The sequence below is a fragment of the Brassica napus genome, chromosome A1, assembly GCF_020379485.1.
Source record: "Brassica napus cultivar Da-Ae chromosome A1, Da-Ae, whole genome shotgun sequence".
Taxonomy (NCBI): domain Eukaryota; kingdom Viridiplantae; phylum Streptophyta; class Magnoliopsida; order Brassicales; family Brassicaceae; genus Brassica; species Brassica napus.
Window position 1 is genome coordinate 15,782,806 of NC_063434.1, and position 144,179 is coordinate 15,926,984.

The following is a 144,179-nucleotide window of genomic DNA, read 5'->3' on the forward strand; positions in this document are numbered from 1 at the left end:
TTCCCGCCAAAACCGCAAAAACGCATTTTCCCGCTAAAACCGCGAAAACGCAATTTCCCGCTAAAACTGAAAAACCAATTTTCCCGCAAAAACGCATTTTCCCGGCAAAACCGCAAAAACGCATTTTCCCGCCAAAACCGCAAAAACCCATTTTCCCGCCAAAACCGCAAAAACGCATTTTCCCGCAAAAACCCATTTTCCCGCAAAAACCGCAAAAACGCATTTTTCCGCCAAAACCGCAAAAATGCATTTTCCCGCCAAAACCGCAAAAACGCATTTTCCCATCAAAACCGCAAAAACGCATTTTCCCGGCAAAACCGCAAAAACGCATTTTCCCGCCAAAACCGCAAAAACCCATTTTCCCGCCAAAACTGCAAAAAAACGCATTTTTCCGCCAAAACCGCAAAAACGCATTTTCCGGCCAAAACTGGGAAAACTCACTTTTCCGCAAAAATGCTATTTTCCACCTAAACCACAAAAAACATTTTATCATTTTGATCAACTTGGTTTTAACTTAAAAATAATTTATTATAAAGATATTGGGTCCATGGGTCAACCATTAACCCATCTAACCTATTTAATTTAATGGGTCATGGGTCAACCCAACCTATTTAATAAATGGGTTGGGTTGACCCATGACCCATTAACAGTAAACCCATTTGGGTTTTGGGTTGGGTTGACCCATTTGACCCATTTTGACACCCCTAAATATACCCAAGGATTTAGGGTTTATGGTTTAGTGTTTATCTAAAGATTTAGGGTTTTATGTTTAGGGTTTAGTGTTTAGTATGAACGGCTTTAACAATATTAAAAAAATCATTTTTTATTGTTATTATACTTTTTTATTTATATTCTATCCTTTTATTTTAAAAAATAAATTCAAAATATTTTGTTTTTTTTTGAAAAAATATATATATAAAATAATCAATTTTCATTGGCTGGTTCACCTAGGGGGTGAATCCAAAAATTTCTCAAAAAAAAAACACAAGAATCAAATGCTTTGTTGTTGTTTTTTTGTTTGTCAAAGTGTATTATTATTACGTAAGAAAGGAGAAGAGGGGGAATAGAGTTATAGGCTGGATAACCAAACATATAAGAAAAGTTCTCTCTCTTCTTTACTCTAACCTCTCTCTAGAAACTTCTTTAAGTGAAGACGATCGTCGGTGGCCGGTGGTTTTTACCGCCGGTTACCATCTCTTTTTTTGTTTTTTGATTGTATATATTCGATCTGTTTGATCGATTTTCACTTCCGGTTGCGGACTTTACTTTTCGCTAGGCGATTTTGATGTGCTTAGAGTCAATTGATCAGAGCAGTTTATCAATCACTTCTTTTTTCTGAATCATTTTGACTCTTATAATAAAGATCCCATCTTTGGATCGGTTTAGTTCTAAGCTTCCTCTCTTTGAAGATTCCATACCCCTACTGCTTTCGTTTGGTCTTCCTCTTCCCGTTGGTCATCCTTTACCTTCATCTTTAAGGAAATCAATCTTTGCTTCGATGTTATAAGCAAAGTCTTCCGAGAAGTTGAAAAGTTGAGCTTTGCAAGATGTCTAGATGATTTACTTCGGTTTTAGATGAGTTGAAGCTTGCTTCTGATTGCAAGTGTTTCAACAAAAATTGTTGGTGAATCGTTTTAAGTTTCTTGGTGAATTGCACATCCAACGTAAAGAATGCAAGACTGGAGAAGACAGAGGCGACATAGAGAAGGAAGCATCAATCAAGTGAAGTGAAAGGATTCCGGCGTCGAAGTTAGTATAGCTCGGGGATTTGCCGGAGGCGCGTCACAAAATTATCCACCTGCTGCAGCGGCGCGTGAGGAGGCGCACAATCCAAGCTTGGTGATGACGTGTGTTGGAATTTCTTTACATGTTGGACGCGTGTACTGCTTAGGTTTTTCTCGAAGCTTAAGGAAAAGTCAATATAATAGGCTTTTTCTGTTGGGTTAATTTTATGATTTTATCTCGAGAATGTAAGTGTGGGTAATGGTCCATGTTGTAACTTCACTTGTACTATGCCCTTATGGGCCAACATCAATACAAAGTACGTCGACAAAAAAAAAAAAAGAGTTATAGGCTGGATCGCATAAATAGAAACAATCTATCTATCTATTATTATAAAATACTTTTTTGTTTAAATGTAATGTCTTAATCTTTTGAAATAGTTTCATATTAAAACTGTAAAAATACACAAACGTTAAGTTTTTAAAAGAAATTATTATACTCCCTCTGTTTTATAATACTTGATGTTTTACCTTTGTGTATAAAAGATTAAGACATTACTTTTAAACAAAAAAGTATTTGTAAAGATAAAATATTTTTAGTAAAAAATTAGTTAAAAATTAAATGAATAATAAAAAAATTTAAAATTTTAGAAAATTTACCTCCTCGTAAATCTTATCCACTTCAGGATTGGATAAAGTGACGGGCAATCTATCGGTGGACTGTTGGGTCTGCTGGGTCTGGCGGTCTTCAACCCGAGCAACCAAGTCGTTGTAGATTTGCTCGGACTTACCATCTAGAAATATGCCCGCCTTGTTCTTGTGGATCTTCTCGTAAAGTTCCACAAGAGACGGGAAATGTCCCGTCTCTTTGGCCTAAAAAATATTTAAGAAAGTTAGAATATAAAAATATATAAATATATATTAAATTTTTTATTTAATTAAATATTTAATTACCGTTTCCAAACGGACACCGGCGTGGGGTTTTTGGCCTGTAGTGTGAAGCATCGGCCCGTTCCCGTGCTCATCGACCGTGTTACGGGAGTTAGAGCAAGACTGGGCGACTCTAATGGAATCAGGAAGACACCAATATCAGATGAGGCCATCCCACACATCCATGGTGAACTCAGCGGGTTTGCCACGCTCATATCCCTTCACGATCCAGTCACCCTTCCAGTTGGAGACCGTGTCCAATAAGCAAACTTTCGCCTTCGCGACAAACTTCTTCCTCATCGTCTTAGTGATCCCCAAAGCCCAAGAATATTTTTGCTGTTGGAAAAAATAAATTAATAATTAGTTTTTTAAAAAGAAATATATACAAAAATGTTTATTGAATTGATATAATGATTTTATATTCGTATAGAAAGAATTATATATGTATATAAAGTATCATAATAACTATTAATGTCTGATAATTCAATGCATGCTTTATAAAACTGTTAAATAATTTCATAGAATGCATTATGCTTCAAACGATCACATTTAACACTAATCTTAAAACATCAGAAAAATATAATTGAGAAAAAACAAATATTTCACGCATAAGCCCAATAAAAAAATCAGCTATGAAATATAAAATAGAGATTTGAATTACCTGAGATTTATTATCAATGGTTTCATTGTAACAGCAGAGATGATTTACGGTTTCCTTCTCTAAGCCTTGAGTCAGAAAAGAGGTAATTCTAACAAAAATATTTAAAGATATAAACAATCCCAAAAGATAACAAATTATATAATTGATAGGAAAATGTCAATGAGTTTCAAAGTTTTTAAAAAGCTTTGAGATTACCTTTGGCTCTCAGACGTACCTGAAGAGGACCACACACAATAAATAAATTGCACTTGATTAGCATACACATCTTATATTATATATTCTTGCTAAGTGATTTAACTTTATAAAAAAAGAATTACCTTTTTCGAAAGGGATGATCAAATTCCTGGATAAACAGAGTCGTCTCTTTTTGTTAGTTAAATCACTACTGATGCAAAAATATAGATAGAGATACAACATGGAGAGGAAGAGAACAAAAATAAACGGAGAAGAAAAATTCCCCATAAAATTACCAGTAATGGTATTCCCGTCTATGAGTTACTTATTGATTATCATACACCTGCGCAAGATCACAAAAGTAGAATTTAAATTAGAACGATCAAAAAACATATGAAAACTTAAAAGATAGATGCGTGAAACTAATGGGAGTGGCGTGATATTTATATAGCAAATTAGTATAAGTTTATAAATGACCTAGCTTTCAAGAGAAGCTATGAGATAGAATATCCTCTAATAAATTTTAATTCAGCTATGAGATAGAATATATTTTAATAAAATTTTAAAGATATTCTGGTTATAATATATACATAATTTTGGTAACTCAAATCTTGCTATATATATATATTTAAATATTATGATATTAGGAAATAAGATATCTCGTCAGTTGATTGCAACTGGTTTTTGATAAAACAAATCCTACTATAAGGATTTAAATAATAGATAATAAGGAAAGAATAATGAATTTTAACGTTAAAACCCCTCAACTAAGTTTTTTTTGGGTAAAAACCCTCAAACTAAGTATTTAACGAAAAACCCCCTAAACTAACTTTATTTAATGAATTAAACTCTAACAGGTCATAATTACCATTACTACCAGTAAATATTTAGTTTAGGGGTTTCTACACTAAGTAAACATAGTTGAGGAATTTTACCATTAAAAATAAAAAAAAATTCAAAATATTGTAATAGGAGGATAAATTTTCAAAATACATTTTATAAATTAATGTATAAGCTTCTATAAATGACTTAGAACCTCTTATAATAATTTAAAACATCTGATAGGCCAATATAAATAATTTTATAAATGTATTTATAATTTTATAAACGATTTATAAAGCATGCATTGAATTATTAGACATTAATAGCTATTATGATACTTTATATACATATATAATTCTTTATATACGAATATAAAATCATTATATCAATTCAATAAACATTTTTGTATTTATATATTTCTTTTTAAAAAACTAATTATTAATTTATTTTTTCCAACAGCAAAAATATCATTGGGCTTTGGGGATCACTGAGACGGTGAGGAAGAAGTTTGTCGCGAAGGCGAAAGTTCACTTATTGGACACGGTCTCCAATTGGAAGGGTGACTGGATCGTGAAAGGGTATGAGCGTGGCAAACCCGCTGAGCTCACCACGGATGTGTGGGATGGCCTCATCCGATATTGGCGTCTTCCTGATTCCGTTAGAGTCACCCAGTCTTGCTCTAACTCCCGTAACACGGTCGATGAGCACGGGAACGGGCCTATGCTTCACACTACGGGCCAAAAACCCCACGCCGGTGTCCGTTTGGAAATGGTAATTAAATATTTAATTAAATAAAAATTTTAATATATATTTATATATTTTTATATTCTAACTTTCTTAAATATTTTTAGGCCAAAGAGACGGGACATTTCCCGTCTCTTATGGAACTTTACGAGAAGACCCACAAGAACAAGGCGGGCGTATTTCTAGATGGCAAGTCCGAGCAAATCTACAACGACTTGGTTGCTCGGGTTGAAGACCGCCGGACCCAGCAGACCCAGCAGTCTACCGATGGATTACCTGTCACCTTATCCACATCTGAAGTGGATAAGATTTACGAGTAGGTAAATTTTCTAAAATTTTAAATGTTTTTATTATTCATTTAAGTTTTAACTTTAAATTTTTACTAAAAATATTATATCTTTACAAATACTTTTTTGTTTAAATGTAATGTCTTAATTTTTGTACACAAAGGTAAAACATCAAGTATTATGAAACAGAGGGAGTATAATAATTCTTTTAAAAACTTAACGTTTGTGTATTTTCACAGTTTTAATATGAAATTATTTCAAAATTATTATAAATGAATAAATACTTTATTTTAAATTTATATCATATAATATAAATATGATATAAGTAAGTTTCTAGCTATGTTACATGGAAACGGAATTTATATCATGAGTTTCTAGCTATGTTTATAGCTATCATAAGTTTCTAGCTATGTTACACGGAAACATAATTTCTATAGAGTAAGTTTCTAGGTATCCCAATCTTGAGTTTCTATAAAGTACAAAATTAATACAAATGAATAAATACTTTATTTAAATTTATATCAGGAACTAAAAACAAATGAAACCAGAACTAACGATTTACTTATAATAAAAAATGATTATACATTATTTTCTTAAAATGATTATACATTATTGAAATCACTAAACATTTCACATTAAAAAAAATCGGGTAAACTTAATATAAAATATTTAATTAACTTATACTTACATGTATATGGCTTTTAAACTGAAAAAGAAAATAGAGCACATCAATTAATCAATTGACGCACCACAATTAAATATATACTAATAAAGTTGAATAAAAAGGCTCCACAATACGTTACATCATCCTTCATATCTCCATTTTGCGACATGTGTTGATCAGAGAGACATCTTTTTCTTTTTACTTTTCTTTCAAACTCGTGGATCTTCTTCTTTTTTCTCTTTGTTTCGTTGGTGTTTCTATCTTGTCGATTAGCTGAGTTTTATGATAATTTTTTGGCCTTTTATGTCTATTTATTGGCCCATGACTAGCGTATGGAGTTTATAATGTTTTCAGCTTTAAAATTGGTTACTCAAACCGATTATTTTTCATGTAATAATATAATTATGTTTACGTTATCCACACGCAAGCCCTATTGGTATAACTTATATCTATATATTTAAAATATACAACCATATACATTTTGTATTTCTACTTTCACTATCAAATAAAATAAAAAAATCTTCTCATTCTATCTCACAAAAACCAAAACAGAACCTACGTATAAAAACTACACTACATGAAGAGTTATTGGTATAACTGACACGGCCCACCGTCTGCAAAAACAAACAAATATATTTCTAAACGAACATCTATTATACTAAGAAAAACCTCATTATGATAATCATACAAATACAAAAAACAACTAATATTATCCAGCTCTCATACAAATACACACTACACATCATTATACATGGTTTTCGAAATAAGTAACAACTCAACGTAGACAAAACATCAAACTTATCACAAACCATTGAGTCAAAATGTTAACGCCCATGAATAAATGGACCGTTAAACTAAACATAAAAGAATTAAAGAAAAAAACTTAAACTCACATTCTATAAGACATAGCTATAACAACTTATCCTCACACAAAATATTACACCATGAATAACGAGCCACTGTTCTCTTATCAACTCTCACACCAAACATAATCTACATGAGCAAATCCACGGCAAAAACTACAAGTCTACATCCACAGACCCAACACATAACAATTTATCATTGATTTTCAGCTACCGTTTATCATTGACAATTAAGGTAATTTAAAAGACTCAACAACGGAGTACATGGAATTCATGCTAACATACAATCGCATTCACCACCCCGGTTCAACCTTGCTTATTCAAGAGACTACTGAATATATGATGAATAAACTACCAAATGGATACAATACCATAACTAATGATCTCCAAGTTACTCTTACCATTTGGGACTACAACCAAAATGCGACTGCAGCAAGACTTGACGTCGATCTTATCATCACAGATCTAGAGGAAACAAATAGGCCTCCAACTACAGAAGAAGAAAACGATATATGCACTATATGCTTTAGAAATTACAACTATATAAACAAACTTTGCTCTCTTATTTGTGGTCATAATTTTCATTTTATATGCATTGACCAATGGCTTCGTACAAACACAAACTGCTGAATATGTAGGGAAAATAATCTATGATTCCACCTTCAATATGATTAATAACATGGAATATCATGTTTTAATTTCCAAGTTTATTTGTGTAGTATTTTCTACTTTGTTTTTCTCATTTTCAGAAAAAAATAATTAATAATTTATCCTCATTAATAAATATTTTCCATTCACACTATTATTTTATTATATAAAAACAAATAACATCAATAAAAACAAATAATACATGACAAAAAAAATAAGATTCTACATAAAATTAAAGTACAAATGCCGAGACTATTTTATACAATTCACAACTTTCTTACTATCTACCTACACTATTTAAAACATAAAACCATTAGCAACACCATGAATACAAATATTGCTTCATCATTTAACATATAACTAAAATTTTCAAAATACCATCCACCAATCAAGATATACTACATCAAAGAAAAACTAAATTACAACAATATATAGCCGCTCCGTGCATAGCGTGGACAAACAAACCACTAGTTAGTATAAATAGATGTTTTACTCACCTAAGGTAGATTTATTGTAACATGTAACACTTATATTTTAGTTATGAATAAATTTGAATATGGGGATAAAAATAAAAAAAAAATGACATTTTTGATGGCAGAAAATCAGAAGTTTGGTAATTAATTCTTCCGATCAGTTCTCCAATAAAAGACATTTCTGGAAATTCAAAAAGGAAAGTCGTCTTTCCCTTTCTCTGAATAATAACCTTCCTAATCTTCCACCTTTCGAATCCAATAAATTCGACAACCCAATTTCACCCGTTTCCAGATTAGGGTTCCGACGATCTGCAGCTGCCGTCGTCTCGTCGTGTATAGATCCAGTTTAGCGAGGTGGATCTGAGGAAACGTTTCGACCATGAGCGGGATGAGAGGTCTCTCCGTCTTCATAAGCGACATCCGAAATTGCCAGAACAAGGAAGCCGAGCGACTCCGCGTCGACAAGGAGCTCGGTAACATCCGTACATGCTTCAAAAACGACAAGGTTTTGGTCTCCTTTTTGTTTCTCTCTAGAAAATAAAAAAATCTTAAAATCCATCTGTGTTTCGAGTTAGTTTTAGAGTTTGCTTGGCTTCTCTAGAATTTGTGTAGAACATTAGTTTACTTTTATGTCCTAGTTATTTCATTAATTAGCATTTTGTTTTGCGACGTCCACTATCCAAATTGGATAAGTATATGATGAATATATCACCCTCAGCTAACTTGTCCATTTCGCGGTTCAGATTTGAAGTGAATCAGCATGCATTCGTGATTAAATTTTTCGTGTATGGATAGGGGTTGACACCATATAAGAAGAAGAAGTATGTGTGGAAAATGCTTTATATACATATGCTCGGTTACGATGTTGATTTTGGTCATATGGAGGCGGTTTCTCTTATATCTGCGCCAAAGTATCCTGAAAAGCAGGTATTCTCATTTGCCTAAGAAAAGGGAAATATGTAGTGTTACTTGTTAGACTAGGAATATATTGTCAAGGTGGAAATTAAGCAAAATGTCAATTAGATATCCCAGTTTTGTTATTTTCATGCTTTTTTTTTTAACTGAGTTCAAATTTTCATCCATGGATATAGGTTGGTTACATTGTCACATCGTGCTTGCTCAATGAGAATCATGATTTTTTGAGGTTGGCAATAAATGCAGTCCGAAACGACATTATTGGACGGAATGAGACTTATCAATGCCTTGCATTGACTTTGGTAAGCGCTCTTTCATCCCCATTATATGTTGATGTCTTATCTTTCAGTTTCAGCTTATGATATGTAGTTTAGTATTTCAACACAAGGGTCATTGAGTATATTTTTGTGCATCGTGCTTATTATTTCAGCCATCTTCGGCATTAAATGATGCTTGCTTTTGTACCGTCCTGTGCTCAATTTCCTCTGTAGGTTGGAAATATTGGTGGACGAGAATTTGCAGAGTCGTTGGCACCTGATGTTCAAAAGTTACTAGTAAGTGACTTGGTAGTGATGCATGTCTTCCATATAAGTACGTAACAGTTGAACTTATGGGCTTCTTTGCTTTATAGATTTCTAGCAGTTGCAGGCCTCTTGTAAGGAAAAAGGCTGCACTTTGCCTGCTACGGTTGTTCAGGAAAAATCCTGACGTTGTCAACGCTGATGGCTGGTGCGTATTAAATACTCTTTTATTTCAGTTTATAGATGTGCCTTTTATATTCTCGTCTTCGTATGCTTACAGGGCAGATCGTATGGCGCAACTGTTGGATGAACGTGATCTTGGTGTCTTGACATCTTCGATGAGTCTTCTGGTATCTTTGGTATCCAATGACTATGAGGGGTACTCGAGTTGTCTACCCAAATGTGTCAAAATATTAGAACGCCTTGCTAGGAATCAGGATGTTCCTCAGGAGTACACATACTATGGTATCCCATCTCCTTGGCTCCAGGTTTGTATTAACTCGCGTTACTGATTCTTGTTTACCTAGCTTTACCGCCTTACATTACCCTGGACTTCACATTTTAGCTGAAATAGTTTTTGAAATTGATGCTTGCACATTTTTATTCGTGGTTCTTTAAGTGTTATCTTGGCTACTTACATGTCTTTTGGTTAGCATAGGTGAAAACGATGAGGGCTCTTCAGTATTTTCCAACAATTGAAGACCCCAGCACTAGAAGATCCCTTTTCGAGGTTCAATTTGTTCCAAAAAACTTGCTTACATACATTTAAAAAAAAAATCAGCCTCATAATATTTTCTATGTAAATTTCAGGTCCTACAACGGATACTGATGGGGACAGATGTTGTTAAAAATGTGAACAAGAACAATGCGTCTCACGCTGTGCTCTTTGAAGCTCTATCTTTGGTAAGATTTCCAGGCAGATAATTAGCGTAAAGTTTATGCCATGAAATTCATTGATGCAGTTTTCCTTTTTGCCCATCTCCTTGGCATGTCTCAACTCCTTTTTGCCAAGACATCTGAACCCAAAACAGAATGCTGACTAGTGCATGGACGTTTTCCTTTTGATTCTGTTTATTAAGGAAATAGCTAGTTTTAAATATTTGGTAAATGATTTACTTGCTTGTCTATCTTCCGTTTACCTTCTTTTTGCTTTCCTTTTAAACATACCCTATCCTTCATCGATTCACTGCAATTTTGCGTAAAAGTTTTTGTACTGTTTTGCTTAAACGTTTGGTACTAATTGTTTATCATGAATGTATGATTTTGAGTATTTTAACCTGTTAATATGTTGTTCCGGTATAGGTCATGCATCTCAATGCTGAGAAGGAAATGATGTCACAGTGTGTTGCTCTCCTAGGAAAATTTATTTCTGTACGTGAGCCCAACATCAGATATCTAGGCTTGGTGAGTTTTTATATACTGGTTTCCTGCTTGTAAAGCCGAGCTAGAACTCTGTGCACTGTTTGTGGTGGATCATCTATTAGTTGGCCATAATGATGCATTACTTGCAACACTGCAGGAGAATATGACACGAATGCTGATGATCACAGATGCCCAAGATATCATAAAGAAGCACCAGCCTCAGATAATCACCTCTTTGAAGGACCCTGATATAAGGTTGATTTTGTTTTTCACTATATCAATATGAGCTAATTCAGTCACGAACACTGGTTGCAGTTCATAACTTCCGTGGTAGTGTCAATCGAAATCAATTCGATTCGATTTGGGTTGTAGATATGCAACTTAAAACTAAATTGTGAATTTGTTTCCCTATAATCTTCAGTAAAGCAACATCTTCTTGACATATACTCCTGGTATCCTGTGTTAAATAGTTATTGGTATATTTATTTATATTAGCAATTCTTATTGAGTAGTATCAGAACTATTAGATAGTACACTTTGTATGATATAAATCATCACTGTGACCATATTGAGTGAGTACCAAACATTAAACTTACCGTTCGCAATTGAAACTGTCTTCCGCAATTTATAGTTGTAAATTTGTAAAGAGTTAATAATTATATATGTACTTGTATATATATTTATAAAGAGAGAGATATCCTACTTCCTTGTCATTTGATTCAATACTTTTCCCATGTTTGTTTCATATTTTTGTATGCTGACCAGGATTGCCTTCCTGCAGTATTCGTAGGCGAGCTCTTGATCTGCTTTATGGAATGTGTGATGTGTCAAATGCAAAGGGTATAGTCGAATAGCTGTTACAGGTAATTTTTGTTAAGATTGATATTTCCTTTACCTATGGTTTTCCTTTTGCGTGAGATGTTTAATAGAAGTTCAATACGAAAAAATATAATGCAGTATCTTAGCACTGCTGAGTTCTCCATGCGTGAGGAATTATCACTTAAAGCTGCTATTCTCGCTGAGAAATTTGCTCCTGATCTATCTTGGTAAGGATTCAATCTAATATGTACATCACTTTGAGATGCACACAATAACATTATGAAGCATTAACCAATCGTTATGATTATCAACACGATAAATCTGATCAATCTTTTGTACGGAACATGATTCCTGTGATGTTGATCAGGTATGTAGATGTGATCCTTCAGTTGATTGATAACGCGGGAGATTTTGTTAGTGATGACATTTGGTTTCGTGTGGTGCAATTTGTTACAAATAATGAAGACCTGCAGGTAATGAAGATTTGTTACAAGAAATCTGTTTTATATATTCGTTTAGTGGCATTCTTAACTTGCTTTAGAATTTCTTCAATGTGTCAGCCTTATGCAGCATCAAAAGTAAGAGAATATATGGACAAGATTGCGATACATGAGACAATGGTGAAGGTTCGTATGCCCTTAAATTTTAGAATTAGCTCTTTCTATTGCAGAATGTGGTAACTTGTGATTCTTATATTCTCATTTTCGTAATGCTAGCTAAATTGCAAAGCACAGTTTCTACATTTTCAAACTTTGAAACGATTCTTTACCATTTGAATGGTATGCGAATTTCAGAGTTTAGAGTAAGTTATATTTCAATACATGTTTCAGGTCAGTGCTTATATTTTGGGGGAGTATGGTCACCTTCTTGCTAGACGACCTGGATGTAGTGCAAGAGAGCTCTTTGGCATTTTACATGAGAAGCTTCCCACTGTATCGTAAGCAAATCTAAACGATGCATGGTGTTTTTTCTTTCCTTTGGGTAATTTTTAGTTGCTGTACCTTAGCCACCGTTGTCTTTTCTCAGGAGTCCAACCATTCCTCTTCTTCTCTCGACATATGCAAAGCTTCTTATGCACGCTCAACCTCCAGACATAGAATTGCAAAAGCAGATTTGGAATGTATTTAAGAAGTGAGAGTTCCGAACCTTGTTATTCATCCCAGGAGTTCTGCTTGTCATGTTATATGCTCTACTTTTCTTATTAAAGTTTTATGTTGGCAGATATGAGAGTAGTATTGATGTGGAGATACAACAGCGAGCAGTTGAATATTTTGAATTGAGTAAAAAAGGGGCTGCCTTGATGGATGTATTGGCCGAGATGCCAAAATTTCCTGAGCGCCAGGTTTGTTGTTTTGTTTCCTGGTGTTTAAGCAGCTTATCTGGTAATTTTTTTTTAGGCTTTCAATAATGGTGATGTGATGTTGAAAATTTTCGTCTTTCCATAGTCATCATTGATAAAAAAGGTGGAAGATGTTGAAGATACTGCAGACCAGAGTGCGATCAAGCTTAGAGCGCAACAGCTACCTTCAAATGCTTTGGTTTTGGCTGACCCACAGCCTGTTAATGGGACACCCCCGCCTTTGAAGGTTCCAAGCATAAGTGGAATCAAAGTGGGTATTTCCTCCAATTGGGTCCAAATAAAGGAGACATTTTTTCACCACATATCTTCTGACGGTCCCTTTATCTTTGTTGTGTATGTAGCTGGACCACGAGTCAGCATCCCAGACTCAATCTCAGCCAAATGGCGATTTGAGTAAAGTACAGTCACAAATTCCATCAGCAGATCTCCTTGGCGAGATGGTCGATCCTCTGGCAATAGAGGCTCCGCCGGTAGACATGGGGAGCCACCAACGTGTTTACAGAGAGGAGGACGGAATTCCAGATGAAGTTGATGGCACAGCCATCGTACCTATTGGTGACCAAGCAAACAAGGTTGAGGTATGTTTAGCTCTTTCCTTTACTCTCTTTGGCGTTGTAGGGGATAAACATTGATGAAATGCTATATCTAAACAACTTTAGCTAATTGTTTCGACTTTCTAAAGTCAGTCATTTTCTGTATCAGTCATTTGCCTTGTAAGTGACTTGCGTTTTAATCTCAGTTCAGCATAACTGATAGGTTGTTATCCTACATTCTGAAGAGCGGGCACATAACTGACTTGTCATATCTAACATAGTATCCATTTACCTTTTATGTACATCTAATTGTTTTTTGCAATCATACTCTCCATTTAGATCCTTGTTATTGTTTTCTTATTTGTTTTTCTTTTCTTAAACAGCCGATTGGAAATATCACCGAGAGATTCAATGCTTTATGTTTGAAAGATAGTGGTGTCTTATATGAGGATCCTTATATTCAGGTTTGATTTCTTCTTTTGTCAACTCCTTTCTCTTTGTATTTGGTTATCTGTTTCACATATGGCGAACTTTTACTTTTTGTGGTCTACTTTGAATGGTGAAGATCACAATACTCTATTTTAATTCATGGTTACAATGATCTAACATTCTAAAAAATGTTGGTACTCTCTCAGATTGGTGTGAAAGCTGAATGGCGAGGACACCATGGAAGACTTGTCCTCTTCTTGGGAAATAAAGTTACTTCTCCACTTACGTCTGTTCAAGCTCTAATACTACCCCCTGCTCATTTAAAACTGGAACTGTCTCTTGTACCTGATACCATTCCTCCTCGAGCACAGGTACTTATATATACACACATATATATATAGGTTAAACTGATCCTAATATTTTTCTATCAATTTTTATGTTACCTGTTTCTTATGGTCTTAGGTACAATGTCCACTCGAAGTGATGAACATCCGTCCTAGCAGGGATGTTGCGGTTTTGGATTTCTCCTACAAGTTTGGTACAAGCATGGTAGTTACTGAATCATTGGATAAGACGATATGATAGCTTGTTTACAGACAGGGTTTCTTGTTCGCCTCTCTCTGACTTCTCGTCTCTCTTATAGGTCAGTGCCAAATTACGCCTCCCAGCAGTCTTGAATAAGTTTCTTCAACCTCTACAGTTGACATCTGAAGAGTTCTTCCCACAATGGAGATCACTTTCAGGACCACCATTGAAACTTCAAGAAGTTGTATGTATTCCTGAATGAAATTCATACGCTACTAATGTCTCGTTTGCGTCATTAAATGAAACTGCAATTTCCCGCAGGTTAGAGGTGTAAGACCTCTTTCTCTTTCGGAAATGGAAAATCTATTCAACAGTTTCCGGGTGACGATATGCCCCGGGCTTGTAAGCATCTCTTTTAATATAATATCTATCTAAAAGTTTCCGGGTGATCATATGCTGACCTTAATATATATAATTACGTGGTCTGATGTAGGATCCCAACCCTAATAATCTAGTGGCAAGCACAACCTTCTACTCAGAAAACACAAGACCCATGCTCTGTTTGGTGAGATTTAGTAATCGAAGTTCCAACCTGGGTGTTTCTTTCTCCATCTCAACGTGTTCGTATTTTTCTTCAATCGCAGGCAAGGATTGAAACAGACCCAGCGGACAGGACCCAACTGCGGTTGACTGTAGCCTCAGGAGATTCAACCCTTACATTTGAGTATGATAATCGTCTCTTCCACTAACACAATCAGCCCTAAACTTCATGATAAGAACACAACTCTTCCATTCCATGATTGGCTGATTTTACCTTCGTCTATACAGGTTGAAAGAATTCATTAAAGAACAATTAATCGCCATCCCGATGGGCTCTCGAGCTCTGGTTCCAGCGGTGCCAGTACCAGCTGCACCTTTAGCTCAACCGCCTAGCCCAGCGGTGGATGCTAATGATCCAGGAGCTATGTTAGCGGGCTTACTTTGATTCAACCTGGTAAGACAAACGCTTACAGTGGCACGATGTGAAGATCATCGTTGATATGCAAAGAGTAAAATCAGAAGATGTGAGAGGGCTTGCAGAGGCAGAGTAAGAGTGAGCTTAGTTTTGATCCAAATGCCTGTGTCCGTCTATTTGTGAGTTTGGTCTGTAGTTTTGCATTCTTTATGCACACATTTTGTATTGCGAGGTCTTTTGGGTGTGTATCCTCTTTTATCTTTTCTCAGTGATCTTTTACTTAGGCTTTGTTATGTTCCTCCTTTCTAAAATTCTTGAGTTCGATACCAAATTACATATATACATGTAGAGCTTGTGGGGTTATTATAATTATAATATTCAATTTGTATCATTGCTTTTAGAGGTCTTTGTATCTTTGCGGTGGTAAATGTTTAGAAGCGATATTTCTTGAGCTTTGAGAATTCCTAGCCGTTTTGTTAGCTTGAAAACATCAACAATTTGTCATCGCAAGCTCAGGCCGCACATTCTGATTCACTCACACCACATAAACCGGTTCTTTAATGAATCGGTTCTCAACAAATAATATGAGTGATTTACACCCAAGATCTGTGAGTTTTCATTATACTCTTGGCTCTAACCGGTGACTTATGGAATTAATGAGAACAATGAATTTCTATTCATTTCTTAAATATTTACATCATCTACTAGGAATATTGATTACATATAATTCTCGAGTATTCTTTTCATTTAAAAAAAAAAGTATTCTTTATAAAAATAAGTAGGAAGAAAAGTAGTAATTGTTCTTTTCCATTTTTTTGTTCTTTTTTCAAATAAGCCATAAAAAATTCATTTCCTGTAAAAAAAATAGTGATTTGGGGTCAGTAATATAGGTATAGCTTTTTTTCTGCTGATAGTAGCTTCAACTCTCTATGTTAGTTCAGAAAAAGAAAGAAGAACTAGCAGACTAATAATCCAACTCCTTCCACAATGGAGGTCTTCTATGAGAGGATGAACTACAGAGAGATTCGAAATGCGATGGCTTCTCATTAGACAATGTTACAACATCCTAGTTTGTGGTATATAATGAAAGGTTTAAGAAAATCAATTTGGCTATCTAAGTCATTAAATTGCGTTTACCTTTTCAGACATACATCGGCTTCGAACCCTAGAGGTAAGCATGATGAGCTGGAGTAGTATAAGGATGGATGTGATTCGCGATATCGTGTGAGTGAGGCCAAAGCACGAGAAAAAATCATGTGGTGATTGCATGGTTAGTAAACAAGACTATAGGGTTCCGAAAAATTAACGCATCATCCATCATACAAAATGGAATCCACGAGCCGAGAGAGCGGCCGTGGAATGCCCATTAGTCCGTTACAATTGTGATTGGGTGAGAAAGTTTTGGTACCGTGTTTAAAGACTTTCTCCCTGCTGAGAACATGGTTGTTGCTGTAAAAGTTCTAAACATGCAAAGACATGGAGCAATGAAGAGTTTTATGACAGAATGTGAATCCCTCAAGGACATAAGGCATCATAATCTTGTGAAACTGTTGACGGCTTTTTTGAGTACTGATTTTCAAGGAAACGAGTTCAGAACTCTCATCTATGAGTTATGCCTAATGGAAGCATTGACATGTGGCTGCACCTGGAGGAAGTGGAAGAGATTCGTAAGCCTTCAAGAACCTTGACGCTTCTTGAAAGGCTCAATATTTCTGTAGATGTTGCTTCTGTTTTAGACTATGTTCATTGTTATGACCTATCACTGCGATATAAAACCAAGCAACATCCTCCTAGACGATGATTTGACTGCCCATGTTAGCGATTTTGGCCTCGCTCGTCTTCCATTCAAGTTCGATCAAGAGTCCTTTTTGAACCAACTAAGCTCAGCTGATGTTAGAGGAACCATGTCGCACCAGGTAATATTATCACACATCTCAAATGTTCAATGAAAAAAAAATATTTTTGTTTCACTACAATCTTGTTTCTATGAATTAATACCATTAATATGGAGTGGATCTTGTTCAGAATATGGAGTGGGAGGACAACCATTAATACATGGCGATGTGTATAGTTTTGGAGTTCTGCTTTTGGAAATGTTCACCGGAAAACGACCAACTGATGAGTTATTTGGTGGATACTTTACGCTCCACGGCTACATCAAATCTGCGTTGCTAGAGAGTGTTGGATATTGCAGACAAATCGATTTTTCACAATGGTCTCAGAGTCGGTTTCCCTATTGCTGTGTGCAGGGCACAGATTTTGGAGGTGGGACTTAGGTGCTGTCAAGAACCACGGACGAACCGGATAGAAGCTTGAGTGAAGCTACAAAGGAGTTGATCTCTATCAGAGAGAAGTTCTTTAAAGCCAGAAGAACAGCAAGACGTTGAAGTGTTTATGGTTTTACTCTACAGACTTAGAAACCTACTTAAAAGTTTATTCTGAGGCCTCTAAAATATCGTTTGCATAATGTGGTTTTGCTCTTTTATGTACTCATATGCTTGCAGACTGTTGTTTATGAATGCTTGTTATTTGCAGACGACAAATGAATGTTGTGTTACTAGCTTGTAAAATATCGTTTACATAATGTGTTTTTGCTCCTTGTGCCATGTTTGCTTGTTAGTTATTTCACTCGATTCTTTTTTTTCTTTTTTGCGGAAAAAGGCAGGAAACAGAGTTGGAGATTGCCTTTTCCTTGGCATTTCTTTACTGCATGAACCTTACAGGCGTTTTTAAAAAAGCGCTGTCCAGGTCGAACTGACTTAGGAAAAGAAATTCGTACATAGCAGAAAACAAGGACTCCACTCTTATGAAGCTATGCACGTCGATGTCGTCGAAAACCCATGACATAACACAACTATATGAAGAAAACACGTATCCATTATATATACCACGAAAAACCCATAAAGAAATTACAAGCTCATCCGCCATAATAAGCCAACTGAGGAAACGAATCATTGTGTCAAGGAAAAACAAAGAATGTCGCAAGTCAATTTGGCGGAAGAGACCCACAAAGCCAGAGTCCAGCTACTGCTACTGCTACTGCCACTCACGGCACTGACCACAGCTCCAGCTAGTTCCGGGGAAGGACAATGGTTCCTCCCATGGAGAGCAGTGAGAATGTATTAGCAATCCACAGACCGTGCAGAACAGATCAGGCACTGGCTCAATCTGCGAACATCTCTGACATGGCCCCATCTCTTCATATTCTTCTTCTGTTGTTTCTCCTTGAGGGTTAATTACTGGAACATCCTTATCTCCATTGATCTCACCCTGACCATTGCTATCATCGGCTGTTAGCAACTCGGTCAATGAGAAATAGGTCTGAGGTTCAAATTCCATGTCCTCGTAGTCGAATAGTAGCTCGCCAGACGCATCCCAGTCCGAGACAACAGGCAAAGCTTGCTCGGCTTCTTCGGGTTTCACCATAGGCTGTGGCTCGGCATTACAGTCCTCTCGTTTCGCTTGTCTTCTCACTGGTAGCTTCTGAGGACCAGGTCCAGGTGCAGAAGCACCCGTGTTCCACTCAAGATCGAAATTAGTTGGTGTGATTTGTTCAACTTTGGAAACTGATACCAGAAGCGGATCATCCTCGGGGAAAAAAGCGTCCATAGGTGGAAACATAGGAGTAGCAGGCATAGGAGTAGAAGGTTTCGAGTCTTGTTGTTCTGACATTCTTTCCGAATCAGAATCCAACCCGGAGCTTCCTTGCCTTTGTTTCTGGTTCTTGAAGACTAATCTTTTGATCTCCTTCTGTTCTCTGAGTTTTGGATCGATGTAAGGGCATTCAGGTTGTCGTATACGACGACATTTGCAACATTTGAACCCAACCACTTCAGGAATTTGTGACTCCTCCAGCTTAACAGCTTCAGTGTGGAACCACTCTGCATTTGAAGATTCAGATACATTGATATGAAAAGGCATTCAAGAAATAAGAACTTGGAAAAAGGTTACTGAGTAAATGATTCTGCTTACTTTCGCATTTTGTACAGTGAATATACGTCAACCCAGGATTGTACGGCTTCTGGCAGAGCCCACAAACCGGTTCCAGATTGGGTTTATCTGATCTTCCAGCCAAGAGAATGTTTTGTTTCCTGAAATCAACGCCTGTGTCCTCCAAGTTCTTTTTCCTCCACATGATTCCACAGGACAATGTCTTCGGTTTATTATTGGATGCAACAGCGGAAGCAGGAGCGACTTGTTTGATTCCAGAAGGCTTCTCCTGTGTTTTCTGGGATGATAACTGTTGACTAGGAGGCTTAATCTTAATGACTGGAGTGACTATACTTTGATGTCGTCCGGTGATCGTGAGCTGGGGTGTTGTCGGTTGTCTGTGGTTGATATTTGTTGGAAGACGAGTTTTTGCAAGATAGCACTTTTTGCAGGTGACTACAACTTCAATTTTTCCATTTGTGTGTTGCGATTTCCAAGTGCACTCATTGTGACAAAATCCTGAAAAAAAAGACATGACAATCCACATTTCAGTACAAACTGACTCATAATGAAATTATACAACAGAAATTTACAGTCCCAAGCAAGCTTTGCCAAGCATGTGATCAAACTTTTATTCTTGATCTAAACTCTAATCAAGTATAGCACTTAGTGTTTCTTCTTGAACTAAAGAAACAGTCATCAGGTTAGCAAGTCAGATACCAGCAACTTGCATTTCTAGTTACCATACTAAATGCAAAACTAGAAAGAGTAAGAGGGAGGTTTTGTACCTTGGCAGGAACTGCATGTTGTTGTATCCCTGCCAACATGTCACATAGTGGGAAGAGAAAATTAGTGAGATACACAATTAAAGTGACAGTGTAAAACAATCCTTCGAGAGGTAAAGAAAACAAAAGATTACCGCAGCAGAACATCATGATAACATGACGCACAAGAACATTTCTCCATGTTGTCCCTCCTTGAGGCTATATATGAAAATAAGTCAGTGCGGGAAGCTTTCAGCTGCTTTTTCTGCAGCTTCGATAATTTATCTGATGGCTTCTTGGTTGGTGGCATTGGTACTCTATGCAAGCTCTCTTCAAATTCTTTGATCAGGTATAAGGGAACACGTGCTTCCTGAAACCAATACTTTTCATTTCCATCTTGGGTTTTCTCGACCTCGATTATGTTCTTCATGACTCGTGATGGCAGATGCTTTTGATTTCCAAAGAAAACTCCGTAGCTAACCTTGGTATCACTAATCTTTTTGTCACATATTCGAGCATTTCTAAAAACGTTGGCATCTGTCTCTAGGCCTTTGACATCCTGGAGATTTTGCTCTGGCCTTACAAGTTCACTCCACCTTATACTCATATCCAGATACCTTACCTGGCCCAAAAATTTGATTGAATCTCAGAAACGCAACAACGAAAAATACAAACTACAACAGAAACCATAAAATATAGACACAAACCTGAAGAGCAAGCTGAGATATGTTCTTGCTACTTTCAACTGCAGCTTTCCAAATAGACCGTCTACTTCTCTTAGGGATGTAAGAAGCATCACCATAACTAAATCCAGATATCTTTTTAGAACCGCCTAATAAGAAACAAAGAATGATAATTTAGTGGAATAAATTAGGATTTTCAGTGTGGTGGCGCAATCGGAAAATTAAACAAACAAGTATACCTTGACAAGCTGCTTTCCTTATTGCTGACTGTGACAAAACTGCTTTCGAAAGTATAACTTTTGATAACTTCCCTCCTCTCCACCAAGTAAAGCTATCATCTTCAGAACCTTCAGCTGTAACTTCAGCGAGGTTCCTTTGCCTCCTCCTACCAGGTCCACGTTTCTGTGCAACCACAACAGTAAGCGGAGCACTTGGGAACATAGAGAGTTCTATTAACCAATCGTCCATCAGTTTAAACCAATCGGTTGACAGAGCAATACTGCAAATATTTTCCTCAAGCTGCAACCAAGATAAACAACCCACATTGAGATGTTAGAGAACAAGATAAATTCGATGAGACAACCATTAGTATATCATAATATAGTGTCGACTATCAGATTTAATCTAGAGAAAAATAGACCAAGAGTGTTCCAATGTTTTAAGAAACAAAAAGGAGAGTATATAAGAAGTGTATTAACCAAGAAAATTATTATAAAGAACTACTCACTTCAAGTAGGAGTGCCTTTACGGCTTTGCATGTTGAGGCTTCCTCTACCTGCTTACGCCACTGTTTTCTGAGAGTTTCACTGAGAAATGGGCCGGCAGTCAGACCACGCAAGCTTTCCTCTAGATATAGAGCATATGCTGCAATACTTGAAAGCACTCCATCCCCATTCCTTAGAGGAAAAAGTCCACTGAAGATCTTCATAGCACCCTTAGTGGCACCCGATACAGCTGCATTTAACATGCATCCTCTCTTGCTTGCAGATGTGAGTTTGCAAGAATGACACCAACCACACCTCTCTCTGGTAATTTCCTTTTTATCAGGACTTGGCCAGAAGAAACGTGAAGCTACTAATGAAAATGCTTTCATCTGCACTAAGATGTTATTTGATGCAGCTTTCTTGGCAGTACTGTACTTGCGAAGATCAGGTTCATGGGCTTCCTCTGATGTTAGATCAGCCAAAGTGGCAGCAGCCGATACAGCCAACTCCCCGTTTGTGTAATGATTATTGTACGCTTGGGGTTTAAATAACAAGCCGGAGTATGTAACACCAGCAGCCAATTTCTTCTCATGCATTCCACTTGAACCTTCTATAACACCATTTCGAGTATTACTCAAAGCAGATGTCGGTAGGTCAAACACAGTTTGGATGTCGTTTCTACCGGAAATATTTGCACCATCGGACTTGATCTCTGTAACCTTGGCATCCACTTTATCCTTTGCCTCATCTAAACCAATATCTCTTTCTCTCAAAGAGAAAATAATACCTTCCGGAAGTTCCCAGTATTGGGCGATCGCTTTGCAAATATCCAGATATTCTAGCGCATGGCTTGATGCTGATAAAAGCACTCGTACAACTTTTGATAAGTCATTGACGCTGTAGTACTTTACAGCTGTATCTCCATTGACAGATACGTTAAGCCTGTGATTTAAGATAAACATCAGTGTCAGAGCAAGAAAATTAAAGCAATTTAAGTGTTCTAGCCTCTTGCCGGGACAAAAGGTTGGCAAATATGTCTAGAACCTAGTCAATCCTAAATAACCAACGCTAGCAGGGGCATATGATTGAAAGATCAGCTCTTTAACTCCAATTAAATGCATAAAACATATATGAATTAAGGCATCGAAAACATACACCAGCAAGTGATTGCAAGTACCCAAGAAGAGCCGCCCATGAGGATCCATTCCAAACTGTACAGCTCCTCTAAGTGAGGTTCCATGAGCAATCTTCGGCCCCTTTTTGTTGATAGAGCACTCTGGACAAAACCATGGCCCGTCTGGTATATACATTTTCACCACACCAATGCATCTTGAGTGATATGCTAAAGGACATCCATCACAACAAAGCAAAGTCCCATCCATTCCACAAATCCTACATTCATCGCTGTTTTCATCCATATCTGAGTTAACTTCATTTGAACCAAAATTTTTAGACGCGTTTGCTGAGCTTATCCCATGCTTTATTGGGACCATATCTGTAGCCCCTTTCTCCATGCAAGCTGAGGTTTTAGAGAATCTGGGGTGGACCCGTCTAGGTCTGCTTTCAGGAAGATTAGTGGCAATTCTGTCAGGATCAAATCCAATTTCAGATTCTTCACGTGCATCTATTTCGCTTCTTAGATCTACCACATCAAAGATATCATCACAAAGAATTTGCAGAATCTTCAATTTCATCCCAACGGGTAAAGAATAATACTCCATTTCCAGGACAAATTTGTAAAACCAATTCCACTGAGGCCCACTTGCATGCGCCATTGCAGTTAAGTATTGAACCAAATAAACAGGCCAAGTTAGCACATCGAGCAAGCTCCAATCAATGCACCTGCAGACGGCCAAGTAACAAAATTTGTGAGATGCTATCAACTAAACAGGTGGGTATCCTACAACAAGCTCTTTCATCCATTTGCACTGGTAGAAAAGTGCAAGTCCCTTCCTTCCTTTATAACCACCGCCAAAAAAAAACTTCCTACTAACAGCTATAAGAGATTTGGGTGAATAGGCATTAAATGATAACACAATTCTTAAGCTTGAGGTGAAAAACTAATTTAAACATATGCAAATATCTAGAGTCCTTGTGGTTAAGATACCCAATAACCTAATATGCTATTTCGTAAGATGGTTTTTACACAATGAAACCAGTAAAACATTAGCTATGAAGGTAAAACAGAAGCTTTCAAAATAAGGGAAATTTATACGAAAGCTATAAAATCTAGTTGCACTTACTTCAAGCATTTTGAAGCCAGGTCAGACTCGTCTGCGGAGAGTCTCTCAAGATGACCCTTCAATGCCCGCATCAAGGCCACATGAACAGAATCCAACAAAGAATTTGGTCCTGAGAATCTCAACGCTCCCACAAAATCATCCAGTTCAAATGGGCAGATATACAGCTGAAAACTGAACGACCTTAAGAACCCGTACACAGAAAAGAGATGTACCACAGCATCCTCTGGGATACCAACTGTTCCTGATGAAGGTGGTAAATCAACAGGCAGAAGAACAGGAGCATCATTTTCAAAAACTGAACCTCTCTCGTCTTCACAATCAGAGGATTCTGAATCACCATCTTCACATTCTGCCTCAGAAGTTGAGGCCTTGACTCCATTCCCTTTGTTCTCCGGGTGATTTTTGTTCTTTTTCACCTCCTTCTTCACAATGAGTTTATCTAGCTTACTCCTTCGAAGGCATAGCTCATCTTCCAAGCTGCTACAATCCTCAATAAGAAAAGGACGAAGATCACCACTTTCCATATCCTCAAAATCACCATCTTCGTATTCCACTCTGTATAAACCAGTCTCGTAAGACACTATCTTCCCTAGAAAAGCTCCATCTTTGCCGAAATCTTTCAGCACATAACGACCCAGAAGAGATATCGGCACAGCCGGCTCCACTTCCGAAACCTGCTTCTTCCCTCGATTGTTCAATTTCGCATTAGGCGTTCGATTATCAACCTCTAGTTTCTGGCGTTTCCTCGGTCTCCCCCTTGGTCGAGGAACCTTCGCCTCCATTACCACAACCTAACCTAATCCCAAATCGACTTCCTTAGATTTGAATCAACCGAATCTAAGATCCAAGAGATTCCTGCACACCGGAGAGAGAGAGAGAGAGATAGAAAGAGATGAATCTAGAAACGTGAACCATTAAGAAGACCTGACATAGCCTTTGAGATTTTGATTTACCAAGTGAAGGATTGATAAAGAATGGAGAATGATTGATTGATGAAAGCTTGCTAGAGTCCGAGAACCGCCATTAACGATGTACTTCGAGGGGATGTGACGATTCCAAGAGATAGAGAGAAGAAGCGAAGCACACAGAGAAACGATGAGCCCTAATCTTACGCACAATGGCCAAAACAAAAGAAGAAGATTTTACAGGGCGAGTTCGACTCGGTAATCGGGTTATTGGGCCCTGACCCGTTGTTTTTTTTTTCTTTTACCAATTCGGTTTATCATTTTCTAAGGGCTTATTAGTGAGACAAAATTATTTGATACTAGGGTCCGTCGGGTAGAAAGTTATTATAAAAACTATTTCATATGATTTTATATAAATTTATGAAGCATTTAAATCATTATAGAAAATGATATTATAGATAAATAAATAATGAAACGAATTTTGAGATCATATTGTTATTTTTAATAAGGGTTTGAATTAAAATGATAGTATCCTTCATTATTCTCAATTTTTAGAGACTACAAAATTAATAAACTAATTCATAAAATGTAATAATATATATAATATTATTTTTATATTCAATTTGACATAATAAAAAATATAAAATATAAATAAATAATACTAAATTTATTTCAAGAAAATTTAAGTAGACTTCAAACCGTTAAGTTTAATTATAGATAAATTTGTGAATTTAATTATATAAATATTAAAATCAAATCCATTACATATTTGAATATAGGCCAAATTGGCTGGAAAACCACAAATACAAAGATAATTAGGAATCCATGCAAACAAAATGTTATTTAGGTAACCGGATAGCTGAAGCAAAGTGAAGTTACCTTATTGTCCAAATCGATTTGCACGTAGGGTAGATAGGTCCATTGTTTATTATAGGTAGGCATCCAATAGTAGAATTAGAAAGGTATTATAGGGAAGTAGTTATGTGTCAGAAGAGTGTCCGAAAATATAATTTTTACTAAATATCAAACATTAGCACGAGAGTGTGTTGTATGTAACGGTTCAATATTAAAATTTAAAGCTAATTCTAGTTTTACTTTCACTCTCTCGATACTAATCAATAAACTCTAATTACTAAATCTTAAACCAAAAATTAAATCATAAACCCAAATATTAAAATCTAAACTGACCCTAACTTTACTCTCACTCTCTAAATACTAAACCATAAACTATAATCACTAAACCTTAGGCTAAAAATTAAACCCTAAACCCAAAAATAAATTTTAAACTCAAATATCAAAATTTAATGTTGATCCTAATTTCACTTCTGCCTTCTAAATACCAAACCATAAATCCTAATCACTAAACTTTAAATCCAAATATAAATCATAAACCCAAATAGAATGAAACAAAATAAATATCATAGTACACATTTGTAAAATTATGAAATGTCTATGACTAAGGAATTTTTTATTGATTATTATTTTAATAATGAACACACATGTTTACCCCGAGATAAACGAGTGCATACATCACTAAAATAATAGTCAATAAAAATTTATCAAGTCATTTTGTTTATAAAAAAAAAATTAATCATAAAGTTAATTACCGAAGAAAGGAAAAAACATTGACATTGTTAATTCAGTCAACAATTGTTAGCAAAATCTTAAACCCTAAGTTGCAAACTCTAAACCCTAGAGGGTGAACCCTAAATCCTACTTTAAAGAGTGAACTCTAAGGTTTAAGGTTTACGGTTTAGTTAACGGTGTTAACAATGTTAATATTTTTTTGACAATTAATATTATTTTTTATTAATTTTTCATAAATGGAATATACTTAACAAATCTTTATTAATTATTGTTTTAATAGTGAATGCACGTGTTCATACTAAGAAGTCAAAAGTTTTTAAAATTTTTATTAATAGTATTTAGAATCTGATAAAAATGAAAGTGAATTAAAGAAAAAAAATCAGGATGTAGAGAGAGATGGAGAGAAAGATAGAGAGGGAGAAACAATAGGAAAGCGAGATGTGATGTATATAACAACTAGATGACATAATACACTCTAGCTAGTAGGGTTATTACCGTGAATTAGAAATGTTAACAGTACCCTCTCCACTTAGCTAATCTATATTATTAAAGTTGAAGTACACATTGAGATTGTTTGGCAATATGGATAGTAGTTAAAAAAATAATACTGTTTGGAAACATAGATAGCAGTAAGCTAAGAAAAAAAAATGGGCTTATGCTACTAAAATTTTGAAAGTCTATTACATTATATTAAAAAATAACAGGTCTATGTTACTTGATATATATATTCAAATCAAAATAATAATTTAAAATTAATTTATATCAAAAATTCATTCAAAAATATACATATATTCAAAATTTGATTTTTGCTAACATATTTTCCAATAACTATTATAAAAATGTTTTCAATATATATAATAAAAATACAATACAAAGCTCAATTTCAAATACCAACTTAAATTATGGTTTTTATATTTCACATTAAATTTAAAAATATAATATATGTGATTATTTATATGATTGTACGTATAAAATGTTATTAATTATAAGAAAACTTATTTGATGGTACATATAAAATACGATTAATTATATGATAACACATATATTGTAACCTATGATGACACATATAGGATATATATATATATATATATACAATAGTGATTAGGGGTGGGCGTTCGGGTTCGTTTTCAGGTCTTTTTAGGATTTCATGTCCAGTTCAGATCTTTAAGGATTTGGTTCGAAATTGGATAACCAATTTAAATAGGTTTGGTTTAAATATTTGGATAGAGAATTAATAATTATTTACGTATTTTTGGAGTTTTGAGTATTTTTTAACTATTTAAGATATTTACGTTTGATTATTTGTATATATTTTCAAGCATTTTTATGCAAACTTAAAAGTATCATATATATTTTGGATGTCTTTATATATATTAAATCAAAAAATAATTAATATATATAAGTATATAAATCTATTTTGGATACCCAAAATACTTCAGTTTGGATCGGATTATCTTTCAGTTCTTCAAATACCAAAATTTTGAATAATTCAGATATTTAATCAATTCCGGTTCGGATTTAGTACTACTTATTCGGATTGGGATCAGTTCGATTCTTCGAATTCGAGTTTTTTGCCCAACCTTAAATAGTGACATAAAAAGCAAATAGCATCATATTTTAAAAGAAAATACACCCGCACGGACGTACGAGTCAAAATCTAGTATATTTTATTTCTATGGCTATCTAGTGCAATTACTCTTGAATATATGTGGTTTCATCAAGATAAAATAATTTAAATCAATGGGAAACTTAGTTGCCATACATTACATAATTTCTTACAATGACTGATTTCATAAAATAAAACAAAAAAATTATAATATTTTATATTGTATTAAAGATCCAATAGATTGACATCTTGATACATTACAACAAACAATTGTATTGAAAAGAAAAAACTCAAAAAATAATATGGACTAAGATATATTTGTATGGATTTAACGTATTCCGTTTAATTATACCAGATACTCAGTCATCAAATCTTAGGACACATACACAGGGAAATTCTATATCACACAATGCATAGATATACAAAAACAAAAGCCCTCAAAAATCTCTATATCATTGTTTTTATTCATGGTGTTTCCTCATTAGAAGGCAATACATTTTTTGCACCTCACATTTTTCCTCCTAAACACTTCTTCACTGGCACCATCTCCATCTTCTCAACGTTAGATAAGATCAACCCAATTGTTATACTTCATTACAAACATCTGCTTGAGTACTAAAATGAATGCAAAAGGAAGAGATTGTGCTCAAGAGTTGGCCAAGAAGATCAACAGGTGAGAGATGAGAAACAGAATGGAGATGCTATCAAGAAGACACCGAGATGCCACACAACATGCTCCAATCGTTCCTCCACAGTTCATAGTGGTCCCTTGTCTTGTCTTCTATACCAAAACGTCGCATTAACGCATTCATCATCCATGTTACATGTCTCTGGCAGCATACAACATCCATTCTGAAACAACAATAACAAAAGACAAAACAACTTGTGTAATGAAACTACTCGTTTGAAGATCGTATCGTACATGCATGATTAACTCAAACAATTTGAATTTTTTTTGTTCATATTTGTATAAAGATCTTCCTTCATTGTTTTCTTTGTTTCCATGTCAGCCTTTAATTTTTTTTCTTCTCAACGCTTTGTCCACTGTTTCAAAGCTAATATTTTACTCTTCTTTCCCAAGATTATCTCTCAGTTCTTGCCTCTCATCAGTTTTGATTTTCTTCCCCTCATCTGTTGTCGTTAAACCTACATATCTAACCATTTCATCTTACCGCCAACTGCACTCAATCTTGTTAAACCCTTGGGATCTGCTGCTGATGGACTCAATCCAGAAAACTCGCATGCCATACCAAAAACATAACATTAACTTTGATCTAAAATAATTTACAGGTGGTGATGAGAACCTAAGAAGAAGAAACATAGAAATTAAGATGAAAATATATAACAATTTATTCACTACCTTTCATGTTTTTGTGTCGTCGGGAACATGATCAATTCAAGCAAATATATTGATGGACTTGAGGAACTGAAGAATTGATCTTTTTTATTTTTTTTAAGAGAGAGTTTATTTAAAAATCAGGTGCATATAAAATATATGCATGAAGATTAACATTCTGTGACTATTATCTATGTGATTTGTATGTGTTCTTATATAAACTTAAAATAAGCAAGTGCTGGAACACGCATGGTGTAAAATATATGATTTCAGTAAAAAAATTAATAAAGGATTTGTATGTGTTCCTATATAAACTTATCAATTTATGGCTATGAAAACTACAGGTTCAACGTGGAAATTTGTACATCTTTATTTTGAATTTTTTTGGATTCTTCTAAGACTAAAAATGAAGAAATATTGAAAGAAAGTATATACTCTATTTAACATCTTTATATATTTCATAGAAAGTCTTGGACTCTTGGGTGTTATCTTAATTTAGACTAAAATTATCATTAAGATTTTTAACCCATTTCTGAAGCATTTACATTTACATCCATATTGAAACATAATTTTTGGCCAAGCCACAAAATTTATTCTATTAAACTCAACTAAATGTTCTACTCATAAACATCTTGGGAATAAGCTCGTATCAGTATTTTTTTTCTCATGGAGATCTCATGACTTGACTTTTAAAAACCCTCGATCAAATATGATAAAAGAGTCAAAGTTGAAGTTTTAAATATTATAAATGTTAATCTTCTACACCAAAATTGTTACGAAAAAGATGCAACTATTTAGAACAACAAACAAACCCATAAAATATATAGCTCATTTGGAAAATTAAGAAAGAGAATAAGTACAAAGTTTTTGTCATATTTGGCTGTGTGTTTTTGTCATACTCACAATATCATTCGCCATCATTATCAGTTATACGCCTAACACAGCTTATGGAATTTTATAACCCTCGTAACTTAACTTAAGAGAATCGTGATAATGGTGACTGATAGAGATGTAAACGGTATTGTCCCAAGATATAATTAAACTGTGGAAGAAAGCCACACACTTGTAAAGAAAAATCAGCACTTGTGCAAGGTAACAAAATCTTTCCCTGTTCGACAATGTGAAATATAATGGTACAGTATGCATTAGTATTAACAAAAATAAAGGTTTCACTGACCTCTTTCAAAGAGTTAACAAAATTGCAATTTACATAATCTTCTCCTTCACATGGTATACGTTTCTAGAATATCCTCTTAAGTGTATCTGAAAGTAAAAGTTTCTAAAAAGATCAAGAACAACAAAGATAAAAGTAAATATTTTTGGTGCATTCTGATTCAATGTTTTAGTTTACAGCTTAATTTATCCACTTAGCCTATCTCTCAAACTGAAGAAGAGAGAAAGATGAGTTACTGTGAGATTCCAAGGTCTTTCTTGTTCTGCGCACAGGAGAAGGAAGAGAACACCTGTTTGTATAACTAATTTAAACAATCAATAACCAACATATTAAATCTTTGTGTTTCCCTTCGCAATCCATATAAATTGACTCATGAAACAAAATCAAAGCTAGAACTTGTAGTGATGCCATTACAGGAAATATATATATATAAAGATACAAAACGCAGAGCAAGAGTAATCCTTACATGATTCATTCTTAGAAATGTTTATATGGGCAATCGAGATGAATATAAAGTCGTAGCCCTAACGAACGACTTTGCAGATTACTTCTCTTGAAATCGAGGAGCCTCCCGAGAGATCAGAAATTATTGAGGAGGAAGAACAGCTTACTCTGATCGCAACCCGGAGAAAGAACCCTATAGTGCCAAGCCTCCACAACCGATGAACACTTCCCGGTCTTCAAATCAGAAAAACACCCTAGAGATGGCCATTGAGAGAGATGAGTAGCAGAGAGATTAAGAGAGCAAGATCTCCAGAAGAGGAATACTAACCTATTTATAGCAGAGATTTCCCCGACGGACGTCTGTATTAATGTCACTAAAGTCGCAGTCCTTTACAGGATGATAGAGAACGATTGATCGTCATTATCGCCGCTGCCAAACTCAAACTCAGATGAACAAAGGAGACAATTAGGGTTATGTTATAAAAAAAATGATTAGTCATCTTGCCTGGACACTTGTCTTCACCACCTTATGTCTCTTGCATTATCACTAGGACACTTGTCCATTTTCTTCTTATGTCGGTCAAACTAAACTGACTGACTTCCCCTATAAATATGTTGTACCAGTTCCTTTTAAATAATTATCATAGAATGAAAAAGTCTTATAGTTTCTCTCTCTCGTTGACTACAAAAAACACAACACTCTAAATTATCTATATCTCTCTCACTCTCACGTCACATCTCTCTTTCTCTTTTCCATTATTTGTTTTTCTTTTGCAATCATAAATATACTTCACCAAATAAATAACAACACGTTATCAGCACGAGGCTCTGACCAACTGAAGTTTATCAATCCAAAAGTTCTTAAACCAGCCGAGGTAATGTTTAAATTTATGTGTTTCAATAAACTTAATTTATTTAAATTTTATTATTATTCCGGAGTGAGAGGCTAGGCCTTCTCCGTTTATTTTCCAGGATGATAGGCGTTGTCTTTCCCGACTGATCGTTATGGTAGGCTATGCCTTCACGATAAGAGAAACACGTGGTAGGCTTTGCCTCCGTGAATTGAAAAAAAAAATTTACGTGGAAGGCTTTGCCTCCATAAATAAAAAGAAAAGGTCAAAAATGGTAGACTAAGTCTCCTCGGACCTTGAAATAAGTAAAAGTCAAAATGGTAGACTAAGTCTCCTCGGACCTTGAAATAAGTAAAAGTCAAAATGGTAGACTATGTCTCCTCGGACTTTGAAAAATGATCAATATGGTAGTCTATGACTCCTCGGATCATGTGGTAGGCTGAGCCTCCCGATTTTATTTATGCTACTTAAATTTCTGCAATTTAAATTTCTGCAATTTAATTTCTGCATTTATTTTATGCTTTTAATTTATGCATTTAAATTCTTGTCTTTACTATAATATTATTCTATGAATAATGTTATCAAGTGAATTTTGACAAAGCTCAAAATAAATGCCCTTGATATTACGAGAAATAATTATAAGGCTTGGACAGTGGGTGCAAAGATGCACCTGAGAGAATGAGCTTTGAAAAATCATCGATATAATCTATATTGGATGAGAAAAAGATAAAGCCCTGATAATTTACACCACTTTAATGATGGTTTATAAGATGAGGTGTATCATGAGAAAAGATCTAGAAGATCTTTGAATAATTAAATCCTTGAAAGAAAGGATTCAATAAATAGTTGGAGTTGATGTAAATCCTCCTTGAAAACTGAAAAAAAAATGAAATCATGATACTAAACCATCAAGTCGGTCCTACTAGAAAAGGACGAGGGTGTAGATGCGGTTGAAACCCCCTATCGTGGTCGTGGAAGTGGACGAAGAAGAAGATTCCGTTAATATAAAGGAAACCATCATGGGTGATGAATCATCAAACAAGTTCACTACATGTGATTTCTTTAAGCAGACCCCAAATTAAGATCTCACTCTAAAGGATTTGAAACATAATTCATCCCAAAATGGGAAAACTGAATATGTTATTGGTTCTAGAGTGGGATTCAGTACGAGATTTTAGACATGGAGTGTCAGCATCTCGAGGAGGAGAATTAAAGAATCCTAGTGAGTGGAACATTGAAAAATTATGTTCGCACTTGAAAAAGAACTTTATAAAGTAAATTCAAGTAAGATGATCACCATGATCGGGTGTAAACATGCAGTTGTGCATGTAATAAAGACATATACAATCTAGAGGGATAAAGTATATGGATACTTAGAAATATGCTCGCAAGTTTGCTAGAAGCATATGATAAGCTGATGGAATGAGATATGTGAAATGGATTACAATGAAAAGTAGGATAATCCATTTCCAAAATGCCTGCCAGACATTTTGATGAAATAATGATATCTCATATTCCAGGTGAAAATACTCCAATAAGAAAATAGTGTCCTAAACGGACGATATCTGAGTCTATGGCACGCTAGAGACGTGATAGACCACTTTGGTTCCAAAGAGTCCTCGAAAAGGAGCAAAAATATAAATAGAGGATGAATCTCATGATGAGACCGTTGATATGGTTAATATAACAGTCAGGTACCTGGGTAAATCATTGATGAGATAAAGTGATCTCGATTAACCATATCAGTACGGATAAAAAAAATGGAACCAAAGAGAAAATAGATTGTCGACAATAAATAAATGAAAAAGCGCTATAAAAATAAAGATTATGAATCTACCTCTATCTATGAGGGTAGAGTGAATTGATTGGCCATCAATTCGATATAAAGCTCGTTAGAATAACGAGAGATTTTTGGACCAAAAGTCCAAGGTATAGTTCTCCAGAGAATGAAATGAAAGATGACCTTGAGATATGAAAAAACGGCTTGTTCCGAGGTCACTGGAGAAAATTTAAAATAGATGCAATATATTGAAATGTCTGGCAGGACAAAAAAAAAACATATAACTTGAGTTGCATCTTGATGTTTAGTAGTCCCTGGAGAGTTAAAGATACTCTCGGGAATATGTAAAACTCTGAAAGAGTTAGAACAAGCCGTATGTAAGGTATCTTGAACCAGTAACTAGTGATATGTTTACGGCACGATTTGCCGGAGGATGAATTTCCAGCGTTAGGGGGAGGAATTTGAGAAATTCCTAAAGAGATTACATGGTGTACACAGTTGTTGTTACACTTTGGTCCCCTACGAATCAAAGAGGGCTGGAAATTCAGAAAATTATGCATTTGCATAATTTGGCAAACAAGTGACTAAGTGTGTTCACAGATACGACATGATATACCCACTGAAAATGTTCCATCCAGAGTTGATGTTCCTAAAGAACAAACTGATGGTAACAAAATGAATGAACCTAGGGTTCAGTTATAGAGGGGGAGACTAGCGGGTTCTAAAGATAAAAATCTCCGAAAGAAAAAGAAATTTGTTGAGCAAAGCAGAAAGGTTCCAAAAGAACCTGATACTGAAAAATGTCTGAAAGAAGGCATAGATGAAAAAGTTCAACATGAACCAAATAAAGATGATCCAGATGACTAAAAGGGAACAGAAAAGTATGAGATTTCCATCAACTACACCCTTGATAAAAAGTTATAAGATAAAAGATGTTGATGGAATGTTCTCCTTTTCTGTGTCCAAAAAGACCGATCATAAAAGTGATGATCCCGATCCAAGGTCCATTTGTTAAAAAGACATGATTGGGAGGAGTGGCAGAAGGCCATTCAAATTGAATTATTCTCCCTAAATAAAAAGAATGTCTTTGGACCTATAGTCATAACGTCTGAAAATATAAATCTTGTTGGATATAAGTGGGTATTCGTGAAAAAAGTAACACGATATAAAACCTGATTAGTTGTCCAAAGATTTTCTCATAGACTGGGAATTGATTTTGACGAAACGTATTTCCCGGTAATGGATGCAATTATATTTAGATTTTTGATGAGCCTAACGGCGTCTAAAAATCTTGAGATGCATCTCATCGACGTTGTGACTGCATATTTGTATGGATCGTTGGATAACAATATATATATATGAAACTCCCTGAGGGATTGAAAATGTCAGGGGCATTGAAATAAAAGTCCAGAGAGATTTGTTCGGTCAAGTTACAGCGATCATTTTACGGATTATAGCAATCCGGACGCATGTGGTACAATCGCTTAAGTGAATATATCTTGAAAAAGAGATATGTTAATAATGCGATATGTCCATGCATTTCTATAAAGAAATTGTCATCTGGCTTTGTGATCATTGATGTATATGTAGATGACCTGAACATAATTGGAACTCAAAAGGAGGTTGATGATGCTCAAACTCATATGAAAGAAGAGTTCGAAATGAAAGATCTCGGCAAGACAAAGTTTTGTCTTGGGCTCCAGATAGAGCATGTCCGAGAAAGAATAATTGTGCATCAATCAATCCATATGAAAAGGTTATTAAAACACTTTGGTATGAATAAAGCGACTCCTTTGAGTACTTCAATGGTAAATAGATCTCTCGATGTTGAAAGAGATATTAAAAGATCCTGGTAAGATCTTATATAAATAAGTACTTTGGAGATACTAATGGTAATAAAGCATATGTGAGCTTATATATCTTGCGAGTTGTATTTGATTAAATATACGTTTAGACACTAATGTCTTTGCAAGATACATCTCATTTCCTATTTATGGAAATTAAAATGGCATCGAGAACATGTCAGTTCTCTCCAAGGTACGTATTGATTCAGAATTAGTTTAACCTAGAAACCCCGAGTTTGGTATGGTTTTGCAGATACATGCTATTTATAAAGTCGAGCACAAACCGGATATAATTTTACAACTGGTGGAACCGCAATCTCTTGGCGGTCCCAGAAACAAAATCTGGTTGCGACATCTTCGAATCATGCAAACACTATTGCGCTTCACGAAGCATGTCGAGAATTTGTGTGACTTCGGTTAATGAGTCACCACATACAAGAATCAAACAGAATAGTCAACGAGAAAAAGCCGACGAAAATATTTGAAGATAACTCGGCTTGTGTTGCTCAACTCATAGAAGGCTACATCAAAAGCGATAGAACAAAGCACATCCCTCCAAGATTTTTCTCGTACATAAGGGAGCTCGAGAAAAATAAAGAAGTGGATATCAAATATATACGGTCATGCGACAATCCAGCTGATTTGTTTACAAAAGCTCTTCCTACTACGATATTCCGAAAAAACGTCTACGGTATCGGAATGCGGCATTTGCGTGACCTGTGACGAGAAAGTTATGTCTACTATTATCAGGGGGAGATTACGGCAGTGTACTCTTTTTTCCTTGTTATGGTTTTTGTCCCAATGAGTTTTTCTATGATTAGATTTTTAACGACGCACTACGTAATACAAGATGAATAATCAAGGGGGAGTGTTATAAAAAATGATTAGTCATCTTGCCTGGACACTTGTCTTCACCACCTTATGTCTCTTGCATTATCACTAGGACACTTGTCCATTTTCTCCTTATGTCGGTCAAAATAAACTGACTGACTTCCCCTTTAAATATGTTGTACCAGTTCCTTTTAAATAATTATCATAGAATGAAAAACTCTTATAGTCTCTCTCTCGTTGACTACAAGAAACACAACACTCTAAATTATCTATATCTCTCTCACTCTCACGTCACATCTCTCTTTCTCTTTTCCATTATTTGTTTTTCTTTTGCAATAATACATATACTTCACCAAATAAATCACAACAGGTTAGCACTTTCTGGTCTTATTCGCAGGGCCCTAACGGACGAAACAAAGGCCACCTTTGCCAAAAATAAAAAATCCCGTACAAAAACTTAATGAAGCGCATCGTTTCATTTAAGGTGGACAGGTGTCACTTCCAGAATACAGTAATTGATGACGTGGCATCCGAGATGGACCCACTGGGAGTGATTCAAAGTCTTCTTTATATATAAAAATAATTAAATTTTATAGCATTTGTTCTATTTTCTTCCGAGTTATCTCCTTCCTCTATATAATAGCACATCAAAGACATATGTCATTTACATAAAAATTAAATAAAAAGTGTTGTTAGATTTGTGGTGGTTATAGCATCCACGATGATAGTAATTATACCGGTAGTACATAAATAGAGTATAACATGCTAAATGATATAGTTCATATTAGTGAAATTATAAAATGATTAAATATATTAATATACTATGTTTGTCTAAAATTAACAAAACTAAACCCAAAACAGTGATCAGTAAACCCTAAAAAAAATATAAACCATAACTCAAATATCAAAATATGTAAATTGTACATAATATAAAACATTATCAAAATAGAATAGTAACAAATGAATAGCGTAGTACATATTTTTCAAATTTTGAAATGTCTATCATTGCAGGGAATGAGGTAATGTTTACCCCAATGCCAACCCAAACCTTCTATAAACTAAATTCAAAACAATAATCACTAAATCTTAACAGAAATATAAACCATAACCCAAATATCAAAATATGCACATAGTACACAATATGAAACATTATCAAAATAGAATAGTAACAAAAAAAATAACATAGTACATATTATTAAAATTTTGAAATGTCTATAATTGTAGAGAATAGGTAATGTTTACCCCAACGTCAATCTAAACCTTCCATAAACTAAACCCAAAACACTAATCCTTAAACCCTAAAAAGAAATATAAACCATAACCAAAATATCAAAATATGCACATAATACATAATATGAAACACTACTAAAATAGAATAGTAACAAAGAAATAGCATAATACATATTATTCAAAAAAGATATACAACCGACGAGTGGTGGGGTTATGACGGAAGAAGTGGTGATTGATATCAAGGAAATGGTAGTTTTTTAAAGAAAATTTGTTAATAAATAAGAGCAATGATGATAATTGCTATCGTGATAGATAAAGACCCAAAATGATTGATACTTTTTTTACAAAAAAATGATAGTGTTTCGAAGAAGTGATGATGATAAGTAAGTGAAGAAGAAGAAGTTTGTGCACGTATTAACCGGGAAGGAGGGGTAATATAGTATATATTGTAGTAATAATTGAGGGTGTCGTTTTTTTAGTTAGATACTTAATTACATTATATTTCATGGCTATTCAGACCAATTTTCCTTTTTTTTTAAACTTTTGCTTCCACTTTTAACTTTTTTTTTCATTTTTAAAAAAAACTTAACAACTTTTTTCTTTTTTTTTGACATCAACACAACAACTACTTTCATTCACTAAATATGATTTTCCACCATTATTTTACCATGCCCAACCTGATATTCTAACCAAAATGGCACAACATAATACAACTTGAGAACATTGGACAAAAAAGTGAAAGTTTCCTTTGCTATTCTGTCAGCTGCCTTATTTCCTCCTGTTGGATAATATCTCACTTCATAGCTCTCAGTCTGTGACAAAGAGTGACGAATTTCCTCTATAGTAGGCTGTAAAATTGGTCATACTTCTTCAGTCCGTTTAATATCCTGACTAAGGTAAGAGAGACAGACTCAAATATTATACCTTTGTATCCAAAAGTAGCCAGCGATTATGCAGCCCATTTAAACGCCTCAGCTTTTGTTATAATGGAGGATGCCGCTCTTGTCACTGATCTTGCCTCTGCCCACAATACATGTCATGTTTCATCTCTACGCAGCCACCCAAGACCACTGTTTTCTTTGTTCTTTTTCCACGCTCCGTCGCTATTGAATTTTAGCCAATTTGCAGGTGGTGGAGTCCATGAACATCGCTGGTTAGTATTTGTGGGAGCTTTAACCTATGTATGTTTTACCTCTTCTAATTCATCATGTCTCCTCTTCTGCCATTCCTCTGCATCCTCATGGGCTTTCCTTATGACACTCATTGCCTCATAATCCTTTCCTTTGAACATTAATTCATTCTTGTTTTTCGATAATCTCCATAACAACCAAGGAACTAGCATGTATATCATCGTTAGGGGACTATTTCCATATATTAAGCACATGATACACATTTGAGTATAAGGAATTCATAAATAAACCATCAGGAGGAGCATGGATTGGAGATAGAGCCCACACTAGTCTAGCAAAAGGACATTGAAATAGCACATAATTCACTGATTTTGTGTCGTAGCCACACCTTAGGCAACCAGCTTCTTTGGAGATGTGTCTTCTCGCCATATTCCCCGCAACTGGAATGGTGTTACTTATATATCGCCACAAAAGTGATGAATCTTCGTGCTGGTATCAGAGTCCTATGCTAACTGAAAGAGAGGATCCATGCTGGATTGCTCTTCCATAGGTGATTGTTGCTTGCCTATTACATTGGTTTGGACCCAATATCTACATTTCACTATGTAGTAGCCTGTCTTGTTGTAATCCTAGATATAGACGTCTCTTCTTCGACTTCCACAGGTTCTGATCCATACTATTTGTCTCCACTCCTCCTCCTGAGGGAAGATCTTTGCAAGCGATGTGAGGTTCCAATCTCTTCCTTGGTTACACAATAAATCGCAAACTCTCAGGTTCTGAGGAACTCTTTGCCTTGTGGCCTCTCTGTCCCATCTTACCACTTTCGCTTGTCTTGCTGGTTTCTGCTCAATCCAATGATCTTGCCACACCTTTGTATCTATCCTCTCTGTTGCCTATCAGAACTCTTGCGCCTTGTTTCATTAATCCTTGTGCCGAGTGTATGCTTCTCCAGAAATAAGAGGGGCAAGAACCAAAATTTGCAGGTAAGGGGTTCGATTTTGCATAGTACCTGCTCTTGAGAACTCTTGCTAGTAGTGAATACTCTGAAACCCAGCCCACCCTTTCCTTTGTTTTTTCTTAACTGGTCCCAAATTTTCCAGTAGATGCCGCTGGTCTCTCTCTTTGTACTCCACCAGAACTCAAACATTATCGACATTATTTTCTTACAGATCATTTTGGGGAGGGAGGAAAGATCATTTTGGGGAGGGAGGAAGCAGGATATGGTGTAAGTTGGGAAAGCTAGGACCACTGACTTCAACAAAACCTCCTTGCCTGCTGGTGATAGGAATCTGGTCTGCCAGCCGTGTACTCTTTCACTCATCCTGTCTTTTAAATAGCTGAGAATTAAGATTTTAGAGCCTCCAAAAGCTTCAGGTAAACCTAGATAAATCCCTTCTCCTCTCTCTTGATCTATTCCTAGCTTAGCCTTTATTTGAAGTCTTCTTTCCAGTGTAATATTTTTTTTTATCAAAATAGATGCTTGACTTCTGGTGGTTAATCCTCTGACCATTACAAGAAATAAGGGTTTTGATAGCATTCGAGGATAGTGTTTTTTTTTGCGTTTCCGCTATGGTTGACATACTCCTTACTTTTTAGATAGCGTTTGTATATTTGGAAACGCTATGATAGAAAGATATATTTGAAAACGCTATGACAGGGTATGTTTAATAGCACATAATTAATAACATTATGGTTGAATTTTTGAATCCCTAACCCCCAAATAAGTTTTTAAACCCTAAACTCTAAACACAAACTTTAAACTATAACACACTAACAATCTTTATCATATTTTAAAACTTAAAACTCCAATTTTTAAATATAAAATTATAAATTTAAATCTTTTCAGATTAAACACCAAACCCTATACGTTAAATCTAACCCCTATAATCATACATAATATTTAAATCTAAAATCCTAAACTTTATATCTTTTTTTTTTCAACTCCTAAACTTTATATCTAATGGTCTTAAAATTTTAATCCAAAAAACATACACGTTAACACCAAAATACATGTATTGTATGTATACTCACAGAATTTTAACACAAACGTTCTACTCTTTATCCCTAAACAAACCCTATATACACTTAGGTACCTTCAAATTTAAATTCTATTTGTTTTAACACAAACACAAAACTACCAAACCAGTTTTTCTTTAATTATATAACCACAAAATTCAAATCCACAAGTTTATATTTCAAATGTTAAATATGTTATCTAATTTTTAAGTTCAAACAATTTCTAAAAAAACTATAGATAAAAAAAATGTGGTGTTTTTCATGGGCCATTGATTAATTATGATCTAAAGGCCAAAAACCATTATCTTCGTGTTGCTTTCTTATTGGTTGATTCTTGAAATCATGGATCACTATTTTTGGCCATTGGATTACATAAACAATGGCTAAGAATCAATGTGTTTCCTTCTCATCTACCTTACTCTACTCTGTACGTTATTCTCTCTATCTCACTTCATCTAACAGATTCATCTTTCTTCATCTCTCTGCACGGGGAGTCCAATACCAGCCAAGCTCCGCCAAGAGAAATCTCAGAGATTTTGCCACCACCGGAGAGTCCAGCACCCTCAAATCACCAGAAATCTAAAAGACATTGGTTCCCGAAAACCTAACATCCGTATCCCGCTTTGGAGATAGATAAACCTGGCAGATATTGAATTATCGTACATGACTACTAAAGGTAACAAATATTTCTTTTCTCTCAAAATAAATAAGTATAGTATCTAGTAATATAAAAATTACTATTGGCTCTAGAGGAACTTATGATAAGACATGTATAAGAAAAAGATGGAAAAATTATAAATGAGTGGTAAACCTGGAGTTTACTGATATATAGCCATCTCCAATAATGTTATCGACATTATTGTGAAATGTTGAAAAACCAAAAGTTTTTCACATATAGCATGTCAAGAAAATAAAGGAAACCATCATGGGTGATGAATCATCAAACAAGTTCACTATATGTGATTTCTTTAAGCAGACCCCAAATTAAGATCTCACTCTAAAGGATTTGAAACATAATTCATCCCAAAATGGGAAAACTGAATATGTTATTGGTTCTAGAGTGGGATTCAGTACGAGATTTTAGACATGGAGTGTCATCATCTCGAGGAGGAGAATTAAAGAATCCTAGTGAGTGGAACATTGAAAAATTATGTTCGCACTTGAAAAAGAACTTTATAAAGTAAATTCAAGTAAGATGATCACCATGATCGGGTGTAAACATGCAGTTGTGCATGTAATAAAGACATATACAATCTAGAGGGATAAAGTATATGGATACTTAGAAATATGCTCGCAAGTTTGCTAGAAGCATATGATAAGCTGATGGAATGAGATATGTGAAATGGATTACAATGAAAAGTAGGATAATCCATTTCCAAAATGCCTGCCAGACATTTTGATGAAATAATGATATTCATATTCCAGGTGAAAATACTCCAATAAGAAAATAGTGTCCTAAACGGACGATATATGAGTCTATGGCACGCTAGAGACGTGATAGACCACTTTGGTTCCAAAGAGTCCTCGAAAAGGAGCAAAAATATAAATAGAGGATGAATCTCATGATGAGACCGTTGATATGGTTAATATAACAGTCATGTACCTGGGTAAATCATTGATGAGATAAAGTGATCTCGATTAACCATATCAGTACGGATAAAAAAAAATGGAACCAAAGAGAAAATAGATTGTCGACAATAAATAAATGAAAAAGCGCTATAAAAATTAAGATTATGAATCTACCTCTATCTATGAGGGTAGAGTGAATTGATTGGCCATCAATTCGATATAAAGCTCGTTAGAATAACGAGAGATTTTTGGACCAAAAGTCCAAGGTATAGTTCTCCAGAGAATGAAATGAAAGATGACCTTGAGATATGAAAAAACGGCTTGTTCCGAGGTCACTGGAGAAAATTTAAAATAGATGCAATATATTGAAATGTCTGGCAGGACAAAAAAAAACATATAACTTGAGTTGCATCTTGATGTTTAGTAGTCCCTGGAGAGTTAAAGATACTCTCGGGAATATATAAAACTCTGAAAGAGTTAGAACAAGCCGTATATAAGGTATCTTGAACCAGTAACTAGTGATATGTTTACGGCATGATTTGCCGGAGGATGAATTTCTAGCGTTAGGGGGAGGAATTTGAGAAATTCCTAAAGAGATTACATGGTGTACACAGTTGTTGTTACACTTTAGTCCCCTACGAATCAAAGAGGGCTGGAAATTCAGAAAATTATGCATTTGCATAATTTGGCAAACCAGTGACTAAGTGTGTTCACAGATACGACATGATATACCCACTGAAGTGCAATGGTGTGTTGAAAATATTAATTCAACAGTTGACCAGATGCGGTGGTGTGTTTAATCATGTGTTTAAAATGACCTAGCACACAACTAGCTGAAAAATTAAACCCGTTGAGAGGGAGAGAGACAGTCCGATGTGGCGTAGTTCCATTGGCCAAAGAGAAAGTGGTTCTGGCGACTTTTATTTGATTGGCTGTGTTTTAGTTTTTTTTTCTCTTCTACATTATTTGATTCAATTATTATATATTAAAATATTTATTTTAAAAAATATATATATCACGAGCATCCTATGGACCATTTGGAACGGTTCGAGGATCTAATCGCTGTCATTCTGATGGAAGGAGTCCCCGAAGATTACCTGCTGTGCAAGCTCTTCAGATACACGCTGAATGGAGAAGCGATGCACTGGCTTAGGCAGCAACCCACATGATCTTTAACATCCTGGAGCGACATCAAGAATGATTTCTTACGAAACTTCTTCGATGAAGCGCGCGCTGAAGAACTTCGAAACAAAATTTCCACATTCTCGCAGAAGGCTGGAAAGTCTTTCAAAGATGCGTGGATTAGATTTAGGTTCTTCCAGCGAGACTGTCCACACCACGGATTTAATGAAGTGCAGCTGCTAAGCACTTTCTTCCGAGGTCTCGCCTTACAGTATCAAATGTCTCTTGATACGGCGAGTGAAGGAAACTTCACTACTCGGAATCCGTTGGAAGCTGTGAGAATTATCGAAAACCTTGCTAACAGCAGCAGCACCAAAAACACTGACTCTGAACGGAAGAAGTCTGTAGCCTCTATCGGGAAGGAACAGATGGACGAAGTAAGAGCTAAGTTAGATGTGGTGCACGAGCTTCTTAGGAAGCAAGTCTGTTCAGCTGAAGGAGAACTAGCAGATACAGAAGGAGAAGAAGATGTGAATTACATCGGAGGTACCGGATTCCAAAAATTTGGAAACCAGGGCGGAAACAGAAACTTCTTTGGAAATGGCCAAAGAAGTAACCAAAGTTCACAATTTCAAAAACCCTTCAACAACAGCAAGAGCTACTCAAACTCTTACTACCAAAATCCACCACCCCAGACTCAGGAAAGCAAGATCGAAGAGATGCTTGATCGAGTACTGTTGGGACAACAACAAATCACCGTGGATTTCAACGGTAAGATAGACTCTGCCTACAACAATCTGAACACCAAAATCGAGACCTTAGGGACTCAGGTGAGAAAACTTGAAACCCAAGTAATTCAGACGGGCGAGACTATAAAGAGGTAAGAAGCTTTCGCTAGAGAGGCAGGAGCCGACAAAGGAAAACACCACGTAAATGCTATCATAGATGATGATTTCTGGCAAGTGGTGAGAAATGAAAAGCTCGAGGAAGGAGATTTCAAAATCGAAAGCTCCATGAGTCTCGGCGGATCCAATGGTGTCGACCGATATCGATGAACTCGCATCGATCGACAGACCATGATGAAGATCGATGGACGGATTACTCCAGTCATCGATCGACGTCGTCTGCCAAATCGACTGAATGCAATGCGGTTCGAATTCTAACTCATGAAGAATTCGCAGCTAAGCATCCTCACCCACCCTCCCCTTTCTATGAAAAAATCGATCGATCGGTTGAGCCAACCATCGATCGACACAGTGAGTCCGACGTCGATCGTCACAACACACCTCCCATCGATCGACAGGCACCTCTGACATACCGAGTGCGGTTACCCTCAATCGATAATGATTACATCAATGCACTCAGACCACCACATAAACCATTAGCAAACCCACCCGAACCAAAACCCAACCCTTTAAATAGTTCAGCAGAATCTGTTCAAGAAGAACAAGAATCTGAAGGGAGAAGGTTAAGGAAAAGAAAGGAGAAGATTCCTAAAAACCTTAAGAGGGAAGCTAATGATAAGGAGATGGATGGTTTCACTAAACGAGTTCTCAGAATCCCAATCGAAAACCTTTTGATGAAGCTTACTTCACACACTGGTTGTGGATGTTCTTCAGAGAAACAAAGGTAACTGAGGAGGACATAAGGAGAATGTTTCATCAAGTCAGAGAGAAGATGAAACACAGGATCACATTGACGAAGAAGAGTGATCCTGGGAAGTTTGCAATACCATGCGTAGTCAAGGGTGTTGAATTTCCCCATTCAATGTGTGACACAGGAGCATCAGTTAGTATCCTCCCTAGGATCATGGCAGACCAGCTTGGTTTGACCATCGAACCCTCAACAGAATCCTTCACCTTCGTGGATCTTTCAGAAAAACGATCAGGAGGCATCATAAGAGATCTGGAGGTACTGATTGGTAATGCCCTTGTCCCTGTAGATTTTTATGTCTTAGACATCGAGCTTAACTGGAACTCTTCACTTCTGCTTGGAAGATGTTTCCTAGCTACAGTAGGAGCTGTATGTGTAATGAACAAAAACAAATTGTGTCTAACGCTCATAAACCCAAACATCCACTACGATTCCATCCGACCTAAGAGAAAGGTCATTAATTCTGTGGATTATGGGAAAGAACTTGGCTTCATTGGCGCATGCCATTGTGGAGCAGAGTATGAATCGGAGTACGAAACAGAGTACTCAGAATCGATCGACACCCCAACATTTCCATCGATCGATTCCAATGTGTCAACGGTGACCGATGACCACAACAACACGTCACTCGACGTAATGCACCAAGTTGACCATTTCGCTTCACCTAATCATTGTTACCAACATTTTGCCTTCCAACCTCCGACCAGGAGAGGACATGATGATTATTCCATAGGCACTTGGGCAGACAGTGGTTTCCATGAAAGTTTTGCAGTTGACACTGTAATTACTTCACCTAATGAGGAACATACCTAGGAATACGATGAAGATTACTGGAAAGAACGTGCAATAGAAATGTCTTTGCAGGATGAAAGACTTGAAACACATAAGTTCACCAACACGTTTCCAACATCGTTCGATGCTGTGCACTCCACATCGGTCGATACCCACCCTCGTCCAGCAAAACAACCGCTCACATCGATCGACACTCCAAAAGGAACATTGATCGATATTCGCGCCGCAGCGAAAATTCAGGAGCAGGAGAATATTCCCTCCCTAACTAGGTTTACAGATACCTATATAGATAGTTTTGCACCTCTGAAACCACCTACACACATCAGAGCAGACACACAATCAAAAAAGATGAACACTCTTCCTTCTACATCAACAGAAAAATCCATGAAGAGCAATCATCTCAAGACACAAGTTCTGCAGAATTTACTCTGCCATCGATCGATGTAACTGTATCTACATCGATCAATACTACTCTAAACCCTAATCTCTCTATTTCTAAAATGAATAATTATGCAAACATTGATTACGGTTTTCTAACACCTGATGAATTTGGTATTTTCAGGGACCCAGATGGCAACGCACGTGCAATGGATGGAAGGATTTTACAAGTGTCCAGAGAGGACATAGCAGACATCTTTCAAGTAGCCAATGGACCTGACAACCTATTCTCACAGCAACGTGGCACTCCAGACGTCATTCAAACAGATCCTAACAACCACGCAGGAGTCACCACAATAGAGACCAACCCAGATCTATCACGCCAACCAAAAGGGCAAGCATCGATCGACGGTATAACGGAGACATCGATCGACAGGGTAACACCAACGTCGATCGATATGGATGAACCGACGTCGATCGATAAACGGTATGAATGTGGGAACCGCGCCTTCGACATGTATGGAGCCAGAAAGTTCACTTGGGAACAAAGGGACGAATATGGAGTCTACAGAGATGAGCGTGGACACGCACGAGGCGCAGCTGGTGAGATGATACATGTCACAAAGGACAACATCAGGAAAATACTGGAAAGAGAATCTCTTTTTGAGGAGAGCCACATCTGTCTTCCAGAACATGCCACTTCCTTCACACTCACAAGACTGGCACCAGAACTCTACACCAAAGAAGAAATCGATGAGATGGTGTTTGGTATTTGTGGAGCTCAGGAGAAACTGGGAGAGGAGCTCAAAACATTGGTGGATGACACACATCAGCCTTTGGATAGAGGCTACAATGAGCTTTTCAGATATATGGCAGAAATGAGGACAGAAATTGAGAGTTGACGTCAGCAACTTGAGAAGGAAGCTACGACCTCAGCATCGATCGACACACCACGTGCAACATCGATCGACGTCAGTGTTCCTACAGCTCAGATCCCTACAGAACCGCGATGTTCAACACAGCACAGTGATGAATGGGAAGTCTCATACATCGACATGAGGATAAACGACGTTTACTGCCTTCTCAACAACAACGTGGACTGGCTAAGCACTAAAATCGAGCTACTACAGCAAGATCTGGACACCATTCGCAAGAAGGACCAACAACCAGCCACATCAATCGACATGTGCACCTTCACATCGCTCAACGCCAAAGTCTCAGCAATGAATGAAAGGCTGAGGACTTACGAGGATATGCATGACCGTTTTATATCACCAGTCATGATAGATTTAAACAAATTGTCTAGTCAATTACTTGATGCCCAAAAGGATATTGAGAACATTACTAATCAAAGTTTTTTGCAGGCAAAATCAGCATCGATCGACAGGCTACGAGGACCCCGGATCGATGGCAAGAAACCTGTGGAGTTACTTCCTTACACAGCAGAAAAAGTTGACAAGATCACATCCAAGATCTACACTGCTCTAGACACCATGGAGGAACGACTTGACAAACGCTGCGATGACATCTACTTTCCATTCGACAACAAAATCAGTGGACTAGACAACCACGCAGAATGGCTACAGAAAGAAGTCAAAGCCATTCAGAGGAAACTCGCAGCTCAACACTAGATATCAGCATCGATCGACAGGACAAAAGCGAAATCGATCGACGGCAACTCGCCGAGATCGACCAACGAACACATAATCGCATCGATCGACGCCGAGTCTATACCAATCGGCGAGCAGCTGATACACAAGACAGTAGACTCAATGCAAAAGGAACTGACAGATCTTTCAGCATACGCCTATGACAACATAGGCTGGCACCAGGTCAGCATTGACAACATTCAAGAAAGGCTACAGAACATCTCCAATGTACTTGAGAAGATGGATGACAAATGGACAAAAAATGATGAGGCCACAAGAAGTTTCATTGCATCTTGGTCCAGAATGCGCAGAGATGACGTGGATGCTTGCTTCCCAACAAGCAGCTGCTTCTCCACCCAATAGCCAATCACTACCACAGTCAAGCTAAATGACTATAACCAAGCGCTGAGTGGGAGGCAACCCACTATTAGATATTTTACTTTGCTTTCATTAGCTAGCATTTAATTTCTTTCGTTTTATTTCTTTCAGATTTAGGAGACCCAAGTAGGAGGACTTGAATATCGACCGACGACGAGACGTCGACATCGTTTGACATATGCAACCATACGACGATCGATGTAACACTTACCCATCAATCGATATCTAATCCGGTCAGATGTATCTTCCTTACTTGTTACATTTCGTACATCATAAACTTTTCATTATAACTCCGGCTGAGTTACACTGGGACAGTGTAATTTAAGTCTGGGGGGAGATTTACTGATATAATTTATTTTATTCTTACGTAAAAAGGAATTTCAAATAAATTATGCTTAGCTATTGAAAAAAGGGACTATAACCCTATATTGATTTAAACATGAATATCTAACCAATCTTTAGCACCATTTTAGATTTACTGATTGCAGATAGCACTAAAGATGCTAAAGTAGATCAACCTATCAACTACACACTTGCCTTGAACCGTATGAAGCAACCAAAACTGATTTCCAACACTAAACCTGACATAACCGCTTGTCTTGGGGCTTGGTATACATGGGATCGGATTCTTCAGACAGGTCTGGAAGGTAACGCCTGGTTTAGATTATTTATCACATTTTCTCTCTCTAGATTTCGACCCTAGATTAGTTAGTATATAAAAAAAAAAATAAGATCTATTGTTTAATTAGGATGAAGTGAACATGACTTGGTTGCTAAAACCATTAAGGCTTGATTCATAAGGACTCAAATAAAAGAGTTCGAAACGGGACTTGGAGGCGGCAATCTTCAAGGCTCGCTTTCGCAAAGAACTCTTAGATATAGGTCAAAAAGAAGTGAACAGAACTTGGTGGCAACCACCATTAAGTTTTGATTCATGGAAGCCTGTCCAATCTTGGTCACTGATCCTGCAATGGAAGCAGACTTTGACTCAAGAGAGAAATTTAGAGAGAGAGAAACTAGGAACTAACTTTTACCTGCAGCTCCAGATACCTGTCTGAAATCCTTGCATCCTGTGATCGATACTCCCAAGGTAAAGCATTCACTTTATATTTATGCTAAGAAATGAAATCAGTAGAGGGGATGTCAGACGTGAATTGATAAGTTATGTTATGTTAGAAATGGTTGCTAAGCTAGGATATTGCATTGTGTGCTTTTGTGATTAGGACTTTTTAAATGTGGTTGCAAAATTGTTGAGGAAAGATTTCTATGTTTTTAAAATCTTAAATCCCTAAATATTTTCAAACCTCTTTCAGAGAGACTGCCTGTATGTTTTGCTTGAGGACAAGCAAAAGGGTAAGTCTGGGGGAGTTGATATACCTTGAATTTGACCCATTTTTATCCATGGTATATAAGTACTTTACTACATATATATCTATGTTTTCTACTCTTCTAGGTATGTTTTCAGGTTCAGGTGAATTTCGGAGTAAAGCTATGACTTTGGAGCATTTTGGAGCTTAAAGGACATTTCACCCGAGCTGACCAATTAGAGGTCGACGAGAGGAAGAATAATCGATCGATGCGCATCAGTGCTGACGATCGATATCAGGAAATGCCTCGACAGATGAAGATTTATAACGATCGATGTACACAAGTACCATCGATCGATGTCGAGACACCAGACGCGACATTTTGGATTCAGCAGACTTAAAAACCAAGGCCAAGCCAAATTACCAAAATGCCCTGACGAGTTTTTAACCTAGTAGAATATATACTGCAAGTGTTTTGACGGCAGAGAGAGCTTTTCTTTCTAGACCTAGTTTTGTTACAAGTTTCATTTGGAGAAAAGATCACTTGTGATTGGAACTCCTTGTTTCTATTTCTTTTCATCTATTATATGAGTTTTTATTTATCTATTGATATGAATTGCTTTGCTATGTCTGAGTAGTTCAACTGTTAGATCCAGGGTTCATATAGGTTTGTGGGATTAGCCCCAAACTATAGATCTGCCTTGTTGTGACATTTATGATAGATTTGTATTCATTGCTTGTTTTAGCCTTGCTAACTAGAACTCAATCATAGGATTGCATATTCAAGCACCCTTGTTATCCCATCCTGAAATATATCTATCATATTAGGATTGCTTGAGAGGGATAACCGCCAATTTAGAATCTTAGTAGGGCATTTCATACTCGCGCATAGGCCTGGCCAGAACCCGTCGATCGATGTCCTCAACTGACAATCGATCGATGTTGGCAAAGGTGTATCGGTCGACGTCTTAATAGACTATCAATCCCGTTTCGAACTCTTTTATTTGAGTATTTATGAATCAAGCCTTAATGGTTTTAGCCACCAAGTCCTCTTCTGACTCATCATAACTAAACAATAGATCTTATTTTTTTATTTTTTTTTTATTATTATTTTTTTTTAATAGAACTCACTAACTAATCTAGGGTCGAAATTTAGAGAGAGAAAATGTGATAAATAATCTACACAAGGCGTTACCTTCCAGACCTGTCTGAAGAATCCGATCCCATGTATAACAAGCCCCAAGACAAGCGGTTATGTCAGGTTTACTGTTGGAAATCAGCTTTGGTTACTTCATACGGTTCAAGGGAAGTGTGTAGTTGATAGGTTGATCTGCTTTAGCATCTTTAGTGCTATCTGCAATCAGTAAATCTAAAATGGTGCTAAAGATTGGTTAGATATTCAAGTTTAAATCAATATAAGATTATAGTCCTTATTTCAATAGCTGAGCATAATTTATTAAAATTCCTTTTTATATAAAAATAGAATAAATTATATCAGTAAATCTCCCCCCAGAATTAAATTACACTGTCCCAGTGTAACTCAGTCGGAGTTATGATAAAATAGTTCAAGATGTACGAAATGTAACAAGTAGGGAAGATACATCTGACCGGATTAGATATCGATCGATGTGTAAGAGTTACATCGATCGTCATGTGGTTGTCTATGTCGAGCGATGTCAACGTCTCGTCGTCGGTCGATCTTCAGGTCCTCCTACTTGGGTCTTCTAAATCTGAAAGAAATAAAACGAAAGTAAATAAATGCTAGCTAATAAAACCAAAATAAAATACCTAATAGTGGGGTGCCTCCCACTCAGCGCTTGGTTATAGTCATTTAGCTTGACTATGGTAGTGATTGGCTATTGGGTGGAGAAACAGCTACTTGTTGGAAAACAAGCATCCACGTCATCTCTGCACATTCTGGACCAAGATGCAATGAAGCTTCTTGTGGCCTCATCATTTCTTGTCCATTTGTCATCCATCTTCTCAAGTACATTGGAGATGTTCTGTAGCCTTTCTTGAACGTTGTCAATGCTGACCTGGTGCCAGCCTATGTTGTCATACGCGTATGCTGAAAGTTCTGTCAGTTCCTTTTGCATTGACTCTATTGTCTTGTGTATCAGCTGCTCGCTGATTGGTGTAGACTCGGCGTCGATCGATGCGATTATGTGTTCGTTGGTCGATCTCGGCGTGTTTCCATCGATCGATTTCGCTCGTGTCCTGTCGATCGATGCTGATATCTGGTGTTGAGCTGCGAGTTGCCTCTGTATGGCTTTGACTTCTTTCTGTAGCCATTCTGCGTGGCTGTCTGGTCCACTGATTTTGTTGTCGAATGGAAAGTAGATGTCATCGCAGCGTTTGTCAAGTCGTTCCTCCATGGTGTCTAGAGCAGTGTAGATTTTGGATGTGATCTTGTCAACCTCTGCTGCTGTGTAAGGAAGTAACTCCACAGGTTTCTTGCCATCGATCCAAGGCCCTCGTAGCCTGTCGATCGATGCTGATTTTGCCTGCAAAAAATTTTGATTAGTAATGTTCTCAATATCCTTTTGGGCATGAAGTAATTGACTAGACAATTTGTTTAAATATATCATGACTGGTGATATAAAGCGGTCATGCATGTCCTCGTAATTCCTCAGCCTCTCATTCATGGCTGAGACTTTAGCGTCGAGCGAGGTGAAGGTACACATGTCGATCGATGTGGCTGGTTTTTGGTCCTTCTTGCGAATGGTGTCCAGATCTTGCTGTAGTAGCTCGATTTTAGTGCTTAGCCAGTCCACGTTGTTGTTGAGAGGACAGTAAACGTCGTTTATCCTCGTGTCGATGTATGAGCCTTCCCATTCATCCCTGTTTGTTGAACATTGAGGTTCTGCAGGGATCTGGGCTGTAGGAAGACTGACGTCGATCGATGTTGCATGTGGTGCGTCGATCGATGCTGAGGTCGTGGCTTCCTTCTCAAGTTGCTGACGTAAACTCTCAATTTATGTCCTCATTTCTACCATACTTCTGAAAAGCTCATTGTAGCCTCTAAGTAAACAATAGATCTTTTTTTTAAAATATATACTCACTAACTATTCTAGGGTCGAAATTTAGAGAGAGAAAATGTGATAAATAATCTACACAAGGCATTACCTTCCAGAACTGTCTGAAGAATACGATCCCATGTATACCAAACCCCAAGACAAGCGGTTATGTCAGGCTTGGTGTTGGAAATCAGCTTTGGTTACTTCATACGGTCAAGGCAAGTGTGTAGTTGATAGGTTGATCTGCTTTAGCATCTATAGTGCTATCTGCAATCAGTAAATAAAAAATGGGGCTAAAGATTGGTTAGATATTCAAGTTTAAATCAATATAAGATTATAGTCCTTATTTTCAATAGCTAAGCATAATTTATTAAAATTCTTTTTATATAAGAATAAAATAAATTATATCAGTAAATCTCCCCCGCAGACTTAAATTACACTGTCCCAGTGTAACTCAACCGGAGTTTTGATGGAATAGTTCATGATGTACGAAATGTAACAAGTAAGGAAGATACATCTGACCGGATTAGATTCTATCAATGGGTAAATGTTACATCGATCGTCATGTGGTTGTCTATGTCGAGGGATGTCGACATCTCGTCGGCGGTCGATATTCAAATTCTCCTACTTGGGTCTACTAAATCTGAAAGAAATAAAACGAAAGTAAATAAATGCTAGCTAATAAAACCAAAATAAAATACCTAATAGTGGGTTGCCTCCCACTCAGCGCTTGGTTATAGTCATTTAGCTTGATTGTAGTAGTGATTGGCTATTTGGTGGAGAAGCAGCTGTTTGTTGGAAAACAAGCATCCACATCATCTCTGCATATTCTGGACCAAGATGCAATGAAACTTCTTGTGGCTTATCATTTCTTGTCCATTTGTCATCCATCTTCTCAAGTACATTGGAGATGTTCTGTAGCCTTTCTTGAATATTGTCAATGCTGACCTGGTGCCAGCCTATGTTGTCATAGGCGTATGCTGAAAGTTCTGTCAGTTCTTGTGCATTGACTCTATCGTCTTGTGTATCAGCTGCTCGCCGGCTGGTGTAGAATCGGCGTCGATCGATGCGATTATGTGTTCGTCGGTCGATCTCGGCGACTTACCATCGAGCGATTTCGCTCGCGTCCTGTCGATCGATGCTGATATCTGGTGCTGAGCTGCGAGTTGCCTCTGAATGGCTTTGACTTCTTTCTGTAGCCATTCTGCGTGGCTGTCTAGTCCACTGATTCTGTTGTCGAATGGAAAGTAGATGTCATCGCAGCGTTTGTCAAGTAGTTCCTCCATGGTGCCTATAGCAGTGTAGATCTTGGATGTGATCTTGTCAACCTCTGCTGCTGTGTAGGGAAGTAACTCCACAGGATTCTTGCCATCGATCCATGGCCCTTGTAGCCTGTCGATCGATGCTGATTGTGCCTGCAAAAAATTTTGATTAGTAATTTTATCAATATCCCTTTGGGCGTAAAGTATTTGACTAGACAATTTGTTTAAATATAGCATGACTGGTGATATGAAGCTGTCATGCATGTCCTCGTAAGTCCTCAGCCTCTCATTCATGGCTGAGACCTTAGCGTCGAGCGATGTGATTGTACACACGTCGATCGATGTGGCTGGTTGTTGTTCCTTCTTGCGAATGGTGTCTAGATCTTGCTGTAGTAGCTCGATTTTAGTGCTCAGCCAGTCCATGTTGTTGTTGAGAGGGTAGTACACGTCGTTTATCCTCGTGTCGATGTATGAGATTTCTCATGCATCCTTGTGTTCTGCTGAACATTGCGTTTCTGCAGGGATTTGGGTTGTAGGAAGACTGACGTCGATGGATGGTGCATGTGGTGCGTCGATCAATGCTGAGGTCGTGGCTTCCTTCTCAAGTTGCTGACGTAAACTCTCAATTTATGTCCTCATTTCTACCATACTTCTGAAAAGCTCATTGTAGCCTCTATCCAAAGGTTGAAGTGTATCTTCTACCAATGATTTGAGCTCCTCTCCCAGTTTTTTCTGAGCTCCACAAATACCAGTCACCATCTCGTTGATTTCATCTTTGGTGTAGAGTTCTGGTGCCAGTCTTGTGAGTGTGAAGGAAGTGGCATGTTCTGGAAGACAGATGTGGCTCTCTTCAAAAAGAGATGCTCTTTCCAGTAATTTCGTGATGTTGTCCTTTGTGACAGGTATCATCTCACCCGCTACACCTCGTGCGTGTCCACACTCATCTTTGTAGACTCCATACTCGTCCCTTCGTTCCCAAAGGAACTTTCTGGCTCAGTACATGTCATAAGCGTGGTTTCCAAATTCATAACGTCTGTCGATCGACGTCGGGTCATCCTTATCGGTCGACATTGGTGTTACCCTGTCGATCGATGTCGGGGTTGTCCCGTCGATCGATGCTTGCCCTTTTGGTTGGCGTGATAGATCTGGATTGATTTCTATTGTGGCGACTCCTACGTGGTTGTTTGGATCTGTTTGAATGACGTATGGAGTGCCACGTTGCTGTGAGAATAGGTTGTCAGGTCCATTGGCCACTTGAAGGATATCTGCAATGTCCTCTCTGGACACTTGTAAGATCCTTCCATCTATTGCACGTGCGTTGCCATCTGGGTCCCTGAAAATACCAAATTCATCAGGTTTGAGAAAACCATAATAATTGTTTGCATTATTATTCAATTTAGAAATAGAAAGATCAGGGTTTAGAGTAGTATCGATCGATGTAGATACAGATGCATCGATCGATGGCAGTGTAATTTCTGCAGAACTTGTGTTCTTGAGATGATTGCTCTTCATGGTTTTTCCTGTTGATGTAGATGGAAGAGTGTTTATCTTTTTTGCTTGTGTGTCTGCTCTGTGTGGAGGTGGTTTCGGGGGTGCAAAAGGTTTTATATAGGTATCTATAAACCTAGTTGGAGAGGGAATATTCTCCTACTCCTGAATTTTTGCTGCGGCACAAATATCGATCGATGTTCCTGTATGGGTGTCGATCGATGTGAGCGGTTGTTTTGCTGGACGAGGGTGGGTGTCGACCGATGTGGAGTGCACTTCGTCGAGCGATGTTGGAAACGTGTTGGTGAACTTATGTGTTTCAAATATTTCATCCTGCAAAGACATTTCTATTTCATGTTCCTTCCAATAATCCTCATCGTATTCCTCTGTATGTTCCTCGTTAGGTGAAGTAATTACAGTGTCAACTGCAAAACTTTCATGGAAACCACTGTCTGCCCAACTGCCTATGGAATAGTCATCACGTCCTCTCTTGCTTGGAGGTTGGAAGGCAAAGTGTGGGTAACAATGATTAGCTGTAGCGAAATGGTCAACTGGCTGCTTTACGTCGAGCGACGTGTTGTTGAGGTCATCGGTCACCGTTGACTCATTGGAATCGATCGACGGAAAAGTGGGGGTGTCGATCGAGTCTGAGTACTCTGTTTCGTACTCTGATTCGTAATCTGCTCCACAATGGCATGCGCCAATGAAGCCAAGTTCTTTCCCGAAATTCACAGAATTAATAACCTTTCTCTTAGGGTTGGATAGTGTCATAGTGGATGTCGGGGTCTATCAACGTCAGACACAATTTGTTTTTGTTCATGTCACATACAGCTCCTACTGTAGCTAGGAAAGATCTTCCAAGCAGAAGTGAAGAGTTCCAGTTAAGCTCGATGTCTGGGACATGAAAATCAACCGGGACAAGGGCATTACCAATCTGTACCTCCAGATCTCTTATGATACCTCCTGATCATTTTTCTGAAAGATCCACGAAGGTGAAGGATTCTGTTGAAGGTTCGATGGTCAAACCAAGCTGGTCTGCCATGATCCTAGGGAGGATACTAACTGATGCTCATGTGTCACACATTGAATGGGGAAATTCAACACCCTTGACTATGCATGGTATTGCAAACTTCCCAGGATCACTCTTCTTCGTCAATGTGATCATGTGTCTCATCGTCTCTCTGACTTGATGAAACATTCTCCTAATGTCCTCCTCAGTTACCTTTGTTTCTCTGAAGAACATCCACAACCGGTGTGTGAAGTAAGCTTCATCAAAAGCTTTTTCGATTGGGATTTTGAGGACTCTTTTAGTGAAACCAACCATCTCCTTATCGTTAGCTTCCCTCTTAAGGTTCTTAGGAATTTTCTCCTTTCTTTTCCTTAACCTTCTCCCTTCAGTTTCCTGATCTTCTTGAACTGGTTCTGGTGAACTATTTAAAGGGTTGGGTTTTGGTTCGGGTTGGCTAACTAATGGTTTAAGTGGTGGTCTGAGTGCGTTGATATAATCATTATCGATTGAGGGTAACCGCACTTGGTATGTCAGAGGTGCCTGTCGATCGATGGGAGGTGAGGTGTGACGATCGACGTCGGACTCACTCTATCGATCGATGGTTGGCTCAACCGATCAATCGATTTTATCATAGAAAGGGGAGGGTGGGTGAGGATGCTTAGCTGCGAATTCTTCATGAGTTAGAATTCGAACCGCATTGCATTCAGTCGATTCAGCGGACGACGTCGATCGATGACTGGAGTAATCCGTCCATCGATCTTCGTCATGGTCTGTCGATCGATGCGAGGTCATCGACATCGGTCGACACCATTGGGATCCGCCGAGACTCATGGAGCTTTCGATTTCGAAGTCTCCTTCCTGAAGCTTTTCATTTCTCACCACTTGCCAGAAATCATCATCTATGATGGCATTTACATGGTGTTTTCCTTTATCGGCTCCTGCCTCTCTAGCGAAAGCTTCTTGCCTCTTTATAGTCTTGCCAGTCTGAATTACTTACGTTTTAAGTTTTCTCACCTGAGTCCCTAAGGTCTCGATTTTGGTGTTCAGATTGTTGTAGGCGTAGTCTATTTTACCGTTGAAATCCACGGTGATTTGTTGTTGTCCCAACAGTACTCGATCAAGCATTTCTTCGATCTTGCTTTCCTGAGTCTGGGGTGGTGGATTCTGGTAGTAAGAGTTCGAGTAGATTTTGCTGTTGTTGAAGGGTTTTTGAAATTGTGAACTCTGGTTGCTTCTTTGACCATTTCCAAAGAAGTTTCTGTTTCCGCCCTGGTTTCCAAATTTCTGGAATCCGGTACCTCCGATGTAATTCACATTTTCTTCTCCTTCCGTAGCTGCTACTTCTCCTTCAGCTGAACAGACTTGCTTCCTAAGAAGCTCGTGCACCACATCTAACTTAGCTCTTACTTCGTCCATCTGTTCCTTTCCGATAGAGGCTACAGACTTCTTCCGTTCAGAGTCAGTGTTTTTGGTGCTGCTGCTGTTAGCGAGGTTTTCGATAAGTCTCACAGCTTCCAACGGATTCCGAGTAGTGAAGTTTCCTTCACTCGCCGTATCAAGAGCCATTTGATACTGTAAGGCGAGACCTCGGAAGAAAGTGCTTAGCAGCTGCACTTCGTTAAATCCGTGGTGTGGACAGTCTCGCTGGAAGAACCTAAATCTAATCCATGCATCTTTGAAGGACTCTCCAGCCTCCTGCGAGAATGTGGAAATTTTGTTTCGAAGTTCTTCAGCGCGCGCCTCATCGAAGAAGTTTCGTAAGAAAGCATTCTTGATGTCGGCCGAGGATGTTAAAGATCCTGTGGGTTGCTGCCTAAGCCAGTGCATCGCTTCTCCATTCAGCGTGTATCTGAAGAGCTTGCACAACAGGTAATCTTCAGGGACTCCTTCCATCCGAATATCAGCGATTAGATCCTCGAACCGTTCCAGATGGTCCATAGAATGCTCGTGTGGTAACCCAGAGTAGGGTATCAGCGACCCGAGAGTGTAGTATTGAGGCTTCAGCTCAAAATTCTGCTTCTGGATCTCCGGAAGTCGAATAGCTGATCTGTTGGAATAGTACTCATATGGGCGATTGTAGTCGGCCAGTGGTTTCGATCGAGCGTCCTCGTCTACAGGTTGAGCAGCTCCTGTAGCATCAGCATCAGGGATTACAGTCCCCTGAGCCTCTATTTTCTGACCTGTTGCATTACACAGATGACCGTTCTGGTCATACAGGTTTCCGTTCTCGTCCTGTGTTAGAATAATAATGTTTATCATTTTTGACGACATGGTATCAATCGACGTACGCGGTGTAGTATCGATCGACGATGAAGGTCTGGTGTCGGTCGACGGTTGGTTGTGCGTATCGATCGACGACGAAGTTGTTGCGTCGAGCGATGTGGAACGTTGACCTCTACGGATGGTGCGTTCCAAGTGAGCTGGATCGTCTGAGAACAGCAAGTCTTTCTCCTTGTTGCTTCTGGTACCGCTGGACATGCACCTGAAAAGACAAGAAAAAAGATTATGTTAGAAAGGGGGTAGAGAAAAGAATAAGAATCAATAAAACTAAATCTAATGGCGATCAAACCTCCCCGGCAACGGCGTCAAATTTGATACCACTCAAATTACCCTAAGGAGTGTTACTCTCATTAAAAGAGGTTCAGATGTAGTACTTAGGGATCAAATCCACAATGAGCTAGGGAACAATTAAATCTAGTGTTTGTTAATTCTAAGAGTTGTAAATGTTTAAATAAAATAGAAATAGTAACAAGCGAAGTAAATAGTAAATGTAACTTGGTTGGAAATGATATTAGATGCACGGCCACTATTCAGGTGTTAGAGATTATAATATCTATAGATGCCTATTTGTTGCATGCATGATATGTTAGAGCTCAATCGCTTAACTCAGTGATCAGCTGTCGCATGTTTCACTGGTTAACAAGCTAGATCTCGTGTCTCAACGGTTAGTATATTGACAACGAAAGAGTGTCGATCGATGGTCCTATTGGGACGTCGACCGATACACCTTTGCCTACGTCGACCGATAGTCAGTTGAGGACATCGATAGACGGGTTCTAGCCAGGCCTATGCGCAAATATGATATGCCCTATAAAGATACTAAATTGGCGGTTAGCCCTCTCTAGCAGCCCTAATATGATAGATAGATGTCAGGATAGGATAACAAGGGTGCTTAAGTATGCAATCCTATGATCAAGTTCTAGTTAGCAAGGCTAAAACAAGCAATGAATACAAATCTATCATGAATATCACAACAAGGCAGATCTATAGTTTGGGGCTAATCCCACAAACCTATCTGAACCCTGGATCTAATAATCGAACTACTCAGCAATTCATAACAATGAAGAAATGGGAATTCATAGTATAGATGAAAATAAATGGAAACAAGGAGTTCCAATCACAAGTGATCTTCTCTCCCAAACTCTCTCTTCTCTCTCAAAGTAAAATTGTAACAAAAAGCTCTTCTGCCGTCAAAACACTTAGCCAGTATATAATCTACTAGGTTAAAAACTCGTCAGGGCATTTTCGTAATTTGGCTTGGCCTTGGGTTTTAAGTCCGCTGGATCCGAAATGTCGTGTGTCCAATGTCTCGACATCGATCGATGGTACTTGTGTACATCGATCGATATTAATCTTCATCTGTCGAGGCATCTCCTGGTGTCGATCGATAGCACTGGATGCGCATCGATCGATTGTTCTTCCTCTCGTCGACCTCTACATGGTCAGTGATACCACTCAAATTACCTAAGGAGTGTTACTCTCATCAAAAGAGGTTCAGATGTAGTACTTAGGGATCGAATCCACAAGGAGCTAGGGAACAATTAAATCTAGTGTTTATTAATTCTAAAGGTTGTAATGTTTAAATAAAATAGCAATAGTAACAAGCGAGTAAATGAATAATGTAACTTAGATTGGAAATGATATTAGATGCAGGGCCACTATTCAGGTGTTGGTGATTATAATTCCTATAGATGCCTAACTGTTGCATGCATGATATATTAGAGCTCATTCGCTTAACCCAGTGATCAGCTGTCGCATGTACCACTGGTTAACAGACTAGATCTTGTGTCTCACCGGTTAGATGCAGACACAAGAGAGTGTCGATCGATAGTCTATTAAGACGTCGACCGATACACCTTTGCCAACATCGATCGATTGTCAGTTGAGGACATCGATCGACGGGTTCTAGCCAGGCCTATGCGCGAGTATGAAATTCCCTACTAAGATTTTAAATTGGCTGTTAGCTCTCTCTAGCAATCCTAATATGATAGATAGATTTTAGGATGGGATAACAAGGGTGCTTCAATATGCAATCCTATGATCAAGTTCTAGTTAGCAAGGCTAAAACAAGCAATGAATACAAATCTATCATAAATATCACAACAACGCAGATCTATAGTTTGGGGCTAATCCCACAAACCTATCTGAACCCTGGATCTAACAGTTAAACTACTCAGACATAGCAAAGCAATTCATATCAATAGATAAATAGAAACTCATAGAATAGATGAAAAGAAATAGAAACAAGGAGTTCCAATCACAAGTGATCTTCTCTCCACATGAAACTTGTAACAAAACTAGGTCTAGAAAGAAAAGCTCTCTCTTCCGTCAAAACACTTGCAGTATATATTCTACTAGGTTAAAAACTCGTCAGGGCATTTTGGTAATTTGGCTTGGCCTTGGTTTTTAAGTCTGCTGAATCCAAAATGTCGCGTCTGGTGTCTCGACATTGATCGATGGTACTTGTGTACATCGATCGATATAAATTTTCATCTGTCGAGGCATTTCCTGATGTCGATCGTCAGCACTGATGCGCATCGATCGATTATTCTTCCTCTCGTCGACCTCTAAGTGGTCAGCTCGGGTGAAATGTCCTTTAAGCTCCAAAATGCTCCAAAGTCATAGCTTTACTCCGAAATGCACCTGAACCTGAAAACATACCTAGAAGAGTAGAAAACATAGATATATATGTAGTAAAGTACTTATATACCATGGATAAACATTGGTCAAATCCAAGGTATATCAGTCAGCTTGGGTGAAATGTCATTTAAGCTCCAAAATGCTCCAAAGTCATAGCTTTACTCCGAAATTCACCTGAACCTGAAAACATACCTAGAAGAGTAGAAAACATAGATATATATATATATATAGTAAAACACATATATACCATGGATGAAAACGGGTCAAATCCAAGGTATATCATGAAACAACGAAAGCGAAGATGGTTGAGTTGTCATCTTATCCATAAAAGGCAGGAGGGCAGTCTCAGTTTGTTAAGGAAGCGAATCATCAGTCGGGTTCGCAGTCTGTTGTTGCTGAGCAGAACGGTTCGCACGAGAGGCAGACCAAAAGAAATTGCTTCTAGTTTGCGATTCAATGGCGAGTGCTTGCTGGTGAGCTTCTGATAAGGTTAGTGGATTAAACAAGTTGATGGTGTGTTGTATTTGTTGACGAAGACTGGCATTGAATTGAACAACCAATTGGCGTTCAGAATCCTGGAGATCAACTCATGTAAGAAGCAAAAAAACATTATGTGGAATATTTAGCAACCAAACGAGTTCCTTGACGAATATTATGTAGACGTTGGAACATAAGCCGATCATAGTTATACGGTAAGAATTTATTCTTGAGTTTTGATTTAAGCTTGTCCCATAAAATTATCTTAGGTTTTCCGAGACGATCTGGTGTAGTTTTCAGTTGCATCCACCATGCTGCTGCTCTATTGCGAAATCGCATAATAAGAACAGGAAAACAATGTTCCATTGGTGCTCTTTTGAATTCAAGAATTTCTTCAGTTGTGACAATCCAATCGAGAAGTTCTTTGGCTGAGGAATTACCATGGAATTCTGGAATCTCTATTTTAAATCCTGTTTTCCATTGAAAACGATCATTGATTCTTTGACGTGCAAGGGAGCCGTTATTTCAGATCATGTGCAAGGGTGGGTTATTTTGGAGTGGGGCAAAAGAATTATCAGCGAAAATATTCTCATCTCTATCTTCTTCTTCATCTGTTTCATTAGCTTGGTCATTGGTGGGGATGCAAACAGGGGGTGGTATGTTGGGTTGAACGTTGAGGTTTTGGAGGGCGGTGGTGATCGTTTGCATCTGAGCTTACAGCTCAACGATTGCATCACGAGTGATTTTTGCTTCGGTTCGAACAGGTACTCGACGAGGTCTTGCCATGATGAATGGAAACAAATTTCAAGGAACATAACAAAGCTCTGATACCAGCCTGCCGCACCGTATCAACGGTAATTGATATACCATAATTTTCACCCGTTTTTATACATGGTATATAAAGGTTTTAAGATATATTAATCATGTTTTAGAGTCTTTTCAAAGCAAATACAGGTTTATTAACCTGATGGAAGGAAATGATACTTTTGGGACATTTTGGAATGCTTTTACGCAAGTGTGGGAACCAAAATTCGCACTGTCGATTTCCGTTTAAATAAGGAAACTAGGAAAACCCTAATTTCCCAGAGGACCAGGATATCTGCTAATTACCACACGTCAAGCAATCAGAACACGAGAACAACAATGATAAAGTATAAGAAGTCGAAAAAGAGAGCAAAAAAGATCTTATTCCGAATTTGCTTATGAGGGTTTACAACAAGGTATAAGCCTGGGCTCGAGAGCTGTCGGCGAGATTCCTAGTTCTAGCAACCCTAAGACGGCTAAACCTAATTGAGTCGCAGCTCGAAATAACAAAAACGGAAAATTGCCTAAATTGCTCTAAGTGCTAAGTTTTCTCTGAAAAAGTTCCTCTCCATGCTCCTCGCCTAGGACTCCTTATATACTAGCTCCAAGGTCAGTTTACGCTTTTACTTTTCTGCCCTTAAGCCGTCATAGCATAAAAATGGAGATATTCCATTTTTCCCGATCTTCACAATTATCTTCAAAACTTCCGTATTTATCCGCGGAAACTTGACATTTATCCTTCCTTGTGGACCAAGCATAAACCGTGCTGTGGTTTACGGGCTTTTGGTTAAGAAATTGTAGGATGGGCCTCGAGTCGTGTTTTAGGACCCTTTGGGCCGTCATCCGACTCGACACATTTACTACGATTTCTTTTGATAAAGAGCGAACTTTCCGCGGTTTCTAATCCGCGAAGTTTGATCGATGAGTTAGAATAACGGAAAACATGGACTGAGCTTGCTACGGTCTTCGGGAGATAACGTTTGAAGGTTTGACGAGAATACATGGATTGGTGTCGTATCGATGTTCGGAAGAGTTCGATCGCTACACAGCGACCGAACTTTGGCTCGAGCCCGGTCGCTACGTAGCGACCGAGCGGGAGCTTCGGCTCGAGCTCGGTCACTACGTAGCGACCGAGCTTTGGCTCGAGCTCAGTCGCTACGTAGCGACCGAGCGGGACGAGCGCTCGGTCGCTACGTAGCGACCGAGCGGGAGCTTCGGCTCGAGCTCGGTCGCTACTTAGCGACTGGGCTTTGCCGAGCTCGGTCGCTACGTAGCGACTGGGCTTTGCCGAGCTCGGTCGCTACGTAGCGACTGAGCTTTGCCGAGCTCGGTCGCTATGTAGCGACCGAGCTTTGGCTCGAGCTCGGTCGCTACGTAGCGACCGAGCGGGACGAGCGCTCGGTCGCTACGTAGCGACCGACTTTGGCCGAGCTGGGTCGCTATGTAGCGACCGAGCTTTGGGATCGCTACGTAGCGACCGAGGTTTGGCTCGAGCTCGGTCGCTACGTAGCGACCGAACGGGTTGGATGCTCGGTCGCTACATAGCGACCGAGGTCGGTTCGGTCTTGGTTGCTACGTAGCGACCGGACAGCGTATATGTGCGGTAGTTACGCAATGACCGAGCTTGGTTCATTTGCTTCGAAACTTCAAGGATACTTCTTCGTAAAAACTTCGTATTGGTTATTTTTTACGAAAGCTATATCTTTCTTTTTACCATCTCTTTCGGAAATTCGATCTCCGAGGATTTTCGGGTGATAATTCCGTCGTGACCGTTTTTGACCCCAAAAGTTAGGCCCCCAGCCCGTTAGGACCATGCATCGTAGGGTCCTAGCGTGTGGTTAGGCATGTTTGGCATGTTAGGCGTGTTGGATGGAATTAATATCCGAAAGTCCGAGCTTGAATAGTAAATCTTCATGCCTATAAGAAGGGAGGTAACTTGTTTCTAGATTTTCATTTCATTATCTTCTCAAAGTTTAAGAGTGAAAAGATCCTTTCAACTTTCTCTCTCTATCATTGAGACTTTTCCTTTTCCTCCTTGTTAAGAATGTCTCAAGGGATTTCGGGAAATGCTCGGCCTACTATCTTCAATCGCGGAACTGTCCGTGACGGACGCGGTGAGGTTATCCGAGAGATCGAGTTCGTGGCACACTCCGTTGACCCCGCCGAGGCCGACGCATATTGGGTGGCTATGTGCAATGTGGAAGAACCGCCTCCCGAGCCGTGGGTTCCCATGAGGCCTTTTTCAGAAAGGGTCGTTGGGAGACCGAGCAGGTGTACCCTTCCGTTCCTTGGAACCGTACGCAGCTTCTGTCACGTTCCAGAAAACGTGGACTTTCGATTACCCCTCGAGGGGGAGAGAGCTGACAAGCCTCCCAAAGGCTTTTTTACTTTGTACGAGGAGCATCTGATGCGTGCTCGCCTATGGTTTCCCATTCCGTTGGTTATAGTAGAGTTTCTGAACCGTTTGGAAGTTTCGATAAGTCAGATTTCTCTCCCCGGTATAAAGCATCTTGTCAGGTTGCTAGTCTTAGGATATGAGCGAGGCATGGAGCTCACTGCTGATTATCTCGAAGCTTTCCTTACCCTGTCTCGAGTTGGGACCGATCGTCTGTATAGTTTTAGGTCGCGTACTCATATGGAAGTCCTGAAGGGATTCTCTCAGGGCGGTTGTGGATGGAAGAGTTATTTTTTCTATGTTAGATTGGACCAAGTCTCGGTCGCCGTGGAGTACCTTCCCTCGTTTAGGCGACTGTGGGGGGGGGGGGCAGGAGGTAACGTGCTGAATGATCACTCGTTGCTTTTCTTACTGCCCGTTTTTTTTTTTTTTATTCCATATCTGAACTATGTCCATTTTGCAGTACACAACCCCATTCCTCCTTTTCCGGAAGATTTGTGCATCGTCCGAGACCTTCTCTGTGGTGGTCCGCTGTTTTGGGGTCATTTCTCTCCCGAGAGGGTCCGTGCGGCGGTCGAGGCTCATCGATCTCGTTTCAGCTCATCAATTGATAATGTTATGGGGGCTTCTTTTGAAGATACCTCCTTGTCCGCTGTCTATGCCACTGGGCAGAGCAGTGGTCGAGGGTCGCTTGACGCTGACGATGATGGAGAGCCGACCGTAGAGAATCCTGTTTGGATGGACTGATCCTTTGTTTTGATGGTAGTTTGATTATCGTTTTATCTTTTTTCGGCCGAGTGTGGCCTTTTGAATTTGGATTTTGCTTAGCCCTAGATGGCCGTATTTGTATTTACCGAGACTGGCCGTTGGTGGCTTTGAATCCCCTTACCGCTTTACGCGGTTATTTATGTGATGAATGTTTCGTTTCGAGTTTTCCTGAATAGGGTCGAAGTAAATATGATTGTCGTCTCGCATTTAATTCCGATTAGACGTTCGATCTGTTAGTTCGTTCGTGATTCTCGTAAAAATTACCTATCTTTACGATTTTCGAGAACATTGAGATACGAACGGAGAGACATGGTTTAGGATCTCGTATCTTTTAGATATCATGCCTTGAGATGTTTGAGACCAGAGCGTTGGGTTTAGGGCAAGACATAGGTTTACTTTCATTTAAGGTTTGTACGGTGACTAGCCGGCTATCGTTTTTCCTGTTGCGATTTCTTCCTGACTCGCACCGGTTTAAAGTCCGCGATAGGTTCTCGGCTTATATGACTTGTATGGTACGAATCGAGCATCTTCTCAGAGTCAACTGGAAGTGCTAAACCAAAATTTCGGATTTTTGTTGTAGCGCGCTTTTGTCCTTGTGCTGGACGTTTTGAAGATCAAAAGAGTGATCGAATTGCGTTTGTTTAAGACGGCTAGCGTGTTCGTCGGGGCCAATCGACGAACGGGGTGTAAGGTTTTGGTGGTCGCGTTCGGACAATTTGTTAGTATTATCCTCGAATTTTAACTTTTGCGACGTCTCGCAGTTGTTTCGGGGATTATACGTGTATCCTTGCGTGTTTGAAAGATGATAATTTTTTACGATTTTTGGGCCGGATGAGGCCGCAGACAAGAGTCTTAATGTTTCCAGGCGTGTCCTGAAATATTCTTTTGTGTTTTACTGAAGCGTAAACGTTTCGATAAAAAGGACAACGTATATTGTAGTAAAAGTTTTTGAAGTTTCTATAAACTCGATTATAATCATGAAGATTTTTCTAAGTGGGAGTATACGAGTATACGCACCCACTCCCCCCCCCTTTTTAGAGAGGGGGATAGCTGAACTCGTCTTTTGACGAGCTGCCTACGTACCCCTTTCGAGGATCAAGCCATCTCGTAGTTATGTTTCATGCCGCGAGTGTTTTTACTCGGCGGTAGATGTCGTGATGTCCGCCTTGACCATGTCGATCGTGGCTGGGTCAATGCTATTTTCGGGATGTTCCGGTTGAATTGTAGCGTGGGCTTCAGACTCGTGTCGAGTTTCGACATCCGATGCGTTTGCGTCGGTAGACGATTTTAATTCTTCTTTTCCTGGGGCGTTTTTAGCCGAAGATCGATCTATCTTCGTGCGTTTGCCGGTTGCAGTTGCAGAAGTCGTGATTTGCCTTAACTTGTGCTCTGCGAGGAAGCATAGCCGCGACTGTTTTTGGCACCCCCAGATAGCCGCGACTCCGCTTGGGGTTGGGAATTTGAGACCCAGGTGGTAGGTTGACGGAACTGCCTGCATGGCGTTGAGCCATGGGGTTCCCATGATCACGTTGTAGATAGCGGGATGATCGACCACCGCGAACTCGACGATTTTCGTGATCTCCTTGGCCATAACTGGCAACTGGATCGATCCAAGAGTCATCGATACTTCGCCTGAAAAACCCGTGAGTGGTTTTGGCGTCGGAATTACTTCTCCGAGTTCGATGCTCATCCGCTTGAGAGTGTCGCAGAAGATTACGTTGACCGTGCTTCCCGTGTCGACGAGTACCCTTCCGACTTCTAAGTCTCGTATGACGAGATCTATGACGAGCGGGTCACAGTGAGGTTGATCGATGCTGCCGGCTTCTTCCTTTGTGAAGGTGATCGAGCAATTTTGGCCATCTCGGGGAGGAGACCATGTAGGCTAATTTGCACTCGACTCTGCCTTCCGTTGGTAAGCCTTGATGGCCGACACAGTATCGCCGCAGTATTGTGATCCTCCGATGATCATGTTGACTCTGCGACGATTGTTATCGTTCCCCTTGTCGTCCGGCCTCCTACCGCGTTTATCCCCAGGCTGGTTTCGTTGAGGGGATTTTTCAGCGGGCGGATTTCTGTCCGTCTTTGGAGGGCGATCAGAATCGAGGATGAGATCCTTGACGCTAGTTACTTCCGAGAGCTCTCCAGCGAGTAGCTTCGCGGCCAGTCTTGCTCCCAAGACTTTGCAGTTGGTCGTGGAGTGTCCTCGGGACTGGTGGAACTCGCAGAAGGTGTTTTCGTCATACCCTTGATTGCGAGTCCACGTGTTGCCCGTGGTTCGGCCTTGATCCGAATTGATCGCATAATTATGCGCCCCTTGGAGATCTTCCCCCTCGTGATGGACGTATTTGTCGTTACGAGAGTTCTTCTTTCTCCCTTTTGGATCCACGTCCTTCGAGGATGGTCTTGCCGCCTTATGTTTTTGCGATAAGACTTTAGTTTCTTCCTCGACTATGATGTAGTCCGTCGCTTTGTGGAGGGCATCCTGGATCGTTCACGGTTTGTCAAGAGTTATCCACTTTCTGAATTTCGACTTGTACCAGAGCGTCTTTCTTAGCGCGTCGATGGCTACTTTGTCGCTTATCCCGCTGACCCTTGACATTACCAGCTTGAACCGACTGATAAACTCGCGGAGGGGTTCGTCTTCCCTCTGGGAGAGACTCCAGAGGTCAACATCGGAAGTTTCTCTGTCGATGAATACAGAGTATTGTTTGAGAAATTCCGATGCGAGCTGTTGGAAACTCCCGATGGTGTTACAACGAAGGCGTGCGAAGCATTCGAGTGCTGCTCCTTCCAGGTTTTCAACGAACAGGCGGCAGTAGCCGGCATCCTTTTCGCCGTCCTTCAGTCTAGCTCTTCCCATCGCGATGTAGAAAACCTGAAGGTGCGCTTTTGGATCGGCCGTACCATCGTACTTCGGTACTTTGATTTTTCCCGGATCGGACACCCTCATGTCCGAAATGCGACTGGGAAAAGGGTACTTCCGAGCTCCTTCCAGCAGTCGATCGATTTTGGGGGCAGCACTAGTAGCATGATGGATTTGAGACTTCACGGCCCTCACTTCTGCCGCAGTCTTGGTGATGTAGTCGCGAAGATCGCGGATATCCGATGTCTCGTCAGTAGATTTCCGAGCCTGTCGGCATTTACTGCGAGTGAGCTCGGTTTGCCTTTCAGCCAGCTCCTCCTGTTCGTTCCAATAGGCGATTTCTTCTTCTTCCGTCATTGGTTTTTCGAACATGGAGCCTTCCCGAGCAGATCGGCTCCTGGTCCTTCTTGGATGTCTGTCGACGTCCTCGTCGGTGTCGTTGGAGACATCGCTAGGATCCAGGTCAATGCGTTCGGCTTCGTTATCCTCCGAGTCCTTTGCAGGGGGCGGAGGACTTTCAGGGTTCCCCTTTTCGATGGGAGATTTCTCGCTAGGGTTTTGACCGGAGGGTCGTTCCCGCGCGACTCCTGGTCTGTCGAGTGGGGTAGAGAAGTCGAGCCTCTTCCCGTGGATTTTGGTGGTTCCGCGGGGACGGATTGCTTGGGTCCTTGCCGTTAAGGTTTCGACCTGTTTGGTCAAGGTATTCACGAGCTTATCCTGTTCTTCCGACCTTTTCTCATAGGTGGCGAACATCTTTTTAAACTCCTCGAGCGTCGCGGCGTTGGCTTGTGCGTTGGCCCCGGATACGTCCGCTGCTGGAGTGTGGAGATCGGTGCCGCTACCTCCGTTAAGAGGAGTCTGCATGTTATCTGCGTCGTTAGTTGACATGTCTCATTGAGCGTGATGTGGCTTTTGCGGGTTAGATTGATCCGTACTCCCCATCCTTCTAGCGCCAAACTGTGGGAACCGAAATTCGCACTGTCGATTTCTGTTTAAATAAGAAAACTAGGAAAACCCTAATTTCCCAGAGAACCCGGATATCTGCTAATTACCACACGTCAAGCAATCAGAACACGAGAACAACAATGATAAAGTATAAGAAGTCGAAAAAGAGAGCAAAGAAGATCTTATTCCGAATTTGCGTATGAGCATTTACAACAAGGTATAAGCCTGGGCTCGAGAGCTGTCGGCGAGATTCCTAGTTCTAGCAACCCTAAGACGGCTAAACCTAATTGAAAAGCAGCTCGAAATAACAAAAACGGAAAATTGTCTAAATTGCTCTAAGTGCTAAGTTTTCTCTGAAAAAGTTCCTCTCCATGCTCCTCGCCTAGGACTCCTTATATACTAGCTCCAAGGTCGGTTTACGCTTTTACTCTTCTGCCCTTAAGCCGTCATAGCATAAAAATGGAGATATTCTATTTTTCCCGATCTTCACAATTATCTTCAAAACTTCCGTATTTATCCGCGGAAACTTGATATTTATCCTTCCTTTTGGACCAAGCATAAACCGTGCTGTGGTTTACGGGCTTTTGGTTAAGAAATCGTAGGATGGGCCTCGAGTCGTGTTTTAGGTCCCTTTGGGCCGTCATCCGACTCGACACGTTTACTACGATTTCTTTTGATAAAGAGCAAACTTTCCGCGGTTTCTAATCCGCGAAGTTTGATCGATGAGTTAGAATAACGGAAAACATGGACTGAGCTTGCTACGGTCTTCGGGAGATAGCATTTGAAGGTTTGACGAGAATGCATGGATTGGTGTCGTATCGATGTTCGGAAGAGTTCGATCGCTACACAGCGACCAAACTTTGGCTCGAGCCCGGTCACTACGTAGCGACCGAGCGGGACGAGCGCTCGGTTGCTACGTAGCGACCGAACTTCAGCTCGAGCTTGGTCGCTACGTAGCGACCGAGCGGGACGAGCGCCCGGTCGCTACGTAGCGACCGAGCGGGACGAGCACTCGGTCACTACGTAGCGACCGAGCTTTGGCTCGTAGCGACCGAACGGGTTGGACGTAGCGACCGAGGTCGGTTCGGTCTTGGTTGCTACGTAGCGACCGGACAGCGTGTATGTGCGGTAGTTACGCAATGACCGAGCTTGGTTCATTTGCTTCGAAACTTCAAGGATACTTCTTCGTAAAAACTTCGTATTGGTTATTTTTTACGAAAGCTATATCTTTCTTTTTACTATCTCTTTTGGAAATTCGATTTCCGAGGATTTTCGGGTGATAATTCCGTCGTGACCGTTTTTGACCCCAACAGCAAGGAAAATCGATCGACGCTTGAAGAGCAACAGGTCGATCATAATAACTTACCATCGATCGACATACATACATGTGCATCGATCGATGCCCAGTCACACGAATGAAATCGCAAATTAAAAGATTTCATTTCCCAGAAGATCTATTATTTACAACTTAAGTCCCTAGCCGCCTGTTAGGCTATATGTACTAGGGTTTTGTATCATTTCTAGGCAGACACTTGCAAAAAGACCTAGTTTAGAGAAGGAGCATTTTGGCTACCATTAGGAGAGCTTAGGATTGGAGAGATAGATCTGAGACTGGAAAACAGAGAAGATCTTGAACTCCTTTATTTCTATTACTCTATCTATTTGTGTTCTATGTTTCATTTGAGTTTATTTCACACCATCATGACTTTGTCTCTCATGAATATGTTTGAGTAAACCAATTGTTAGGTTTAGGTTTCTCACCATGGTTGAAATTATGTACTGCTAATATGACTATTAAAAAGGTGTTTTGATTGTTCTTTCATTGCTTATGAACTTAATGCTAAAATTGAGATTGATCACCTTCATTTTAGATCTTAGGATTAATTGAGTCCAACTAACCGTTTCCCCTCAATACCTGAACCCATTTGCGTGATCTAACTAACTCAGGCGTAACGGCAGTTGGTCTGAGAAGGTCAGAGAACAAGTTAAACCTGTTTGCAAAGCTCGCTAGAATAACCATCAATCGACGCAACTATCGTTCTGCCGGTCGATCGTTACAAAGGTTTATCGGTTGATGTACATCAAGTCACATCGATCAACACTCTCTCGAGATCAAAATACTACAGTTGAGATCCGAGATCTAGCGAAGATAACCTAGCCGGTTAAATCATTGTTTCGTTCAAAAACCATCAAACCCTTTAGTCTAAACTAAGTGCATACATTTTGTACCTGAGAATTACCTGAATCTAGCTGCTTTCCCATTCTTGAAGCCACTTCAATTCAATCTATTGAATCACTATTGTTTTCGATTTATCATTTACTGTTTTTTAAACTATTAAAACCTTTTAGTCTATCTTCAATTATAATTATTTAAGTCTGTTTAGTAATCCTAGAGTCTCTGTGGATTTGATCCCTAAGTACTACATCTGAACCTCTTTTGATGAGAATAACACTCTTTAGGGTAATTTGAGTGATATCAAATTTGGCGCCGTTGCCAGGGACTCTTTCTTATTACCATTAGATTAAATTTAGAATTTAGTATAGACTTGTTATGAAAATCTTGCTAAAGTTTTCTTTCTTAATCTGTTACTCAGACACAAAGAATGGAGAACACAGAGCGAGACCAACCATCGATCGACGGAGACACGTTTCCATCGAGTGACGATGAGTCAGAAGAATCGACCGATACGGAGCTGCCAACATCGATCGATACCGCCCAGCCGGAAGCAGGTAAGTTTTCTCTTACCAAGCCCGCTAATGAGAAAGTAGTCCAAACTGAACTAAATAGTCAAACGAGCAATGAAACTAGCCAAACTGAACAGGGGACTGAAATCCCTGTTAAGGAAAATTCCACCTTAACTAAAGGTGAAGATATAAAATTGTCCATACAAGACTACCTTGATCCTGGTAGGACCTATTCCAATAGGTCCGCTATTAAAATACCAGGAGACGATACCAAGAAATCTAAGTTTAACGCAGATTACTACCGTATGGTTCGTCAAAACCCATTCTGTGGATCTCTCCCAGAACACCCACAAGATCACATTGAAACTTTGGAAGAATTAATACCAGATGAATATGATCGTTGTAAACTATTCTCGTTCTCCCTAGAAGGAGAAGCCCTCAGGTGGTTAAACTGTTTAGCAACAGGATCACTCACTTGTTGGGAAGAGATTAGAAGAGCCTTCCTTAGAGAATTTTTCACTGATGAACGCTACTGAGAAGTAAGAAAACAAATTTCTACATTTCGTCAAGGTCCACGCGAATCGTTTAAAAACGCCTGGGGAAGATTCAGAGGCTATGAACTTGAATGTCCCCATCACGGTTATTCAGAACCACAACTTCTTAACATCTTTTATTGAGGTGTTAACTTGAGTTATAAAACCGCACTCGATACAGCGAGTGATGGAAATTTCATCACTAGGAATCCCGAAGGAGCTAGACGTCTTATCAAGAATATGACAACGGGAAGATTCTATGAAAAGATGGATGAAGAGATGGAAAAGGCCACAAGTCCAAAAGACAATTATGATTTAATAGAAATTAAGAATTCCCTTAAATCCCTTCATTCCTTTCTTCAAAACAAACACCGATCTGATATAGCCCAGATCGACGACAACGCTTTGTTTGACACCGATGATTATTCGGATAAAGGAACAAACTGCTCTGATCCCTACTATGTGCTTCATGTCGATAGCTTTACCCAAGCTTATGACACTGCTGTTAAATCACGTACCGGAAGAGAGAGGTTCAATATCAGACAAGCTCTTACTGGCAACCGTAAGACAAAATCGGAGTTTTACGGAAAGATAAATATAGTTTACGGAGAATTAATGGAGAAAGCAGATTCTTTAGGAGAACTAATCCAAAAATTAGAAGGTCAAGTAGCTGAGATTGCGACTGCCATAAAAAGAGATGCTGGTTGTCTTCCCAGAAGAACTGATTTAAACCCGAGACGTCAAGTCAGTGCCGTAATGCTGCGTAGCGGGAAAAACCTTGCAGCAGATACGAGGAATAACTCAGATGTTGGAAAGCCTGACAACGCCGACAAAACCGGAAAAAGCAACTCTCACCCTATTCTTCTAAATGATGTTGACCCAAATCCATCTCAAGAGAACCGGAAAACCACCGCTGAAAAGGCTAAGGAAAAGGCAATAAACTTAGAACTAGAAGAAGATACGAAGATTAAGGACGAAATCGATCGACAGTACGGAACTGACGTCGATCGACCTAAAACACCTACCATCGATCGACAACCTGAAAAACCCGTCGATCGACGGTCTACTCAACCCGAACCCATAATTGAAAGACTCTATCGAACTTTACCCCCTTTTCCTCCTAAAACACAAACTAAGAAATCATTTGAAAACGCGATCTGCAAGAAAGCCTTAGACAAAATTTCTGTTGAAATGTCCCTTAGTGATGCTATAAAGATAGCACCATCGATTAAGAAGTATATAAAGGACATGACATCTCCAAACTACCCAATTGCAGAACATAGCGTGATGATGATTTCAGAAAAGGTAAGTGCTATGATTAAAGGAGAAACTCCAACAAAGAGATCAGAACCTGGTAGTTTCGTCCTAGATTGTAAAATAGAAAACACACGCTTTCCTAGATAATTATGTGACCTCGGATCTAGCGTGAACCTTATGCCTTACTCTGTTGCAGTGACATTAGGATATAGAGAGTTCATGCCAACTCCGATCACCCTGGTTTTAGCTGATAGATCTATTAGGGTACCCGAGGGAATTCTCGAAGATGTTCCCATAAAGATTAACGATTGCATCGTGCCTACGGATTTTGTTGTGTTGAAATACAGACAAGAACCCAAAGACCCCCTCATTCTGGGTCGGCCATTCCTAGCTACAGCTGGAGCAATCATTGACGTCAAAGAAGGACGAATTAATTTGAACTTTGGGGATATCTCGATGACTTTTGATATGGAAAAACTGATTAAGCGACCCCTAATAGATGACCAGGCCTTCTACGTGGAAAAAGTTTCTGAGGATGAAAGAGACTCTTTCATAAACATGTGTTCAGACAACTCCTTAGAAGATACCCTTAACCATGTGGAAAATGAAATTTTCAGCATATCAGATAGGACAGACGATTACATGTGACTAATGGACGCTAGCATCGAAGTTGCAAACGTAGAAGAGAATGACGACTCCGAAGTTGTCATCGATCGATACCTTCAAGATACCGTCGATCGACAACCTCTCTCGCAATCAAATTGGTCTAAAGATAAAGCACCAAAGGTAGAATTAAAACCTCTACCCAACAGTCTTAAGTACGCTTACCTTTATGACCAGCCCTACCCTGTTATCGTCAACGCCAATCTTACTAGCGGAGAACTTGCTTTATTGCTGAATAAATTACGCAAGTACATGAAAGCGATCGGGTATTCTATCGATGACATTCCTAGAATCTCTCCTGATATTTGCATGCATCGGATTAACTTGGAAGATGACGCTAAAACGTCAATAGAGCAGCAAAAGAGATTAAATCCGAATCTAAAGGAAATAGTTAAAAAGGAAATTATAAAACTCCTTGATGCTGGAGTTATTTACCCTATTTCGGATGGCAAATGGGTAAGCCCCGTACATGTTGTACCCAAAAAGGGAGGTATAACTGTAGTGAAGAATGAAAAGGACGAACTCATTCCGACTCGTACCGTTACTGGTCATCGGATGTGTATTGATTATAGGAAATTGAATGCCGCTACTAGGAAAGACCACTTTCCCCTTCCCTTTATTGTTCAGATGCTGGAGAGATTAGCTAATCACCAGTATTACTGTTTTCTTGATGGATATTCCAGATTTTTCCAAATTCCTATACACCCGGATGATCAAGAAAAGACAACGTTTACATGCCCCTATGGAACTTTCGCATATCGCAGAATGCCATTTTGTCTATGTAACGCCCCCGCTACTTTCCAACGTTGTATGATGTCAATCTTTACGGATATGATCGAGGACTTCATGGAAGTATTCATGGATGACTTTTCTGTCTACGGATCAGATTTTAAGAGTTGCCTCGACAATTTATGCAAAGTATTGGAAAGATGCGAAGAAAAGAACCTTGTCCTAAACTTGGAAAAATGCCATTTCATGGTTAACGATGGAATAGTGTTAGGACATAGGGTTTCCGCCGCTGGAATAGAGGTCGATAGAGCTAAGACTGAAGTAATGACCAGTTAACCTCCACCCAAAACTGTTATAGACGTCCGAAGTTTTCTCGGACACGCCGGATTTTACAGGAGATTTATACTGGACTTCAGCAAAATCGCTAGACCTTTAAATAACCTATTATGCAAGGATATTAAATTCGATTTTAGCCCTGAATGCATGAAAGCTTTTGAAGATTTAAAGAAATCCCTTATCATTGCCCCCGTCGTACAAGCCCCAGACAGGAATCTTCCTTTCGAAATCATGTGCGATGCGAGCGATTTCACAATTGGAGCAGTTTTAGGCCAAAGGAAAGACAAAACGCTACATGCCATTTACTACGCCAGCCGCACGCTTGATGAAGTGCAACGGAATTACACAACAACAGAAAAGGAACTATTAGCTGTAGTTTACGCTTTTGAAAAATTCCGTCAATACTTGATTGGCTCACGAGTGATAGTTCACACTGATCACGCTGCCATCAAATATTTAATGCAAAATAAAGATGCTAAACCTCGACTCATACGCTGGATTCTACTACTCCAAGAGTTTGACATCGAAATTAAGGATAAGAGAGGAGTAGATAATGGAGTCGCTGACCATCTTTCCCGGATAAGGATAGAGGATGATGTCCCTATAGACGATTTCTTCCCCACAGAGAATGTTGCACACATAGATACATTTTTCGTCGGTCAAATATCTCTCACAACTGAAGATCTATCGATCGATGAGAGAGATGGTATATCAGTCGATTCACGTAGTGATACATCGATCGATGACGAGACTGATGTAATTTCTCAACTCTCCAATAACCAAGATCACGAACCCCCATCTATCAAAATCAACTTCGATTTACAAGTTAATGTTTCCGGTGATGACATTAATCTCACACCTGAGGAATTATCACAACGGGAGGTAAATGCGATTGGTAGAAACTCGGATAACCGACCCTGGTATGCCGACATAGTTAACTATTTGGCAGCTGAGGTTGAGCCAGACGAACTCAAGGGATATATGAGGAAGAAATTTTTCAGAGAAGTAAGACGCTATCATTGGGATGAACCTTACCTCTATAAGCATTGTTCTGATGGCATATATAGACAATGTGTATCCGAAGCTGAAATTCTGGACATTATTTACCAATGTCACGGAGCTGATTATGCAGGACATTTCGCTACCTTTAAAACGGTTTCAAAAATTCTCCAAGCAGGATTTTGGTGGCCGACCACTTTTCGCGATGTCCATGCATTTATAACCCAATGTGACAGATGCCAAAGACGTGGAAAAATAAGCAAAAGACACTAAATGAAACAGAAGTTCATTCTTGAAGTTGAAGTCTTTGATTGCTGGGGTATCGATTTTATGGGACCCTTCCCGTCTTCATATGGAAACAAATATATACTAGTCGCTGTAGACTACGTATCCAAATGGGTCGAAGCAGTAGCTTCTCCTACCAATGACGCATCTGTGGTTATTAAACTCTTCAAGAGTATAATCTTTCCAAGATTTGGAGTTCCGAGAGTAATCATTAGTGACGGTGGAACTCATTTCATTAACAAAATCTTTGATAGATTGCTTAAAAAGAATGGTGTTCATCATAGAGTAGCTACACCTTACCACCCACAAACTAGTGGACAAGTAGAAGTCTCTAACCGGCAAATTAAGGAAATCTTAGAAAAACCGTAGGAACCTCCAGAAAAGATTGGTCTAGGAAACTAGATAATGCACTTTGGACTTACAGGACCGCCTACAAAACGCCGTTAGGAACAACACCATTCCACCTCCTTTATGGCAAATCATGTCATCTACCATTCGAACTGGAACATAAAGCAGCTTGGGCTACCAAACTTTTGAACTTTGATATCAAACCAGCTGCAGAGAGGAGACTCATCCAGCTTAACGAGCTTGATGAAATCAGACATTTAGCTTTCGAAAATTCAAAAATCTATAAAAAAAGGACTAAAGCTTATCACGATAAAAAGATCATATCCCGGCACTTCGAACCGGATGATCAAGTCCTCCTTTTTAACTCTAGATTAACTTTATTTCTTGGAAAGCTAAAATCCCGTTGGTCTGGACCCTTCACCGTAACGAACGTTCAACCCTCCGGAGCTATCACCTTACAAAATGATAAAGGCCATGAATTTACAGTGAATGGCCAACGAGTTAAGCATTATTAGGCAAAACCACCAGCAAAAGCGCCCATGATGCTGTATGAACCTGATAATTAGTTTAATCAGGAAGTCGAGCTAAAGACTAAAAAATTAAGCGCTGAATGGGAGGCAACCCATTTTATTTCAAAAAAAAAAAATTTATTAAAATTTATTAATTAAAATTAATAAATTATATTTAATAGTAATCAATAGTAATTTCCGTATTTCTTAGTATTAGCATTATTTAGAAGATTTAGAAATTAGGATTTATTTTTAAAGAGGACATTGATCGACGAGGCATCACTGCCATCGATCGATGTGGGCATATCGATGGTTAAGACACTTGTTTCACTCGATATCGTCCCATTCCTCTTCCACACTCGCAAACGAAACCGAAAACAAAAACACCACTTTTCTCTCTCGATTCTTGACGGATTTCGTCCGTTCTTCGCCTAAATCCACTCGATTTTTCACTCTATAACTGTTAAATCCACTCCCGAAATCAACATTCAAGGTATGCACTCGAAATTTTCATTTTTTTGAAAAAATAGGGTTTTCGTTTTGAGTTGGACTAGAACGCTTGATTTAGTGTGATTGAGAGATGTTTTTGTAGTTCATATTGCTTATCTAGAGTTTGGTTTGTGATTTCCATGCCTTTTGATTCGTATAAACGCGATTTGGAGTTGAGTGATGTTGCAGGTTTCGCGATTCGACATCGGTCGATATGAACTCGTTCGCATCGACCGATGCTCTCTTGTCCGATTGTTCCGACACGACAATATCGATCGATGTTCTGTATAACCCATCGATCGATACTACCTTTTATCGACAATGCTAACTTTCTTTTCTTCTTGGTTTCAGATGAGCAGTTCAGAAACAAACGCACGAAACAGAGAACTTAGGTCGAAATGGAGGTTTGACGAGACTAGCAGCTCCACCAACCCACAGCGTCCTCCATGGCCTCGCGCCGAAAACACACCATTCGATGTCCCGGGCTATGATGATCCTAAGGCAGCGATCAACAGCAACGAGTGCCGTCAGCGTCCTCTGTCCGATAACTGGGACGACTACGACAGCCTCTTCTACAATGCTTGGCTGGGAGTCTCTATCGAGCCCACCAAATTCCTCGACCGACGCATCCTAAAGAAGCTCGGGATCGAGGGAGATATTCAGGACATGATCACACAGCTAGGACTCGGTACCATGCCCTCTCGCGCTTACGACCTCTACCCCGATCTCGTCCGCTAGTTCATGGCCACTGTCGAGGTCATCTACATGACTTCAGCAGCGAGGGTAGCAGGAGATGGTACTTTGACCTTCTTTGCCAGAGGGACACGCTACAGGATCACTATCACCGAGCTCTGCCGCATCTACGGGTTTCGATGAGAGCATCGCCTCCTACACGGTCCCACCTTTCTCACACCTCGAGGGATTCTGGGACATCGTCGGCACAGGAGTTTGGGACACAAACAGGGCCGTGCTATCAGACATCCGCCATCCTGCACTTCGCTACTTCCTACGGCTCCTTGCAAACACACTGGTTTGCAAGATGGAGCCCAACAAAGTCAGGATAAAGGAGCTCACATTACTTTTCTGCGTAGTGAATGGCGTGCTGGATTTGGTTGAGTTGGACGAGGACGGCGAAGTAAGCCCGCCGAACCTCGGAGCTGTCTTTGCCGCGCACTTGGTGGAGTTGAAGAAGAAGCCCTTCACCAGCAAGGGTAAGAAGAAGAAGGAGACAGTTGGGAGTCTTCTGACCCCGATTTTCCAGTATCTCGGCATCCGCCTCGACTCTCACTCTGCCGACCGCGACCACGCCTTCCTCGACGAGCAGCACTTGGTGCACTCGCTATGGCTCGAGGAAGGGAAACTCTGGCGCTTCAGGATCCGCGATGAGCATCGCCTTCTACCACTACCAGATAGGAGGATCACTGACTTCGGCAACAACGTGGAGCAGCTTCGATGCATGCCAGACGAGGCATTCCTCTGTAACCCGCGGAACATGTCATGCCGACCTCCCAGCATTCGCTGTACCAGAGCTCAGGACGCACAGGCACCTCCTCTCCTAGACTTCCCGAACATACCGGACATCCCTATGCACGACCAGTGAGACTTTCAGAGGTTCGTGGTGGATGCTCTTCAGGCCATCTGGGCTAGAGTGTCTTGTCAGAGCCGGAGAGCCACAGGAGCGCAGGCACCAGCACCAGCAGCAGCACGCAGGGACCCTTCCCCAGAGGACGATGAGGCGACTGATGAGGACACCGACTAGTCCTCACATCTCTATCTCTTCTCCTCCTATTATGAACTTGTTTATTTATTTTCTGAACTTGTAGGATTTATGTTTTTATACTTATATTTTATGTCTGAGGATGCTTATTATTTCTTTTTATGCTTGGTTGTCTAACAGAGCTAACATTAGGCAAGGAACTTCGAGTTTAAGTCCAAGCACATGCAAAAATTTATGTGCTTCGCCATCGATCGATATGGAGAGGATTACATCGAACGATTCTAGGCGAGTAACATCGATCGATATGGAGAGGATTACATCGATCGATGTGTAGTACGGATAGGTACTTCATTTTCACTCTAACATTCTCAAACATCTAACTTGATTTTAACCTACCCTTGGGCACTTTGCACCGAGTCGTGCAATTTAAGTCTGGGGGAGGTAGTTACTAACACCACTTTCTTGAGTTTTTGTCAAAAATCTTTTCAAAAATAATTTTATTGAGTCAAGAAGGAGATTATGAACTAATGATTTCTACTTGAATGTCTAACCACTTTCTAGCACCATTCTAGATTTACTGACTGCAGATAATACTATAGATGCTAAAGTGGATCAACCAGTCAACTATACACACTTGCTAGCTTGTTAGAAAGAACTGAAGCTAACCTCCAACACTAACCTGACTTCACTGCTTGTCTTGGGGCTTGGTATACATGGGATCGGATTCTTCAGACAAGTCTGGAAGGTAAAGCCTTGTGTAGAATTATATATCACATTCCTCTCTCTAATTTCGACCCTAGATTAGTTAGTTAAAAATAAAAAATAAATAATAAATAAAAAAAATAAAATAAAATAAGATCTATTGTTTAATTAGGATGAGTCTGAACAGGACTTCGTGGCTAAAACCATTAAGGGTTGATTCATAAAAGACTCCAATAAAAGAGTTCGAAACGGGACTTGGAGGCGGCAATCTTCAAGGCTCGCTTTCGCAAAGAACTCTTGGATATAGGTCAAAAAGAAGTAAACAGAGCTTGGTGGCAACCACCATTAAGTTTTGATTCATGGAAGCCTGTCCAATCTTGGTCACTGATCCTGCAATGGAAGCAGACTTTAACTCAAGAGAGAAATTAGAGAGAGAGAAATTAGGAACTAACTTTTACCTGCAGTTCCAGATACTTGTCTGAAATCCTTGCATCCTGTGATCGATACTCCCAAGGTAAAGCCTACACTTTTTACATTAAGAAATGAGGTTGGTTGAGGAGATTTATAATAAGATTAGTTAAGATTGTTGGCTAGATGATTTTGGTTGCTAAGCTAGGATATTGCATAATGTATATCTGTAAGAAGGAACTTTAGATGTGGAATGCAATATTATAGAGGTGATAATTTCAATGTTTCAAATCCGTGAGTCCCTGATGTTTTCAACCCTCTTCCAGAGAGATTGTCCGTTGGTTTAACTTGAGGACAAGTTAAAAGATAAGTCTGGGGGAGTTGATATACCATGATTTTTACCCGTTTTTATACATGGTATATAAAGGTTTTAAGATGTATTAATCATGTTTTAGAGTCTTTTCAAAGCAAATACAGGTTTACTCACCTGATGGAAGGAAATGATACTTTTGGGATATTTTGGAATGCTTTTACGCAAGGAAAATCGATCGACGCTTGAAGAGCAACATCGGTCGATCATAATCACTTACCATCAATCGACATACATACATGTGCATCGATCGATGCCCAGTCACACGAATGAAATCGCAAATTAAAAGATTTCATTTCCCAGAAGATCTATTATTTACAACTTAAGTCCTTAGCCGCCTGTTAGGCTATATGTACTAGGGTTTTGTATCATTTCTAGGCAGACACTTGCAAAAAGACCTAGTTTGGAGAAGGAGCATTTTGGCTACCATTAGGAGAGCTTAGGATTGGAGAGATAGATCTGAGACTGCAAAACAGAGAAGATCTTGAACTCCTTTATTTCTATTACTCTATCTATTTGTGTTCTATGTTTCATTTGAGTTTATTTCACACCATCATGACTTTGTCTCTCATGAATATGTTTGAGTAAACCAATTGTTAGGTTTAGGTTTCTCACCATGGTTGAAATTATGTACTGCTAATATGACTATTAAAAAGGTGTTTTGATTGTTCTTTCATTGCTTATGAACTTAATGCTAAAATTGAGATTGATCACCTTCATTTTAGATCTTAGGATTAATTGAGTCCAACTAACCGTTTCCCCTCAATACCTGAACCCATTTGCGTGATCTAACTAACTCAGGCGCAACGACAGTTGGTCTGAGAAGGTTAGAGAACAAGTTAAACCCGTTCGCAAAGCTCGCTAGAATAACCATCGATCGACGCAACTATCGTTCTGCCGGTCGATCGTTACAAAGGTGTATCGGTCGATGTACATCAAGTCACATCGATCGCCACTCTCTCGAGATCAAAATACGACAGTTGAGATCTGAGATCTAGCGAAGATAACCTAGCCGGTTAAATCATTGTTTCGTTCAAAAACCATCAAACCCTTTAGTCTAAACTATGTGCATACATTTTATGCCTGAGAATTACATGAATCTAGCTGCTTTCCCATTCTTGAAACCACTTCAATTCAATCTATTGAATCACTATTGTTTTCTATTTATCATTTACTGTTTTTAAAACTATTAAAACCTTTTAGTCTATCTTCAATTCTAATTATTTAAGTATGTTGAGTAATCCTAGAGTCTCTGTGGATTTGATCCCTAAATACTACATCTGAACCTCTTTTGATGAGAGTAACACTCTTTAGGGTAATTTGAGTGATATCAGTAACTCAGCTCAAATCTAGGGATTTACGTTAAATCTCTATATATCTGACTTCTTTGGTTGATGAACTTACTCAAAATCAACACAAGGCTCTCGAATAGATAAAATAATCGAATCAATGCAAGGCTTTAGAGAATACTCTAGTTTATTATCTTTCAAAAACTCGACTTATATAATTCTCAAGAGACGGTTTAAGTAACCTAACTCTTCGAATAATAGAAAAACTAACAAAAAAAATCATAATAAGAAAAGGAAATCATAAAAAAGCAGACAAAATATAGTAATTCCTTGGCGGTGAAGGTATCATGATGCTGTTCATTATGTTATTTGCATTAAAAAAATTAAACATATCATAAATTATTAATCTATTAAAACAAAATTACTCGCATGATTACAAAACCGATCTAAAAGTTCTATACCATGTTCGAAATTGCGCTAGGCATGAGTCGGACGCTCGGTCGCAGCCTAGCGAGTTGCACAAAACTCGGGGAGTAATCATAGATTAATCGGGGATTAGTTTTTAATAGTTTTAATAGTTTGTATGTTTATATAAATTAAAATGTATACAAAACGTAATTGAATCTGTTGGCCAAGTGGTAAAAATTTCCTTTCTTACTCTCAGATATCAGGTTTCGATCCATTATGAGCTCAAAAAGTTTTGTTTAAATTTGTTTCATTAAATAAGCGTAATTACTATACTGCCATCGTCTTCTTCCCCTAAGTTCTGAAACCCTAAATCCGCCACCCTTCATTTTTCTTCACTTTTTTTTCATCCAATTTCATGTTTTAGTTAGAGTTCATATCAAAATCTGATAGATATATCACGTATCCATTGATTTCATTCATGAAAAGTGAAGAAAAATTATCTTTTTCCTCAGTTTCGTGTTTTTATCCGCACAGGCTCTAAACGCCACGGTGAGTAGCCGCCAAGCGGCTCCACGCCGAGAACTCGGCCGCCTTCCCCTCGTTTTCGAACATGGGTTCTATACAAACAAATAACCAAGATTACCCATAAGAGTAACTCATAAGATCAAATATTATAATGAATATATCTCTTATATAAGATTAAATTTTTATTATTTAGTTAAGTTTTGTTAATATTATTAAATAATAAAAATTTATAAACGTTTTCATTTTCTAAAAAAGATATTATATAAAATAACTAATTAGATTTATTTTAACAAAAAATTGTACATGTGGTATCCTCGTCAGAAAAATTAGATTATGTAACATTTACGTCAAGAAAATTAGATGACGTGACATCTGATATGATGACTAATATATGATTTCGCCAAAAAAGAATAAAAAAAACATGTACGTTATTTGAAATTTTCAAAAGTATAAGTATATTTTTTTGCACGGTTATATAAGATGAATATAAATTGAACGTATTGCTTTATGTTGGGTATGAAATGAATGTTTTCTCATTATTATCACTACTAGAGATTTTTTCCGCGCTTCGCGCGGATTGTCTTATAATTTTATTTTATTTATAATATTATTTGTCGGTTTTTTTCTTTTACATTAACTTCTTGTTTTTCCAATGTTAGTTTTTCTTAATTTAAATTTATATGTTTATAATTTTTCATTTTTCTTGTTGTTGATGGAGAATTATATTTTTTATTGATGGTTTTTTGTATGTGACATAAACTTTTTGAAATTTAAAATAATGCTATATATAGTACAATTAACACATTATATAGACACATTTTACACATGTTTTATATGCATAATTTTAAACATTATATATGTATATATTATAAGTTTGAAACATGTAAATGCTTTCTAAAGCTAAATACTTGTTCTGAGTTTACATAACTTATCGAAATTTTTATCTCTTTTTAAATTCAAATCACAGAAAAAAAATATCAAAAAGTCAGTATAGATGGGTTTTTTGGGCTTTTAAATCAACACTGAAAAATTACATGAATCAGATAACAATAGTTTTATAAACAACTGGATAAAATTTGACCAAACCAAAGATTTTCACACAATATGTTCTTTCTTCTTCAAATTGCGAAGAGCCTATAGGCACAAGAAAAAGAATCATAATTTTTGTTTTCACTTATATAACATTTCTTCCCCTTTACACACATAGTTTATTACACTGCTATAAGCAATGGAGAACTCTATTCATATAAGATTCATATCTATGCATTTTGACAAAGAAGAATTTTAGCCATCTTTAGTTTCGGAATGGACCAACTTCAGTCATATACACTATATTTTCTCTATGATTCAAATCTTACAATTTTAATATATGTGCAGATTTCCATGTGAAAAAGTACGCACGCCATTTATCATTCAACCTATTACTTTTTCCAAAGTAAACACTATAATCCTCGTTTGGTTAACTCCACAAACTAATCTCTTTGGATCAGTTTACTAAAAAATATGGATACTAATGTCAGAAAAAAATATAAACACTATCAACAACAAATGTTGGCACAAGACTATTTGGTTCAAGGAACTTATTCTACGTAATGCGTTTATATCATGGCTGGCTTTGCGGAGAAGACTGCCAACCAAGGATCGCTCGAGGCGTTGGGGTTAAATGTCTCAGGAACGTGCGTCCTTTGTAATCTGGAAATAGAGACTCACCATCATCTCTTCTTTGAGTGCTCTTTCTCTCGCTTGATATGGGAGCCTTTTGCTGCTGAAGTTTGGATTTCTCCTCCGGCTGATCTACACTCTATTGCAGCCTGGATCAATCAACCTCGCGTCAACGCATATGCGCATGCTACTCCAGTCATCAAGCTCTACTTTCAGTCAGCCATCTACCTACTGTAGAAAGAGCGTAATGCTCGTGTGTTCACAGCTGTCTCCTCACCTTCATCAGTCATCCTTGCCTCTCTTGACCGTATGATGTGTGACTGTCTCCTCTCTTACCCGGCAAGTTCTTCTTTCTCCTCTTCTCTACTTTTTTTTTATCTTTCTTGTATAAGACCTCCTTAAGGCTTTTTTTACCTTGAGTTGTTGTTGGTTGTTTTTGTTTCCTTGTTGTAATAAATTGTTTAAAAACAACAATGTAACCTTTCAGAAAATGATAATCTTAACATCTTACCAAAAAAAACAACAAATATTGACTTATTTATGTGAATATATATATTTTACTTTAAATCATTTTAGTGAACGAAGAAAGCATCATAATTTGTACAACAAATTTTCTTAGATTCACCTCATCATACTCACCATTTTACCATTTTAATTAGATAATTTTACATGAGCTTCTTTACCCTCACTGGTTATTTTCTCTTTATTTATAACTACAATATAAAGTTATAAACTATATATATTATAAATTAATAATTTTTTTACCCTTGAAGTCTAACGATTAAAAATAGAACATAATTCAATATAGATATATAATTCTATTAATAAATTAGCAGTTACAAATTTAAAATTTCTAGAAATATCAAAAGTCATATGTTAGTTAATTATCTTCTAAATGACATCTATTTCTAATTTTTTTTGGATGAGAATATTTTGGTTGAGGTGGATAGTCTCAAAAGCTTTGAATTTAGTCACTTTTATATAGTAGGATTAAAATCACCCATGAGTTGTTCTATAGTTATTCCGCGTGTTACCACTCAAACCATTTTTCATTTTGAACTACAAAACAGTTTAGATGGATCATTAAAACAAAATTAGATAACTGAACATATGAATCTGATAAGAAAATAAAAAGAGAGAATAGGAAGATGGAAAACAGCTGTCAAACAATGTCAGAACCGTTGACTTAGATTGGAATATCTGACCAAACATGCAACACTTTATCATTTAGTTGTAAGACTTTGGTTGGACCACACATCCTCAATTATATAATGAAATATTGCACTCGCCGTATTGCAAAAGATTTCCTTGTCCCCCTTCATTTGTACTCGGAATAATTTATCTCAATCATATTTCATTTAACATTATTTAATTTCACACTATGTGATCTGTGTTACTGTGTATAAGATAATAAAACAAACCGATTTTTTGTAACAAAGGTAAATAAGTCGTTTTTATGGAAAAGTTTTGGTACATTGTGTTAACTATAAAAATCAGTGGCAAAACAAAATATTTTCTCTAATTGAAAAAAAAGTCTTGTGTTTTGGTTCGATTTTTACATTTTCTGGTTGATATGATTAAATTTTATTGATTGAATCTTATGTTGTAAATTTAGTTACACATTCCATTTGCTAACATCAGGTACTCTCTGTTTTATAATTGTCCATCGTACTTCAAGGTATCACGAGCATTTGAACAAAAATAAAAACTTTTTTATAAAATATTTAATTTTAAATAGATTATGTATTTATATTTAGTATACACCTATGGATCAAAATTCACAACGCTTCTCACTCTTCCTTCTTTCTCTCTCTTTTGTCTCTCTCTTTCACAGCCAAGAACATGAAGCAAGCCTTGTGCCTCACAGTGTGTGTTCTGTTCGTCATCTTACTAATTTCTTGCACAAGTTCGTCTATAACTCAAAGAGGTTTGTTGAACACTCTGATTATCAAATAATACATATATAATCTTCATCAAACGCTAAATCTTAATCATTTATTTAGGAAAAGAGGATCCAGAGCTGAATCCAAGAGTTTCAGTTATACCAGTAGTAGACGACTCGGTTGATGTAAGTTTATCTATTTTTTCCCAAAATTTTCATTTTTTTTACCGGCTACAATACGCTATCATCATAGCCGTTCCCCATTATTATTTTATTTTTTTTGATAAGTGATTATTATTTTATTTTTTTGAAAGGACTCCCCATGTCAAACTTATAGAAACTATATTTTCCCTTTTTTATTTTGCTACAACCTTCTAAAAACCACCTAAACTACGCTAAAAATTCACAACTATTTTCATATGCATGCCAAGAAAACGTTTGCAGTTGATAAAAAATATTGCCTATATATATTTTACATTCCTAAAGCAAAATTAGGCTACCAATGCTGCATTGGGCTAGTGGTTTAGGACTTAAAATCGGTTTCATTTGTGTTTCTAGTTCGATTTTTGTTGGGAGAGGGTGTGGACGGGTTTACGCCATGTCTCGTCTTGGTATTACCAACTGCTGCGCCCAGCTTGGAGAGATACCCACCTTGGAGAGATACCAAGACATGGCGTAAGGGCCAGATCACCTTCCGGTTAATAAAAGAAAAATCAAAATTAGGATTCAAATATATTTAACATCTGCCTGTGATTTAATTTTCTTTTATTTTTATGCTTTACAAAATAAAAAATGAGAAATATGGTGCATTATTTTCTCCTAATTTCAAACTTATAGAGTTATCGAACATAATATAAAGTAAATTGTAGATTATATGAAGTCTGGGATAATAATATTAGGGTGAATTGGGGTAAAAGTTTAATGTATGGGGTGCAATTTCTCATAATATTATTAACCTGTGTAATTTTGTTTTCTAATTATAATTAATGATAGAAATTGATAGGGATGGAATATTGCGGAGAAGGAGATGAAGAATGCCTGAGAAGGATGATGACGGAATCTCACTTAGACTACATTTATACACAGCACCATAAGCATTAACATCTTTTAATATTATGATTTGCATAGAGATATGTATGGTGAGGTTTATGTATTGTATATGATGAGTCCTATGTGACAAAAACCGTTATGAGGAAATTTCCTAGCTAACTATTTGCAGGTTTAAAATATATAATGAATGTTGTAATGTTCCAAAACTTTTGAGTGTGCAAATATTATTTAATCACCCGTTGATTTTACGCTTACATCAATTGAAATGAACAATGTAAAGGGTAAACAGCCTTGAGTAGAACAAATATGTTTGCTACAGAGGACACTCGTTCATATGATAAAACGGTTCAATCTCAAATAACAACTATGGAGTGAAAGACACGACAAAACCCCAAAGAAAAAAAAAACTCAACGTCGAACTGTCTGTACAAATGATACATATATAATGTGTGATATGGACTTTATGAGACAAGCTTGGAACATTTCTATGGAAACCTTCCGTGATTCGTTGAACGACTTCTCCTGAACTCAGGCATAGATATATTAATATTACCCTTCGAAGGCTTGTCATCAAGTTTATTCACGAGTGAAGTGTCCTCGTGAGCATAGATCGTCCTGCATGGTATAACGAAATGAAGTCAACAACTGTTGTGATTGTACGTAATGAAAAGATCTTGTGGAGTTTTATAGTAACCTAAGTTTGTGGTTCTGGGAGTTTCTGGTGAAGTTTCTTTGTACGTTCTTCAATCGTAAAGGTGGTTCAACGAGTACATGCTCGTTGTCTGTCTCCGAGGAATCACTCTTGAGTGTTGTTGAATCTGATTTGTCACCGGCACAGAGATCAGAGAACAAGCTGATGCCAACGTCAAAATTTTGGAATCTTGAGTGCATCACATTGGGGTTGTTCCCCAAATAACTTCTAGTCTTTACTTGAGAATCTGCCTCGGAACGTAAACTGATCCCAACGTCAAGTTTCTGAAACCTAGCTGGCGATGGCTGCTTACCCTTGGCTTTAATGCTCTCTGCTTTGGTCTTCTTAACACCACCTTGACGTATGTTTAGTGCATGGCTCATATGTTGCTCATCAACCTCAGGGAAGAGCTTTCGAGCGCTTAACTTCTGATGACTGTGTAATGTCTCTGATGTGTTATCTATGCGCAGCCTGTTTTGTCCTGATGGGTTTAATGGAACAGTTGCAAAGGATTTGGCTACTGGTACTCTAGCTGGAAAAGGTGTTCTTGAAACCGGAAGGTTCTGAGTAACCTCGGGCTTGTTCCTACTTTTGATGGAAGATCCTCTATCTGTAGATGATGACCTCCTACTCGTAGGCGATGGTGATCTCGGATCTAACCTCTCTTCTGCTAGATTTGGCATCTTTTGGCTTGCTTCTCTGTTTCTTATTGCAGATGTAAACCCTGCCTTTCTCTGCTTGCCAGTTGAGCAACTTCTAGTCTGTAAATCAAAGTTCACCAAACTGATTAGATCATAGTCACTTTAACTAACAATAACAATTCAGTCTTTGCGTGAGTTTTACCTCGTAGTTTCTCATACTTTCACTTGGCTGTGGACTTGCATCAGCCTTTGTTCTTGGGATATGAAAAGGAGAAACTGTTCTTCCTTTCTGACATTCAGTTGTGGCCCGGATGCTACCGGCTCGCACTTGTTCAAGCTCTGCTTCTTTCTTCTCCAGTGCTGATTTGAGGCTTGTTATCTACAAATGTGGAAACAAAGAGTGTTTCAAGTTACTATAAGTGCAACGAGAATGAAGCAGGTGCTATTGAGACCTCATCTTTAAGATCACGAATTTCGCCAGTTTCCTTGTTTGAACGAGCTGCTCCAAGTTCAATGGACGAAACCCTTTGAGCAAACTTAAGGGTGCTTATAGTCTCTCCTACCGCGTTAACTTCGGGGTTAATATGCACAAACATTAAAGTTTTGGCTTGCCCACCTGCACATAAAGTTCATACTAATATATATGAGAGATGAAACTTCCAGATAATGAAAACAAAAGCCTTGTATTAGTGTTTATACCTAAGGAATCCTGTAGAACATGTGTAAGCTTGCTGTTTCTGTAGGGAACGTGTGAACTCTTTTGTGCAAGTGCTGAAATAACATCTCCTAGTGCAGACAAGGATTTGTTTATGTGTTGAGCTTCTTTGAGTCTCTCTCCCACAGCTTCGGATTTCTCTACTCTTTCACTTCCAGCCAAATCCACTAGATGAAGGCAGCCTCTTAAAATGGATCCTGTGGCTAACTCTTTTCCTTGGACGTGAACGGTCAAGACACTGCAGAGGAATTATTCAGCAGTTCAACGACCATTACATAAATAATCATAGGGTAAGTTTAGAGCTTTGATACCTGTGGGAACGGCTGCTTCTCTCATTTAGAGCAGTAGCGCCCACTGCACGGTTCTTTTGGCCAATCCTCATCAAATCAAGAACATCTCGAGTACTAGAAACCGGAACCAGGCTTGCGTCAGGTACATTAAGTCCATTGAGTTGAGAATTATTGCGTATGTCTAACGTGAGAAACTGGTTAAGAAGAAAAACTCGAAGAGAGTAGTAATGTAGACAATTCAATGCAACTTTTCATTTTTAAACTATATGAAAGGATATCTTCTGGAAGAACCATCACTGACTAGTAGATCTCTAACTTGTTCATTGTATATTTCAATCATTTGTACTCCAATTTCATAAGCCACCACATGTGTTCTTGCATTTGAAAGCTGGAAGAGATCACGTAGAGCTCTGTAGTTCACGCCCCAAGTTGTCTCAGTCATCAGATCTGGCCCACTCTGCAAGGGAAGATGGTAATACTATAGATACGGCATCCCTGACAATCTACGGGGAAGCAGATAGATATAGATGATACCATTGTATATGTTTTCCCTGAACCAGTTTGTCCATACGCGAAGATGCAAACATTGAATCCATCAAGGACAGACCTTATTACGGGCTGAGTGTCAATGTATATTTGCTCTGGAAAGTAAAAAACCATTGATCAGTATAATAGACAATAGATACAAGAAAGCATATCATGAAAGTAGTATACCTTGTGAAACGTTCTGTCCAAAAACTTTGTTGAAGGCAAATATTTTCCTTGCATCTTTTTCCTGCTTAAAAGGATTGACAATCATAATATTGCCATTTTCTCCAATATAATCCACGGTTGATTGCATATCTTTTGTTCCTTGTAAGAAAGGTCTGACCCTGCAGTATACTCTTATGGTGCCTATAGTACAGCGATAACACAACTCAACACATTAGAAAGCAGTAAAAAAAAAAAAAAAATCAAATGCAAGCAATGTAATAGGTGGTGGTGGCACCTTTAAGATCTTGGACCTCATTGTAAAGTAAGCGGTTTTCCTCCAGAACCTTGTGGTAAGAAGAAGATGTAACTTCAATGGCCTTGACGTGATGGACTGCCATAGAGTGTGAAGGAGATCATATATTACTGAGAAGATGAAATTTAGGTAAAGAGAAAATAGATAACCTATCCTTTGAAGTTCTTCATGCCATTCTGACTGCATTTGTTCAACTTGGCATCTTGTTTCCATGTAATTTGATTTTACATCCTACATGAGTGAGGTTCAAGGAAGAAATGAATCCATCCTGTAAACATGAATGCAAATAAAAGATATGGGTCTTTGCGTCACTAGAAAATTAAATTCATTACCTCCAGCTCTTTCTGTTGAAGACCAATAGCTTCTGCATGACTAGGAGAAAACTCTTGGACGACTGATCCTATAATCTCAGGCTTTCCACCACACGTACAAAACTTTGAAAACTCCTTCGACACCAAATCTTTTCTGTGCCGAAGATATCTGAAGACTGCTTCTAAAAACTCTGTTCTTGATAGATATCCGTTGTCACATTTCAATATCTTCCTTAGAAACGAACCCAGCTGCAAAGTAAAGATGACGTAAACTAACTATGAACCCTGGAGAAATGTGTCTTTTAACACTCGAATATAATCTGACGCAGCGTAAGTAGTACCTGAGTCCCTTGAGATACAAGTATTGCAGAGAAATCCTTGACTACCCTGTTGAGCAAGGTATCGATCACCTACAAAAGGAAACCAAAAATCTAAGAAGTTGAAAGAAAGAGCATCCTTTTCATCTTGATAAAACGTCATATGTTAACTACCATTTCATTTAAAGGTAGATCATTGATCCCATCACTCTCCTTGAGGTAAGCATTTAGAAGCTGAAGCGCGAAATGATCGAAAAGAAAGGCTAGGGAGATTGCGGTTTCAGATTCCTCAGTTGCAAACTCGTTAGAGAGGTGGAGAAAATCAAGAAGGTGGTCATACTGAGAAGACTCAGATTCGTCCAAAGACACAGACTCATCGGTGTTGCTTTCGCTACCAAGAGACAAACTCGCCGAAGAGACTTTTGGATGTAAAGAGACTATCCTCACTGTTCCGCCATACCTCCACACTCCAACTCCACCTGCTTGTTTCCACTCGTAAAACCCTTTCAAACACAAAATGCAATCTACTACTTTGTTCGATGAACCTCCCTGCAAAAAAAAACAACATTTTATATCCTCAAAACATGTTACAAAATGGACCAACAAAAATTGAAGTAACAAAAACCTTTTCAAGATCAGAAGCTCCAAATGTCAAAAGTTGCATATCCTCTACAGCTTTAAGAAAGTTCCTCATGTTCTCAAAATATTGAATTGCGGATTGAGCCGCTCCTTCGGCATACTGAATCGCCAATGTGACAGGATTCTCCACCACCTAAGCTCAACAATGAAAGTCAGAAAATTAATTTAATGTTTTGAAGATAGCAATCCTTGATCATTGCATTTTGTAAGAATACAAATTGGACCTTGAGAACCGAACCGGGGTTCACTTTGTTGAGGACGTTGCAGAGAATGAGGCCGTTGCGTAGGGAGAGGCAGAACTCTTCCTCCGACGGTTTTTCCGCCAGTGTGGCCGCAGCGCCTTGGTCCATCTGTCTCAGCCATTCCACCGCTTGGTACCTTCTCTTAGCTTTTGGATTTGTGACAATTCAAGGTACCAAATACACTTTTATTAATTCTTTTTAAAAAGGCCCAACAGATTATACATTAAGAGGCCAATATATTGGTAAAGTATCTTATTAAGCCGGGTGGTTAAAGGCCTCCATGTGATGAACTCAACGTACCAAAGTAAAATTTTTGCTTCTAAAATCATAAATAACTAGGATAAAAGACTTGCGCCCTTGCGCAGAGTGAATTTATATGACAGTTATTTAAAAAATATCGTATGGACGTAATAAGAAGTTAACGTTTAGATCGAAGAATCTCATGCCTATTATTTGGTTATAATGAAACTATGTCAGCTCGGTTTTATACCATGATTAAGCAATTTAAAAATTAATTATGGTTATGAGACGTTTACGTTCACGTGCCAATTCTATCTATTTTTTTCTCATTTTTGTGTCGTTTTTTTTATTTTGGTTATTACTCGATATAAATATTAATTTTTGAGTTTATTCTCATTTCGTTATTTCATTTTGGCCTGAGATTTAGAAAATGTTTTAAGATTTAAAATTATTAAAGAGATCCATACTTATATTAAGATCTGCGCCTTGTGCAGAATAAATATTTTATATTTTTATGCATATTATGAAATAATAAAATAATAATTATATATTAAATAACTAAGAAATCAGTTAATATTATGTAATAAATTAGTGTGCGCATATAATCAAACGACCGCTCTTGTTTATTCGCAATCATTTTAGGGTAAATAAATCAAAATAATCAATCTTATCTATTGTATATGATATATAATTAAATTTAGATGATATTAACATAGATATATATAGTATACTTTTAATATGGATATTTATTAAATGAGGTTTCTACTCGTATGATTTTATGATTATTTGCATATTTGTGTAACAAATTTTTACACCAACGATTTTTTTTTAGTATGGAATGTTTAATGGTTTCAATAATTTATAATCATTAAACAAACAAGATTTCAAAATTAAAATATTAACTTTTCACTATATGTTCAACGCATATATCAAAATATAAGTATGTATTTTCATATGATGTATAGTTTAATTTAAACAATATGAAATATATACGATTTTATAAAATAAAATTATTTATTCATATGATTTTATAATCATTGTATCTTATAGTAGAAAAAAATTAAACATTGATCACAAAAGTTCATGTAAGACTTTTAACAGTTTTAGTAATTTATACTCGTTTTGAAAATTCAAAATACAACATATACAAAAAGATCTAAATTTTTATTATATGATTAATGTAATTGTGTAATTTATTTTAATGATAAATAACTAAACAAAAATGATAGAAAGTATACTGATTATTAGCAAATATTTATTATTTAAATTAATTAATTGTCATATATATATATATATATTAAATCACATTAGGTAATTTTATAGGTTTTATTTAAGGAAATAATATATAATAATTTCAATTTAGTATATGAATGATCTATAATGGACATACTATATAATATAACATTTCCTAACAATTTAATTTTGAACTAACAAAATTTTCAATTGATTTTCAAGCCACCACGTAAGCAAAATTAGCATTCGAATTATGTGACAACTCATCAGATCACTTTTTAATTATTACAAACTTTATGTTATAATTTTTTAAATGTTTCTCTATTAATATATAAGGGATATGCCTTAAAAAATTGCTTGGAGCTTTTAAATTCAAATGACTGAATTCAAATGGTTGACAAAGAAAAAAAAACTAAAGAAAAATAGAAATAGAAGAATAATGATTTGGAAAATATTAATTTTTTTAGAAATGTATGACCAGAATTGCATATATCCATGGTGATTAGTTGTACTCGTAACGTATTGCATTACGTATATGTATATATATCTACCGAACATAAAGTAATAATTAAAAGCTTGTGGTGGGTAACCCTCTAATGAAAGTCATTTCATAAAGCATTTTCTAAAACGACTATCTCTAATTCAAACCCAACGTAATTTTTTGAATCTCAAAGCATACATGGTCCATCTGTAACTTTTTTTATCTTTATCTGATTTATCTTCATATTTATAATGAAAATAGTTTATAAAAAAAATAATGATGAGACAGACCTGTTTCTTCAGCTTTGCGTTGAGCAAGCTCATAATCTCCATTGCTAGTGGACACCAAACCCTTTAATCCTCTCAATAATTCTTGTGGCATTTTGTTTTCTTTCTTCTTTAATTAGTTTTTTTGCTGGTTTATGCTCCCATAGAGTATTCTGAATTTTTTTTTTAAATAAGCATTTATTAAAATTAGCCATAAATAAATAAAGGAAATGCTTCTTGAATCAATTCTCGCATTTCGCACAATATTTTTTTGTTGACAAACACATCAAAAGGATTATGCAAAGATTTTGTATAACTCCTGTAGACAAATATTTTGAAAAAATACCACGCCGTAATTAAAAATAATAATTAAACAAGAAAAAAGTCTACTGAAGAAGTGATATATTTATCTAATTTGGCTACTAATTATACTTCAAAAAGGAAATAATTCGCCTATCAATTGAGTATCTCTATCTCTAATAAGCAGAACTGGAACATGAACAATTAAAAGATATATGTTATATAAGCCAAGTTACATAAAAAAAAGAAAGATATATGTTATAAAGCTGGGGAGGATTCTAATAGCTTTAGAAGTAGAATTAGAGAGACTTTAGGAACCTGACCTAGAAAATGCAGAACATGAAGGTACACGTTACTCCTCGGACGATGTTCATCGATCACACGATTCGAACCAAGACGAACTTACATGGAAAAGGAGATGATGAGCTTTTCGATGTCGTAACTTCTAAGATGAGACACAACAGAGAGAGAAAATTAGAGAAAAAGACAGAGAGAGAATGGATTTGTCTAGAGAAAAATCAAGAGTTGATTTCTGCCTTTTGCGCTTTTGTTTTCCTCTTATAACGGGTAGAAGAAGATGGAGAAAGAGAGACGTGTATAGAGAAAATCGAGTGTTGGTTCACTGTCTTTTGTTTTTATTTATTATATCTCTTTGTAACGTCAAGCCTTTTCTTTTTTTCTCACAAGATATAAAAAATCCAGCCGAACACACTGAAATCTCCAAAACACATCCTTAAAAGGAGAAACTAAAACCCAACCAACAAACGAACCTACAAGTCAATGAAGCAAATCCGTATATAAGCAAATTCTTACAATTAAACCCACATGCAATCCTTAAAAGGCTAAAAATAACAAATTCAAAGCCTAAGAGTATCTCGAAAAGACACTCTATAACTTTAAATATAAAGTTTTTTGCTCTTCAAAAATGAATTTCAAAACTTGAAATTTGAAGTTTTAAGGAGTGAAACTCTCTATATTTGAAGTTTCACTACTCAAAACTTCAAATTTGAAGTTTCATATTTTTATTTGCATTTTGATCCTTACAATTATACATCACATTTATAATTCATAAGTATTTCTCGTTTATTGTTTTAATCCTTAAAAAAAATTATGTCTCATAAATATATTGAATTTTGTTTACAAAATATTTGAGTTTTACTCATATATTAAATAAACTTTAAAATAAGAATTAAAATATTTTAAATTTAGATTTAAACAACGAAAATATACAAAAGAAGCTTAACAAAAAAACTTTTAAAAAATTTCATGAAGACATAACTATTGCACAAATTTAAATATTACAACAACACTAATATTCAGGTAAGTTTGATCCGGAACCTTCAAAATTTTCCAATATTGTCCAAATTTGTTTGTGTTACAGAGGATGGTTATTGTTGTTGATGTCTTTTTCTTACAATTTTTTCTTGTTCATATCGAAATTTTCATGAGTATTAATATCATCGATAAAAGTTAGTATTTTAGCAATATTTTATGTTTTTCTTTTACTTTCTTTTTTTCTGATCTAATGTATTTACAAGTATTAATATCACCCGATTTCAACAATTTTTAGCTCGTAATCTACAAAGTAAAAATGAATAGAGCCAATTTTACTTCGAAATGCCCTAGTAGATCATATATGCATTACGAAAATCATTTTATGGAATAATACGGTATTTTCTTGAAGTTTAATATTAATTAAGTTATCTTTGTTTAAAATGTTATATTTTAATATAATATAATATAAAATTTTATTAATTAATATTATTGTAATATGTTTATATATGTGCTAGTTATTTATAAAAGTTTTATAAATTCAAATTAGTTATGAAAAATATAAGGACCATATTATAAAATATCAATAATTTTGAAGTTGAGTTTGAAGTTTTGATTTGGAGAAGAACACCTTTAAAATTCAAATATAGAATTTTGGATACTTCAAAATAAAGTTTTTTTTTGGAGATGCTCTAACTCAATACTTGCGCTGAACCACAATTAGACAAGAAATCAAGTAGCGAAATAGACTGAAAAAAATGGTCGCTTATTTTGTATTATTTATTTGTCCGAATGTATTTAATTTTTGCGCTATACTTCTTTCCATATATGATGTATTATTTTATATGATTCTAGTTTTACAGTAATACAACTTCTTTTTTTTATTAATTAAGGTAGACATAAATATACTTCTAATTTCCTTACATGCACAAATCTTAATATCATAGTGTTATAGATATAAATTATATAACTACTTAATTCTTTTTTTGGGTCAAAATATAATTAAATAATCCATGAATGTGTTTTCTTATGAATATATATTATTATACTGTTACAATTTTAAAAATCAGAAAATAAGATATGATTATAATGTAGTAATACGTATAGTTAGTATACATTTTTAACATTGTTGTCAATGACTGACTAAAATATAGGTATATCTTTATATATAAAGAAGAGTTTGAATCTCTCCTGAGCAATACACGTTGGATTACACGTAGATAATTCGTTCGTTTTCGCGCGGACACGTGTCCAAGAAAATCGAAACTCGGCGTTTCATTTAATATTGAGTCTGGAACTAAACGCAGCGTTGTCGTCTAGGGTTATTCCCGTGTTCTTCTTCGCCTCTTCTGCGTCAAGCAATCTTCCATCTTCTTCATCACAAAGATACCAGTTACAGATTAATACCCTTAAAACCTTCAATTAATATTTCATTCACGATCTACATTTAATGAGAGTTCTGCTTCTCCAAGGCGGTGGAGGTTCTAATATAAAAAGGTGAGCGCTCCTGCTTTGATAATCATCTTCTCTTTCCTTTAACCCAACCAGTTAAATCTGTGATTTATGGCTAACGTTTCCGTTTTCCTCTCCGATATGCAGGCTGGCCGCTCCTCCTGCACTGGTCAAGTCCGGATCCGTTTCTGGGAGACTAGGAATGTCCGCCGTGGTGGAGAGCTCCTGGTCCTGGGAGTGGATATGCTGCTACTAGATTCTCAGGTAGCTTAATTAAGTACGCCTTTTGTTCATGGACAGAGTTCTTTCACCGATATATTTTTTTCTGCCATTTCTACCGTCCTAAATCCAGATTACAAAGTTGATTTTTTATTTTTGACGTTTTGTTCATAAGGGTAGTGATTTTACCTGTTAAATTCTTTAGAATTTTTTTTACAGTTTTGTTCATGAGCATAGATATTTAACCGGTTAAATACTTTAGAATAGATGTTTTTCTTTAAAAAAAAATTCCCCGTTGTAACAGTGGTCATGATTATCTTCTTCTGAGAGATTTATGTTTTTTATGTGTTGCGTAGGTACGTGAGAAACAATGGTCTCAAGTCTTTGTAATTGAAACAACTATTGTTTCTCTTCGTTGATACGTGTTGTTTTGTTGTTTTAGGATTGGTAATTCGCGTGGTTTTGCATTTGTTCGATTTAAGTATAAAAACGAAGCTCCCAAAGCAGTGGAAAGGCTTGAAGGTAAGATCTTATATCAGTTTATGCTTTTTGTGACTGGATTTGGCATGAAAGCTTTGGTCATTGTTTCATGAAAGTTGTTTTAAGCTTTAAGTTTCAGTTTTCGATTCTTATACTTACACCAATTTTTGTTGTAAGAGATTTTGTTATCAAACTCATATCACTTTGATGTTCGTTTGATCTAGAGTGTGATTTAGTGTTATTTATAATTATTTATCTTACTTTCAGTTACTGCCACCCATTCGCACGTTTAGTGTTTTCAATGGGTAAGCGTAGATCTTGGGAATTGATCTGTATTGCTATGTTTTGGATGTGATCTGATAATTGAGTGAAAGTTTTGGGTTCTTGGTTTTTCAAAATCATAGAATGCAGCAGTCGAGTTTGTGTGGGTGGTGAACACGAAAGAAAAAGTTGTAGCAAATCATCTCAAGCTGGAGATAATTCGGCTTGGGAAGAAGGAGCTTCATGAAGCAAAAAGTGTGGGTGAAACCAAGGTTGAACTTCAAGGAGTTGCAGGAGTTCAAGCATGCTGGTGATGATTCCCTTACCATTACTCCCTCCTATCTTGACTGCAAATAAGGTATGAGTACAAACGGTGTATACATGTATGCAAGACGTACATTAATCTTACTAATAACTTTGATCCTGAAAATTTTGGTTTTTGTGGACAGATGAACATGAATCTAGATGGGGGGAAGTTCCATGAGGTGATCATTTTTCTTTTCAAAACTTTCTTCCTCGCATTGGTTTTGTTAGTTTTCTCAGAGCTGTGTTTGATCCAATGGAACGATCAGATTTGATGTGGGGAGAAAATGAGCTTATGGCTCAAGAAATCTGTCTTATTCTCACCAACTCATTAACACAAATCTTAGCATTTGTTTCATGTCTGATCTTGGAGTCATTGGTGAGATTCAACATGTTGGAAAGAGGTCTACTTGGATAGACCCATCATCACTCGAATGTTTGTTATCAGCAACGGTGAACAGCATCAACACATCGACAGAACACGATGACAGAACAAAGAGATGACGACAGCAACAACAGCAAGCCAAGTCTTTGAAGAGAAACAGTGACGGGACAGGAAGTCACTTCCGTATTTTTCACTATTTTATGGAGGGTCAAACCAGAAATTAGCAAGACGGAGACCAAGTGGAAAACCCGATGAAATCATAACAGAACATTTGTCTTTAAGAGCTGAAACAATGAATCTTGAAAGTCGAAACAATTCCATTTCTCGCATTTGTCAAAAGAACCACAATCAATATATGTTAACTTATACATTATCTCACTAAATATTCACACCTTTATATCAATGACTTTTGATAGGAGTACCTCATATGTTAAAAATATATTAAAAACTCAGCTATTAGAATAAGTTAAGTAAAGAAATATAAGTTAGTATTATATCACTACAGTGTAACTAAAACAACAATTTCCAATTGATTAATTCAGCTATTTCGATTTTAAAATAATTTATTTGAATTAGTGAACAGCTTTCAAAATATTAGAACATCAAATAATTGCTATTTTATTTTCGTGTCAATTGTTCAAAAATCCATTGGTACACAAAATTGAAAATTAATTTATATTTTTGTTAATAATAGTTATAAAAAAAAATAAAAATATCAGTAAATTCAATGGAATACAAAATTGAAAATATTATATATTTTTCGTTTTTTAATGCTTGCAGTTTCAAAAATAATATTCTACTTAATCTCATAATAAAATAGATTATTTTATAAATTATGTTTTAATGATTTTTAAAAACTGTAAGGTATATTTATGATATTAAAAATAATTAAAAATAGGAAAAAATAATGTTACAAGAATACACTTATGTTATAAATACTCATCAAAATTTAAAATATTTATATTTTATGTTCATTTGCTTACCCGTCCGTAGGGCGGGTTTACCCTAGTCTATTTATATAAAATAGAGTTTGCTCTCTCCTTAGAGAGCCACCTAGGATTCCAGCTAGATAAGTCAAAGCTCTTGGCGTCAACACGTGTCCACTTTTGAAAACTCACCGTATCACTTAAACTCGAGCGTGATGGGCTTTTTGGATTTTTGCGGCCCGCGAAGATGGAATCCTGCCTAATCCTAATTTCGACGCCACTCTTCTTCATCTTCACGTAGGGGAACCAATCAATTTAGGGTTCATCCTTTTCTTCCATATCTGTAAGCTCAATCGACAATGGTGTTTTCTGGAAGTTTTTCTGCAACAAATTTTTATTGTGAATCTCTTGCTCGAGCTCAGTTCATTCTGTTTCGTTTGGGATTCTTTTCTTCGGAACGTTACGAACTGCATTGAATCATCATCATTAACAACTGACTTAACTCTCCCACTCACTCCTACCATGATTTCCTCATTCGTTGCATCTTCTCCCTTTGAAAAGCGGTGGATTAACTATAAAAAGGTTAGCTTTCATCCGTAAACATCATCCACTGTTTCGCTTGAATGGCTATCTCTTAAGTTCTTATCAGATTTTCAATTTAAAAAAGTTTAGATTCTTTATTGGTATCTTGCTATTCTCCTTCAGTCAATTTATTTGTTTCTAATTTCCATTCTTATGCTATTTCAGTTAATGTTGATTTTTTTTTAATGGGATCATTTTTGATTTGCAGGACCCTCCAAATCCTATGCCAAAAGATACAATTTTGGATGTTCTTTGAATTTTAGTTGGTAAGGAATCTAACACTCTTTCTTATATGGTGTTCTATGATGTCTTAAAATAAATGTTTTCTTTTCTCTGTAGATGTAAGAAACCCATCAAATTCTCATTCATTGTAAAGCCTGAAAGGTAATATACATACATCAACTCCTTATTGCTTTTTGTATTTTATGTTAAAGGACATTCTTTGGTGGTCTTTTATGTGATTAGTTATTTGCAAGAGATTAATGGTTTGATGGTTATGGTAAACTCAATATGAATGCACCATATGACAAGTTGTTTGGTGGGATTTTAAGAAAAGTTCAGAGCTGGTGTTTATCATCGGTGCTATAACATCTTGCTTAGCTTCAGGTTCTTCTCAATAGAGCAATAAACTTTGTTCTGTTTTTATTTATCTTTGATGATTGACTCAGAATGTGCTTTAGTTTTGCAGATTTCTGAGAACTTATAACAACGCATGGCTATCTGAAGGATCCCATCAAAGTTCGTTTGATGACTCTTAACTCTTAAGCTTTAAATTATATGTTACATGACTATCTCTGTAGAAATCCATAGTTTGTGCTAAGCTACAGAAGATATCTCTCTAATTCACTTAGCCATTAAGTTGATCCCTTTGGACTACAAGTCTGCGTGTTGAAATTGGAGATAAATGGATTTGAATTTCATATAGGAATCTGATATTGTAAGATTGAGGCAGCTTTGAATCATAAGAATCAGCTTTAAATAGCTACACGGATGTTGGTTATGGTCTTGAGCTCCACCTTTTCGATTATTGTTTTTATTCAAACAAAATTCTCAAGCTTCAAACAAAATTCTCAAGGTTCAAAATTCTTCTTCCACTCCAAAAAAAGCTAAGGATTCCACGACCTTATGTTTTCCTTTCGATGGTGCCAAGTATTGAATATATGGGCATGACATGTTCTGATTCTTTTCCACCCCTATATCGGCAAAAGTTACTATGATACACATGTTTCTTACTCACGAAATTGCAGGACATATGGCATAACGACCTTGGAATATCTGTATAAGATGGAGTTAATAGATACAAAGTATTGTGCTCTTGATTTAGAGTATTTTTTGTCGCTTTGTAATCTTTTTTATATATGATTGGCCAACTTCATTTCTCAAATCATATGCAGCGACTGAAATCATATGCTTAAGAGTTAAGACCAAGCAAAAAATGATCCAGATATGCTCATATTTGTTCCTAATAAACAATAGAGCTTATTTTACCAAAACCGAGTATCACCCAACAATAAACTTAAGAAATGAGACCAATGAACACCAGGAACCGCATTCCCAACCTAGGAACACCATTTCCAACCCAATTGGATGGCTAACTTTTTGATTGCCAGTTTCTCACCAAAGTTGATATTTTCTTTTTGGAAAATTATGCATAGGTGAGAACCTCAAAAAGAGTCATATACATTAGTTGTTAGATACAAATTATTCAACTGAGAATGACATAACAACTCAATCATGATGATGCCATAGAAGCAAAAATTCAAAACAAAATTTACTTACAAACAAACTAACGAAACACTTAAATTAATAAAATAGTATACTTCATATACATATCTTGCAAATGTAAACTTAAAATACAAACGGTAAAATCATATAAACAATAATAATCTAGATCACAAATAAAGTATATCCCGCCCGTAGGGCGGGCCGACCCTAGTATTTAAGAAAAAAGGATAAATTCGTTTGTTTTGCTTAGTGATGCAGTAATATGAGATAGTTGACCATTTAAATGCTCAATATGACACATGGCGTGGATCAATGGAAGTTAGCTAATGAAACTTCTGGTTGTATGTAAGCCCACCTGATACAACACTAGTGCGTGGTATGCCCTAAACAATTATATATTCATATAGAAAATTGTATTCATTTTTTTTTTTTGCTTCCATCATCGTATATCTATAAAATATTACAATAAATGGTTTTGGGATAAATGATGTCTATGGCTATGTGTTAGGTAAGACTATTCATAAAAATATAAATATTTCATCTATTTTATATAATTAATTATATAATTAGATCTAGCTTTGTAGTTTAATAAGTACTAGATTTTGACCCGCGTTTGAAAGCACGGGTTTTTTTTGTTATAACAAATTTTGATATGAATTAGTATTTTGTGATTGTTTTACATTATTATGTTACAAAGTCGAATTATATAAAAGAGTTAATTTTAAAAATATATATAATTCATGAATTACTTTATTTCGAATTATGTATAAATCTTATGTAATTCTCTCTTATGCATGGGCATTTTACATGGACCCCGCAAAACCAAACCAAAATCAATTCAAAAATATTGGTTCACATCGGGTCCAGAGAAAAATACATATATTTTTAGAAATACGGGTTTCTGTTCGCGTCTGAAACCTACCCGAAACCCGTTTGGGAGCCAAAATACCCAAAATGTTTGTGTATATTAGATATATTTGTATATTTTGGATATGTTTTTGGTATACATATATTTTTGAGTTTTTGGTTTGAATTTCCGGTTATAGTTTTGGATTTTGAGTAAAAATTCAAATTTTAAAAATATATTTCTGGGTATTCAGATACAATTTTGGGTATTCTTTGGTTCCTCGGGTTAGATTCCGGGTACAATTTTAGGTCTTTTGAGTATCTTTTAGATTTTTGGGTATTAGTTTAGTTTTTTGGATACTTTTCGTGTTTCGAGTATTTTTATGTTTATCGAGTTTTATTTGAATCATAAATATCTGAGCGGATCCATACCCGTTTCGTACAAAAAATAATAGATATTTATAGGTATTTCAATTTTGGAACCGGAACCATCCAGATCCGAAAAAACCGATCCGAACCCAAATAACTTTTTTCTAAATACCTAATTAGGTCCATAAACCCAGACCTTGCAAAATTCATTGATTCGTTTTATAAAATTTTGGGTGAAAAATACTCTTGAGGTTTGATCAATAATGTTTAATAGGTCATGGCTCATTTATATTTCAAAAGTTGATCTCGTAAGAAAATTTTGATCTAATGGAGGAGGATGGTATATATGATAATGACCCTTACATATTAAAATTTCGGTGCCATTTATATCAAATGTATATATGATAATGACCCTTACATATTAAAATTTCGGTGCCATTTATATCAAATGTATATATGTTAAATTGAAGGAAGTTGATTTAAAGAAAACTAGATTTTGACCCGCACGCCTGCGCGGGTGTATTTTTCAAAAATATGTTGCTATTTGTTTTTCATGTTAATATTAGGGCTAGATAAAAAAAATTCTAATTTGAAGAACCGAACCGATCCTAATCCGAAAGAGTGATACCAAAACCGAACCGAAATTGATTAAATATCCAAATTATTTAAAATTTTGATATTTAGCAATTCGAAATCTGATCCGAACCGAAGTATTTTGGATACTCAAATGTATCCGAAAAAGGTTTATATACTTATACATATTAATTATTTTAGTTTTAATGTATATAAAGACATCCAGAATATATATGATACTTTTAAGTTGGTTTAAATACTTGACAATATCTACAAATAGTCAAAAATAAATATCTAAAATATTTAAAGTATACTCAAAACACCAAAAATATTTGTATATAATTATTGATTCTCGATCCAAATATTTTAAAAAACCAATCTATATGTTAAATTTAGGTATTCTAACATATGTTATTCAAATTTATATGTGATATTTTATTTTGTTTATAGATTTTGAGAAATTGAAAGTATATAATGAATTTAAAATTTTTTAAAAAAATTTAAATAGGTTATCTGAACCCAAACCCCCCAAAAATCTGAAAATAATTCGAACCAAAATTTAAAAATATCTGAAATCTTTGATCCCGAAAACCCGAAATCCAAACAAATCCGAACCGAACCCGAATGGATACCCCAAAGCCCACCCCTAGTCACTATTATATAACATATATATGTCATCATATAATTAATAGTATTTTATATGTACCATCATAAAAGTAGTCATATAATTAATAGTATTTTATATGTTTCATCGTATAAATAATAATATATAATATTTTTAAAATTTAATGTGAAATATAAAAACCATAATTTAAGTTGGTATATGAAATTGGACTTTTTATTGTATTTTTCTTATATATATATTGAAAACATTATTTTAATAATGGTTATTGGAAAATATTTTAGTAGAAATATTTTTTTGAATATATGTATATTTTAAATCAATTTTTGATATAAATCAACTTTAAATTATTATTTTGATTTGAAATATGCATATAAATTTTAAATTTTAATTTATGATTATTTTAGACAAAAAAATGCTTGTAGATAGTTAGATTAGTCAATTTACGTATATTTTAAAGTTTGCTCAAATAGACAGTTTATGATAATATAATGGACTTTCAATTTTTTCATTATTAACATAAACCTATTTTTTTTCTCTTAATATACTGTTATCTATGTTTCCAAACAATATTATATTTTTTATACTACTATTCATGTTTCCAAACAATTTTTTTTTTAAACTACTATCCATATTTCCAAACAAATTACATTAAGACTACTATTCAAGTTTTCAAACAATCTCAATGTGTACTTCAGTTTTAATAATATAGATAACCATTTGAAACATTTCACATATGTAGTCATGATATTATTAAAGTGGGTGAGATTTATTTAAATTTTAAAAGATATTATTTGGGTGCTATATAATAGGAGATAGTTAATAATATTTAGTTGTATACAATAAGTTGGACTAAAAAATAAATAGGTGCAGCAACTTTGTGTAAGTAGATTTTTTAAGACTTCTTCCTTTTTAATAGTATTGATATATCAAACAATTATGATCACGTAATGTGGTCGAGTGGTAGAAAGACAAATTTGAAATACTAATATATTTCAAATTCCATTTACTTGATATGTAAAATTAAATTAAATTTATTTTTAGATATTTACACGGATATGACTTTTTGTTTATGGCATATTTGCATATCCAAAAAGAGATTCTTATAAGTGGAATGTACTTTGTATTAAAAAATAGTTTGATTTTTTATAAGTTTGAGATACTTATATATTAAACAAAAAAAAAGAGAAAGAAAAAGGAAGAAAAAATAGTGGACGTTGGATCCTATGGAATTCAAATGATTACGGGCGGCACAATAAAAGCTTTCGAGATTGCTTTTTAACATTTTCTAACTGGCGGACCAAATAATATTCACTAATCACAAAAGATTTGTATAATCTTTTGGAACGTATTGGGTCTTATAAACACACGATGTTTTCGGGGGAAACATACAAACTAGCTTGAAAGATACCAGTACGTTTATATTCATTACTTATATCTATTTTAATTCATTTATATTTGTCCATCATCATAATATTATCAGGTTAGTCGTAAAAGTAATTTAAAATCTATAAGTCAATCATCACAGTTCACAGATTTGTGAACAGTATTATCTTTATCTTTACATAATTTATTAAACTACAAAGTTATATCATAATGGTTATAAGGTCAAACAATATTCTAACAGTACAGTCATATCATATGATTATTTCAAACAAGGGAAACAAATGTGAAAATAAAAAGAAAAACTAGCTGTCGTGATGTAGAAGTATTGTTAAAAGAGAAAAAGGCTTGATGTAGAAGTTTCTGAGTTCAAATATAACAAAAGTAGTTAGGCGTGACAAGATTGTGAATCAATTAAGTTCTTTATTTTTACTTTGTTCTGTGCTTTTGTCGCAAAGCAATCAATTAGGATTAGGACATTGAGATTAAAACAAAAGGAAGAAGTAAATAAGTATTAATGACCGCAAGAATGCTTTGCTTGTTGGTCGCATGGTCCATTCTTTTCCACCATTTGCGCATGAATCTCACGTCCGTTTTGGTTAACCTTAGATTACGCATTTATGTGTGCGCCCCAAATACATAATTGTGGAAGTATTTAGGAGTATGACCAAACTTTTCTAGGAAACTAAATGATTGTCAAGACTGAATACTAGATTTACAGGTTGAGTTTTACAGGTTGGTTTTTTAAATAAGGAAAGTGCGCTTTGATGGTGATTTAGGAGATGACTAGGGGTTATTTTGTTTTTGGCGGCTGCTAGTGCATCAATGGAGTTACCACCGGTGGCTCCGCCTCTCCCGATGGTGGAACCTCCACTACTGGTGATAAAGGACAGCTTGTCGGATTCAAATTTGACAGAAAAAAAAATCTTACGTCTCTGCAGTACAAAACAAGCAAGTTTTGGTAAGCTATGAAGTTCATGTTGATCAAAATCCCGGAAGAGTTCATCAAAAAGTCGGTTCTGCTTTGGGATAACTTCCTCCAGGGGAGGTTCCTGGATACCACTCTTCATGTAGCGAAGATCCACATCCTTGTTAACAAGATATGGCCTTTGGGTGACAAAAACATTCGAATTGATGTTTTTGCAGTAAGCGACACAGTTGAGAAGTTTCGTATATGTGATGCTTATACGAGGGGGCATACACTAAGAAGAGGAATGTGGAACATTGTGGGTATCCCGATAATGATCTCCAAGTGGGCACTTGTTGATGATCTCCAAATGGGCACCCATTGATGAAGAAGAGGAAGAACCAGAATCAAATTAATGCCAATGTGGATCACATTGAAAAATGTCCCCCATCGGATGTACTCTTGGGAAGGTCCCGGTTTCATCTCTACTGCTGTGGGTAAACCAGTAAAAGATTCACCCAGAAACAGAGTTATGCTCAAATTTTGAGTAGGCAAAGGTATTTGTGAATGCGGATATGACCAAGGAGTTACCCAAAATTCACTGGTTTCGATCTAAATATGGTATTGTTGCAGTCGTAGAATTCATATACCCTTGGCTACCCTCAAGGTGTAGTATATGTTCCATATGGGGACACAAAACAAAAGAATGCACCACTAAAGGAGTGAACATTGTGGTAACATAACAAGAGGACGTAATGGCTGAGGTTAAGGAGAAGGAGATAGGGAAACAATTAAAAGAAACAAAGCAAGATGCACTGGTTTCAAACTCAAACGTTGAGTCTCAAGATGGACATGATGTATCAATGCGGGAAACATAGCAAAAGGCTCTGGTTTCAAACTCAAATTTTGAATCTCAAGAGGGACATGATGAATGGGTGTGGGAAACAGAGCATGAAAATAAGGTCCTAGAAGAGTAGGAACAAGAGTCTTCGGGGTTCACTGAAAATAAAGTAATCCAAAAAGAGATGGGGCAGGAATTAGAGAAAGAGGTTAAAGTGATTGTCTCCAACACCTGGACTCAAGCTTCACCTGGTAAAACATGTCGTCACGCTGACAATATAATTCGAAGTTCACCAATAGTCACTTCTCCAACAAGAGTTTACTTATTGGCAAATGAGGATGATTCACAAGTCGAGGATTCTAATCAATCCCGTGAACTGGATATAGAGGACAGAGAAGAGGGTGAAATAGTCACTAAAAAAGAGGACAGGTCAAATCCAGTCGGTCAGGAGTCACACCATCAGAACCATTCCTCTAGACCAGTAAAATCACGTAAGAAGTATGATTTTAGAGAATAGTCTTCCCATTCATTCCCAAGTTGATCCTTCTTCTTCTTCCTAGGTATTGAGAGATTAACGGTAGATTAGAGAAGGTTAAGGGAGATTTGTAGAGAGATTAGATAGTAATCATGTTTAAGAGTGTTTAAGAATCATCATGAACAAGAAAGAGAGTCTAGAGAGATAATCCCAAACTACTTAATTATTAATCTGATCAGAGTTTACAATATATACGAGGAGGCAACACTAGGATGAGAGTTTTATAAAGAGGCACTATTACAAGATATAAGATTTGCTTTAATTCAAACCATCCAATGAGCTTCTTTCTTGTGCATAAAGCTCATTTTGCTTTATCCAGCTCTTCTCCAGCCTGTCACACGCGCCTCCTCTTCCTTTGCAACGGTCTGATGCCTTCGCTAAGGGAATAGGGCTTCTCTTCTTCATCCAAAGTTACTCGGGTAACTAGTATAACTAGTATACTAGTATAACTAGGGTAACTTTGGTTTAACTTTTGCAAGTTACTCGGATAACTAGTATTACTACACCATGTACGGTCTCTTCATCATACTCAACTCCTCATGTATTTCTCTTCTCATATATTGATCTCATCTCAACACTCCCCCTCAAGTTTAGCTTTGTGAAAAGCCATGAGATTTTTCTCATTAAAAACCTCACCAAGAAAAACCCATTGGGACAAAACCTTGATGAGGGAAAAAGAGTAAAAACCTCATGACTTAGGGGATCAGCTCCTTCTCTTCCCAAGATCTATGAGTCCCAATCTGATGTGAATGGACTCCATAGTCTTTTGTCTTGCTGCCTTGGTGAACACATCTGCCAACTGATCTTCACTTCTTGTATAACATGGCAAGATCACTCCCAAGACTATCATATGCCTCACCTTGTGGCAGTCTACTTCAATGTGCTTTGTCCTCTCATGAAACACTGAGTTTGTAGCAATGTGAATAGCCGCCTGATTGTCACAATGCATAGTAATTGGTGTTGCTTGCTCAATCTCAAGGGCCTAAGGATCCCTTTGATCCAAACCAACTCGTTGGTAAGCTTCAGCATAGCTCTATACTCAGCTTCAGCACTAGAGCATGATACAACCTTTTGCTTCTTACTCTTCCAAGTAACCATATTTCCTCCAATGAAAGTGCAGTAGCATGTTGTAGACCTTTTGTCTGCTTTATCACCAGCCCAATCAGCATCACAATAATCCACAACTTCAGTGCTTTTCCATGCGCCAGTGATGCTCTTTTGGAGCTTGCATATGCTGGCTCACTTGATTCACAGCAAAAAAAAATGTCTGACCTAGTGATGGTCAAGTATATCAGCTTCCCCACAAGCTTCCTATACAGCTTTGGATCATGGAACAGCTTGCTGTCTTCAATCTCCCCCTCACGTGAAACCTTGTACCCATCCTCCATGGGCATCTTGGCTGTTCTTCCTCCATAGGCACCCGCATCCTTCAAGAGATACAATGCATACTTCCTTTATGAGATAAATAACCCTTCCTTGGATCTGCACAGTCCCAAGAAAGTACTTTATCTCTCCCAAATCCTTTATATCAAATACTGATTTCAGAAACTCCTTTGTGGCTCGGATTCCTTACTTATCACTGCCTGTTATGATGATGTCATCCACATACACAAGCAAAAAGATGATGCCTGAGGGAGTATTGAGGGTAAAGAGAGTGTGATCAAGCTCAGACTTCCTGAAGCCTCTACCATTCAATGTTGTGCTTAGCTTATTGTACCATGCTATAGGTGATTGTTTCAATCCATAGATGGCTTTCTTCAGTCTAAGAACATTTCCTAGCTTCACCATTCCTTCAAGACCCGGAGGTGGTAGCATATAGACTTCATCTTCTAGCTCTCCTTGGAGGAAATCATTCTTCACATTCATTTGCCAAAGATCCCACCCAAGGTTGATTGCAACTGATAGTACAATCCTAATGTATGGAGCTTTGCAACATGTGCAAAAGTATCAATGTAATCCTCTCCATAGGTTTGTGTGAAACCTCTTGCTACCAGCCTTGTCTTACGCCTATCAATCTTCCCATTAGGTAAATACTTGATGGTTAAGATCCACTTGCATGACACAGCTCTCTTCCCCTTAGGCAACTCACTCTCAAACCATGTATCATTTCTAATCATGGCATCAGCCTCATCATTGACTGAATCCCTCCACTCTTGAATCAGCATTGCTTCTTCATAGCTTGTTGGCACATAGCTTTCATCTAAGCTGACCATAAAGGAGTAGTGCTCTTACGGAAACTCAGCAAAGGAGCACACAGCTTGGGAAGGATGTTCCACAGCCTGGGCATTGTAGCACACTCTCGTGTTTACCCAGTTTCTCGTGTTTGCCCAGCTGGAAGCATCCCTCTTTACCCGTGTGCTTCTTCTGAAAGGAACTTCTACTTGTTCCTCAACGGCTTCTTCTTGTATTTGGATTTCTTCTCCGGCTTCCTGACCTTCATTCTGAACTTCTCTTACTGATTCATCTCCACTTTGGACAGGAGAATCTGAGCCTTGATCTTCTAGACCTCCAACTTCTTCTGAGCCTTGATCTTTTAACCCTTCAGGTTCAGATTCACTTCCCCCCTCATGTTCAAAGTGGGATGGTTCTTCAGCGGCCACTTGAATTGGCTCTTCACGTCTGCTCTGATCCTAGGACACACCAATACCGAGTTCTTCTGGTATGTTTCTCAAACTAGCAACTCTATCTGATGGTTGAGAAATCCCTTCAAGCTCCTCCCAATTCTTCTCTTCATAATACCCTTTATCTTCCATGAACTTCACATCCCTAGACACCAAAACTCTTCTAGCAGTGGGATCAAAGCACTTGTATCCCTTTTGAGATGCGGAATAGCCAATAAGCATAGCCTTGGTGCTCTTTGCTTCAAGTTTGTTTCTCATCTCACCTGGCACCAGTACATAGCACACACACCCAAATGTCCTCAAGTGATCCAGAACTGGTCGACTCTTGTTGAGTACCTCAAAAGGAGACTGATCCTCTAGGCTTTGGTTGGTATCCTATTGATCAGATAGCAAGCAGTTATCACAGCATCACTCCAAAATCTCTTAGGGACATTCTTGTGGAACATCATTGAACGGGCCACTTCCATGAGGTGTATGTTCTTCCTTTCAGCAACTCCATTCTGTTGTGGAATGTAAGGACATCTAATCTGATGTTGAATCCCATGTTGAGCTAGGTGATCTTTGAATGTGTGGCCTATGTATTTCCCACCATTATCTAACCTGAAAATCTTAATCTTGGCATGATAATGGTTAGTAACATAGCTTTGAAATTTTTAAATGCATCAAGAACCCTATATTTTGTTTTAATGAGTGTTAACCAGGTGTATATGGATTTTTCATCAATGAATGTGACATAATACTTATAATCATCCCTAGATAAACAAGGTGCAGTCCAAACATCAGAGTGAATCAAATCAAAGCAATTCTCATAAATAGTGAATGATCTTTGAAACAGAGTCCTACAATGTTTTTCCAAATACATGCCTCACAATCATTATTTTTAAAGATGACACCTGGTAACATAGTGCTTAAAGCCCTAACATGTGGATGTCCAAGTCTAGCATGCCTCAATGCATCTTTACTTAAAGAAGAAACATAACTAAATGAGAAACAAGAACTAGATATGGGACTAAGATCTTCAAGCATATAAAGGTCTCCTTTGGTTGCTCCTTGCCCAGTCAACTTACTGCTCTTAATATCCTGAAACTTAACATCATTAGGACTAAAGATAACATTGAAGATTAGTAGTGCATCTTTTGACAGATAAAAGATTATAAGTAAACTCAGGAATGAAAAACGCTTTAGAATCCTTATTAAACAATTTCAGTTTACCAATTCCTCTAATAGGAATTCTATCTCCATTAGCAATCATAACATGTCCATGAGCAGGTTCTATGTCTTTAATCAGGTTATTATCACTAATCATATGATGAGATGCACCAGAATCAATGATCAAAGGTTTATGCATGTTTCTAGTAATCTCAGTTCTTCACGGTTCATTTTGTTTTATCAGGTTTCCTAGTAATCCTAACAACCTACTAGTTATACTAGGTTTACTAGCTGCCGTGTACGAGCTTCTCAAAGTGTCTAGTAATTTATCAGCATTACTAGTTATACTAGGCTCACTAGCGGTAGTGTAAGAGCTTTTAAAAATGTCTAGTATCTTATCAGCAGTACTAGGCAATGTATGAGAAGCATATGAGTATCCAAGGATGTTTCCGAGAGTGTTACCAGACTCCTTAAGAGCTTTGAAGAAGGCTTCAAGATCAGCTCTCTTGAACACCTCCTGATCCATACCCTTTCCACTCAGTTGATGAGACGCCAAGGCTCTACCTTCACTTTCACCCACCTTAGCGCCTGAGCCAGCTCCGGATGAACCAGCACCATTTGCTTCAGCTGAAAGATGAGCCTTTGCTTCCCTATCCTTGTTGAACTTGCTTGGCCTGAGATGGGGATGTAGGATCCAACACTCACTCTTCTTGTGACTGGTCCTGTTGCAATGCTCACAGCTTCCCTCATACTTCTCATACTTCCTTCCTGAGCCTCTGTATGCAGCCTTGTTTTCTTGCATCTCCTCTGCTTGATGAGCCACAGTGAGCTCACCCTTGCCTCCAAATAGGCCAAGAGACCCCTCCTCCTTCTGAAGTTGCACGCATACTTCCTCCATGGATGGTAGGTTAGGCGATCTCAAGATGTGTTTGATAACATCCTTGTAGCAGGATCTAATGTCATCAACAGCCCAAACACTTGATCTTGTTCTCTCCTTTCCATAAGAGCTGTTTGATCAGTGGTGTTAGGTCTTAGATTTTCAAGTTCAGACCATAGTGATCCAAACTTTCCCATGTGATTGGTGAGCTCTCCTCCATCTTACTTCATGGAGCTCTCTTCAGCTCAAACACACGGCTGATGTTGGAGACATTTCCAAACGTCTTTAAGAGAGTCTCCCACAAGTGTTTGGGAGTCTCACAGTAGCTGTAAGCTTCAAGCAGTGGGACATCAAGAGATCCTTGCAGCACGGAGAGCACCATCAAGTTTTCTTGTACCCATTTCTTTGCTTCAGCCTTGGTGCGAGTCTTTTCCTGTTCACCTTCTTCATTTTCTTTGGCCACTGGCTCCAGAACATCATCAGTGATGTGGTTCCACAGCCCTAGCCTAACAATGGAAGTCTTCACCAATCGAGACCACATGAGGTAGTTTGAACCCCCTTTCAACGCAACCGGGACAATAACAAGCTTGCTGAAGTTGTCTCTTGTCTGACTTAGAAATGACCAGAAAGCTTCAACCTTGCAACTCACCTGAAGAACACACCGTAGCAGACTCCAAGAACACACGATCTCAAAGAACAGCACTGAAGAACTCAGCTTAATCACACACAGCTTCACGGACACTCAAGAACACAAGAGTAAGACACAAGAGATATAGAAAGAAAAAATGGAACGAGGTTTCTCAATACCAAAGCCAACCTGGCTCTGATACCATATGATTTTAGAGAATATAGTAGGTACTGAGAGATTAAAGGTAGATTAGAGAAGGTTAAGGGAGATTTGTAGAGAGGTTAGATAGTAATCATGTTTAAGAGTGTTTAAGAATCATCATGAACAAGAGAGAGAGTTTATAGAGATAATCCCAAACTACTTAATTATTAATCTGATCAGAGTTTACAATATGTATGAGGAGGCAACACTAGGATGAGGGTTTCATAAAGAGGAACTATTACAAGAGATAAGGTTTGCTTTAATTCAAACCATCTAAAGAGCTTCTTCCTTGTGCATAAAGCTCCTTTTGCTTTATCCAGCTCTTCTCCAGCCTGTCACACGCGCTTCCACTTCCCTTGCAACGGTCTGATGCCTAGATAAGGGAATATGGCTTCTCTTCTTCATCCAAAGTTACTCGGGTAACTAGTATAACTAGTATACTAGTATAACTAGGGTAACTTTGGTTTAACTTTTGCAAGTTACTCGGGTAACTAGTATTACTACGCCATGTACGGTCTCTTCATCATACTCAACTCCTCATGTCTTTCTCTTCTCATATATTGATCTCATCTCAACAAAAAGCAGAGTTCGAAATCAGTTGCCTTGCCGACTAAGGATCATAATTGATATCACTCAAATTACCCTAATGAGTGACTTTTACTCTCTCAAATAAGAGGTTCAATTGTAGTACTTAGGGATCGAATCCACTGAGACTCTAGGATTACACAATAGATTTGTAGTTTTCAAATTAAAGCTAGATAATTATGATTAAAGCATTAAATGAAGCTAAAATTTGGTGAACAAGGTAGTTGTTCAGTTGATTGATTTTAGGTTTTAAGCAATTTAGGAAATACGCTAGATTTAGGCATAATCTTGGGTATGATAAGTATGCAAACTTATTGAGTTATCAAGGATTTATAAATAATGATTGTTCTCGAACTCAAACTTAAGTTATAATCTATCAACTTTCGTTTGTTTAGATTATCTAATGTCTAGATCTCAGATTTCAACTTTCGTTTGTTAATCATGAGAAAGTGTCGATGGACGTTTTATATGAATATCGATCGATACACCTTTCAAAACGTCGAACGACACAACTGTCATTACATTGATCGATGTTTCTTCCAGCAAGCTTTACGAATGGGTCTGATTGGTTCTCTAATCTCCTAGACTAACTTTCGTGTGTATCTAGTTAATTAGATCATACTAGTTTAGTTTCAGATAACAGATCAAGCTTCCGCTTGCGCCAATTACTCATAAGATCTAAATTTAGGGTGATCAAGCCTAAACTTAGCGATAAGAACAACTAGATGAAGAACTATTTTAATTTCCTAACACATATTCATTTCAGCGATACATAAATCAATCTTTAAAAAACCTAAACCTAACAATAAGATTACTCAAAACATATTCATAAGAAACATTATGATGGTCTGAATAATACTTAAAACAAAGATGAAAAGCAAACAACTAGAGTAAGAAACAAAGGGGACTTCAAGATTCTTCTCTTGTATGAAGTTCAAATCTCTCACTCCAATCCTAAGCTCTCTTCTCTAAGTGTAGAGATGTCTGCCTCCAAAAGTTATCTATCTTTGAAAGTCTATCTCTAAGTAAAACATAAAAAACCCTAATAAATAGCCTAACATGTGGCCATGAACTTATGGTGCAAATCTTGGAATTTCTGGGTAAAACTCGTAATTTCCATAAATCATTATTAAACTTTGCGGATGGATCGCCGTTGATTGGCGGTGATAGTGATCCGTCGATCGATGTTTTCTTCAATAATCGACTCCGTCTTCATGTTTTCAGCAATATTTTCATAAAAGCTCCAAAATATCCCAAAATCACCATTATACTCCAATGGGTACCTAAATCTGTAAATACTCTAAAAAGATCCCAAAATGCATAAAGTGGGTAAAAATGGATAAAAGCCATGTCATATCAACTCCTCCAGACTTATCATTTTGCATAAAGTGGGTAAAACCGGTTGAAAAAGGTTTGGAAAACAGCAGGGATTCACAAAATCTAAAACTACTACTCCCACTTCTGCAAATATGATAGATAATTGCTTATGCAAATATGATAGATAGAAATGAATCATTACTAACCTTGGATAATTCAATGTACTACACTCTAGTTTAGTCACCATATATCACACGACTCCACTGATAGTGCCTGACATATCCCTCTACTGACCTCATTTCAACATAAAGTAAATGTGTAAGCTACATCTAGGGAGTATCGATCAAAGGACACATGTAATCAACTCAAACAAGTATCTTGACCTACAAATAACCCTTTATGGCTTTTTCTCTTTTCTCCTTTTATAATATATATTTGGGACCTTCGTAGTTACTTTGATGATCTTTAATACATGCACAATCAAACATTTTGAAAGAACTCGGGTCCAAAAGAAGACATGTTATGAGGCCGGGTGCTCTTTTCTTTTGTGGTTTTGATGCTTTCCGAGGGTGTTATCTGAACCCATCTGAATAAGAACTCCAGATCTGAAAGGATACATCATACACCTGATCATGTGGGTGCTGTTTCTTGACAAAGATTTTCTAAAGATAGAAATCTACCAGAAATAGAGCTTCATCTCTTTTGACACCTTCCGGTTTAATTTACTTACTAGACATAGATGCTACAGTACATACATATGTATATAATGTTGAGAATGATGATGTAAACTAAGCCTAACTGATAAGTTGGACAGAGTATACGTTCGGGGAGGAACAAAGCCGAAAGAGACGTTGGAGAATAGTGAAGAGTGACGTGGCATAAGAATTCAAATAAATAACGGCAGAGACTTTGCTTGAGTTAGAGTCTTTCTATCTCTTTGTATTTTCAAATTGTATAAAGTCAGGTTGTGACTGTTAGATGAGGTAGCTTGTAGATTTGAGTTGAGTCTCACGACTTGAGGAGTGTATTGTCTGGGTGAGGCCATCGGTTTCTCAGATTCAAATCTATAGGTGAAATCGTTATCGAATTGTACTTTGAGAGAATGAAATACATTGAGGATTGGGTTTACATACGTTTCTATACATTTACAGTGCTTAAACCTTATTGATATACCATAGATTTGAACCATTTTCACCCATGATATAAGTATTTTACTATATATACTATATATTCTATCCAATTGGGTATGTTTTCAGGTTCAGAAGTATCTTGGAGTAAAGTCATGATTATGGAGCATTTAGGAGCTTAAATGAGATTTCATCCGAGCTGACCATTAGAGGTCGATACAAAGGAGAGACAATCGATCGATGCACATCCAGTGTCGTCGATCGATACAGAAGAGACGCCTTGACGATTGAAGATTATGATTGATCGATGTACATCCTGTACCATCGATCGATGTACATCCTGTACCATCGATCGATGCCGAGACGCGGACGCGCGACCTAGTTGCAGCCGACTTTAAACCCAAGACTTCACCAAATTACAAGAATACCCCTTACGAGTTTTTAACCTAATAGATTATATACTTGCCTAAGTATTTAGAGGCAGGAAAGTTTTTCAGCCACCTTTTGTGTTTTCTTATTTAGAGAAGAGAGTTTTAGGAGAGAAGATCATAGAGAGATTGTGACTGGAACTCCATTTGATTCATCTATTCTATTCTATGCAGTTTTCATGTACATTTTGTGTCATGAAATGCTTAGCTATGGCTGAGTAGTTCACTTGTTAGATCCAGGGTTCAGATAGGTTAGAGGGATTAACCCCAGCTATAGATTGCTAAGTTGTGGTATTTATTGATAGATCGATCTTAATGCTTGTTCTAGATTAGCTACCTAGAATACTGAATCTAGGAATCTGCATGAGTCAAGTAACCTTGACCATCCTGTCCTGAATCTAATCTGTCAGACTAGAAGATAGGAAAAAGGCTACCGCTGAACCAGGAAGCTAGTGTTCATTATCAACTTGCGCCTAGGGCTTAACTAGAAGCATCGATCGATACTGTCTTCTGACAATCAATCGATTTTGCGAAAGGTGTATCAATCGATGTCCCTATAGGGCCATCGATCGACACTTTCTTGTGGTCAATAAACGACAGTTGAGATCCATGATCTAGTTAGTTAACCAGTGAAACATTGCCATTGCTGATCACTGTGTTAAGGGGTTGAGTTCTAACATATCATGCAAGCAACTGATAGGCATCTATAGGATTATAATCTCCAACACCTGAATAGAAACCCTGCATCTAATATCTTTCCAATAAGTTACACCCCCAATCATCTTGTTAGTCGAGCAATAGACTTGCTCATTTAGGATTGCTATTTACTTTTAGACCAATAAACTACAAAACTTTAGAATTAATAATCATCTAGATTTAATAGGTTTTCTAGCTCCTTGTGGATTCGATCCCTAAGTACTACAATTAAACCTCTTATTTGAGAGAGTAATTCACTCCTTAGGGTAATTTGAGTGGTATCAAATTTGGCACCGTTGCCGGGGAGCTTTGATCGCCTTTAGATTTAGTATTATTAGTTCTTTTCTTTTTCTTTACCCCCATTCTGACACAAAAATCTTTTCTTGTCTTTGCAGGTGCATGTTCAGCAGTACCAGAAGCAACAAGGAAAAATACATGCTATTCTCAGAAGATCGTGCTCACCTGGAACGCACGATCCACAAAGATCAACGTTCTACATCGCTCGACGCAGAAGCTTTTACGTCGACCGATACTTGCACCCAAACTTCGACCGACACCCGACCTTCACCGTCGACCGATATACCTCGTTCGACATCGACCGATACAACACCCCGTTCATCGATCGATCCTCAGTCGCAAAACATGGTTGCGGTTGTTATTCTCAAACAAGATGAGAATGGAAACCTGTATGACCAGGATGGTCATCTGCGTAATGCAACATGTCAGAAACTAGACGCTCAGGGGACTGTAATCCCTGATGCTGATGCTACAGGAGCTGCTCAACCTGTAGAAGAGGCTGCTCAACCAAAGGCACTGGCCGACTACAATCGTCCAGACGAGTACTACACCAACCGATCAGCCATTCGCCTTCCAGAGATTCAGAAGGAGAATTTTGAGGTGAAGCCTCAATACTACACACTCGTATCGCAGCTACCCTAGTCTAGGTTACCGCACGAGCATCCTATGGACCATCTGGAAAGGTTCGAGGATCTAATCGCTGCTATCCGTATGGTTAGAGTCCCTGAAGACTACCTAATGTGCAAGCTCTTCAAGTATACTCTGACTAGAGAGGCGATGCACTGGCTTAAGCAGCTACCTGCAGGATCTCTAACATCCTGGGCCGACATCAAGAATGCTTTCTTGCGAAACTTCTTTGATGAGGCACGCGCTGAAGACTTGAGGAGCAAAATTGCTACATTCGCGCAGGAGACTGGGGAGTCTTTTAAAGATGCGTGGATCAGATTCAAGTTCTTCCAGCGTGACTGTCCACACCACGGATTCAATGAAGTGCAACTGTTGAGCACTTTCTTCAGAGGTATCGTCTTCAGGTATCAGATGGCTCTTGATACAGCTAGCTAGGGAAACTTCAACACTAGGAATCCGGTGGAAGCTGTGAGACTGATAGAAAATCTGGTAAACTGCAGCAGCACCAAGAACACTGACTTTGAGAGGAAGAATTCTGTTGCATCCCTAGGAAAGGAATAGATGGACAAATTTAGAGCAAAGTTATATGTGGTTCATGAGCTTCTTAGGAAGCAGGTCTTCTCAGCTGAAGGAGAAGTAGCTGTAGACATGGAAGGAGAGGAAAATGTGAACTACATTGGAGGAACTGGATTTTAGAGGTCTGGAAACCAGGGAGGAAACATAAACTTCTATGGCAATGGTCAGAGGAGTAACCAGAGTTCACAGTTCCATAAACCTTTCAGCAACAACAGCAGAAGCTATGGAAACTCATACTACCAGAATCCACCACCACAGACTCAGGAGAGCAAGATTGAATCGATGCTTGACAGAGTTCTGGAAGGACAACAACAATTCACTGTGGATTTCAATGGGAAGATAGATTCCGTCTACAACAGTCTGAACATAAAGATTGAGACCTTAGGGACTCAGGTGAGGAAGCTTGAAATGCAAGTGGTTCAGACTGCAGACACTGTAAAGAGGCAGGAGGCGTTGGCTAGAAAGGCAGGAGTTGAGAAAGCAAAGCACCACGTGAATGTCATTTTAGATGATGATTTCCGACAAGAGGTGAAGCATGAGAAGCTTGGAGAAGGAGACTTCGAAGTTGAAAGCTCCATGAGCTTCGGCGGATCCCAATGATGTCGACCGATGTCAATGGATGCACATCGATCGACAGACCATGACGAAGTTCGATCGATAGATTTCGCTGGACATCGATCGACGTCATCTGCTGAAACGACTGCGGAGTGTAGTGCAGTTCGAATCATGACTCATGAGGAATTCGCAGAGAAACACCCTCACCCACCCTCCCCTTTCAACGTTAAAATCGATCGACAGCATGAGCCAACCATCGATCGACAAAGAGAAACCGTCATCGATCAACCTACCTCACCCCCGATCGATCGACAGGCACCTCTCACCCACCGAGTGCGATTACCATCAATCGACAGTAACCGAATCAACGCACTCCGACCACCACCTAAACCTTTAGCAAACCCACCAGAACCAACACCCAACCAGAGCCTATACAAGATGATGAGGCAACTGAGGGAAGAGTGTGAAGGAAAAGGAAGGAGAAAACTCCTAAGAACCTTACGAGGGAAGCTAATGAGAAGGAGATGAATGGTTTCACTAAGAGAGTCCTCAGAATCCCAGTGGAGAAACAGTTTGATGAAGTTTACTTTACACACCGGTTGTGGATGTTCTTCAGGGAGACTAAGGAAACTAAGAAAACATTAGGAGAATGTTTCCTCATGTCAAGGAAAGGATGAAACTAAGGATCACATTGAAGAAGAAGAGTGATGCTGGAAAGTTTGCAATACCATGTATGGTAAAAGGTATTGAATTTCCCCATGCACTTTGTGACACAGGAGCATCAGTCAGTATCCTACAAAAGGTTATGGCAGACCAGCTGGGTCTGAAAATAGAGCCTTCATCAGAATCTTTTACCTTCGTGGACTTTTAGAAAGGAGCTCAGGAGGCATCATAAGAGACCTTAAGGTACAGATTGGTAATGCCCTTGTCCCGTAGATTTTCATGTCCTGGACATCAAGCTTAACTAGAACTCTTCACATCTGCTTGGAAGAGCTTTCCTAGCTACATTAGGAGCTGTATGTGACATGAACACCAACAGATTGTGTCTGACACTGATAGATCCAGACGTACACTATGACCTAGTTCGAGTTGTGAGACAACATGTCAACGTCGTGGAGCTTGGGAATGAGCTTGGCTACATTGCAGCATGCCATTGTGGAGCAGAGTACGAAACCGAGTACTCGGAATCGCTTGACACTTACACTGTCACATCGATCGATTCATATGAGTCACCGATGATCGATGAAAGCTATCCAATATCGCTCGACGGGAGGCAACCGGTAGACTACTCCACATCCCTAGATCAGTATTATCCAGACTTTGCCTTTGAACAACCCAACAAGAACAGACGTGATGACTATTCAATAGGCAGTTGGGCAGACAGTGGATTCCATGAAAGCTTTGCAGTGGAAACTGTGATTCTTTTATCAAATGAGGATCCTACTGAGGAGTATGATGAGGATCACTGGAAGGAAAGAGATACAGAGATTGCTCTGCAGGATGAAAGATATTCAACAAATCCCTTCAACAACACGCCTACACCATCGATCGACGGAGTCTACTCAGCATCGATCGATTCCCACCCTCATCCAGCAAAACAATTATCTTCATCGATCGATATGCCACCGGGTACATCGATCGATATTAAAGCCGCCGCCTCAGAAAAACAAGGAGGGAATATTCCAATTCCTATCTCAAATAAGTTTAACAAAACCTATATAAGGAGTTCTGCACCCCAGAATACTTCTCATGAAACAGAAGCAGGAAATATGAGTGCTCCAACAAATCAATCAGAAGGAACATCCAGGAAGAGCATTCAATCCAAAAACCCTAATTCAGCAGAGAAACGTCTACCATCGATCGATACATCAGTATCAACATCGATCGATTCTCATTCTAAACCTCAACTTTCTTTATCTTCTAAGAATATAAGTATTGATTACGACTTTCTATTGCGTGATGAATTTGGTATTTTCAGGGACCAAGATGGCAATGCAAGAGCTACGGATGGAAAGATTCTACAAGTATCCAGAGAGGACATAGCAGATATCATTCAGCTGACCAATGGAGCAGACTACTTGTTTACGCAGCAACGCAGCATCCCAAACAACAATCCAACTGTTCCAGACGAATTTCCAAAGGCCACAACAACATGAATTGGTTCACACAAATCGTGCAAACCTGCTGGCCAAGCATCGATCGATGAGGTTGCTTATACATCGCTCGACAGGTTAACACCAACGTCGCTCGATAAGGAACCTCTGCCATCGATTGATAGATGTTACGAATGTGGACGTCGCGCTTATGACAACTTTGGAGCCAGAAAGTTCAGATGGGAACAAAAAGACAAATATGGAGTCTACAGAGACGAGTCTGGACATGCAAGGAGCGCAACTGGTGATATGATTCCTGTTACCAAGGATGACATCATGAAAGTTCTGGAGAGAGCATCCCTATTTGGAGAGGAAACATATGTCTTGCAGAACCAGCCACTTCTCACACACCAACAACACTGACACCAATAACACTGGCACCAGAGATCAACACCAAGGAGGAGATCAATGAAATGGTGACTGGTATTTGTGGAGCTCAGGAAAATCTAGGAGATGAACTCAGGACATTGGTAGATGACACTTATCAACCTTTGGACAGAGGCTACAATCAGCTTTTCAGGTGTATGACAGAGATGAGGACAGATATTGAGAGTATGCAGCACAAACTTGAGAAGGAAGCTACGGCATCAACATCGATCGACGCCAACAAAGCAACATCAATCGACGTCAAGCCACATACATCCCAGATTCCTACAGAACCGAAAAGTTTGGCATAGAAGAAGGATGAATGGGAGATCGCATACATCAACACGAGGATTAGCGACGTCTACGACCCTCTCAACAACAATGTGGACTGGTTAAGCACAAAAAATTGATCTGCTACAGCAAGAGTTGGACACCATTCGCGAGAAGGATCCAACACCAGTCACATCGATCGATGTCACCTACATCGTATCGATCGATGTCACCTACATCGCATCGATCGATGAAAAGTTCACAGCAGTGGAAGATAAGTTGAAATCGTATGAGGATATGCACGGCAGTTTCAACTCACCTATCATGCAATACTTAGACACCTTGTCTACACAGATGATTAATGTCCAGAAGGACATTGGTAAGCTTAATGATCAATGTTGGGGTCAAAATCGGTCACGACGGAATCAATGTCTGAAAATCTGCAAAAATTCGGCATGAACGTTTTTAAGAAAAGAAATCTTCGTAAAGAAATTTTTACGAAGAGTCTTGCGGTAAAATCTTGTTCAAATCTCAATCGAACCACTAAATATTGATTATTCAAAGGCAACAGACACATATCTAAACCAGCCATGGACGAGCTCGAATATGGCGATCGGACCATGGACAAGCCAAGCACGATCACTACGCAGCGACCAAGCATGCACACTGCTCGGTCGCTACGTAGCGACCGAGCACGGGTACTGCAAACACCACAGTTCTTGAGAAAATCGAAAACCTTGCTGCGACTTTTCGCCACAGGAAGTGCAATGAAACGAGCTCGCGATTTCTCTTTCTAAACATAAAGGGAAACAATAAATCTTATCAAACCCCGTAAGTTTGGCTCATTACCGAACAAAATAAATTTCAATGCGTAAAATTTTTACCAAACACGTTTCCCGAAAACATTTCGGAAGGATAAAACTTGTTCTCCCAAAAACCGCAGAAAACCCCTAGGTATATCGCGGAAAAAGGAAGTGCAACAAATCGATTACACAGCTCGGTCACTACGTAGCGACCGAGCACGTTTTGCTACGTAGCGACCGAAGCGACCGAGCACGCACACAACTCGGTCACTACGTAACGACCGAGCAAGCACACAGTTCGGTCGCTACGTAGAGACCGAGCACGCACACGGCTCGGTCGCTACGTAGCGACCAAGCTCCAGCCAAGCTCGGTCACTATGTAGCGACCGAGCACGTACGCAGCTCGGTCGCTACGTAGCGACAAAGCACACACACAGCTCGGTCGCTACGTAGCGACCGAGCACACACACAGCTCGGTCGCTACGTAGCGACCGAGTACGCACACAGCTCGGTCGCTACGTAGCGACCGAGCACGCACACAGCTCGGTCGCTACGTAGCGACCGATCACGCACACAGCTCGGTCGCTACATAGCGACCGAGCACGCAAGCTTGGTCGCTATGTAGCGACCTGTCAGGCCAAAAAAGGGTCCTCCTTTTTGTTTAATTTTGAATCCTCATCGAAATGCTTTTCTTTTCGTCTCAATCGGAGTTTCCGTCGAGATTTTACGACGAAAACAATTAGGACTCGTATTGGCTTACTTCTACTCGCTATGTAGCGACCTGTCAGACCTCCACTCGCTACCTAGCGACCTGTCAGGCCTCAAAAGGGTCCTACTTTGCGTTCTCTTTTGAATCCTCATCGAAACGCTTTTCGTTTCGTCTCAATCGGAGTTTCCGTTGAGATTTTACGACGAAAACAAGTAGGACTCGTCTCGGTTTGCTTCTACTCGCTACGTAGCGACCTGTCAGACCTAAGCTCATTACATAGCGACCTGTCAGGCCTCAAAAACTCCTCCTTTGAATTCCGATCGAAACGCTTTTTGTTTCGTCTCAATCGGAGTTTCCGTTGAGATTTTACGACGAAAACAAGTAAGACTCATCTGAACTCCTATGCTTGCTCCTACTCGCCGTTACCTCCATCTTTGTGTTCTCCTTCAAATCTCGATCGAAACGTCTCTTGTTTCGTCTCGATTGGAGTTACCATTGAAACTTTAAGATAAAAAAAACCCGCAAAGACTTGTTTTCTCGCATGAATTCAAATTAATCGTATAAAACGACAATGGTTAACTTAACAACTTAGCCGCCTCAACTATACGATTATGTTGAACCTTTTTATGAAAATTGATGTCGTATCTAAGGAGAAGATAACAGTCAAGTTCGGAAGATAAATGTCAAGTTTCAAAGGATAAACACCAATATCGAAAATGGCAAGAGAAGAGGAAGGGGAAATAAGCAAGCAAAACTGAAAAGAGACAAAACTGCATCTTCGAGAGAACTAAGGTATTTCCGACTTGAAATTTTTGAAATTAGACTTGGAATTTTCGTAGGAAATTACTAAGAAATAAAAAACGCCTTTGAGACTGCCATAGAACTTTAGGGAACGTAAAACCTAGGTGGATAGTCTAGCGAACTAAGTCTTAGGCGACTTTTCCTGTCTCGATACATCGTTCCATAACTGTTTATCCAGATCTTGCAAATCGATCTAAACTCTCCAAAAATCGAGAAACGATCGCCACACATATCAAGCTCGCTTCCTAAGGAGAGAAAAAACTAGAGACATCAACGTCGTCTTAAAACTGATTCGTTTGTGGCAATTTTCTCGGAACCGACATATTCCAAGTTGTCAACGTGGAAACAACCAAATCACAGTCCAAGCGTTGTCTTTAAATCGTCCCGGATTATCGATTATTCCAAACCTCAGAAGAAGAAACGTACACAACCCTTCAAAGTATCGGTTCGATTGTTTTATTTCGTAAAAAGAAAAGAAAAAAAAAAGAGGAGTAGGTTCGTATACTATACTCGTTTACTCGAGAACTTCAAAATCTTTTGCAAATCGTCAAGAAAACGATTTTGTCAAAGCAAATCGTCCCAAATAGGCAAACGACAATCTAAAATTCGTCTAAACGCTAGTAACATATCCAGACGATCATGAACATAATATCAAAGACTATACATCATTTCTTGTTGCAATCATTTGTACAGAAAACCTGTACCAATATCAAACTGAAAATAGACGGTTAGCCAAAGTATTGAACCCTTTTCCGGTTTTAGAAAGCCATTTTCGTTTAAAAATTTCTACGAGAAATCTTCAATCACCAAAGCATTTCTTTCAGTTTTGCGACGAAGAAAACTCGAGAATAGATGTAGCATCGTGCACATTAAAAGGAACACTTTCCTCCCGATGGTTAGCTAGATCCACCTCTGGTTAACCAATTCGTTCCAGAAACGAATGTGTCTTGAGAATCCGCTAAAAAAACCTATGAAAAACGTTCTGCGACTAGATCGTAATAAATATACTTCGGTAACACTCCATGAGTAACTCCAAGCAACTTTCACCTAAGATCAAAATCACAGCAGAAACGTTTCTCGTAAAACCCGCAGAAACAACGCTACTTTGACATATGTATACGTATCACCGATTTACAACCTTCATAAAACCGGTCCCCATTACTTACGCGAAAAATCCTTCGTACAATCAGACCAAGTCTTAAGAAGAAACTTTCTAAAGTTAACATAACATGCCTTATGAAGAAGTATGTCTTGTATAGCAAACCTCTTGGGCTTCGTCTTCCTCAGACAAAAAGACTCGATTTTCATAAGACTATAGGTCACATTATACGAAATATTCGTCGTATAACTGAAACCTAGAGCGGAGAATCGTTTTCTACGACTATCGGCCATATTAGCATGGATAACCCTGGCAAACTTGGCCTATTAATCTCGACAAGCGCTTTTTGGCTATCGGTCAATTATGCCTTCCACTAAAGGTCCAAACCAATATTTGCCATCACCTTTAAAAGACCATTGTAAACTAACATGACCTTAAATGTTAAAGTACCATGGTCTAATCCTTGACCTACAACATCCTTGGCTATCTGAGTGAACACATCCTTCTCGCCAAGCCAAACTATTTGAGAAACCATAGCTCCATCACTTAACAACTAAACGACAATCTACGATTTGTCTAAAAACGTCGTGTGACTATTAAGAGAACAATTATCGTATAGCCCACAGTCGGAAATCATATGATAAATTCTTCGTAACGAAACTCAGTCCTAACAACCAAACGGTTAACGGAAAATCTAAACTTTTAAAAAATTGACAAAGTTCAATACTCTCCACAATTCACTTTAAGGCCGCAACGTTTTACCCATAATACACGGCATGTAAGGAAAAATTCATAACAAAGCTTCTAGAGTTATACGAAACATCCTTAAAAAATGCACGAAATAGATCTCGGAAGGCCAACACTTCACAAAGCACTATGAAGGAAAATGCTTCTTCCCATGGACAAATTTACGCGACACCTCAGTCCTAATTCCTCGATCGCAAATCAAATTATTAGCATCCAAACAGGAACAACAATTTTGGCTACGAACATCCGTAGTCAAACCAGAATGCTTCTCAAACGCAGGGCTTAGACTACACCCTTGCAACATCGCGAAACATCTTCAAGCCCGCGAACATTTTAAGCATGAAACACGGTATATGAAAGAATAACAAATCTTCAGCATCGCGAGACGTCGCAGACGCCTGAAGATTAATTCTTCGATGAAATTTCCTTCCTCGATAAAAACACCTTCTTAGAAGACCAGACAGTCATACGCACTAACATCTTCTCAAAACATATCCTTCGCGAAGACTCAAGATGGTAATTTTTACCATTAAGTTTGTGGCTGATCACAACAAACTCTTAACGTCCTAAACTCGTAGAGATGACTCTCGTTCATCCGACACAAGGATAATAGCGCTATAAAAGAAACCCAAATTTTTTGGTCAGCACTTCCAAGAGGCTTAAAAATTGTCCTTGGAGAGATGCTCGGTTCCAACCATACAAGTCGTATAAGCCAAGAACCTATCGCAGACTTTAATTCGGTATGGAATCAGGATGAAACTGAAATGGGATACATACGTCGAATTAGTCATCGCACCCTCTAAAACCAGGAGTAAACCTAGGTCTTACCCTAAACCCAGCGCACTTGTCTCTAACATCTCTGGACATAGTATCAAACACCCTGATACGAGATCCCAAAATTTGTCTCTTTGCCAATATTCGAGCGTCTTCAGAAATCACGCAAGTTTACACACTGCGGAGAGCTCTCGAAACAGATCACAAATATAGCAGTTCACACAAAGTTAGATTACGAGATGACAACTCGTAGTCTTCCTTCTACATCCATATAAAATGCCATCGGCAGCAACACACCTGATAACCTCTACATAAAAAATAGACCGTAAAAGTCTCGCTGGAAAACTAGTCATAAGAACCTTAACTCCAAGACAAAGTACGAAAGGCTTGATCCCTTCAACAAGGGTACGTAGGCACCCGTCATAAGGCACAGCCCCAATCTTATCGCGTTCTACTTTTAGAAGAGCGAGAAGACCACTTACCATGGACCTTTTCAACCATTAATTCCGCCTAACTCACCTAACTTGCCACTCGTTAGAACCTCACGCTAGAAGCTCATGGTTCTAACGAGCTGGGGGCTAACTGTTGGGGTCAAAATTGGTCACGACGGAATCAATGTCTGAAAATCCGTAAAAAAACGGCATGAACGTTTTTAAGAAAAGTAATCTTCGTAAAGAAATCTTTACGAAGAGCCTTGCGGTAAAATCTTGTTCAAATCTCAATCGAACCACTAAATACCGATTGTCCGAAGGCAACAGATACGTATCTAAACCAGCCACGGAGGAGCTCGAGTATGGCGATCGGACCATGGACAAGCCAAGAACGATTGCTACGCAGCGACCAAGCATGCACACTGCTCGGTCGCTACATAGCGACCGAGCTCGAGCCAAGCTAGGTCGCTACGTAGCGACCGAGCTCAAGCCAAGCTCGGTCGTTACGTAGCGACCAAGCATGCGTACCACTCAGTTGCTACGTAGAGACCGAGCTCGAGCCAAGCTTGGTCGCTACGTAGCGACCGAGCTCGAGCCAAGCCTGGTTGCTACATAGCGACCGAGAACGCGTACTGCTCGGTCGCTACGTAGCGACCGATCTCGAGAAAAGCTTGGTCTCTACATAGTGACCGAGTCCGTGCACGTTTCGATCGTTACGAAGCGATCAAGCTTTTCCGAAACGTCGATACGATACAAATACATGAATTCTTGCATACTCTTTAATGCTATCTCCTGAACACCGTAGCAAACCCATTTCATGTTTCTCGTCATTTGAAGTCATCAATCGAACTTTACGATAAAAACCGCGGAAAGTTCCTTTTTATCGATAGAAGCCGTAATATATGTTTCAAGTCAAAAGACGGCCCAAAGAGACCTAAGACGTGACTCGAAGCCCACTTACGATTTCTTAACCAAAGCCCATAAACCGTAGGAAGGTTTATGCTTGGTTCGTAAGGAAAGATAAATATCAAGTTTCCGCGGATAAATACAAAGTTTTCGAAGATAATTACGAAGATCGGGAAAAATGGAATATCTCCATTTTTAAGCTATGACGGCTTAAGGGCAGAAGAGGAAAAGCGTAAGCCGACCTAGGAGCGAGTATATAAGGAGTCCTAGGCGAGAGGCACATAAGAGAACTTTTACACATCAAACTTAGCACTTAGAGCAATTAGGCAACTTTCCGTTTTTGTTATTTCGACCTGCGACTCAATTAGGTTTAGTCGTCTTAGGGTTGCTAGAACTAGGAATCTCGCCGACAGCTCTCGAGCCCATGCTAATACCTCGTTGTAAACGCCCATACGCAAATTCAGAATAAGACTTCTCTTTGCTCTCTTTTTACGATTTTTATACTTTGTCGTTGTTATATCGTGTTATGATTGCTTAGCGTGTGGTATTAGCAGATATCCGGGACCTCTGGGAAACTAGAGTTTTCCTACTTTCCTTATTTAAACGGAAATCGACAGTGAGAATTTCGGTTCCCACAATCAACAAAATTTTCAGGAAGAAGGTTCAACATCAATGGATAGGTTCCGCAGGACATCGTTTGATGGCAAGAAACCTACAGAACATCTTCCATACACAGCAGCAGAAGTTGATCAGATCACAACAAAGTTGTACACAGCTATCAACACCTTGGAGGACCGACTTGAGAAGAGGTGCGATGACCTCTACTTTACATTTGCGCAAAACTCAGTGGACTAGATAGACAAGTAGAATGGCTACAGAAGGAAGTCAAAGCCATTCAGAGGAAACTGGCACCTCAACAACCAATATCAGCATCGACCGACGGAGCATGGTCCAAATCGAGCGACATGAATGCACCAGCTGTTGGGGTCAAAATCGGTCACAACGGAATCAATGTCTGAAAGTCCGTAAAAATCAGCATGAGCGTTTTTACGAAAAGTAATCTTCGTAAAGATATCTTTACGAAGAGCCTTGCGGTAAAATCTTGTTCAAATCTCAATCGAACCACTAAATACCGATTGTCCAAAGGCAACGGACATGTATCCAAATCGGCCGCGGACAAGCTCAGGTATAGATTTCGGACCGCGGACAAGCCAAGCTTGATCGATACGCGGCGACCAAGCATGCACACAGCTTGGTCGCTACGTAGCAACCGAGAGTCTGTCCCGCTCGGTAACTACGCAGCGACCGAGCTCGAGCCAAGCTCGGTCGCTACGTAGCGATAGAGAATCCGTCCCGCTCGGTCGCTACGTAGCGACCGAGCACTTCCGTAACATCGATTCAACACCAGTCCATGCACTCTCGACTATCCTTCGATGCTGTCTCCCAAAGACCGTAGCAAACTCAGTTCATGTTTTCCGCCATTCTAAATCATCGATCAAACTTTGCGGATAAAACCGCAGAAAGTTCGTTCTTTATCGAAAGAAGTCGCATTAAACGCTTCAAGTCGGAAGACGGCCCAAAGGGACCTAAAACACGATTCGAGGCCCATCCTACGACTCCTTAACCAAAAGCTTGTAAACCGTAGCACGGTTTTTGCTTGGCGCGCAAGGAAGGAAATATGTCAAGTTTCCGCGGATAAATACAAAATTTTGAGGATAATTACGAAGATCAGAAAAAATAGAATATCTCCATTTTATGCTATGACGGCTTAAGTGCAGAAGAGTAAAAGCCTAAACCGACCTTGGAGCTATTATATAAGGAGTCCTAGGTGAGAGGCAGGGGGGGGGAACTTTTTAGACTCGGAATTCTTTGCACTTAGAAACTTTAGGCTTTATTCTTGACAAGTTCGGTTTCTATGTCTGGCACTCAATTTCTAGACGAACTCGCCCAGGCAGTTCGATCTCTTGTCCAGCTCTATCAATTGAACTACGTTCGGCTTGATCCTCGAAAGGCGTACGTAGGCAGCCTTTAACAAGGTTCAGTCCGAAATCAATCAAAAACCTTTCTGTATCTTTTTCGTCTCTTGTTATCGAGCTGCGACTCAACTAGGTTTGAGGAATTAGGCCGTTAGAACTAAGTAACTCGCTGACAGCCTTTGCGGCCAAAGCTTGTATGATCTCTTGTAATGATCGCAACGCTCTTACGCAGACTCGAAATAAGATCTACTGTTTTCTCTTAACTCGTTTGTTATCTTTTCATGATTTCCGCATATATTCGGTCATTTGTCGTTGGCTCTCGCAGAGATCCGGGACCTCTGGGAAATTCGGATTTTCCTAGTTTCCCAATTTAAACGGAAATCGACAGTGCGAATTTTGGTTCCCACAGTTTGGCGCTAGAAGGAGGGGGGGTTACGGATTACTCTTACTCATGGCCACAAAACGCTTGATCGAAATGATGTCTGGATATATGAAAGACAAACTCGCAGCACTGATTGCTCCTATGGCCAACGCTTACGCAAACGCCGTAGTTTTCAACAAAATCGAAAACTTAGTCGCGACCTTCCGCCACAGGAAGAGCACTAAAACAAACTCGCGATTTCTCCCTGTGAACACGAAGGGAAACGATAAATCTTATCAAAACCCGTAAGTTTGGCTCATTACCAAACAAAAGAAGTCTCAATCTGTAAGGGTTTTACCAAAACAAGTTTTCCAAAAATATTTCGGAAGGGTAAAACTCGTTCTCCCAAAAACCGCTGAAAAACCCCTAGGTTAATTGCGGAAAAAGGAAACACAACAAAATGATTACACAGTTCGGTCGCTACGTAGCGACCGAGCAAGCATACTGCTCGGTCGCTATGTAACGACCGAGCATGCACACGGATCGGTCGCTACGTAGCGACCGAGCACGCACATGCTGCTCGGTCACTACATAGCGACCGAGCACGCACACGGCTTGGTCGCTACGTAGCGACCGAGCACACACACTGCTCGGTCGCTACGTAGCGACCGATCACGCACACGCTGCTCAGTCGCGTAGCGACCGAGCACACACACTGCTCGGTCGCTACGTAGCGACCCAGCAAGCACACCGCTCGGTCGCTACGTAGCGAACGAGCTCAAGCCAACTCTCCACTCGCTATGTAGCGACCTGTAAGGCCTCAGAAAGGTCCTCCTTTGGGTTCTCTTTTGAATCCTCATTGAAACGTTTTTCGTTTCGTCTCAATCGGAGTTTCCGTTGAGATTTTACGACGAAAACAAGTAGGACGCTTCTTGGCTTGCTTCCACTCGCTACGTAGCGACCTGTCAGACCGTCAGTCGCAACGTAGCGACCTGTAAGGCCTCAGAAAGGTCCTCTTTGGGTTATATTTTGAATCCTCATCGAAAGGCTTTTCGTTTCGTCTCAATTGGAGTTTCCGTCGAGATTTTACGACGAAAACAAGTAGGACTCTTCTTGGCTTGCTTCCACTCGCTACGTAGCGACCTGTTAGACCGTCAGTCGCTACATAGCGACCTGTCAGACTGTCAGTCGCTACATAGCGACCTGTAAGGCCTCAGAAAGGTCCTCCTTTGGGTTCTCTTTTGAATCCTCATCGAAACGCTTTTTGTTTCGTCTCAATCGGAGTTTCCGTTGAGATTTTACGACGAAAACAAGTAGGACTCTTCTTGGCTTTCTTCCACTCTCTACGTAGCGACCTGTCAGACCGTCAGTCACTACGTAGCGACCTGTAAGGCCTCCGAAAGGTCCTCCTTTGGGTTCTCTTTTGAATCCTCATCGAAACGCTTTTCGTTTCGTCTCAATCAGAGTTTCCGTTGAGATTTTACGACGAAAACAAGTAGGACTCTTCCTGGCTTGCTTCCACTCGCTACGTAGCGACCTGTCAGACCTTCAGTCGCTACGTAGCAACCTGTAAGGCCTCAGAAAGGTCCTCCTTTGGGTTCTCTTTTGAATCCCCATCGAAACGCTTTTCGTTTTGTCTCAATCGGAGTTTCCATTGAGATTTTATGACGAAAACAAGTAGGACACTTCCTGGCTTGCTTCCACTCGCCACGTAGCGACCTGTCAGACCCCCAGCTCGCTACATTGCGACCTTTCAGGCTTGAAAAAGCTCCTCCTTTGTGTTCTCTTTTGAATCCCGATCGAAACGCTTTTCGTTTCGTCTCAATCGGAGTTTCCGTCGAGATTTTACGACAAAAACAAATAAGACTCGTCTAAAAACTCTTTCGCTTGCTCCTACTCGCCCTTACCTCCAGCTTTGTATTCTCCTTCAAATCTTGATCGAAACGTGTCTTGTTTCTATCGGAGTTACCATTGAAACTTTACGATAAAAAAAAAAACCGCAAAGACTTATTTTCTCGCATGGATTCAGATTAATCGTATAAAACGGCAACGGTTAACTTAACATCTTAGCCGCCCTAACTATACGATTACATTGAACCTTTTTACAAAAATCGACGTCTTATCTAAGGAGAAGATAACAGTCAAGTTCGGAAGATAAATGTCAAGTTTCAAAGGACAAACACCAATATCGGAAATGGCGAACATACGCGAGAAGAGGAAAGGGAAATGAGCAAGCAAAATTGAGAAGAGACAAAACTGCGTCTTCGAGAGAACTAAGGTATTTCCGACTTGAAATTTTTGAAATCAGACTTGGAATTTTTGTAGGAAATTACTTTGAGGCTGCCATTGAACTTTAGGGAACGTAAAACCTAGGCGGATAGTCTAGCGAACTAAGTTTTAAGCGATTTTTCCTGTCTCGATATATTGTTCCATAATTGTTCATCCAGATCTTGCAAACCGATCTAAACTCTACGAAAGTCGAGAAATGATCGCCACGCATATCAAGCTCGCTTCCTAAAGAGAGAAAAAGTTAGACATGAACGTCGTCTTAAAACCGATTCGTTTCTGGCAATTTTCTCGGAACCGACATATCCCAAGTCGTCAACGTGAAAACAACCAAATCACAGTCCAAGCGTCGTTTATAAATCGTCCCGAATTATCGATCATTCCAAACATCAGAAGAAGAAACGTACACAACCCTTCAAAGTATCGGTTCAACCGTTTTCTTTCGTAAAAAAAAATGGGGGAGTAGGTACGTATACTATACTCGTATACTCCTAAACTTCAAAAACTTCTGCAAATCGTCAAGAATAGGCAAACGACAATCTTAATATTCGTCTAAACGCTAGCAACATATCCAGACGATCATGAACATAATCTCAAAAACTATACATCATTTCTTGTCGCAATCATGCGTACAGAAAACTTGTACCAATATCAAACTGAAACTCGACGATTAGCAAAAGTATTGAAGCCTTTTCCGGCTTCAGAAAGCCAGTTTCGTTTTTGAAATTTCTACGAGAAATTTTCAATCACCAAAGCATTTCTTTCAGTTTCCGTTGTACCAAGTAAGTCACGGAAAAGCATAGAAAACATTTGCGACGAAGCAAACTCGAGAATAGATGTAGCATCGTGCACATTAAAAGGAGCACTTTCCTCCCGATGGTTAGCTTGATCCACCTCTTGTTGACCAATTCGTTCAAGAAACGAATGTGTCATGAGAATCCTCTCGAAAAACCTATCAAAAACGTTATGCGACTAGATCGTATTGAAATAAACTTTGGTAACACTCCATGAGTAACTCCAAGCAACTTTCGCCTAAGATCAAAATCACAACAGAAACGTTTCTCGTAAAACCCGCAGAAACAACACTACTTTGACATATGTATACATATCACTGATTTACAACCTTCGTAAAACCGGTTATATGATATGATAAATTATCGTATAGCCCACAGTCGGAGAGCATATGATAAATTCTTCGTAACAAAACTAAGTCCTAACAATCAAACGGTTAACGGAAAATCTGAACTTTTCAAAAATTGACCAAGTTCAATACGCCCTACAATTCACTTTAAGCCCGGAACGTTTTACCTATAATACGCGGCATGTAAGGAAAAAAAAAATTCGTAACAAAGCTTCTAGAGCTATACGAAACATCCTAAAAAATGCACGAAATAGATCTCGAAAGGCCAACACTTCAAAAAACATTATGAAAGAAAACGCTTCTTCCCATGGATAAATTTACGCTACACCCCAATCCTAATTCCTCGATCGAAAATCAAATTATTAGCATCCAAACAGGAACAACAATTTCTGCTGCGAACATCCGTAGTCAAACAATAACGTTTCTCAAACGTAGGGCTAAGACTAAACCCTTGCAACATCGCGAAACATCTTCAAGCCCGCCAACATTTTTAGCACGAAACGCGACATACGAAAGAATAACAAATCTTCAGCATCGCGAGAAGTCGCAGACGCCTGAAGATTCGTTCTTCGACGAAATTTCCTTCCTCGATAAAAACATTTTCTTGGAAGACTAGACAGTCATACGCACTAACACCTTCTCAAAACATATCCCTCGCGAAGACTTGAAACGGTATTTTTTTACTATTAAGTTTGTTGCTGATCACAACAAACTCTCAACGTCCTAAACAGACTTAGCCATCTCATAGAGATGACTCTCGTACATCCGACACAAGGATAATAGCGCTATAAAAGAAAACCCAAAATTTTTGGTCAGCACTTCCAGGAGGCTGAAAAATTGTCCTTGGAGAGATGCTCGGTTCCAACCATACAAGTCGTATAAGCCGAGAACCTATCGCGGACTTTAAATCGGTATGGAATCAGGATGAAACTGAAACGGGATACGTAAGTCGAATTAGTCATCGCACCCTCTAAAACCAGGAGTAAACCTAGGTCTTGCCCTAAACCCAGCGCACTGGTCTTTAACATCTCTAGGCATAGTATCAAACACCCTGATACGAGATCCCAAAATTTGTCTCTTTGCCAATATTCGAGAATCTTCAGAAATCCCGCAAGTTTACACACTGCGGAAAACTCTCGGAACAGATTACGAATATAGCAGTTCACACAGAGTTAGATTACGAGATGACAACTCGTAGTCTTCCTTCTACACCTATACAAAATGCCATCGGCAGCAACACGCCTTATAACCGCTTCATAAAAACTAGACCATAAAGGTGTCACTAGAAAACTAGTCATAAGAACCTTAACTCCAAGACTAACTACGAAAGGCTTGATCCCTTCGACAAGGGTACGTAGGCAGCCGTTATATTGCGCAGCCCCAATCTTATCGCGTTCTACTTTTAGGAGAGCGAGAAGACCACTTACCACAGGCCTTTCAACCATTAATTCCGCCTAAACTCACCTAACTTGCCTAACTTGCCAAGCCACTCGCTAGAACCTCACGCTAGAAGCTCATGGTTCTAACGAGCTGGGGGGGGGGGGGGGCTAACTGTTGGGGTCAAAATTGGTCATAACGGAATCAATGTCTGAAAGTCCTTAAAAATCAGCATGAACGTTTTTACGAAAACTAATCTTCGTAAAGATATCTTTACGAAGAGCCTTGCGGCAAAATCTTGTTCAAATCTCAATCGAACCACTAAATACCGATTGTCCGAAGGCAACTGACATGTATACAAATCGGCCGCGGAAAAGCTCGGATATAGAAATCGGACCGCGGACAAGCCAAGCTCGATCGATACGCGGCGACCAAGCATGCACACAGCTCGGTCGCTATGTAGCGACTGAGAGTCCGTCCCGCTCGGTCACTATGCAACGACCGAGCTCGAGCCAAGCTCGGTCGCTACGTAGCGACCGAGCACTTCCGAAACGTCGATTCGACACCAGTCCATGCACTCTCGTCTATCCTTCGATGCTGTCTCCCAAAGACCGTAGCAAACTCAGTTCATGTTTTCCGCCATTCTAAATCATCGATCAAACTTTGCGGATAAAACCGCGGAAAGTTCGTTCTTTATCAAAAAAAGTCGCATTAAACGCTTCGAGTCGGAAGACGTCCCAAAGGGACCTAAAACACGATTCGAGGCCCATCCTACGACTCCTTAACCAAAAGCTCGTAAACCGTAGCACGGTTTACGCTTGGCGCGCAAGGAAGGATAAATGTCAAGTTTCCGCGGATAAATACGAAATTTTGAGGATAATTACGAAGATCGGAAAAAATGGAATATCTTGATTTTATGCTATGACGGCTTAAGTGCAGAAGAGTAAAAGCGTAAACCGACCTTGGAGCTAGTATATAAGGAGTCCTAGGCGAGAGGCATGGGGGGGGGAACTTTTTAGACTCGGAATTTTTTGCACTTAGAAACTTTAGGCATTATTGTCGACAAGTTAGGTTTCTATGTCTGGCACTCAATTACTAGACGAACTCGCCCAGGCAGTTCGATCTCTTGTCCAGCTCTATCAATTGAACTACGTTCGGCTTGATCCTCGAAAGGGGTACGTAGGCAGCCTTTAACAAGGTTCAGTCCAAAATCAATCAAAAACCTTTTGTGTATCTTTTTCGTCTTTTGTTATCGAGCTGCGACTCAACTAGGTTTGAGGAATTAGGCCGTTAGAACTAAGTAACTCGCTGACAGCCTTTGCGGTCAAAGCTTTTATTATCCTTCGATGCGATTATGTGTTCGTCGGTCGATCTCGGCGACTTACCATCGACCGATTTCGCTCGCTTCCTGTCGATCGATGCATATATCTGGTGTTGGGCTGCTAGTTGCCTCTGAATGGCTTTGACTTCTTTCTGTAGCCATTCTGCGTGGCTGTCTAGTCCATTGATTCTGTTGTCGAATGGAAAGTAGAAGTCATCACAGCGTTTGTCAAGTCGTTCCTCCGTGGTGTCTATAGCAGTGTAGATCTTGGATGTGATCTTGTCAACCTCTGCTGCTGTGTAGGGAAGTAACTCCACAGGATTCTTGCCATCGATCCATGGCTCTCGTAGCCTGTCGATCGAAGATGAGTTTGCATGCAAAATTTTTTGATTAGTAATGTTATCAATATCCCTTTGGGCATGAAGTATTTGACTAAACAATTTGTTTAAATCTAGCATGACTGGTGATACGAAGCGGTCATGCATGATTTCCTAAGTCTGCAGCCTATTATCCAGGGCTGAGATCTTTGCGTCGAGCGATGTGATGATACACAGATCGATCGATGTGGCTGGTTGTTGGTCCTTCTTGCGAATGGTGTCCAAATCTTGTTGTAGTAGCTTGATTTTAGTGCTCAGCCAGTCCACGTTGTTGTTGAGAGGGTAGTACACATCGTTTATCCTCATGTCGATGTATGAGACTTCTCATTCATCCTTGTGTTCTGCTGAACATTGTGGTTCTGCAGGGATTTGGGCTGTAGGAAGACTGACGTCGATCGATGGTGCATGTGGTGCGTCGATCGATGCTGAGGTCGTGGCTTCCTTCTCAAGTTGCTGATGTAAACTCTCAGTTTATGTCCTCATTTCTACCATACTTCTGAAAAGCTCATTGTAGCCTCTATCCAAAGGTTGATGTGTATCTTCTACCAATGATTTGAGCTTCTCTCCTAGTTTTTCCTGAGCTCCACAAATACCAGTCACCATCTCGTTGATTTCATCTCTGGTGTAGAGTTCTGGTGCCAGTCTTGTGAGTGTGAAGGAAGTGGCATGTTCTGGAAGACAGATGTGGCTCTCTTCAAAAAGAGATGCTCTTTCCAGTAATTTCCTGATGGCGTCCTTTGTGACAGGTATCATCTCACCAGCTACGCCCTGTGCGTGTCCACACTCATCTCTGTAAACTCCATACTCGTCCCTTCGTTCCCAAGTGAACTTTCTGGCTCCGTACATGTCAAAAGCGCGGTTTCCAAATTCGTAACGTCTGTCGATCGATGTCGGGTCATCCTTATCGATCGACGTTGGTGTTACCCTGTCGATCGTTGTCTGAATTGTCCCGTCGATCGATGCGTGGCCTTTTGGTTGGCATGATATATCTGGATTGATTTCTGTTGCGGCGACTCCGACGTGTTTGTTTGGATCGGTTTGAATGACGTCTGGAGTGCCACGTTGCTGTGAGAATATGTTGTCAAGTCCATTGGCCACTTGAAGGATATCTGCTATGTCCTCTCTGGACACTTGTAAGATCCTTCCATCTATTGCACGTGCGTTGCCATCTGGGTCCCTGAAAATACAAAATTCATCAGGAGTTAGAAAACCGTAATCAATGTTTGCATTATCATTCAATTTAGAAATAGAAAGATTAGGTTTAAGAGTAGTATCGATCGATGTTGATACAGATGCATCGATCGAGGGCAGAATAATTTCTGCAGAACTTGTGTTCTTGAGATGATTGCTCTTCATGGATTTTCCTGTTGATGTAAAACGAAGAGTGTTCATCTTTTCTGCTTGTGTGTCTGCTTTGGTGTGTGGAGGTGGTTACAGGGGTGCAAAACGTTTTAAATAGGTATCTATAAACCTAGTTGGAGGGGGAATATTCTGCTGCTCCTGAATTTTTTCTGCGGTGCGAATATCGATCGATGTGAGCGGTTGTTTTGCTGGACGAGGGTGGGTATCGACCGATCTGGAGTGCACTTCGTCGAGTGATGTTGGGAACATGTTGGTGAACTTATGTGTTTCAAGTCTTTCATCCTGCAAAGATATTTCTATTGCATGTTCCTTCTAATAATCCTCATCGTATTCCTCTGTATGTTCCTCGTTAGGTGAAGTAATTACAGTGTTAACTGCAAAACTTTCATGGAAACCACTGTCTGCCCAACTGCCTATGGAATAATCATCACGTCCTCTCTTGCTTGGAGGTTGGAAGGCAAAGTGTGGGTAACAATGATTAGGTGGAGCGAAATGGTCAACCGGTTGATCAACGTCGAGCGACGTGTTGTTGCGGTCATCGGTCACTGTTGACTCATTGGAATCGACCGATGGAAAAGTGGGTGTGTCGATCGATTCCGAGTACTCTGTTTCGTACTCCGATTTGTACTCTGCTCCACAATGGCATGCTCCAATGAAGCCAAGTTCTTTCCCGTAATCCACAGAATTAATAACCTTTCTCTTAGGTTGGATAGGGTCGTAGTGGATGTTGGGGTCTATCAGCGTCAGACACAATTTTTTTTTGTTCATGTCACATACAGCTCCTACTGTAGCTAGGAAAGATCTTCCAAGCAGAAGTGAAGAGTTCCAGTTAAGCTTGATGTCTAGGACATGAAAATCTACCGGGACAAGGGCGTTACCAATCTGTACCTCCAGATCTCTTATGATACCTCCTGATCGTTTTTCTGAAAGATCCACGAAGGTGAAGGATTCTGTTGAAGGTTCGATGGTCAAACCAGGCTGGTCTGCCATGATCCTAGGGAGGATACTAACTGATGCTCATGTGTCACACATTGAATGGGGAAATTCAACACCCTTGACTACGCATGGTATTGCAAACTTCCCAGGATCACTCTTCTTCGTCAATGTGATCCTGTGTTTCATCTTCTCTCTTACTTGATGAAACATTCTCCTAATGTCCTCCTCAGTTACCTTTGTCTCTCTGAAGAACATCCACAACCGGTGTGTTAAGTAAGCCTCATCAAAAGCTTTTTTTGATTGGGATTCTGAGGACTCTTTTAGTGAAACCATCCATCTCCTTCTCGTTAGCTTCTCTCTTAAGGTTCTTAGGAAATTTCTCCTTTCTTTTCCTTAACCTTCTCCCTTCAGTTTCCTGATCTTCTTGAACTGGTTCTGGTGAACTATTTAAAGGGTTGGGTTTTGGTTCGGGTGGGTTAGCTAATGGTTTAGGTGGTGGTCTGAGTGCGTTGATATAGTCTTTATCGATTGAGGGTAACCGCATCGGTATGTCAGAGGTGCCTGTCGATCGATGGGAGGTGTGTTGTGACGATCGACGTTGGACTCACTCTGTCGATCGATGGTTGGCTCAACCGATCGATCGATGGTTGGCTCAACCGATCGATCGATTTTATCATAGAAAGGAGAGGGTGGGTGAGGATGCTTAGCTGCGAATTCCTCAAGAGTTAGAATTCGAACTGCATTGCATTCAGTCGATTTAGCGGACGACGTCGATCGATGATTAGAGTAATCCGTCCATCAATCTTCGTCATGGTCTGTCGATCGATGCGAGTTCATCGACATCGGTCGACACCATTGGGATCCGCCGAGTCTCATGAAGCTTTCGATTTTGAAGTCTCCTTCCTCAAGCTTTCATGTCTCACCACTTGCCAGAAATCATCATCTATGATGGCATTTACGTGGTGTTTTCCTTTATCAGCTCCTGCCTCTCTAGCGAAAGCTTCTTGCCTCTTTATAGTCTCGCCAGTCTAAATCACTTGCGTTTCAAGTTTTCTCACCTGAGTCCCTAAGGTCTCGATTTTGGTGTTCAGATTGTTGTAGGCGGAGTTTTATTTACCGTTGAAATCCACGGTGATTTGTTATTGTCTCAACAGCACTCGATCAAGCATTTCTTCGATCTTGCTTTTTTGAGTCTGGGGTGGTGGATTCTGGTAGTAGGAGTTCGAGTAGATTTTGCTATTGTAGAAGAGTTTTTGAAATTGTGAACTCTGGTTACTTCTTTGACTATTTCCAAAGAAGTTTATGTTTCCTCCCTGGTTTCCAAATTTCTGGAATCCGGTACCTCCGATGTAGTTCACATTTTCTTCTACTTCCGTATCTACTACTTCTTTTTCAGCTAAACAGACTTGTTTCCTAAGAAGCTCGTGCACCACATCTAACTTAGCTCTTATTTCGTCCATCTGTTCCTTCCCGATAGAGGCTACAGACTTCTTCCATTCAGAGTCAGTGTTTTTGGTGCTGGTGCTGTTAGCAAGGTTTTCGATAAGTCTCACAGTTTCTAATGGATTCCATGTAGTGAAGTTTCCTTCACTCGCCGTATCAAGAGCCATTTGATACTGTAAGGCGAGACCTCGGAAGAAAGTGCTTAGCAGCTGCACTTTGTTAAATCCATGATGTGGACAGTCTCGCTGGAAGAACCTAAATCTAATCCACACATCTTTGAAGGACTCTCCAGCCTCCTGCGAGAATGTGGAAATTTTGTTTTGAAGTTCTTCAGCGCGCGCCTCATCGAAGAAGTTTCGTAAGAAAGCATTCTTGATGTCGGCCCAGGATGTTAAGGATCCTGTGGGTTGCTGCCTAAGCCAGTGCATCGCTTCTCCATTCAGCGTGTATCTGAAGAGCTTGCACAGCATGTAATTTTCGGGGACTCCTTCCATCCGAATAGCAGCGATTAAATCCTTGAACCGTTCTAGATGGTCCATAGGATGCTCGTGCGGTAACCCAGAGTAGGGTATCTGCAACACGAGAGTATAGTATTGAGGCTTCACCTCGAAATTCTGCTTCTAGATCTTCGAAAGTCGAATAGCTGATCTGTGGGAATAGTACTCATCTGGGCGATTGTAGTCGGCCAGTGGTATCGATCGAGCGTCCTCGTCTACAGGTAGAGCAGCTCCTGTAGTATCAGCATCAGGGATTACAGTCCCCTGAGAGTCTATTTTCTGACCTGTTGCATTACGCAGATGACCGTCCTGGTCATAGAGGTTTCTGTTCTCGTCCTGTGTTAGAATAATAATGCTTACCATTTTTGACGACACGATATCGATCGACGTACGCGGTGTAATATCAATCGTTGTCGAACGATTAGGATCGATCAACGATGAAGGTCTGGTGTCGGTCGACGGTTGGTGGTGCGTATCGATCGACGACGAAGTTGTTGCGTTGAGCCATGTGGAACGTTGACCTCTACGGATGGTGCGTTCCAAGTGAGCAGGATCGTCGGAGAACAACAAGTCTTTCTCCTTGTTGCTTCTGGTACCGCTGGGCATGCACCTGAAAAGACAAGAAAAAGATTATGTTAGAAAGGGGTAGAGAAAAGAATAAGAATCAATAAAACTAAATCAAATGGCGATCAAAGCTCCCCGGCAACGGCGCCAAATTTGATACCACTCAAATTACCCTAAGGAGTGTTACTCTCATCAAAAGAGGTTCAGATGTAGTACTTAGGGATCGAATCCACAAGGAGCTAGGGAACAATTAAATCTAGTGTCTATTAATTCTAAGAGTTGTAATGTTTAAATAAATAGCAATAGTAACAAGCGAAGTAAATAGTAAATGTAACTTGGTTGGAAATGATATTAGATGCAAGGCCACTATTCATGTGTTGGAGATTATAATATCTATAGATGCCTATTTGTTGCATGCATGATATGTTAGAGCTCAACCGCTTAACTCAGTGATCAGCTGTCGCATGTTTCACTGGTTAACATTCTAGATCTCGTGTCTCAACGGTTAGTATGTTGACAACGAAAGAGTGCCGATCGATGGTCCTATTGGGACGTCGACCGATACACCTTTGCCTACGTCGACCGATAGTCAGTTGAGGACATCGATCGACGGGTTCTAGCCATGCCTATGCGCGA

General features: G+C 38.5%; 4 protein-coding genes, 2 long non-coding RNA genes, 2 other non-coding genes and 1 pseudogene across 11 annotated transcripts; 6 read left to right on the forward strand and 3 right to left on the reverse strand.

Annotated features, from left to right (window-relative positions):
- The first annotated feature begins 8,140 nt into the window (after positions 1-8,140).
- On the forward strand, positions 8,141-15,797 carry LOC106428556 (annotated as a pseudogene).
- A 2,468-nt stretch (positions 15,798-18,265) lies between these two features.
- LOC106428558 (DDT domain-containing protein PTM) lies at positions 18,266-24,867 on the reverse strand. The gene is made up of 10 exons (XM_013869311.3): positions 24,684-24,867; positions 23,731-24,585; positions 22,643-23,329; positions 21,511-22,429; positions 21,023-21,302; positions 20,808-20,932; positions 20,256-20,722; positions 20,125-20,153; positions 19,379-19,855; positions 18,266-19,287 (listed from the first exon to the last, which is right to left on the reverse strand). Exons 2-10 carry the CDS (start codon positions 24,510-24,512, stop codon positions 18,443-18,445), a joined length of 4,611 nt encoding a protein of 1,536 aa, XP_013724765.2. The 5' UTR covers positions 24,513-24,585; positions 24,684-24,867; the 3' UTR covers positions 18,266-18,442.
- A 5,390-nt stretch (positions 24,868-30,257) lies between these two features.
- On the reverse strand, positions 30,258-42,451 carry LOC106428553. 3 transcript variants are annotated; one of them, XR_001285641.3, is made up of 3 exons: positions 31,111-42,446; positions 30,575-31,036; positions 30,258-30,427 (listed from the first exon to the last, which is right to left on the reverse strand). It is a non-coding gene; the product is annotated as an uncharacterized LOC106428553 (long non-coding RNA). The 3 variants fall into 3 exon arrangements; XR_007314700.1 differs by having other exon boundaries at positions 30,258-30,639; positions 30,805-31,036; positions 31,111-34,930; XR_007314699.1 differs by having other exon boundaries at positions 30,258-31,036; positions 31,111-42,451.
- Positions 42,452-57,709: 15,258 nt separating this feature from the next.
- On the forward strand, positions 57,710-57,816 carry LOC125579320. Its single transcript, XR_007317308.1, has one exon. It is a non-coding gene; the product is annotated as a small nucleolar RNA R71 (small nucleolar RNA).
- Positions 57,817-72,745: 14,929 nt separating this feature from the next.
- On the forward strand, positions 72,746-74,383 carry LOC125608619. Its single transcript, XM_048779057.1, has 2 exons — positions 72,746-73,832; positions 73,932-74,383. Exons 1-2 carry the CDS (start codon positions 72,746-72,748, stop codon positions 74,381-74,383), a joined length of 1,539 nt encoding a protein of 512 aa, XP_048635014.1.
- Positions 74,384-86,934: 12,551 nt separating this feature from the next.
- Positions 86,935-88,349, forward strand: LOC106428561 (putative phytosulfokines 6). The gene is made up of 3 exons (XM_013869314.3): positions 86,935-87,101; positions 87,178-87,242; positions 88,050-88,349. Exons 1-3 carry the CDS (start codon positions 87,017-87,019, stop codon positions 88,155-88,157), a joined length of 258 nt encoding a protein of 85 aa, XP_013724768.1. The 5' UTR covers positions 86,935-87,016; the 3' UTR covers positions 88,158-88,349.
- Positions 88,350-88,381: 32 nt separating this feature from the next.
- Positions 88,382-96,276, reverse strand: LOC106428559 (kinesin-like protein KIN-14F). The gene is made up of 18 exons (XM_013869312.3): positions 95,802-96,276; positions 95,203-95,351; positions 92,941-93,104; positions 92,703-92,849; positions 92,252-92,626; positions 92,102-92,170; positions 91,782-92,009; positions 91,599-91,680; positions 91,432-91,527; positions 91,158-91,337; positions 90,978-91,084; positions 90,722-90,900; positions 90,465-90,629; positions 90,138-90,391; positions 89,891-90,054; positions 89,641-89,817; positions 88,801-89,558; positions 88,382-88,721 (listed from the first exon to the last, which is right to left on the reverse strand). Exons 2-18 carry the CDS (start codon positions 95,291-95,293, stop codon positions 88,592-88,594), a joined length of 3,366 nt encoding a protein of 1,121 aa, XP_013724766.2. The 5' UTR covers positions 95,294-95,351; positions 95,802-96,276; the 3' UTR covers positions 88,382-88,591.
- Positions 96,277-97,377: 1,101 nt separating this feature from the next.
- LOC106428548 lies at positions 97,378-100,247 on the forward strand. 2 transcript variants are annotated; one of them, XR_001285640.3, is made up of 6 exons: positions 97,378-98,247; positions 98,350-98,466; positions 98,864-98,943; positions 99,169-99,206; positions 99,306-99,520; positions 99,612-100,247. It is a non-coding gene; the product is annotated as an uncharacterized LOC106428548 (long non-coding RNA). The 2 variants fall into 2 exon arrangements; XR_001285639.3 differs by lacking the exon at positions 99,169-99,206 and having other exon boundaries at positions 97,691-98,247.
- Positions 100,248-142,704: 42,457 nt separating this feature from the next.
- LOC125579324 lies at positions 142,705-142,810 on the forward strand. The gene has a single exon (XR_007317312.1). It is a non-coding gene; the product is annotated as a small nucleolar RNA R71 (small nucleolar RNA).
- Positions 142,811-144,179: the final 1,369 nt, after the last annotated feature.

Excerpts from the sequence above, each read along its gene's own strand:
- LOC106428558 (XM_013869311.3), bottom strand. The coding sequence starts at position 24,512 with ATGGAGGCGAAGGTTCCTCGACCAAGGGGGAGACCGAGGAAACGCCAG. Across the intron at positions 22,430-22,642 it reads ACTTGCAATCACTTGCTGGT|GCTTAACGTATCTGTCAATG; the intron begins GTATGTTTTCGA and ends CTTAAATCACAG. Across the intron at positions 20,723-20,807 it reads TATCTCAGCTTGCTCTTCAG|GTAAGGTATCTGGATATGAG; the intron begins GTTTGTGTCTAT and ends TTTTTGGGCCAG.
- LOC125608619 (XM_048779057.1), top strand. The coding sequence starts at position 72,746 with ATGGATGAAGAGATGGAAAAGGCCACAAGTCCAAAAGACAATTATGAT. Across the intron at positions 73,833-73,931 it reads AACAAAGAGATCAGAACCTG|TGACATTAGGATATAGAGAG; the intron begins GTAGTTTCGTCC and ends ACTCTGTTGCAG.
- LOC106428561 (XM_013869314.3), top strand. The coding sequence starts at position 87,017 with ATGAAGCAAGCCTTGTGCCTCACAGTGTGTGTTCTGTTCGTCATCTTA. Across the intron at positions 87,102-87,177 it reads TTCGTCTATAACTCAAAGAG|GAAAAGAGGATCCAGAGCTG; the intron begins GTTTGTTGAACA and ends TCATTTATTTAG. Across the intron at positions 87,243-88,049 it reads TAGTAGACGACTCGGTTGAT|AAATTGATAGGGATGGAATA; the intron begins GTAAGTTTATCT and ends AATTAATGATAG.
- LOC106428559 (XM_013869312.3), bottom strand. The coding sequence starts at position 95,293 with ATGCCACAAGAATTATTGAGAGGATTAAAGGGTTTGGTGTCCACTAGC. Across the intron at positions 90,901-90,977 it reads CAGGGAAAACATATACAATG|AGTGGGCCAGATCTGATGAC; the intron begins GTATCATCTATA and ends CTTCCCTTGCAG. Across the intron at positions 89,559-89,640 it reads AAAGTATGAGAAACTACGAG|ACTAGAAGTTGCTCAACTGG; the intron begins GTAAAACTCACG and ends TTTGATTTACAG.